Source organism: Cucumis melo, chromosome 7, assembly GCF_025177605.1.
Source record: "Cucumis melo cultivar AY chromosome 7, USDA_Cmelo_AY_1.0, whole genome shotgun sequence".
Classification (NCBI taxonomy): Eukaryota; Viridiplantae; Streptophyta; class Magnoliopsida; order Cucurbitales; family Cucurbitaceae; genus Cucumis; species Cucumis melo.
Window position 1 is genome coordinate 28869650 of NC_066863.1, and position 135836 is coordinate 29005485.

The following is a 135836-nucleotide window of genomic DNA, read 5'->3' on the forward strand; positions in this document are numbered from 1 at the left end:
AACATTGAGATAATGTGAATTTAAAAAGATACTAATTTTAACCCATTGATTGTTATTTATTTTCTTTATCTTTTATTAATAGATTCTTAAATGATATTATATTTGTAAGTATTTACAAATATAGTAAAAATTTATTGTTATCAACTTTTATTAATGATAAATTATAGTAGTCTATCAATATTTATCACTTTATAAATATTGACATTTGAAAAAAAAAACTTTTTTTTAAAAACATATACCATTAAAAAGTATGCATTCAAATATGAAAAAAGTTTTAGACGTTGAAAAATAACTCCCAATTTCATAAATAATATTTGACAAAAATAGTAATTAAATCTTTCCATTTATGAAAATATCGACAAACATGCTAACATATCAATAAAATATTACTCGATAAATATCAACGGTATCTATAATATAATTTAATGATGTTGGTTGGCAATGCTCAAATTACAATCAATCTTCTAATTGAATACTTTGCATTTAAGCATATACCATACCTAAAGACTTCCCATTCATTTTTCCCTCTATGCTAAACCTTTGCTCATATTAGATGTCACCATCCAAAAGAGGTAAAAAATAATAATAATAATAATAATGTAGAGTAATGGTCATGTTCTCACCACTTTTTCCATTGTTTTTTTTTAATGAATTAACTAATTCTTAAGCAAACAACTAAGGATATTAATAGTATCTATCTTACATATTTAGTAGTTTACTTTAATTACTTATATGCATTAATTTATACTTAATTAATTAAATATATAATAATTTGTTAAAGCCAATGAAAATTATATATATATATACTTATCCAACTCCGACCTTTAGAGAAATAAATTGTCACTTTTTATTAAGCTAAGCTTACTTTTGATGCTATTATAATTATTAAATTAATTAGAAAAACTAAAATCTTGATATAATAGTCTTTTGATTTTTATGATTGTAAGATGTGTTTTAGTTTAGAATGACAAAAAATAATAAAAATATTTGTAAATACCGTAAAAGTTTAAATTTTATTAATAATAGATATGGATAGATTTCTATAGATGTTTATGGATTCACATTGGTGTAAATAAAATTTTAGTATATTTTATAATTATTTTGGTTTATTTGGTTAAATCTCAATAATAATAATAATAATGTTTAAAAATCTTAATAATTAATAAAAAGAAATGAGAATTATCCATTGGATGAATAACCTTAATATAAACATTTAACCTTATTTTGTTTTGTAATCCATAAACAAACGATAAACAATTTTGTGAATTCATTTTAAAAAAAGGAAAACCGACAAATTAATTATTATAAAGTTTGAAATGGATCCTACGTGGAGAGATGATCCCATTATTCACGTGACACGTGGCGAGGCAATAAATCAGCACCTCCAACCTCTTTAAATTTTCAATTCTCACATAGTTAAAAACAAAGGAATGCGGACTCACGCGCTTTAAAGAGCCGTTGGTGGAGGTTAGGTTTAAGGTTCGGTGCTAGGCTCGGTTTTCAGCTTCGAAAAAGCAGAAAGCAGTATAGAGAGAGTATTAAAGGCTACAAAGAATAACAGATAGAGAGAGAAGAGGGAGGGGGCTCTACTCTGTTTCAGTATCTTTCTTTGTTCGTAGAGAGAGAAAGTGAAAAAAGGGAATTGAAAGCAGAAAAAAGGGTCGAAGCAAAGCAATGGAGAACTAATAACAAAGAAATATCAACCAACTCCATTACCCATTAACCCCATTTTTCATTGCTTACCAACAACAACAGCAACAGCAACAGAGGATCGCCACTTTGGTGGCCACAGAGGAAAAGACCCTCCATTAATATTCGAACACTTTGTTCAGTTTTTCTGTTGTAGATCTTTTTTTAGTTTTCAGAAGTACCCACCATTTCTGATGCATTTTGGTGCATTTGGGTGTTGATTTTTTTTGGGGAGAATTTCTTTTCTTGTGTGAACATATACGAAGGTGGAACCCATGGAAAGAACGTTGTCGTTTTCAGTGGCATCGGTGGTGGAGGACGTGCTTCAACAGCATGGGAATCGTCTTGGAAATGGAGGCGGAGGACTTGATTTGGAATCTAGAAGAGCTGAGGAAGCTGGTAACTCTTCTTTCTCTAGTCTTCTTTTTTCCTAAATCTTTGGAGTCTTGTGTATCTGATAATTTAGTTTGTTGATCAATTCACTAATGCGGATTTTTTTAAAATAAAAATAAAGCATATGCCTTTTATTTTGGATATACATTCTAACAACAAGAAGATTTTGGGTGTCTTAATTTCTACCTTTAGAAATAACTGATGCGGATTTGTGATCCTCTGTTTTCTCATCTACTTGATCGTAATTGTGTTCTGTAATGAGATTTTTTTCCCTTGATTGTTGAGTACGAGTTCCCACTCAGGATGCACAATTCTTCTGAATATCTATTGGTACTGTTATTTGGGACAATGTGGGCAATGGTTATTTGAGGGGTTAAACTGATCTATTGAAAATTTTCAGCTTTGGGGTTTATTGGGATTTTTAGTTGTTTCTTTTTCTGATACTTATGAGACTTGTTCTTTCTTTAAACTAGCATCTAGAAGAAATGAAGCCGCCGGGTGGTTGAGAAAGATGATCGGGGTTGTTGCTGCTAAAGATTTGCCAGCTGAACCTTCAGAGGAAGAGTTTAGGCTTGGATTGAGAAGTGGGATTATCCTCTGCAATGTCCTGAATAAGGTTCAACCAGGAGCGGTTCCCAAGGTGAGCCAAATTCACATTTGGGTTAGTTGTTTTTTAGGCACTAATTGTTTTAAAATCTTATTTCTGTTTCTCTATCGAAAACAATTGTTAGGTAGTTGAGAGCCCTTGCGATTCTGCCCTCATCCCTGATGGAGCTGCACTCTCAGCATTTCAATATTTTGAGAACGTGAGGAATTTTCTTGTAGCTATACAAGAGATGGGAGTTCCTACCTTTGAGGCATCTGATCTAGAGCAAGTATGTCCGAAGAGACAGAAAAAAAAAAGAAAAGATGATGACTAAGTGGTTGAAAAAGGCTCTTTGATTGACAATTCTTTCTATGATATTTCTTGTGTTCAGGGAGGGAAATCTGCCAGGGTTGTCAATACTGTTCTGGCTCTCAAATCTTATGGCGAGTGGAAACAGGGTGGAGGCTACGGAGTTTGGAAATTCGGTGGAAATGTAAAACCCACTACTACTATGTCCGCTACCAAGTCCTTTGTGAGGAAAAATTCAGAGCCATTCACAAATTCCTTGTCAAGAACCTCCTCCCTGAATGACAAATCTTTCAATTCTTCAAACGCGGACTGGAACAAAACGGTTAGTAATGTGGATTCTTTCAACCTTGTGTTATTTGCTTGTTTGTCTCAAGTTATTTGTTGGAACCATTTTTAAACTATGCATTCATTCTTGTCAATTGTTCATTGTAGCAGAATAGTTCCCGCGCTGCGCTCATTCGTGCACTGTTAACGGATAAAAGGCCTGAAGAAATTCCAACGGTGATGACTGAATGTGTTCTTGCTTCTTGAGTAACTTTGTTTATGTAGCTTTATTGATAGGTTGTCTTGATATATGCTTGGCGGTAGCCTTAGGTCAAGATAAATGGAAATTGTTAATGAAATAGAGGTTTCATTCCACAGATTGTGAGGAATTATTAAGGAAAAAGATCGTTGTTTCTGTTTCAACAAGATTCATCAATTTAGTCATCTTACCTTGAGAGTATTTCTTAGCTTTTTCTTTTTCAAGTACTAGGCTATCATCAATAGTCAACATAAATTGGACGAAGCTACTCCAAATTTAGAGAGTATTTCTTTTTCAACATAATTTGATCCTGCTGTTTTAAGAGCATATATAGTCAATTGTTCTATTTTGTATAAATTGAACGTGTCCTCAACTTTTTCTAAATTATGTTGCTCTATCTTCTTGTAGTTTGTAGAATCATTATTAAGCAAGCTTGTGGATGAAGTTGAGAATCGCTTCTCCAGCCTTGATCTGGTATGTATACTCAACAATCTTGTTTCATTTGTGTCTTTGCGCATTTTGTTTATTTCCCTCCTATTTTGCAAACAGACAAAAGCTACTCCAAAAGATGTGGTTTCGGCTAGTTCACAAAGCAACAAGTCGCTCTTGAAATCAGCTTTTGGTGCTAAAAGGGTGTGTTGTTGGTCTTTTATACTACTAACGCAGCTTACAATTACAGTATAACGGAATTGACTGAATTTACCCTCTTCACTCTTTATATAGGCAGAGGAACCAAACTCCAAAACGATTGAAAAGAATGAAATAATCCATGAAAGCAGTATATTTGAGGAGCAATCAAAGAGCTTGCTCCTGAAGCAGCAAGTGATTTTCGATCAGCAGCAAAAGGATGTTCAGGTATGTACCTATTGCATTTATTAATTGTGTTTTTCTTTACTGTTCATGATTTACATATTAATTTCAAGTTACTATTGTAGGAACTAAAACATAAACTGCACGCTGCAAAAGCTGGAATGCAGTTTATGCAAGTAAAATTTAGTGAAGAGTTCCACAACCTCGGTACGCTTACGAGATATACTTTTCTAGTAGCAAACTTCAATGGTGAGTAATTTAACTTTTTCTCATCTCAAATTTTTGGCTTCGTGTTTTCTTATGTAGGTATGCATGTACATAGTCTTGCTCACGCTGCATCTGGATATCATAAAGTTCTTGAGGAAAATCGTAAGCTATACAATCAAGTGCAGGATCTCAAGGGTAATTTAGATCATTGATCATATAATATGATTGAATTTTTTGTGCATTTTATGTTTTCAGATCATAAATATATTGGTCTTCTTGACCAGGTAGCATAAGAGTTTACTGCCGAGTTAGACCCTTTTTGTCTGGCCAATCAAATTATTTGAGTGTCGTGGATAGCATAGAAGATGGAAACATTACTGTTAACGCTCCCTCAAAACATGGGAAGGGACAGAGATCCTTCAGCTTCAACAAAGTATTTGGTCCATCTGCTACACAAGGTTGATGAAATATTTAACTTTGAAGCTGTATAGATTTTTCAAACACATATTTTGACAATTTGTTCTCGTTCTATTGCAGTGGAGGTCTTTGCCGATATGCAGCCACTCGTTCGATCTGTTCTTGATGGATACAATGTTTGTATTTTTGCATATGGGCAAACAGGATCAGGGAAAACTTTTACTATGGTAGGTATTAAACACAAGCTTCACCTCTAAAAAGCGTATCTGAAATTCAGATCTGGGCTTATATCTTTTGTTGTCTATATGTCTAGTCTGGGCCAAAAGAGCTAACAGAGAAGAGCCAAGGAGTAAATTATAGAGCATTGGGAGATTTGTTCCTTATAGCAGATCAAAGAAAGGAGACCTATCGTTATGATGTTTCTGTTCAGATGATTGAGATTTATAATGAGCAAGTCCGGGATCTCCTTGTCACTGATGGATCTAATAAAAGATATCCTTTCATAATTGATTTTGTTTCTCCTTGAGTTTGTTAGTCATAAGTTAAGCAAATATTGTATAGTTGACAAGCTTGAATTTGCTGCAAGTCATATGGAGATGCACATAAGTAATACTTCGGTTGTATCCATGATCATGATCAGCCAACAAAGTTGAACATTCTCGTTTGCATCTAGAAAAATTCAATAATGCTTTTATGGTGTTTTCTATCAAATGCTTTCCTTGACTGAATTTTACATTAGAAATTCGAAATAGTTCTCAAAATGGACTAAGTGTACCAGATGCTAATCTTGTCAGTGTGTCATCAACTTTGGATATCATTAATCTAATGAACCTTGGCCAAAGGAATCGTGCTGTAGGGGCGACAGCTCTAAATGACCGAAGCAGCCGTTCCCATAGGTAAAAATTCATTTATCTTGTGGTATTGAGAATTTGTTATACGGCATCACCAGGCACCAGGTTAACTTCCATTTGAATCATTTTGCAGTTGTTTGACGGTTCATGTTCAAGGAAGAGATCTGACATCTGGAGCGATTCTCCGTGGCTGCATGCATCTTGTAGATTTGGCAGGAAGTGAGAGGGTTGACAAGTCTGAGGTGACTGGAGATAGACTGAAAGAAGCACAACATATCAACAAGTCCCTTTCTGCTCTAGGTGATGTTATTGCTTCACTTGCCCAGAAGAATCCCCACGTCCCTTACAGAAATAGCAAATTGACACAACTTCTTCAAGATTCACTTGGTAAGATGAAAGTGTACATACTATAGCTAATCGATCCACACACTTATTCTTGTAGATTGACCAACAATTTTAAATGTATTCATAATTTTTTAGGTGGGCAAGCCAAGACATTGATGTTTGTTCACATCAGCCCAGAACCTGATGCTATAGGAGAGACATTAAGTACGCTTAAATTTGCAGAGAGAGTTGCAACAGTCGAACTCGGTGCTGCTCGAGTGAACAAAGATACTTCAGATGTTAAAGAGCTCAAGGAACAGGTTTTGACATTTTGGTCTCATTTGATGATTAATCTCAATAATGTTCATGCAAACTTCTATTAGTATACTCATCAAGTGGAAACTCGTGTCAGATTGCAAGTTTAAAGGCAGCACTTGCAAGAAAAGAGGGGGCACAACAACATACTCCACTTCCAGCTTCGGGGAACTCTGATAAATTCAAGACAAAAGCAAATGAGCTGTCACCTTTCCGGCCTAAAAGTCAGGACGTAGATGTGTTGATTGAACATACTATCCGCCGTCAGCCTATGGGCGATGTAGGCAACATAGAGGTATTCCCTCCCCCCCATCCCCCATTGGGTGGCAATAACTAATTTAGCTACATTGTTTTCATTGGATGTTGTCAAGAGTAGAACCATAGTCCTAAGGAAGCTCACACGATTTTTCTTCTTCAATACTATTTTTGCTGATAATATACAAGAGGACAATTGTGTATTCTTTCACCTCTCTTGTAGAAAAAAACAAGTGTCCCTTGAAGAGAAATGAAGTATGGTTGGTCGGTGTTGGTGATTGTGAATTCACTTTGATAGATGATTTTGCTGTTAATTCTTCAAAATATTTTCTCCTCGGTTAATTAGTTCATCACTCTAACATTCTTAACATCTCAATGCTTCAGCTTCATAATAACTCTGCAATAAGACAGAAGAGGCAGAGCTTTGACATGGATGAGATGTTGGCCAATTCACCTCCATGGCCGCCCGTCAGTAGCCCTTGCCTGAACTACAGGGAAGACGAAAAAGACACAGCCTCAGGTGAATGGGTTGACAAAGTAATGGTGAACAAGCAAGACGTTAACCAAATCGAGAATCCATTAGGATGCTGGGAAGCAGAAAATGGTAACTTAAATGACATTTTCTACCAGAAATATCTTCAAGATTCCTCCAAACTGTATACAGAACAAGGATACAGTATGTTAACTGGAGCCAACAGATTTAACATGGTTGGCATTGACGATATAGACGATCTAGACGCTGGAACAAGCGACTCTTCTGAACCAGATTTGCTTTGGCAGTTCAACCAGTCTAAACTTACAAGTATAGGCAGTGGAATCGGATCAAAAACGAAGAAACCAAACAGTGGAAAGCCAGTAAAGAGCCCAGAGTTAAGGTAATAATAGTAGTACCTACTATACTAGTTATGCTTCTCTTGCTATTTTGAGCTTTAACTTCAAAGTTGATCTAATATTTGTGGCTTCTTATTTTTAAATGAAATTGTGCAGCAAGAACTTCAATTCTTCAATGGGACCTTCTCCTTCACAGAAGATATCAAATGGGGTTGCTCACCCACTGCACAGAAATGGGAGACAGCCTACTTCTGCTGATAACAAACGCAGAACTGGAAATAGAAAACAGTAATTCTTTTTTTTTTTTTTTTTTCATTTTTTTGATTCTTTAACAAAGTGAGGGAGTGTTGATTTCCTTTTTTCTTTTATTTTTATTATTTTTGGCTATGTTGAAAAGAGAGAAAGGTGTTTTTATACGTCTTTCCACTTTTTCTCACCTCTTTTTTTAAATTGTTGTAATTAATTATTGTAATGGTGAAAAGAAGCAATAATTTCTGTTGCTTTTGTATTTTGGTTTATGACAGAAACTGCGTTAACAAACAGCTCCATAACCTTTCTCCTTTGCTCCATAACAGAGTTTTGACTTTTTTTAAGCTATATGGCACCCCCCAACTCGTACGCTCCAACCGCATCCAATGAAAAGTTTGACATCGAGCAAATATATATATGTATGTAGAGGCTGAAAGAAGAGGAGAGGAGTAGTTGTACCCAGCAACTATCTAAGCATTGCTCTGAACTAATCATGAAGTTTAGAGCTATTTGTTACATTCCAACCACACACATAATGTCAAGAAAAGGGAATAATACTAAATAGAGATCAGTAGCCTATTTTGGCATTACTAACCGTTGTTTTTACCTTAAAAGAGCATTTAGCAATGACAAAAAAACAAGACAAAAATTACACTTTACAAACTAACTAAATCATATATAATATGCATAGATTCAGGTTTTGAATCTCTGTCCTAACTTATTCTGGTTAGTTAGGTTTTATTTTATTATATGTTTTATAAATTTGATCAATTTCATCGTTACACTATCTAACTAGTAAGTTTGAAAATGTGCAACTTACTCTTAAAGTTAAACTTTTAGCAATTATGTATTAAAATATTATAATTCTATCCTTGAATTTTGAGTTCTGTTTTTAATTTAGTTATATAGGTTTCAAAATTTACACTTTTAATATCATTTTCTTTTACTAAATACTTACTTTTCACTAAATACTTACTTTTCGTATTTGGTCTTTAATCTAAATTTTAATCACATACTCCAAAAATTGTTCAATTTTAGTCATAGCACTTTTAATTGTCATTAATTTTGCAAAGATATTATATCTCTAGAGAGAGTGAGGAATTTCACTACCCGAAGTCAAGGCACAAACAAAACACAAAATAAGAAAACACCAAACAATTAAACCCAAAAGAAAGAAAAACACAACTTAAGAAAAGAGGTTCAAAGGAAAATAGAGCACATGGTTTCCTAAAAGAAAAAAACCTCAACTGTTACGCTTATGTCAAATATGATAAATAACAACACACCAGGTGACTCTCCAAAATTTACGCTTAAATTAAAATACAATAGTAGGACAAAACCAAGGTGAGTTAAATAGAAAATCCTATGAGCCACCCTAGGCAAGCTCACAAGTCCCATATTGCATAAAAGATTATTATAATTAATTTAACAAAATTCAATAAAATTTAACTTTTAGATAATTGAAGAAAGTGCTAAGAAAAATAAGAGTGAGTTGGAGTTGGGCCGTCTCTCAATTTGGGCCGAAGGAAGAAAAGTCACGTGAGGCGGGCGCAGCCGTGAAAGCCATTTACATTTTTCCTTTGAATCTGTATTTTGTTCTTCCAAATAAATCGCCGTATTCTCTCACGACACCTACAACCTTTTGACGTCACCCGCCATTTCTCCGGCGCCTTATCTCCGTCCATTCCTCCGTTCGAGGATTCCACTTTCCCCTATCTCCACTTGTTAGTCTTCTCTCCTCCTCTTTCCGGATCACTCTCACATTCTTCTTCCCAAACTCATATTCGCTTTTACCTCCAAAAAATGGCGGCCGTCTATGTTTTGTCCCGGCGATCCTCCCCTTCACACCTCTTTGGGATGGCTCGTTATGCTACTACGTCATTGAGATCTTACTCCACGTCTTTTCGCGAGGAAAGGGATACTTTTGGACCTATCAACGTTCCCTCCGATAGGTAGTTTGTCTTGTTTTTGGATTTACTTGACTAATAATTGCTTTGTGTTCGTTTTTTTTTTTCTTTTCCTAAGAAAGTTGTGATAAATTAAGTGAAATGAGTTTTTATGAACTGTTTTGTTGTGTTTTAGATTATGGGGAGCTCAAACGCAGAGATCATTGCAGAACTTTGAGATCGGAGGCGACCGTGAGCGAATGCCTGAACCTATAATTCGTGCCTTTGGCGTTCTTAAAAAGTGTGCTGCCAAGGTCCATTCTTTTTCAAATTTACAATAGTTCGTGTTTTGCAACTGAGATAAACGTGGAATACGGTTTTGGAAATGGTTTCTCATTCTCTTGCTCATTGTGACTTGTGAGTCTATTTTTGTAGGTAAACATGGAGTACGGTCTTGATCCAACAGTTGGGAAAGCCATAATGCAAGCAGCTCAAGAAGTAGCGGAGGGAAAGTTGAATGATCATTTTCCACTTGTTGTATGGCAAACTGGAAGTGGTACTCAGAGTAACATGAATGCGAATGAGGTTGGAACAACTCTGTTTTTATTTTGATTATGAACAACAATTCTACGTAGTTCGCATATTTTAGGATTTTTCATGAATCATTTTCTTTGGAGAAGTTATTGAGGCAGGCGTCACAATGTGTTTTGCATCGTTGATAGTTTTTCCTTTGCTTATCAAGATGTGAGGGACTCTGGTTACCTTCGAAATTCTTTCCAGAAGCATGAAAGCTTATATCACACTTCTTGGTCGTGTTTGTGTTCTTATAAAAGCAAGACGGCAGGCGTACTAACTCATATTACTGCATCCCCTATCATACCACCCTCCCAAAGGGAAAGATTTGCTTCCCTTGGGTAGTGGGCTTCAGACAGTGTTCAGATTTACTTTGCCCCTAAACTCCATGGCTAGAATTTATTGTACAATGTTACGTGAAGTAGGCAGCTTCAAAACCAGTGGTCAATAATGGATGAATTTAAAATGGTGTAAGATGACAGTAGTCCTTCCCTCATCCTTTCCTTCATTGTGTCAAATTCATGCATTCTCAAAGTATAATCTCTTGTAAAATAAAATCCTTTGACTCAATGAATATATATTGCCCTTCATTAAAATATTTGAAGTGCCCCATCAGAATGTTTTGTGCACATAATAGATGAAGATGTATATTATGGTAATCTGTAATGTAATTTTTTTAGAATGCCCCTTAGGGTATACTTTGTTCGATGGTTTGAATGTTAGAAAACACAGACCTCTACTGCACAATTGACGAACATCTTACTTTTGTGGCAGGTTATTGCTAACAGAGCATCTGAGATTCTTGGCCATAAACGTGGTGAGAAGTTTGTTCACCCAAATGACCATGTTAACCGGTCCCAGTCTTCTAATGATACATTCCCAACTGTAAGCTTTTTGCTTTACCAAGTTAATTTGTCTATTGCTATTCTAACTCTAATTCTATAGCTAACGAAAACCAATTTTAGCAGTTTTCCACGGCCAAGCTTCTTCTTTTTGTTTAGTAATTTTAGTTGTCAAACTTTAGTCTTTATTACTTTGACCATGAAACAACTTTTTTTTTTTGTCTCAATTGAAGAGTTGTTTTTCTCCACACTTCTGATTTCTGCTGTTTTCCTTTCGCAGGTAATGCACATAGCAGCTGCAACAGAAATTAATTCCAAATTCATACCAAAATTGAAAACTTTACATTCATCACTATACTCGAAGGTTTGATGTTTAGGAGAGCTATGCTGCTGAAAATTTCAATTTCATAGTTTGCAAAAATTTCTTTAAGTCTATGCTTGTTTGATTGCATGGGCTTAGCTGAATATATAAAAATGGGAAAACGTTACAAGATCCAATTTGGATCTTATTATACCATCCTAGGTTTAGCACATTTCAATTGATTTGTGTACTAGTAATGTATGTGTTTATTGCATTCCATTTTTTCTTTGCACTTTCATAAGTTTGTAATTCCTTGTATTACTCTGTTATGATCCTAACAGTCTATAGAATTCAAAGATATCGTGAAAATTGGACGCACCCATACTCAAGATGCCACACCTCTAACTCTTGGACAAGAGTTCAGTGGCTACACCACCCAAGTATGTCTTCTTTCTCTTTGTGTCTTCTTTCTCGTTGTGCTTGTGGAAGTTTTGGGTTATTATGTCTATCGAAAAGGAGAGGGTTCAACGAATTGCATATGAGTTATTTTCTGATTGGTATGCGCTTGGACTGCAGGTGAAGTATGGTATTGATAGAGTCTTGTGTACTCTGCCTCGAATGTATCAGGTTGGAAAATATGCGATTTCCCAGGCGTTTTGTCTTTTTTTTTTTCTTTCTTTTGACACTTCAACATTCCATTTGTGCAGCTTGCCCAAGGTGGAACTGCTGTTGGAACTGGATTGAACACAAAGAAAGGGTATAATTCCTTTTAATTAGTTTGGATAAGGAAAACTATCTTGTTTTTGGATAGTGTGCTTGATGATAAGAAGGCTGAACGTATTTCTCATTTTAGATTGGTGTTATCTATTGTTCAGATTTGATGTGAAAATAGCGGCAGCAGTAGCTGAAGAAACAAATTTGCCATTTGTGACAGCCGAAAACAAGTTCGAAGCCTTGGTTAGTCATTGGATGAGCTTCATCCTTTTATTCCACAATTTGGGGTTCCTGTCCTTCACACCTGGAACCACTTCTTTATTGTAAAACTTCTTTTTTTCTACTAGGCTGCACATGATGCCTTCGTTGAAACTAGTGGGTCTCTTAACACAGTTGCTGCTTCTTTGATGAAGATTGCCAATGACATACGCCTGTTGGGAAGGTTGTATTAGTTTTGTCGATCTTTCTCTTTGTTTTTTTTTTTTTTTTTTCTCTTTCTAACATTTTCTTCTTTCATTTCATTTCATGTATACAGTGGTCCTCGTTGTGGTCTTGGTGAACTTATTCTTCCCGAAAACGAACCAGGCAGTAGTATTATGCCAGTTACTCTCTCTCTCTCTCTCTCTCTCCATGCATATATATTTGGTGGAATGTGCATTCTGGGTTTTCGTAACCTAAACAATTTTTTTTTTTCTTTTGTTTCAGGGGAAGGTGAACCCTACTCAATGTGAGGCTCTCACTATGGTCTGCGCTCAGGTAAATAATATCTTGCGTAGTTTATGGGGCGCTGCAACAGAAATTAATTAGCTTAGATTCAGTCAATTCATTATGTTTGTTTCCTTTTGTTCCACAAATTCTTTTGGCTAATCTCCGTGAGCCTACGCATGCTCAGATTCTTAGTGATTGTTTCATGTGTATTGTTTTGTCATTCTAGAACTTAAAAGATGATATGGCAACTCTTATCGTTTATATGCAGGTTATGGGAAACCATGTGGCAATAACTGTTGGAGGGTCAAATGGTCACTTTGAACTTAATGTATATAAACCAATGATAGCCAATGCTCTTTTGCATGTAAGTTCCATCATCATCTCTTCACCGTTACTATGCCTAGGGATTACGTTCAAATAATCATATCAGAAACTAAACAGTTAATAAAAATTCTGGATTCGTCGAATTTCATCTCCAATGCTGGTGTATCATTGGCAGTCATTGAGATTATTAGGGGATGCTTCTGCTTCATTTGAGAAGAACTGTGTGAGGGGAATTCAAGCTAACAGGGAAAGAATTTCGAAATTACTCCATGAGGTAAAATTTCTATTATTATTTGACAAATACTTCTATACTACCCTGTTGAATAGAAGATTTTGGCTGATGATTCTTGTGGTTATCTCTTCGTGTAAATCCGATTGCCCCTGCAGTCTCTGATGCTCGTCACAGCTTTAAATCCTGTAAGTGTTCATCAACTAGAAAGCTCTCGTTTTCCTTAAGCTTGGTATTTTGTTTGCTAATATATGTCCCTGGCTTATTGTCTCCAGAAAATTGGTTACGACAATGCTGCCGCAGTTGCAAAGAAAGCACACAAGGAAGGGTGTACTTTGAAGGTATGAATTTTATTTATAGTTTTGAATTTGTTAGATATTGGGGGTGGGAGAGCCAAACTATTTAATTACTACATTGATCATCCAATTCTAACTAATGTGGGACAAGGGCATCTAAGCTACCTTGGTTCCCAACAATACTCCATCCCCGGAAAACCAATGTTCAACGGCTACTCCGGTGGTACTTCACTCGGCCACACCATGAAGAACCCTATATCGGTTTCATTTCGAAATGTCGACAACCATATTTTATTATTAGATACTTGAGCACCTTGGAGAACCACATGTATATTAAGGGATAAAAAACAAACTTATACACGATGTCATATGAGTGAATAAGATGTCTACGTGAAAATGTATAGGGTTTGTCATATGAGTGAATAAAGATGTCTACATGGGAAAAAATTGAAGTTTTTTTGTAATTAAAAGGATGTCTACATTAACGAATATTTGAAGTCAAATGCTGTATGTTAGGTGTCAAGGCTTCATATATGCTAGGTTGTTTTGATTCTTGTTGAACTATTGAAGTAAAATTAACTGGGATTATATTAGCATTTTAATGTCAAATTTAGAAATAAGAACAAACCATTGGAAAGTTAAAAGGGACAAGAATTTTACCTTGTAAATCTAGGATTTCATTAGACATAAAATTCAAATTTAAATCTAATAGAGCAATCAATTTTTTAGATCAAAATTGAAGTTTAGGAACTTAAGTTTGGAACAAAAAAGAAGCAAACCTCCCCATCGAAGAACCAGACTTGTAGACCAAATAAAATATATATGATACGATACCATAGACCACCAAAATAAGGATTGAAACTTAAATTTGATTGGTTAATTTGTTGATTTGGAGGCTGGTTTTTGTATATGATAATGCAGGAAGCTGCACTGAAGCTTGGAGTTCTATGCGAGGAAGAGTTTGATAAACATGTGGTGCCCGAGAAAATGATTGGTCCATCCGGTTGACAATAGAGAGCTAAAGCTTCCTTCTTCTGTGTTTGGATCCCATCAAAACCATTTTTATAGGTACTCTCATTTTTCCCCTAAAAGGAACAACAAATCCATTTTTATGAGGATTGAATTGGATAATAAAATGACCACACAGATAGAGTGTCTGGCGGTTCTCTTCTACTTTAGAAGTATCGTCAAAAAATAGTTTTCTTGCGGGAAGTGATTAATAATTTCTTTTGGAGACTGTTCTTGTGTACGTCTACGTCCATTATTGGGTCTCTTTGAGAATTTGACCTTTGTTCCCTTTTTTATATGAAGTATATGATATTCATCAATAGGAGAATATGACATTTATTATGCATATACGTCTTAGGTATAGTATAATTGCGACTTTAAGAAATATTGGTATATAGAGTTCATTTCATGATGAAGTTTCATAAATTTGAGATATCGCTTTGGAAAATTTTTTATTTGCATCATATTCGTAGCCAAACCATGGATTGTAAATCATATTCAAATACCGAACTTTCGTCTTACATATAGTTGGCAAAGATTATCTTTTTTTTTTTAATCAAATAATGCCAATAGTTTTGTACTGTTTACATTCTCCAAAAGGGATATTAACCTTGTTAGAAAACCACACGGTTCCGGTTTTGTTCTGATTATTAAGCTTCTAAACATTCTTCACATTATAAATTATGCTACAAGTTCCGATAAGTGGTTCTTCGAGAATATGCCCAAAAAACAAATTTCAAAGACCAAAAATATTAAGATAATTGAATAACAATTATGATTTAGTTGATTAGATACCAACTGTTTTTCAATGTGTTAAAAAATCAAGCTAAAACTTGGAAATTAAGAAAAATTATAGAACATTTTTATTATCAGAATTTGGTTTAAAATGTGTCTGTTCTACTAGATTTGGTTATACAATTTTTGCTAAGAAAATTAGGTGATCATCAACTACCCTCATCTACAATAATTACCTTTCAATTTTATTCATATTTCTCATATGTGACAATTATCGTACTCCCAACTCATACCAAAACACTTCGAATGATTTTTAAATTTGATAATTTCCGGATTTACTCAACTCATTGCTGTAGTTCTTACATACCAAAAACTTGTTGAATAAAAGGTGTTTCTTAATGTCACTTCAATTGTTAGGAAATAGAATCACCTAGAAGTGAAAGTATGTTGATAAATCACTTCCCAACGAAATGTTCAGATAACGATATTTCCATTGTTACGCTCTTTCTTTTCCTGAAATGACATCCGTTATTTACTTAGTTGGGCTACAATTGAAAGAGAAGTGCCTAGAGTTGCTGTTGATTGAAGAAGACAGCCATACCACATGCAAACAACTTGTTCAAGTTTCAAAAGCTTAGAAATGCTCCTAATTGTGTGGGCATCCCTTGTTACCAAAAGGATAAGAGTCCTAAACAGAACAAAAACTCCCGAGTCTCCCACGATCAACGATTTCAAGTTAATATAAAAGCCTACAGAACTGGCCTCTTGAAACCCTAGTATATAGTAAGAGCCATTCAAACTGAAAACATACGCAGATTTTATGTTTATTTCCCACAAATCAGACTTCAGCTTTCCAAAAATCTAATCACTATCCATAATCACCAATGCTTAAAATCTTCCTGTAGCTTAGTCCATGCTTATCGATTACCCATGTCGCAAGTAGTAGTCCCTATAGTCGGCCTTGAAAATGATCAAGGCAAGCAAGATCTTTGAAAATAAAAAATGATTTAAGCTCAGACTAAACTATCATCAATATCATTTGGATCAGGCTCAATAGAAAAGAAGATTAGGAAAAGAATGATCGGCAAAAGAACAGATAAAGAACAATCGGGTGCTCGGAGTTTCACAACTATTTCTTTCTCTACCTTCAATACAGACCAAATCAGCGATTTAAGTTCCAAAGTTCACATTTTTAATGGATGCAAGTCATATTCAGACATTAGATATTTGGAAAAACTGGGATAAAAAAGGCTCCTAACAAGGCTTGCGAGAATCTGAGAAATATATATAAAACATAAAAAGAATCCAAAGATGGAACGATTAATAAATTAGAAAAATTATAGATGTAGATATCTATTCGTCTGGAATTTTGATAACAGAGAAAATTGTCCAAAACAAGAAAAACAACAAAAGTGGTCAAAACCAGTACAGTAACTGAGGATCTACGAACGATCAGAAGTTCACTTCTTTGCTTTTTTTGATACCCTGCACGAGAGGAAAACGGCCAGTTCATTATATAAATCAGCTACCTGATTTAATTAATTTAAATAAAACCATAATTACTTACTGAGGAGCTTGAGAAGCAGCAACTGGGGCAGCTGCGGCTGGTTTTTCACCAGGTCCCTAAATGACAAGACAAAGTCAATAATCTGACATGGGATAGGACTAATGTTAAAGAAACTCATGGTTGAAGCAGCATCAGATACCGAAAAGAATTGTTCGGATGTGAAACTAATAATGAGTATTGATGTACCTGGGCCAACCGTTCTTCTCTTCTGGCAATCTTTCTTTCCCTGCTGGCCTTGTTCTTTGCTCTCTTAGCCTCAAATTGATCTGATAATGTCTTTTCTCTAGCCTTCTCAGCCTTTGATTTGTGGATGCTCTCCATCAGCACACGTTTGTTCTTGAAAACATTACCCTTAACCTTCATGTACATGTCATGGTACATATGTTTGTCAATCTTTTTCGACTCCCTATACTTGCGGAGTAATCTCCTCAGGACACGCATCCTCCTCATCCAGAGGATCTTCGTGGGCAATCTAGCTTCTCTGGTACCACGACGCTTACCTAAATGCAACGGACATAATAAGTGACTAAAGTCACCACAAAATCACTTCACTAAACAAACACTTTTTGCTTTGTTTGTAAAGCCCTTGATACATTATGTGTAAAAAATGCAAATATTACTAAGCATTCCATTACCCATTCTGATCAGTACACACATTTAAGCCGCCAAAAATCTACCAGTCAGATTTTAAAATGAATGTAACCGTTTCCTAACTACGATTAAAAATTGAAAAGGAATATCAAATCGTTAAACTCGTTTTCACAAGAAAAAGAACATTTTTTCAGCTGCAAAAAAGAGTATAATGGACGAAAACAAATACAAGTTTACATTAAAAAAAAAAAGAAGCAAACACCATGATATCATAGCCGGTATGTTCCTACACAACTCATTACTACATCCCCTAATTCTTAGTTTCTTAAAAGAATATGGGTTTCTCATCAATTTTTCTTAAAAAAAACTTAAAAAACAACTAAAACATTAGTTTATTAGATGTCCGTCTCCTGCACACAAGACCAGAAATTGTGCAAGAGTATAGAACGCACACTCCAACAATAACACTAGCAGAACTCAAAAGAAAAATACCGTATCCAGAGTGACGTCCCTTCCTCTTAGCCTCCTTCATACGTCGAGCACGAGAACGAGAGTGAATCTTTGTTGGCTTCCTGATAATGAATCCATCTTTCACCAACTTCCTAATGTTTTGGCCTGCACCAAACAAAACACCCCTTTAATCAACCCAAAAAAAAAAAAAAACAAAGCACACATACTAAATATTTATTTTCGACTCCCAGAAACAAAAAATCAGTATATATAAGAAAAAAGGATCTAAAAAGTAATGCAACTGGAATTAAACAAGTTAAGACGAATGGTGTATCCCAATCAAGCAGATCAAAATGAAAAACCCAACTCCACAGCTTACGTATACTAATCAAATTACGCAACAAACAACCAAAAACAACTAAATAAACAAGAAGATCAAATTGAAATCGCAACAAGTGGTAAAAGAAGAACAGAATCAAACAAGAAAAGGAAACAATTGGTGAAGAAGAAAAAGGAACGTACGAGAATTGGCCATAGAGATTTCATTGACTTCATTAGGATCCAGCCAGACCTTGCCTCTACCGCACTTGAGAACACTAGCGGCAAGCCGCTTCTGAAGCTTGAGCGAAACCATTTCTCTAAACCTCCTTCGTGCTGCTGCAATCCAAGAGAAACGCGCAACTCATTCTTCCGCTATTTATATACAACCATTGATGCCGCTTTTGCCCTAGGGTTAGGGTTTTTGATTACTGGACTTTTTTCTGGGCTTCACGACGGCCCATTTAAAGATTTGTAGACATAAAAATACGATTTTGGGCATTTTTTTTTTTAGTTTTACCTTAATGGATTGTATACGATTTTGGGTTTTTAAAGTTTTACCGTAATTGATTGTATACGATTTTGGGCTTTTTAAGTTTTACCTTAATGGATTGTATACGATTTTGGACTTTTAAAGTTTTACCGTAATGGATTGTATACGATTTTGGGCCTTTTATGTTTTACCTTAATGGATTGTATACAATTTTGGACTTTTAAAGTTTTACCGTAATGGATTGTATACGATTTTGGGCTTTTTAAGTTTTACCTTAATGAATTGTATACGATTTTGGGCTTTTAAAGTTTTGCCGTAATTTTTTGTATACGATTTTGGGCTTTTTTATGTTTTACCTTAATGGATTGTAACGATTTTGGGCTTTTAAAGTTTTACCGTAATGAATTGTATACGATTTTGGGCCTTTTAAGTTTTACCTTAATGGATTGTATACGATTTTGGGCTTTTAAAGTTTTACCGTAATGGATTGTATACGATTTTGGGCCTTTTAAGTTTTACCTTAATGGATTGTATACGATTTTGGGCTTTTAAAGTTTTACCGTAATGGATTGTATACGCTTTTGGGCCTTTTAAGTTTTACCTTAATGGATTGTATACGATTTTGGGCTTTTAAAGTTTTACTGTAATGGATTGTATACGATTTTGGGCTTTTTACGTTTTACCTTAATGGATTGTATACGATTTTGGACTTTTTGAGTTTTACCTTAATGGATTGATATTTATTTTCATTTATACCTTTGATATATTTGTATATTTACCGTCAAACCAATGAATAAAGTATAAAATATGGCATATGTATACACATATGTACTCATATAACATGGTATCAACAATCTCTAAACACACTAATAAAAATGGTACTCGAGATAACTTATTGTATCAGATTGATATATTTGTAGTTTTGAAATCATTGATTGACCTAAAGGTTTAAGCTTTTTTGCTAAGGATAAATTTAATTATTTAAGGATAAGACCTAACAACCGAAAATAAATGTTAATTGAAAAGGAAATAATAACTCACGTGTTGGGATGTATGTCCTAAAGTCAAGTAGTTATATGTTATTTGAAATAATAGTTGAATATTTTATATAAGCAATAATTCATTAAAGAAATATCAAAATTATCTTGTATAATAACCTAAATGGTGTGTAGTACATGGATAAGATTGGCTACCCTATTTTAGTAACATGATGGATATGAATTATTTTGTAATTTTTAATTGGATACTTTTATTCTCAATTTTGTAACACCTCCCGATTTGATTCTTTTCCTTTTGATCGATGGGGAGTTATGGAACACAAGAAGAAAAAACTATCTCAAACACCAAAAAAACAAGCTCTCCATTCCTAAATTGATTAGCTTATAACAATTTTTAAGCTTACTTGAATTTTTTTAAATATTTTACATGATATCTTCAAACTAAATCGAAAGGAAGTTGCAAATTGATAAACTCGTACAAATTCCCTGTTTAAATTGATATACTTATGACATTTAGGAATCATTTGAAGAAATAGTTGATTTACGGAAGAACTAGTGTTATGATAATCCTAATATTATAATAATCTAATAACGTTTAGGAAAAATTATGATAGGTAGTGTTATAATAGTTTGTGTTTGAAAAAATGATTATGATAAAAATACAACGATAGTATGTATTTAAGAAAGAATTGGGTAATGAGTAAGAAAGGATCGAGAAAAATCGAAGGAAACCTAATTTTTATTGGAAATATTTTGAAGCCAGAGGAGTAAAATTTAGAAAGAGTAAAAGAGATGAAAAGGAAAGTGGCGGTGGGAAGGAAGGGGAATAAGACAAAAGTGAGCAAAGTCTAGAAACTAGAAAGTAGGAAACGTACTTAGTTTTGTTTTCACCCTCCACACTACGAGCGCCCACCTTTTTCTGCTGACCATAGTTTTCTAATTTTATTCTCCATTATTAACTTACTTACTTACTTACTTACTTACTTACCCCAACAACTCATCAAAACCACTTTCCCTATATTCTTCTCTCCCATGCAATTTCCCCCCTTCTCCCATTTCTACCCTTCTTTTTCCTTTTATTTAACAAAACAACATTTCTACTCTCTCTCTCTCTCTCTCTCTTGTCCTCGTCCTCCTTCTTCTCTGCCACGTCTCACCAACCACATTTCAACTCAACCACAACATGGGATCACCAAATCTTCTTCTACATTCTTACGTAAATTAAACCTATGTTCATCACATTATTTTAATCTTTTTCTTCAATTAACAACGATTTCAATCAATCTTCCACGTATCTTGAGATTAACGTTTTTACTTTATACTTAAAACATGTTTATTATCTGTGCTAAAAGATTGATTATTGTCCTATAATAATATACTCATATTATCATGAATTTATCAAAGAACAAAAAAGATTACCTTGAACGTGAGGTAATGTTTTGAGATTTGTGCTTTGGAATGGAATTTTTTTATTAGTTTTTGATGTAAATGAAAGATTGCTATTTATTTCATTGAATAAATTTGAATAATGAATGAATGGAATGTTGATTGAGAAACAGAATCGTACAAAGAACAATTTCATATCAACAAATTGACATCGTTCAACGACAGAAAATTACATAAAACACATTCTGGAATTAAATAACAAAACAACAATAGAAAATGGAGGAAACCGGTTTGAGATATGGAGAAGTTATTGGATCATCAATCATCATAATTCAGACGACGAAACAGAGCCGTGAAGCCCATCCTCGTCGTCGAAGCTCCAGAGATCGCCCACCACTTGTTCTTCAGCCGGATTCGTCACCGTCGATTGACCGTCGAGGTATGGAATTTGGTAGAACTTCATGTAGTTCTCATACGCCATTAGTTCCTCAGAAAGCTTTTGCACCTCGTTCTCTTCCTCCGCCGCGGCAATAACGCTAACCTTCTGCTCCGGCTTCTGATCTTCAGCCTCTTTCACACCGAATCTTTTCGGTGGAGAATAAGAATCCTCCGACCCAGAGCCGGATTGTTCCTCAATCGCCACGGGAAAGTGAGTGCCGGTGAAATCACCGATTTGGTTGAGATCGTAGGGGAATTCGGAATTCTCAGGGACAGTGTAAAGATGAGGGTGAAATTGAGGAATGGGAGCTTGAATGGAATATGCATCATCTTCATTAGGGAAATTGACCTTAGCTTTCTTTCCACGAATCTTGCGAGCTTCTCGATCGTAAGCTCGAGCGGCTTCCTCAGCAGTATTGAAAGTCCCAAGCCAGACACGGATCCCCTTCCTGGGGTCACGAATCTCAGCCGCCCATTTTCCCCACGGGCGCTGACGAATTCCTCTGTAAAGATTCTTCCTCTGCCTCTTCTTGGGCTTCGAAGCCTCTGAAATCAACCACGCAATTTGTTTTAAAACAACAAAAAGGCGACCCCGAATGGAGAAGAAAAGAAGAAAGGGAGTGGAGAAATGATCTTACCGGAAGAGGCCGGGAGGGGGGTTCGTTTGAGGGGAGTTGAAACTTGATCGGAGCGAATTTTGTTGAAATGGAAGAAGGAGGAGTTAGGCCAAATGTCGGAAGCGGTAACGCGTTGGCCGTCACGGCGAGGGATTAAGTCGGCGATAATGGCGCCGCCACACATGATTAGAGAATTGGGGATTTTAGAGAAATGAAGACGAGAGGATATGTAGGAATGATGGATGAAAGGAGAAAGAGAGGAGAGGGGGTTTTTGTAGGCGTCGTTACTTTGGTGGAAGACAGTGAAGAACTTAGGAAGCTTCTTGCCATTTAAGATTTCACCCACTTGCCTTTCTCTCTTCTGTCGGCTCTTCCTTTTACTTTCTTCAAATATTCATTTTCGAAAAATATAATCTTTTTTTATTTAACAATAGAAATTAAAAATATGATTTTATTTTCCTTTTTTTAAAATGTAAACATTTGACTAAGTTGAAGATTTATCTTGTTTGGTGTTTCGACAGTAAAATTCCTGTTGTCATCACATTACCTTTTTGTTTTGTTTTGACTGCATTGATATGTTTTGACAACAGTAAAAAGTTGTTAAATTACAAATTTAGTTTTGGACTTCTGAGAATTTTGTGGATTTGGTACATAAATTTTTAAAGTTAATCTAAGAACTAAAAATTAATTGATTAATAAGAAGAAAAAGAAATTACTAAACTTTGTAATTCAAAACTAATATTATATATATTTTTCCTGAGAAGAATATTAGAAAGAAAACAATTATTTGTAATACTTTTATCATAAGAAAGACAAATATATATTTGTAATTCTATCACTAATTTATTTATATATTTGATTAAGGAATCTTAGCCAAATCGAAGTGTAATGCAAATAATATATAATATAGGTTAGAAAGGAACTAAAAGATACGTGATTGTATGTAACTTTAAAAAATACATTATAACAATAATAATAATAATCAACCTAACCATGACTTAAATGATATAAAGTATTAACTTAATTACGAAGTTAAAATTTTAATTATCGTTTTATTGTACTTACTTTAAATATTATCTGAATTGAACATAAACCTACATACGAAAATAGTAAAAAATAGTAAGATGATCCTTATATTGGACAACGGTGCGAGGGAGGGGAGGTAGCTTGGGTGGCAAGCATTTGGTTGAACAAAAATTGACCTTTAATTATTATGAGTTTGTAGCAAGTGTTTCTAAGCTAATCTACATTCAAAGTTTGAATCAAATTACGCGATTATAATTGTTTTTTCCACTTGGTTATTAATTATTATTATAGTGGAAGAGTTGCTATTTATTTTGTCCATTAATTTACTCTCTTTAATGTACTATATATGTATTATATTATCTTATATATTATATTATATTATGGTGAGAAATCAAACTTGGAATGGATGAAGACAGTCTCAACACTCCCCCTCATCTAAAATAATTATAAATTATAGTATTGAAATTTCAAATTTTACTAAGGATATTGAAATTACGATACAACAAATATATTGTCAAGTCATCCAAAGAGTGTTGGTAAACAATCTTCCATCGCATGCATTTTTTATCATCGACAATATGGTCGAGAGAAACTCATTGGAAGAACCAATGCCTACACATGTTAAGCAACAATTTGGAGAAGCTTCGAACTATCGACAACTTTCCTATTCAGTCGAAAGAGGATAACTGTCAGTGCATTGATTATAGCATCAAATACAATAATGAAGAATAATATCTAAGTTATATATATAATGTCATATTTTAGGGTTAGGTTATCCTTCTTTTTTCTTTACACTTCATGTCTCCATCTCTCTCGGTCTCTCATATGATCACGATTCTCGCCGCACCTCCAAGTCCACGTCTCCACCCCTCCGCCTTCGCCTTCGTCTCACAACCCTCACCTTTCTCACCTCTGGCTCGCCTCCACCGCATACCCAGATTCCAAAAAAAATGTCTTTTTTTTTTCTTTTTAAATTTACAGTTCAATTCAGTTTTAAATAGATCAATCACTTATATATGGAATTATTTCAAATCTTAAACTAAAATTATTTTCATATAAAGTCATTTCTACGTTTAATCTCAAATTAAAATTAACATCAATCCTTTTCTTTAGAAAGCTAAGGAAAAAAATCCAAATTGACAAAAAAGGATCCAATCAGCCGTTTTCAAAGTTTATGACTTTATATAGTAATGTGAATTGTGATGTCATCACTAACTTTGGCAAAAATGGTCATTTCATGGATGCCACTTCATCAAAACAAAATTATAGATAAAGATTGTAATAAAGGCAATCATTAAATTAAACATAGGATTACCCTACTCAATAATAAAATAAAATAATGAATCATAGGTGTAAATGTAATAAACCTAATAATTAGGTAAGCTAAATGGAATTAAAATCAAAAGACTAATACATATCCATAAATAAGTGAAGAAGAAAAACCAAGGAGACCGTTGTATTTGAAAATGGTGGGCAAATTATTATTATTCCAAATCCCACTTTGGTTGACTCAATTCAATTAGAGTTTGTTGAAGAAACCTAAATATATGACTATTAACATTATATCCTTAATTACCCTTTCTAATTTTGACTCTAATTATTCAACTTAAACCACCCACTTTCCATCCTTTTTTAATTCATATATATAATCATCCATTACTGTTTTAAAAATAGATAAGAGACCATGATTTTTTATTTATTTATTTATTTTTTTGTTTGTATTAACTAAAATTAGAGATTTGTTTAAAATGGTTTTATGTATAATTTAAGGGATTAGTTATGAACTAAATAATGAATGTTATTAACTTCAAAGTATAATTTTCACCCTAATCATCTTTCCTTTGAAAACGTGTAATGGTCAACGCCAAATCTTCGTAGATTTTTAGGATTAGTGAGATTATTTTAGTGGTTGATTTGACATTTTCTAAACTCAAGGCTCCATCAAAGACTCTTACCTAATTTTAATTCTAAACTATTTTTTCTTTCTTTTTCTTTTATTATTTGTTTATGGTAACTTTTGTTCTTACAAACTAGATTGGGTTTGTTTGAGCCTAACTTTTCAACTAAAGTTACGTGTATTTACGGTTTCAATCTACAGTTAATTCTTATAATAGTTGATATTCTAATTAATTATAGTCAACTATGATGGATATCAGGATCTTCTTGTTCATTACTTCTGTAATCTGACACCAACACAACTTTATTGTCTTTTTTTTTTTTTTTATCAACTCATTCGATCTTTTTCTATATTTAACTCTATTTCGTGGATATTGAAGAACTTAGTCGATTCTTAACTTAATTGTTAGGGTCATATCCCTTCATAGCTTTCAGGTCCTTATTTGATCTTTGGCGACACTACACAAATCTTTCAATGTGAATTTTGGTGCAATATTATATACGTTGATTGGAAAGTTTGGAGGTTGGAGCAATTGGTTGTGACCCAAAAGAGGAGGTTATGATGACCCATGGAGAGACACTTTACTATGATTTTGTCTCTCTTGAGTTTGTTAAGTCTATTATCATATTTAAAGGTTTCTACAAAGCTTTTGATGTTAGGATCTCCCCTCTTTAGGTTGAAACTGATTCACATGTCGTTAAGATTCTTTTGGGTGGAAAATCTAAATACAACAATGGGGTTTAGGTGTTTGTTGACTCCATTCATAATCTGTATTCAATATAATTTTGTTCTTGAATTTCTATTAGTTAATGGCAGAACAACTTTTAGTCATTACTTAGTCGTCTATGTTCAAGTTGTGTAAAATTTTCAACAATCTAGCGTGAAGATATTTCTTTTGAGAAATTTTGTTATTTCTAAATTTTTTTTCTTTTTTATTTGTTTCCATTCTTTCTTTTCCTTTTTTATTATCGTATTTACTATTGACAAAAACATAAGTTCCACGCTAAACACACATACTAAAAATACCTTCACAACATGTCAGTTGAGCTAAACTCTTGTTGACAATTTATATATTGTTCTATTAAAATATACAACATATATATTGTTATTATATCATATTGTCTTTTTTTTTTCTTTGTTAAAGGCTAAAGTTGAACATATTAATTAAAATCCTTTAATTTACTTTTCAAAAGTAATAATAATAATAATAATAATGTTGAGCCGCCACCATTTCGTTGAGTTTAGTCATACCCTTCCAATTATATATTTCCTTTCTTAAATCCAACTTGCTCATTGGCTTTTACTTTAGTAGCCGTAATCCATTAAAAAAAATTATATAGTAAAATGCTCGTGAAACAAAGTAAAACTTTAGATTTTATCTGGTTGATATTGATAGAAATCGATAGAAGTTTATCAGTGTTTATCATTAATACAATGATATGAACTTTTAAAAAATATTTCCACTAACTTTTTTCATTTACAACACTTTTTCTAATTTTTTTATATATTTTTTACGTTTTGAGTATGGAGTTGTCTCAATAATTATATTTATATTGAGAATTGAGCTATGAGTTCTTTTAGTTGACCAACTTATTTAGAAACACTTATTAAAAAGAAAATAAAAAGAATAATTGAATAGAGCACAAAATCCAAAGTAAATTTAACGTTTAAAAATCTTCTCAATAGAAAGAGCAAAATGTCGATAACTAATTCATAATCTCTGTTATAATTGATAATGAAACTACAACGAAACTCTCTCTAATCACTATTAGAAGCATATGATAAAAGATAACTCAAAGATATAATAAATATGAACAACGAAATGGAGAATAAAAACAAGAGAAATATGCAACTCCAAAAAAAGAAATAATCCCCACCGTTAGATTGAAGACTCTTAGGACTAAAACACATAAAAAAATTTGAACTTGATTAGATTACGAATTGACCTTCACATATTATACATAATTGACTTTCATTTCAATTTTGTTTCTAGTTCTTCCTACCGATATTTGATTTGGTTTTATATTTTTGGAATTATAACATAACAACTTTGACTATCTTCTTCTTAATTTTTCAAATAATATAACATATTAACATCACAAATAAATAATAGAACAAACATATAAACGTACAACCACGCTTGTATAGAAATAGTGAACATCTCTGTCTATTATTTTTCTATAAATGTATTTTAATTAAAGTGAGAGATGAAAAAATCAAATCTCTACTCTCAAAATTGATAATATTGATAATACAAATACTATATTAATTGAGTTATGTTCATGTTTCATCTACTTCTGATTCTATATTAGGAAGAGCAGCACCGGTTAGTTTCTTTCTACTAAAATGTCTTTAAACTTTAAAATGGTTTTCAATTAATTATACCTTAATTGTGCAAAACTGGAAGGCATAGATGATGTGAATTAAAACTCAATTTCAATTATTTCAAAAGTAAAGATTGTTGTTGTCATTTATTTCAACTCAAAAATATCATTAGCAATTGCAAGTCAATGTTTTGGTCATAAACACTCATTTTCTAAAATTTAAATAGGATGATCTTATTATTTTCTAAAAACAATTTGAAATTACAAGAGTTAAATTAACCCAATGTAATTTAACTGAATTAAATAAATGTGACATGTAGAAGGTAATGATTTCATGTTAAGAACATAGAAAATCATGGTTTAAATTCTTTTACTTCATGAGTACCAAAAAAAATTAAAATTAGAGGGAAATAGAGTTAGAATTGAGTTTAACACCGTGGCAAGAGAACAAAGCAATTAGAAACTAAAAAAGTTATTGCTTACTTTATAAAGGATCTTAACGAAGATTAAAACAGAAACTTATTTGAAAAAGAAAACATGAGAGATTAGAAACAAAAACAAACTTCATTTGAAAATGTAAATAAAGGCTTTAGAGTAAGAGAGGTGAAGAAGAATTGTGGGTAAAATTTTTACTCTATCCTCAACAGTATCCCTTTTTACAAAGTATAATTGCCTTTACCTATTCACTCCTGTTTGTATACACACTGCCCTGAATCCACATACTAAAACTCAATTCACTACCATCTTTATTTGGTTTTTCCACAAACATAATAGGGACCTGACTAACTACCAAAAATCTACCATAAAAAAAATATTATGGAATTTTCGTTTCCTCAGGAACAAAACTTTCAAACTCAACCCTCCATTTCTTGGGTGAAGTAGTTACCTCACCAGCTCCTCCCTTGAAGAAGCTCTGCACTCCATCAGCACTCTAGAAATTTTTGGTTCTCATTCTCCGCTGTGTTTGGCCAGCTGCATCCCGTCGACCATGCCAAGACACCCAAGATTGTGTCCACCCTTGTGCATGCATTGACCTGAGAAAAACAGTTACATTTTCAGGGATTGGAAAATGCTACAAACGGAGGTGTGTATGCACGCATGAATAGATGCAAGAACCCGAGAGAAAGCGGATGGTTATGCATTTACCACACTTTCCAGCTCCCCTTCAACATGAAACAGCATGACAGCTAATCCTCTTCCTCTATCCATCTCGGCCTGACCATTTCATTCATAATCAGAGCTACTTAGATGAGAACAGAGCTAAGAACAAGGAGATGTTCAACAAACATGCCGGAACAATAATTGGACACTCACCACGCAGGAACAAATAGTGATGCCTGATGCTGCTAATTCGGTTGTAACCTCGCCCATTATGCCTGAAATTATAGGTCTACCACATTTAATACTTGAAAAGCGTATATATCAATTTCATCAATTCTCCAACAGGAGGATTAAAGCAATATCTTCGAAAGTATTCCGGCTATCAAAAAATCATAAAGTACTTATCGTTATGATACAGTTAGGAGGTTAATGTGACAGACTTACCTCTACGATCTATGCAAACAACACAAAGCCATTGAATGGAGTGCCCTTCAAGACTGTGCCAAGAGGTAACCTTGCTGATTTGCCAACTATCCAAACCAGGCAAAACTTCCTTGTATAATGGTTGCATAATCCTGGCAACCCCATTACCCATCGATAATATATCTCCCTCTGCTTTCAACTTTACATTTACGTAGTGGTTATGTTTACCGTTCACTTTGGGAACGGATACCTTGTTGTTTTTCGGCTGAAAGTTGTCCTTCATGTTTTTCCGAGTGGATGAAATATCCACCATATCTAAAATCTTCTCCCAGAGAGGTTTTTTCTTGGGGGAGACAACTGGGGATTCTTCTGACTCACTTTCCTCTTCAGAATCAGCAATGAAGTCAGTAATGGTATCTGCTGTTATCTCAGCAGCTGACAGTGCAGCTTGTTCCCTTAAGAACTGCAAAAAGAATGAGGTCTTTTTTATAAGAAACAATTTCATTGATGGCTAACCATGTTTACACCAAAATAAAGCCAAAAAGGTAATAATCTCCTAAATTAAAGATTTCTGGAATTATTCATTGTAATGGGCAAAAGAGAACAAAAACAAAAGCAATACATCCAAATATAAATTGTTATGACAAATCATACCTTCATAATCTTGTGTCTAGCACTTCGTGTTTTTGCATGTTGCAACCATTGTTTATGCCGCTGATAAGCTGATTTTCCAGAAAGCGCCTGCAAACAAAGGAGAAAAAAGAAACTTTTGGATCCAGCTAATAAAAAGGTAAATTGAGAACTAATTTTAAAAACAAGTTCGGTTCCTAAGTGCCTAATCATGACATCCAGTCCATCAGAAGTTTAAAACTAAAATGGTAAAGTTGAAAATTGTGGATTTAGGTTTTGGTAATGTCAGTATACAAATTTTATCAACGATGCACACAAACCAGAGATGCAGACATGACATCAAATTAGTAAAGGAAGATAAAATATTTGAATACTGCCCGACCAATTAAACTCAACCAAATGTCTGTGAAAAACCAGAGTATAAAATATCCAATTTACAGAACACATCACACTGCTTGAAGGCAGCTTAATGCAGGACCATGACAGTTAGAATTAAGACGTTCACATTTCTTTCCGGGGCAAGTATATCAAGTAATCTTTCCAAAACACAAGTTTGAAAATGTTCAACACTAGTCTGAGTACTCTTGGCAGTTTCTATGGAACAATTAGAAGACTTTACGCAAGTGACTATAGACATGAGATAACAAAATTTTTATGTAGAGATAGTAGTCCAGAGGTCACAAAGTTTGGCTTTGAAAGGCAAACACATGCACATCTACATCATAGAACGAACCCAGAAAAGTCAAACACAATGTATTTTGACATTACATGTTTGTTCAATTGCTTTATGTAAGGACTAAGGACGCCAAATATTAGCATACCCAAGGCATATCACATAAGCAGAAGGCAGAAATGCAAAAACAGAAAGCAGCTGTTTTAAGCACTAAGCTTGTATGTATTTTTACTTTTATTTATTATTTACCTTTTCTGTGTGTGTATAAAACATGAGAGACATCTTATAGAAATAATGTAATCCAATACACAGGATGGGCTAGAGATTATCCAAAAGCTAAAGAGACCAGAAGAGCCTCCTCAAACTTTATCAAGAATAACATAACTCAAAATTGTAACTTACATTATATGTGATTATCTCAACAACTTCTGCGTTAGCAAGAACATGCATTGGAGAAACGAGGTTACCATTCACCTGCAACACCAAAGTCACACATTGAATATCGAGATCCATTCTATCCAGAAATGCAGTTAATCCATCTGCTATGAGATACATGGATAGGCAATCCTTCAATCAACACTTGAAACATTACCTTTGCAGCTACCATCTTGTTACCAACTTCTGTGTGTATCATGTATGCATAGTCAATCACAGTAGCACCCTTAGGTAGGTTTTTAATCTACAGACGTCAAAGACAGTTTAAGTTACAAACTTAATAAAACCATGACAAAGAAAATGTTCTGATTGTGGCCATTTATACCTCTCCTCTTGGCGTAAAAACAAAAACCCGACTGCCTAATAAATCTCTGGTTACAGTGTCCACGAATTCTCTTGAGCTCATGTTACCAACAAACTCTTCTTGCCATTCTCTTATAGCATTGAGCCAGCCGATCTGGAAGAAATAAAAGACTTAATCCATGGAATTATCAAATCCAGACTAGTTCCTAAAAAGTTCCTAACACCTCGAAAAGTCTACTATCAGGAAAGGTAAACAAATACCCTGAGTGCAATATTTGCATCACTGAGACAGACAGCTTTCCCTCTTGAACTTCTAGAATTGGGCATAGAGTTTCTAACTGGGCTAGTTACAAGCCCACCCCCACAATAGTGAGAAGCAATGCCTCTCTCAGCTATTAGGTCCATCTCCTCAGTTCTGATCTGCCAAAATTACCATTACTTTTATGAACTTCGACATGCAACTACCAACTAAAATTGATGAGTAATCAAATGTTTTTGAAACTAAACATTTTAGCAAAGGGAGTAAAGCTCCAAACGAATCAGATGTGAAAAACTAATCGAGCCAACGTGCTAAAACTAGAATATTTAAATACCTGAACTTCTAGCCGGAACATACTCTCATAAAGGAATGGGATTACAGTTGTGTGAAGACTTTGATAACCATTAGGTTTCGGTGTTGCTATATAATCTTTCATCTGTTACAGAGAGCATCTCAGTATTCACCAATATACAATCAGTTTTATGGAGATTTATAAGAGAAGTTGTAGTTAACTCACAGCTCTAGGAATAGGGGTCCATATTCCATGTACCAATCCAAGAACATGATAACAAATCTACAGAAAATACAATAATGTTAAAATGATGGTTATTGAAGTCTTATGGTGATTACAAAATAGCCCACATCATTGAATTTGATAATCACGGCAATAAAAATAAGTACCTGCTGCGGGCTACATAATGGTCCAACACCAATGCATTGCTTTGGTTGTATAATAATGCGAAGCTGAATTAGAAAAGGGGCATGTTCATTAACAAGAAAATGTGAAACATTCATCAAATGCCAAGTGAAATGTTGGATATTAAACAGAAACCTGTGCAATCTGGTTAACTTCACTGATTGAACATTGTGACTTGAGAACAGCTTTATATATGCTGCAAAATATCAATTCAAAGCATAAGATTGCATTTTGCAAAGTGGTAGGAGATAATTTAAAGCAGATATTTAAATATGCCTAATGTATCTATTTATGGACTCAAGTATCATGCAGCTCTGAAAATGCACTGAGCATCTACTCTTCTAAGAAAAAGAAACCTTTCCTTATCTATATGTATAACCCAATACTCGCAATGAGTGAAACTGAAGAAAGTGGGAACTGCAAATATGGAATTCAACGCTATACCTGTAAGGCTCCTTACATACAGATCGAACTTCAGTTCTCAGAGTCATAAGGTCTAAGAACTGGTCTTCCTCGATCTTCTTCATCAAAATTTTCTTTGCCTACAAGTACGATAAATGTAAATGTAAACCTCAAAAAATATAAGGAAGATTACATTTTGGAATTCATTTAGATACCGCTTCAATAGCAAGTAATTGTTAGTTCCACAGTTGTGAGAGAAAGAAATGAAGAATTACTTATTTCCTACTTCTAGAAAATGACAAAACAGTATATCCACATAAATAAGATTGCATGCAATCCCTTCATACCCCGACAAAACTTCAATTACCATTTTTAACACTGGCTGGACATGTTAGGAATTGGATATGAAAACAAAAACCAATCTTTCTTCCTTAAATTATAGGTGCTTGACAGGTAAACCATCTTGCATGAAATCAAGTATCCTAAAGGCAATGTATTTTATATCCATTATTTTTCTTCAACAATGTTGGAAGTAGGGATTCAAATGTTTGACCTTTTGTTACAGTTGTAATTTTCCTTAACCAATCGAACTATGCACAAATGGCCATATTGTGTTTCAATTTTCAATTCTTAAGTTTGTGGAACCCAAGGTTCTTTTATTTTTCCAAACCTTCTACCCTCTACTTCTACAATGGATCTCACGTTTTAATTTAAATTGACTATCAATTGTAAGGCCCAATCTTGTCTCATTTAAATTCCCTTTAAGAATGGCCTTTAATCTTTTTTTTTTTTCTTAAAGAAGGGCTGAAATATAAGTTAATTAAAAGTAATGTTTGGTTGGTTACTTACTATAAAATGTACATTAGTTTGTAAATGAATCTAAAATGACTCGATGCCTATTTGAAGTTACAAGATAAATTAATGAAAAAGACAACAGCATTACCTCTATCAATTCTTTTTCGTGTTCTTTAGAAAGGTCTGCAACTCTTCTTTTGACCTTGGAATAATCTTCGGGATTGGTATACATGAAAGAAAGGTTTTCTAGTTCTGACTGCAATCGTCATCAAAAAAGGGTGCCATGATGTAAGCATGCTAACAAAAGATAGATCAATCCATCATATCACTTTAAGGAATCTAAGTAAAAGAGACAAATGCCATCTGTTTATCAAATTCTTTGCTATCAGAGGGAAAGTTGAGCAAATTAGTTAACCAACGTTAACAACTCCTAATTGCAACAAGAGACATACCTTGATTTGGTACATACCCAGCAACTTGGCAAGAGGAGCAAAGACCTGCAATGTTTCCCTTGCAATGCTGGACTGGACATGAAGCAAAAGTGTTAAATCTAGTACCAAATAAAGGTTAACAACCATATACTCTTAAAAGATAATATGCAACCTGCTTATGAGGAGGCATGTGTGAAAGAGTGCGCATGTTATGCAAGCGGTCTGCTAATTTGACAATGATCACCCGGACCTGAAACAAAAATTTCTTTTAGTTTTTGTAAAGTTTCATAAAAGAATGATGAAATTGACAATAGTAATTACAGAAATAACACCTCTTCTGTCATAGCTAGAAACATTTGACGCAGATCATCAGCTTTTACATCTTGTACCGAATTGCGTTCATTCTTGCATTTCAACTTACCCAGTTTAGACACCTGAATGGAAAGGACAGTGAAAATCAATTACTAAGGTTGTTGACCATGATATGCTGACAGGTATAGACCCATAACACAAAAAGTAAAAGAAGAAGAAAAATTAAATAACCTTAGTCTCTCCTTCAACAATGTGACGAACAGTTGCACCAAATTCTTCTTCTATTTTCTCAAAGGTAACAAAATCTGTGTCTTCAACTGTGTCATGGAGCAATCCAGCAGCAATAGTTTCCCAATCTAGTTCCTAAAATAGGAAGTACTCTTTTTGGTTATGGACTATAAACTTCTTTTTTCCTACCAGAAAAATGATATACAGAAGGATAGAAAGAACTTACAAGTTCCCCTAGAATTCGAGCAACCTCAACTGGATGAATAATGAAGGGCTCTCCACTACGTCTTTTCTGGCCATCATGAGCCTCAAAAGCAAGCTATACCCAAGAAAAAGGGGAAAAACATAGGCTGATGCACCAAGTAGTTGTACATAAAAAAAGGATTGTGCTAAATTTGGCAGGTACGGTAGCTCACCTTTAGAGCATTATGCACCAGTTCCAGTTCCTTAGGTGATAAATAAGAGATAGTGGGCTTAAGGTCCTAAGGTTCGGGAGCAGAAGATTAGTGAAACATAAAGGTACAAGGGATACTCCATCTTGAAAATAAAATATAGAGATGCCACACCATTGACAATATGTACCTCCCACAAACCTTCAGGAGAAACCTCGTCAAAGGCATCTGAAGACAAGAATGAAGAGCAACAAAATTTCTTCCTTCTACAAGCATCATGAAGCAGGCTTGATTTAAGTAATCTTCCAAGATGTACATGGTTGGTAACTTCATTCGAATACCATCCCCTGACATTGATAGACTCAAATCTCTGAAATATACAAAAAAAAATTATGACAATTGTTACATATATACACCAAGGCATATACAATAAAAGATAAGAGGCTGCAATAATTTGACATTAGTAAGGTTGCAGATTCATTGTTTTCCAGTAACTTCCATACAATAGAATTGGAAGTAAATAGTGTCAAACTAATTCATGGTCACTTAAAACTTCAAAGAGACTTGTTTCACTTCAAGTTGGAATCTGAAGATTCACAATGATAATGTTTGGCGTGAAGGTATTTCTCCCCGCACCTTGGAAGAGGATTTGGGTAAGAAAAACTATATCAATGTTAAAAGGAGAGTGCTTCAACAAAATGGCTGGAAGCAACTACCGAACAGTTGCAACCAAGTATAAAATGTTCACCATTCACTATTCAGCCCACAATTTAAAAAGCGCTAAACAGAAATGTAAAATGGGAAAGACGAAGGAAAAAGGGAACCAAACATGATAACAATACAAGTGGATGACTTCCACAAATGTTCCAAGAGTGGATAACATACAAAACTCAGTACCGTGTGATAGTGTTCCAATATAGGAGAATCTAATTGACAAGGAGATAAAAAAATAAAAAATAAAAAAAAGAAGTTACATAATAGAATGAATAAAGTAACTCGTCCAGCGGTCAAAATTCGTATAATTCAAGCATAACAGACCACTTACAGAATTTATTCTGCTTCTTTTGCCATTTTTTGTATACAAGAAAGAGGAGCAGTGAAGAGAATGAGTTGTGCTTGCAAGAAAACCCGTCAAGACCCTCGGAGCCTTCCATGCACACGAGAGAATACTGCAATCATACCGACCACTACTTCCATCGCCTTTCGAGAACTTACATATATTCACGCATTCTAAAGACACTACAATTTCTCAAAAAAAAAATATATATATAAATAAATAAATAAAAACTCATCAAAATCACAAAATCTCTAAACCCAATACGCCAAATTCCCCCTACTACACCAATCTTCTTGTTTTTGTCTTTTAACAAATGAAAGAAAACAGTGAAAAAAATCTCCGAAAACATAAGCTGAAAATCTAAAAAACCCCCCGAGAGAAACATCCTCAAACGAAACAATCCGTTGTCATTTCTGGAGCAAAGAAACAGAGAAAAAGTAAGAAGAATTGAGAATTAGTGGTAGTCGTACCATACCTGACATCGAAGGAGCGGATGCCATCTCTAGTAGAAGAGAGAAATCTCATTGAATCCAAGTAGCATTAAAATGAAAGAAGGAGGAAAGAAAGGGGAGAGGAAGAAGTCAGAATTGAGGAGGCCAGCGGCAAAATCTCATTAAGAAGAAGAAATCGAAACGAAGAAGAAGTTGAAGGTGTGAATCTTGTTCACGCATCGGTGATGGAGAATTAAGCAAAGGGGATTGAAGATTAAAGATTGAAGATTGAAGATTGAAGAAGGCCAAGAGATAATAGTGACGGGAAGAAGAAGAGAGAGAGAGAGATGTTGAGTTCAGCCAAGGCCACACAAATGCCGTTCGATAATGATTTTATTTTTCTTTTTCTTTTTTTCCTTTTCCACTTAATTCCCCCCTTTTACATATATATATATATATAATTTGACAATTTGTTCGTAAAATTGAGTTGGATTTTAAGTTCCTTTTTAGTGGACAGTTCAACTGTGCAAAAGAATATGGGTCAGCCGACGTGTAACGCGAGATCCGCTGCCCGCATACGCTTTACGACATGTCGCTCGTCTCATTTCCCTCCTTTTTCCTTTCTTTATATTTTTTTCATTACTTGAGGCTTCAATTTCACAAATTAGACGCTTTTAAGTAATTCAAAATATCTTTGCTTTTTTTTTTTTTAAATGATCAAATTAAAAATTAATTAGAAAATTAAATCTTAAATGCTTAACCATTAATCTCTTCTAATTTGTATTTCTTTCTCAGCTAATCCCTAACCACCATCTTCATCAACCGTTGTCATTGCTGTTTTTCAGCTGCTACGGTTGAAATATTTAATATCTCTTTTTTTTTATCAAAATATTTAAATTTAATATATGTTCTGTAAAACGGGTGATTATGGTAGTGTGAAATTAATTTTTGTTCTAATATGGTAATGATGATTATTATGGATAATCTCGATTTAAAAGACAATAATGATGAGAGGCAATCATGGTCAAATTAAGAAAAACGGTGAGACTTTAGTAAAAAAACACATGGATATTAAAAAACAGGATATTGTAGAGGGGAGCATGTTTGACATTTGGGTCATGGTAATGAATACCTAATCTAAATCAAATAAAATTTATTAACTAATGTAAATAATCTCACAAAACCATATAATTAGGCTAACAAGCAATCAAATCTCGTGAGACTCGATGTAAATGTGAATTTCTTCCCTCCATGATTTAAAATAAACTTAAATATTAATTTACGAGATAGATTTTGATAATTTGGAGAGCAGGGAAAAAAGGCAAGTCTTCTTCATAGATCTTAACTTTATGATAATGGGACTTTGTATTTCATGAATTTGTTGAATTGGGATTTAGGAAAATAAATGTAGATAATTAAATTCTTAAAATATATGTTAATTTTATAGAAAAAAAATTGAAGAATGTAATGGAAAACATTATGGGATGACTAAAACGAGAGTTGTAATGTAAATTTTAAATGACATTATGTATATGTATACATATACATTACTAGTGAAGCCTCAGCCCACACTCACTATCTTTCCAAATTGATAAAAGGTAATAAAGCTGAGAATTGTATTACATTACCTTTATCAATATTTTTTCTCCATATCTTTAAAGTTTTTCCCTTTAGTATCATTTTAGGGATGCCCAAAAAAGACAATGAAAGCTGCCCAAAAGTTTGGAAAATCTCTTTTATATTCTAGGCAAATTTTGTTTCGTCAATTTAGGTATGATTCAGTTATTTTATAAGTAACGTTAGTTTAAATCAACCGTTCGATTATTCTTTCTAGATTTGTAACGCGTTCTTGAAAAGAAAAAAAGAAATAATTCCTAAATTGTCTTTTCTAAATTTGTAATGTGTTCTCAAAAAGAAAAAAAAAAACACTTCCTAAATTCGGGTTGCATTATCAACGATGGACAAATGTCCTTATGTCCTTATTTTAAATTATTCTTTCTTTATATTTTAATTGACAAAATAACTTATTCGTATCAATTTATTTTTGTGAAAAATGAAGCATACAACTCAAGAGAACGAGTATCTTGATCTATCGAAGTTTTGAGAAAGTGAATAAATTGTTCAACAAAGAATAAGAAAAAAGAAAAAGAAGACCGAGTGATCATCTTTCAAATGGTTTGGCCAATGAGCCTTTTTCCCATCTATTGTGCATGGTTTTTGAGAGATTTATTATTCAAAAGATTTTTTTCAAAAACAGAAGATTATTACACGTACTAAACCTTAATTAGTGAACAAATCTAACTAATTTGATTAAATTTCCAACTCAACAAAAATGATAGTCATTTTTGGAAAACTTTGTGATGAACCAATAATCAAATAGAGTAATCAGTAATTAAAATTAATGTAGTACAAGAATGTTTATAAGCAGCAACCATCACACTCCTACACATAATTGCAACCAAAGGGTCAAGTAATGTAAGAAATTACTAATTAGTTACCTCAAAAAATACATAAGTAATAATAATAAAATCAAAATTGAAAAGGTGATGAAATAAATAAATAAATAAATAAATAAATAAATAAATAAATAAAATGTTGGTAGATATTTTCAAAGACAGTTTATTGCCTTCCACGTTTCAAGTATTGCGGCAATGCAAAACTGTAGACTCACTAGCCTACGTGTACAGTCTTTATTGGGCCATCTATTTAAAGGCCTTTTCTACTTATTAAATAAATTGCAACTAAATTATAAAAACATCTTTACATTTTTTATTTATTGCTTTTTTTTTTTTTTTTTTGGAAAATGCTCATTATGTTTTAGAAATTTTATGAATAATCCAATGTGACAAAGGATTATACAAAAATTGGATATTTTGCAATTCTTTTAAAAATATTGGTATATACATATTAATACTTTAAATATAATTTGACAATTACATTAGAGCTAAAGATTGGTATTAAAATTATGTGTTCATAATTTTATGGTTTGAAAAAATTCCATTCACGTATGGGTATGAATTTAAAAAAAAAAAAACTCATTTTTTGTATGTTTTTTGATGACTATACACTTCTTGAAAGGACTAATTGATTAAGAAAATGATCTGTTAATAATTCAGGTCTTAAAAGGTAAGTTTTTTTTTTCCTAAAATTTAAATGTTTGGAAGCTAAAATAAAATACCTCAATTAATGGATTAGGTGAACACTTGGCTTTGAGTTTCAATAATTAAATTACAAGAAATCTAATTGTTGGAAACGACCAAGATCCACTAATTAAGAACTATCAAACAATGATGTAGAGAATAACTTTAAGTTATATATTGAAAATTCAACTAGCAACTTGCATGGCGTATCCAATATTGATTTTAATACTCAATGGTTTAATTAGGTGAAATGAAACTACAAATTGATAATGTTGGTATATATATAGTAATCATCTTGTAAGTGAAGCGTGTATTTCAAATAATTGTGAATGTTTTTGTCGTATATAGTATTTTCCATTCAAGATTACTTTTATGTGGTTATTGTATGGAATGTCATCTCTTTAAACTTAAATGAAAATAACTCAAGTTAAAAAGTTTGAAAAACGGTCATCTTCTAGTATCAGCAAAGTGTAAAGGTATCAATTTGTTCTTAGATTATTGTGTGTGGGGAGCCTACGCTTTCATTTACTATCCTTTCTTTCTTCTCGATCATGTGACTCCTTTTTCTCATTAGGCACAAACTACTTCCCCTTGCCTCTTGATCTCACTCTCTTTTCTTGATTTCGATTCTTAGAAAGAAGTCAGACACGAGAAAAAAAAACATAAAAAGGCACCGAACAAGTTAAAGAAAAAACTGAGAGAACCACATAAAAATAAATAAAAATAAGAAAAAAAACTACAAAACGAATAAGTCGGAACAAACTACATTGGGAGGTTAAAATGATAGTTTTACACAATGATTACACAAACAAAATGTAAAAAAAATACTTGGGGTCAATTTTCAATCGATCCCCTACAAAAGAGACCCGGTACAATTATTCAATTTATATAAAAAAAATATTTACTTATTTACAAATCTTGTTATAAGAAGTTCCACACAAAATTCAAACCGTACCGAAAAGATGTCAATTGAGATGAATCTTACGAAGAAGATGAAGATTTTGAAATCATTTTTTACGTTAAAATTTACTTTCAAATTTGTTGTTAATTATTCAAAAACAATAAACCATTAAAGTTGATTTTGTTTACAAATATTTAATCGGATTTTTAGAGTGTGTGGAGTGATTATGAAATGGTCAAAACCATTTTTTTTTTCTTAATAACTTAAATTTAGAAAAATATAAAATTATTTCAAACTAAATTTAGAGGAATTAGTTGACAGTTGGTTTCTGTTAAGTTATTGACTGAGAATCAGTCCCATAATGACTATTTAACTTAGTTTTTGTGTAAAATATAATTAATTAGCTATTTATGAATTCATTTTCTTCTATAAAAAAAAGACATACATTGTGATTGAATTGTTAATAAAACAAACTATTACATATATCTTTAATTTTCTTTCACCTTACCCAAAATATCAACCACCCATATAATCATTTAAATAAGTAAATAAAAATAAATATTCACCACAATTATTTTTCAATTAGAAAATACAATTTTGAGTAATTAGATAATCTCATTTAAACCTAAACATATATATTTATATATTAAATATATATTAAAAAAGAAGAATAAAACCGAATTAAAAATATAACATCTTTTAATTTAAAGAAAATAAAATTTAAAATAGAACCAAATAGAATTACTTTTAAAATGTTTATAAATTACGAAAAAGAATTTGAAATCGAATGGAACGGCATAAACGGTTTGATTTGGTTTGATCTGAACCAATAAATCGGTTCGGTTCGGTTCGACACCTAGTATGTCAGTTATTACATTTCATAAGCAACGAAAAGAAAAAGAAGGAAGAAGAGGAGCCTCGACGATGCGTTTGGACAAAGATTAAGAAATATATATATAGCAACGGGCAATATCCGAAATGGAAAGATGGGATATTCCAAAACCGGTGGGAAGAAGGAAGAAAGGCCTGGAAGTTGCTGTTTTTTTTATTCATATGGATTTGTCAACTCAAAGAAGATGATGTAACGAAATCACCGCAAAGCGAAGGACAGGTGCCAGTTTTTCTCCATTTTAGTTGTCCTTTTCATTTCCATTTGAAACCCTCCATCATCAACACCGTCTTTTCTTCACTTTCCTCTTGGCTCCTTTATTTAACACTCTCTTCTCCCTCAATCATCATTCTCTAACCACCCATGGATTCTCTGTTTTCCCACTTTGATAATATTCCTTACATGTTATATCATCCCATTCTTTGAATTTTTCAACCCCCCTTTTTTTTCCATGGCCACTACCAAGAAGTTTACTCGTAGCCCCAGCGTTAGAGAACGTGTAGAAGATACACTCTCCGCTCACAGGAACGAACTCGTCTCTCTCCTCTCCAGGTTTTGCGATTATCTCTCTATTTCCTCCAACGCAGTGCAATGGAAATACGTTAATTGCTGATGCTTTTGTTGTGGATGTTTTAGATATGTTGATCAGGGAAAAGGGATTTTACAGCCCCATCATTTGATTGATGAACTTGAGAATACTATTGGTGATGATGATGGCAAACTGCATCTTTCCACTGGACCCTTTGGCGAGATCCTCAAATCTGCTCAGGTGATGCTTTTTCTTTTTTGGAATATAATACAACCCATTTTGAATTTGTACGTTGGGGTTTGAATATGCTTATTATTATCATTATTATTTATGGTTTGTTGGATCAGAATCTGCATATGGAATTTGTTCATTGATTTTGATGGTTGATTTTTATCGTAGGAAGCTATTGTTCTGCCGCCATTTGTTGCCATTGCTGTTCGTCCTAGACCTGGTGTCTGGGAGTACGTCCGTGTCAATATCTTCGAACTCAGTGTAGAGCAATTAAGTGTATCTGAGTATCTTCATTTTAAAGAAGAGCTTGTGGAGGGACAGTAAGTGGGTTTTTCTCGATTGTATATGTTTTCTGAACCAGTCATTTCTTGGATCCTTATAGTTTATAAATTTAATCAATATTTCTATTGAGCTTATTTTGGATGGTCTCTGCATGAGTACGTCAGGTTTAATGAAAATTTCACACTCGAGCTTGACTTTGAGCCGTTCAATGCGAATTTTCCTCGCCCAAACCGATCCTCATCCATTGGAAATGGCGTTCAGTTCCTTAATCGTCATCTGTCATCGATTATGTTCCGAAATAGGGAGTCATTGGAGCCATTACTCGATTTCCTTCGAGCCCACAGATATAAAGGGAGAGTAAGTTCACCGGATAATGTAAAATTGTTAATTAATGAAGTTAACTTACGGGATCAATATTGTGGTATCATATAAACTTATGCTGTGAATGATTATGAATCGAAGTTTTGAGCTTATAAGAAAAAGCACGTGTAAATCATGATTGAATGTGTTCTAATAATGGTTTTGTGCAGGGAATAATGTTGAATGATCGAATACAAAGCATTTCCAAACTACAGTCAGCATTGTCGAAGGCTGAGGAGCACCTTTCTAAGTTGCTGCCCAGTACACCCTATTCTGACTTTGAATATGTGTAAGATTATTTCCCCTGCTCATGTCGGTACTTGCTTTTTGTTATCACTAAGCAACCTGATGATAGTTGGAGTTTATTTATGATAATAATTGTGCCAAGAACTGATATTTTGTAAGTCCCTTCCCTATCTCATTCAGATTACAAGGACTGGGTTTTGATAGAGGTTGGGGTGATACAGCAGAACGAGTGCTAGAAACAATGCATCTTCTCTTGGATATCCTTCAAGCTCCTGATCCTTCTATATTAGAAACATTTCTAGGGAGGATTCCAATGGTGTTTAATGTTGTTATTTTGTCTCCACATGGTTACTTTGGTCAGGCCAATGTTTTAGGCCTGCCAGACACTGGCGGCCAGGTACTGAAAATAATTCCTGTTGCAAGCCAAACAATATTATTGGCTATCAACTTTTTTTCCTTGCACTTTGGTACCTTTGTTCCCTCTGATCTGGTTCTCTCTCTTTCTCTTTTAGCTTCTATAGTTAAATAGATGAGTACTTAGAACATCATTAGAAAGCACTGAGATTAATAACTATCTTTTCCTTTTTCAATTTCAAATTTCCAGGTAGTTTATATATTGGACCAGGTGCGTGCTTTGGAGAAGGAAATGATTTCTAGAATTAGGAAGCAAGGGTTAGATATAACTCCTAGAATTTTAATTGTAAGTATGCTTCTTTCCCCAACATTTATGGGTAAAACTTAGATTTCCTTTGGAAGAGTAAGAACTCAAGTTCTTTCCTTTTATTTATATCGACGCGACTGTACCTCTATTTTTTTTTGTCAGAGTTTCTCTGTAATCTAACCATGTAGTGGGCTATTGTTATAGGTTACCAGGTTAATACCTGATGCAAAAGGAACTACATGTAACCAGCATCTGGAAAAAGTCGTTGGAACCGAGCATTCACACATTTTGCGTGTTCCTTTTAGGTCAGAGAATGGAATTTTACATAAATGGATTTCAAGGTTTGATGTATGGCCTTATCTAGAGACCTTTGCTGAGGTAATGTGTGCAATTCTACATAAAGGTTAAACACTTGTTCACTTTGGTACTCATTGCTGTCTATATATTTTTACAAACCCTACTGCTTAAGCTAAACTGTTAAAACTATACTTCTGTTAGTGCTTCATAATTTGACTGCCAGTACTTAGCTTCTTTGCAGTTTGCACTTATTTCGTGAAATGATGTTAATGCCATTACGTTCTGTCCATCCCATATACCTTTTCAGTTGAACCCATAATCTAAGGCATTAATGGCTATTTGAATTCCATCACCACTTCTTTTATTCTTTCCAGTTTCCAGTGTCTATCAACTCGCAAGTTTTAAAGAATTTTGTACTGTTGATATATCAGTTCTTATGTGGGAGTCGGACTTTTGATATACCATGTTACTTGGAACAGGATGCAGCTAGTGAAATTATAGCTGAGCTGCAGGGTATTCCAGATTTTATCATTGGTAACTACAGTGATGGAAATCTTGTTGCTTCCCTATTGGCATATAAAATGGGAGTTACTCAGGTACTTTAGGTTAGGAGAAGCTTTTGATATTGGAACTGTTACTTCTTTTATTGACATCTGGTTTGTAATGTTCAGTGTACCATTGCTCATGCGTTGGAAAAGACAAAATATCCGGAGTCAGACATATACTGGAAAAATTTTGACGAGAAATATCACTTCTCATGTCAGTTCACTGCTGATTTAATAGCCATGAATAATGCAGATTTTATCATCACCAGTACATACCAGGAGATTGCTGGAACGTATGTCTTAACTATCTTTATGCTGTTTGATTCCTTATGTCAAACAAATTTTGCCAATATCATCACCCTGTCACTGTCAAAATTTTCTTGTAGCATCATTTGATAGAATTTATAGAGCTTTTGTTAATTTTTCCTTCATTGACTTCCCTTAATTTAGTTCACAATGTGTGGGAACAAGCCGATTGTAGCTACTTGGTGCTTGAGCATGTGATTGGTCTCCGAGGACATCCTGATTTGCGATTGGTGTTTTCTAATATACCTTTCAATGATGTACAGAAAGTAACTGCTTCCAATCTTTTCTGGAGCCTCGTTAAAATAGACACCTTTTCCATTTATTGTCTTCGAAGGATCATCCTTTTACATTCACTCTTCTATCTTTGATTAGACATTGATATTGCCCTCTGATACCGATAATTTCCACAGTAGTTTTTTTTTTTAATGAATAAATTTGGTAATCAACTTGGTTACAGAAGATTAGAGTTTTGAGATGAGAGATGCCTGAAAACTTGAAAGAATAGATGTTGAATGCTAATGAGCTCACTTGCAGGAAGAATACGGTTGGTCAATATGAGAGCCACACTGCATTTACACTTCCTGGGCTCTATCGAGTTGTCCATGGAATTGATGTCTTTGACCCAAAGTTCAATATAGTCTCTCCTGGAGCAGACACGACTATTTATTTTCCCTACACTGAAAAGCAGTTGAGGCTTACAGCCTTGCATGATTCACTGGAGAAGTTATTATATGGCCCAGAACAAAATGATGAACATGTGTGAGTCTTTGATCTTTTTGCCCAACTTTTGCATTCAGTGAATCAGAAGATGGAGGTTCATTTTATCTTCAAATTGAGGAACTAATTCATATTAAGTGGGAAAAACTAATCTATTCTTTGCACTTGTACAGTGGCTTGATAGATGATAGGTCAAAACCTCTGATCTTCACCATGGCGAGGTTAGATAAAGTGAAAAATATTACTGGATTGGTTGAGCTGTATGGAAAGAATGCCAGACTGAGGGAACTAGCAAACCTTGTTGTTGTTGGTGGTTATGTTGACGTGAAGAATTCTAAAGACAGGGAAGAAATGAAAGAAATTGAGAAAATGCACGACCTTATGAAAAAGTACAACTTACATGGTCAATTACGTTGGATATCGGCTCAAACAAATCGTGCTCGTAACGGCGAGTTATATCGCTATATTGCTGATACAAGGGGTGTTTTTGTACAGGTTGGTGATTATAGAGTTTGCACTTTTATTCTTCAACCCCATTTCTTTGAATAGTATTAATCCTGGGCTACAAAAATTTCAATCTGCAGCCAGCAATTTATGAAGCATTTGGGCTTACTGTTGTGGAGGCCATGACTTGCGGGCTACCAACATTTGCTACTTGCCATGGTGGTCCTGCTGAAATCATTGAACATGGCATATCTGGATTTCACATCGACCCTTATCATCCAGACCAAGCTAGTACTCTTTTAGTAGATTTCTTTGAGAAGTGCAAGGAGGATCCAAGTCATTGGATCCGTATCTCTGAAGCGGGGCTCCGAAGAATTTACGAGAGGTACTATTTGCATGTATATATATACATTTGAAATTTACTACTTACCAACTCATTGTGTTGTAGATAATAATTCTCAACATGACATTATAGGTATACATGGAAAATTTATTCTGAACGACTGATGACCCTGGCTGGAGTTTATGGTTTCTGGAAGTATGTTTCAAAACTTGAAAGGCGCGAGACACGTCGATATCTAGAGATGTTCTACATTCTCAAGTTCCGTGATCTGGTGAGTATTTTCATATTTGAATCTGCTTATTATCTTAAGCAAACCGAGTTGTATTGTGTTCTTTTCTTCATAGTTTGGTAAGTGGATGGTTTTTATGACAATCTAATTTGCTTTGTTGCTTCAGGCAAAATCCGTTCCTTTGGCAATTGATGATCATTGAGCTTATGGTGGTAATGCCAAGGATTTGCTTTACAAACGACTCGTGTCTTTGAGTCTCTGTGCAAAAATAAAGTTAAATTTGTGTTTATATGTTTATGTGGAAGAAGCTATCTTGTACTACTTGTGACAGATAATTGGAGAAATATTTCCTTGGGATTTTAATCCTTTTTCTTTATTATGTCTTGATTCTTGACTGACTGCTTTCCAACTTGGGGGAGAGACGGGTGAACCAGTTTTGTTCAAAACATGGTCAAATTATTGGTATTGAACATTTTATTGCCTCAATAAACATGAGATATAAATTTTGAAGTCTCTCGGGAAAAAACCGTCAATCGTCACGATCGGTAATTTTTTCAGAATCATCTTTTGGAGTTAAAGTTGCGGTATTGAAATTGGCTTTTGGGAGGGGTTTTTCTTAAGTTATAGCTTTGAAAACACAATTGCTTGTCGGTAGAAGGTGCTTAGTCAATCTACACAAGAGTAAATTGGTCTCTAGAGAACCCTTGAAGGGTTGATGTTCGATGGGTGCAACATTACTAAATTTCTTTAACTATGACTGTAGAATCATGCTTGCTTGTTGTAACAAACATGGTTAACTCACCCCTCAGTCTTGTGAGATTACATAATGATTTGTGAGTAAGATTACATGAAATAAGTGAAGTATTGTTGTACTCACAACATTAACAGGTGAATCGACACCAACGTGCGAAGTATGAGTGAAGTGAGATTTTTTATCGTAAAAAATTCGAAGTATGAACCTTGAGTCAGGAGAAATTCTCGTTATAGTTTGGAAATTTAGAGGCGACATTTATTTTTTATCGAGGGACAAAAATTTGTAACTAAGCAAACACTTGTACTTCCTATCAATTAATTTTTGTTTCTTTTATTATTATTATTATATGTTTTCTAAAATTTATATTAGTTTTTACTATAATTCCTTATTGACTTTTTTTTTTGAGTCAAAACAAGGTTTTGGTTGACTCTTTTTAGATAATGTTTTATTTTATAGATGTTTGATATTTAAAATTAATTTTTATAAGCATGGCTTTTATTCGTAAACCTTGTTATTTACTATCTATTAATCTTTTGAAAAACTTTGTCAGTTTTGAGAATTGAAAAAGTAGTTTTCTAATCTTTGTTTTTGTAAAAAAAAAAAATAAAAGAATTAAGTTATAAGATAAATTATCAATCAATATTGAACAAAAGAATATAATAATCATATAATATGATAGATAGAAAAAGGTAAAAGGAGAAATGAAAGCGTGCAGGCTGTGGGGTTCGAACCCACGCGCACTTATGTGCAGAAGATCTTAAGTCTTCCCCCTTAACCTCTCGGGCAAACCTGCTTTTGCTTCCACACTTTCAATTTTTTCTACACATTATATATTCTTTCCTTTTTTTCTCTTCAAAACTTTGGTAAATCCTTTCACCAACTACGGTTTATAATTGAAAAACGTAACATACATAGAAAATTATGTGGAAACAATATTTTTATATTAAAACAAAAAAATACCCCCCTTTTTTTTATGAGATTTGAGATATGTTGGATTTTGAGTGTTGATAATTTTAATTATGCTCTCTCTATCGAGTAGTTTTTTACATATAAGTGGTTGTTATTGAGTTTTCAAAATTCAATAATATCTTTTTTTTTTACATAAAATTTGTATTTAGTAGTTAGCATGTTCGGAACTACGTTGTTTTGATCTAAAATCAATATGGTGACTTAAATTTTTATTCTAGGTTATTTGTTAATATACTAATTTTGTATATTATTTCAATTTTCGTAGAAATTCTTGAAAAACTACCTACTCTAAGAACATTTTTGAAGCATTTAAAAAAGTTTAAGAGAATATTGCTATTTTTAAAAGTAAAGATGTATTTTGAAATAAATGATAGAGTTGAAGTACTTTTTTTTAATATATAATTTAATATGTATCTTGTTAAATTGTTTTTTTTTCTGTGTTAGTTTAACCATTATTGAGATGAGAAATGAAAATTATGATTATTTACTTATGATTTTAGATACTATTTTAGAGTGAGTGTGGGAATGATATCAAACCTTCACCTCTGGAGTGAAAGGGCCATGCTCAATTATTGATAATTGAGCTAAGCTCATTTGATAAATTACTGCAAAGCTAATCCAACGATACATGATTACATTTCCATTAAATATGAAAATCGATGCAATTAAGATGAAGGGACTAAAGTTGGCTGAAGGAATGTGCAAAATATGCGAGCGATCCAACGAGCGGGGCATTTATGTAAGTGGATGGTTCGGATTGCTCGAAATCCGATCGCTCATCTGGAAATCCATCATTCTGATCAGGCCCTCCAACCACCGCACCGATGAGAACATTAGGGTTGGGGGAATTGGAATGCATGGCGGAGAAGCCAGAGGAGCAGTCGATCTTCGCCGGATGCTCTGCAATCGACGGTAGCGACGAGGCTCTATGGTGGATTCTTTGTGGGTAGCGACTGCCATATCCGACCATGTATGACATCTTCAATGGATTCTCTCCCAGGAGGTAATCGATCTATACATACAACTCCAAAACTAGTTTAACTTTATCCTTAAAGAAAAGTGGAAATGGTTAATAAATATGAAGTAAAACATAAGCATTGATACCTGTTTCTTGGCAATGGCTCGTAAAACGTTGGGAGTGATGGTACGACCGTTGCAATGGGCAGTTGTGTGAGAAGAGGTTAGGTATTTGGCATAAGTTAATAATAGAAATGTGGTTGATGTCACATATTGCATGTTGCTATCACCCATTTTAAATAAAAGACCTCCTATATTCATACAAATAAAAATATCAATAACAAATCAAGATTATTTTAGAACCTAAGCGCACTATGTCAAAAGAAAAGTTAAATCATTAAGAATATTAATTAGAGTAATATTTTGAATATAAAAACCTGGAGTGTACTGAACAGAAGAGGAAGAAGAAGCGCCAGGTACGAGAGAACATATAAAGTTATCTGCATGATCTTTATACTCCTGAAGAGACTTCACATTTTGGATCAAGAAGGCCTGAAAATTGATATTTATATAAATCAAAGGTTAAACCTAACACATGGTTATTGAAGGAGGATGATATGGCCTAGTAAATTATTGCATATTTTATTACTTGAAAAAAACGTATGATTATGGTCTATAGATTCCATTATAATTTAGTAAATAAGACGTACTTTATTTTGTAAAGTTGAAAATTCAATTCCTACCAAAATTTGATGAATAAAACAGACGAAAAAAAAAGGTCTTACAATTCACACTTTGTTTTCGAGCCTGATTTTGGATTAAGTACTTAAAGCAAAAAGAAAAAAAAAAAAAAACAATCAAAGGCTGACCACTGCATGTCAGAAGAATAAAACTGATAGTATCAACCAAAACATACCTTTGATTAAACCAATTTAATATTTGACTTTACATGTTCTAAGAAAGACATTTTCATATTATCAAAAAATGTGGATCCCAAAATTTAAGATATTATTAAAAAGTAATTTTATTAATTTTAAAATCACTTTATTAAAAAGTGTTTAAATAAAAAACCACCAATTTCTTAAAATGTGTTGTCACATGATAAAGTAAATCACAGTGTTAAAAAGCTGCATCAGTGAAAATAAAATACTTAACAAAAGTATCAAACTCTACATTTAAAAATGATTCTTTATAACAGTTTTAAAATAAATAAATAGAGAGTTCCAATCCCAAAATTTTAACACTTTTACAATCATTTTTGATAAGTTAGTAGTAATTAAATGCAAAAGGAAGAACACCTTGGAAAGAAGAATTCTTGCTCCAACATGCTTGTTATCCCAACCAAAAGTATTATCAAACTCTACACCACCAAGATTCTGCCCATTCTCTTGAATGTAATTCAAGTAGCTACTGTTCTTTGTTGCTCTATGTAGCCAAGCAGCACCCCATAATAGCTCATCCTGCATGCCATTGATCGATTCTCAAACAAATTAATCAATATCATTTTATAAAATCATATCCCAATATATATAATCTTCATGTTAATCAATTAAAATTTCAAATTCCACGATGAAAAATTTTACTTGATAACCAGAGAAAGAGCAGTAAAAAGGGCAGACAAAATTCTTGAGTCCATTGCTGTAGGATCCTCTGTACTTATCGCCAAATTCAAACACCTATAATTTCAGATTTCAAGAACCAAAACATATATTAAGTATATCATATAAATATATATATATATATATTGTAATTTTCTCATTTTTAATTTCAAAGTTTTACGTACCCTTATAGCTGTTTTGATTAAGAGTTTGGAATAGGTGGGATCAGATGTTTTGAAGACTAATGAAGCTGAAGCAAGAGCAGCTGCGGTTTCAGCAGCTACTTCAGAACCAGGGTTGTTTTTGTCTATTTTCAACACAGTTCTTGGTGTGTCCATATCTTCTGGCCTCTCCCAACATGCATGGTCCTTGTTAGCATCACCCACCTACAAAACCACAAAACCTTAATTACTTCTTATATATATATCTCTACAACTATATATATATATATATATATATATATATATTCATTGCGAAAATGTTATTATAATTAATGAAAGCATAAAAAACACAGGTTTGGAAGTACTCTCAAGGAATATGATGATTTTTAGTGACGATCACCTGAACAAAAATGGTGTCAGGAAGAGCAGTAGCTTTGAGGAGATAATCAGTGGCCCAACGAATGGCTTGTTTAGCATTATTGAGTTCATTTTTCATAACTCCACCAAACTCAATAACACTCCATGAAAGCATAGTTGTAGTGAAAGCCATGGGAAACCCAAACTTCACATTGTCCCCGGCATCATAGTACCCACCAACCAAATCAACCTAATTAAACACCACATTAATTAATTTTCATAATTAATTTCAAATCTTAAAAAATTTCCAATAAATTTATTAAACTTAAGTTTTTTAAAGTATATATTTAGCAGTAATTATCTAACTCACGTTCATGCTTGAGCCATCAGATAAACCAGAATCTTTCCTCCAAGCCATCTTTTGATTCGGAGGGAGCTTCCCGGACCTTTGGCCTTGGAAGAAAAGGATAGATTTGGCGAGAGCGTCTCTATAGTTATGAGGGGTATAACGAGGATGACGACGATGTTGGCCAAGGGTGGCGAGAGATGCCTTGGAAAGGGAGAGAAGAAGGAAAGAGATCAAGGCAATGAGTTTGAAGGAGAGGGGAGAAAGAGCCATGTTTTTGGGTTTGGTTTGAGGTGCAATTTGGTGATGGACATGAAGGAATATTTATAGAGCAAAAAGCTAAAGGATAAAAAAAAAAAAAGGCATCTCTTTTTGGGTCAGTTACAATTAATCATCATGAAGTCCATGTTTGCCAAAGGGATTGCCTTGTTCATCTAGAAAAAAGGTTAGTTAGCAAATAGCATTCAAAAGATGTAAAAATGAATCAAATACTAACAAATAAAATTGGTTAATTGATGGTTCAATTTTATAAACTATTCTTGGTTGGAACTTGGAATACCATTTCGATCTTGATCTTAAAGATTTCTTAGATTTTAGTCTCCAAAAATTGAACCATCCTTAAAATTATAGGAACCAATATGATTCTTCTCTCTCCAATTTTTATAGATTATAAAATACTATATTTGATTTATGTATTTTTTTTTTAAGTTTTGTATAATTTCACATTTTACTTTTGGAAGATATTAAAATTAACCTTTGTAATTGGTTAAATTGTTGAGATTCTTTTTAAAGATATCTATTAACATTTCCATCATAAATTGAGAATCAACAGATTTATGAAATGTGATTTTACATAATACTTGTACTATAAACAAAGAGATGTGTTGATGTTGGAGAAAGGGGGGTGGAGAAAATATGGAGATGATATTGAAGATCTTTGAATTCATAGACTAAGTCACAAAATGGTTGGTTGATGCCCATAAAGTGAATATATAACATTATATTTCATTTCTTCTTGGGGAAATGGGAGCTTCTTATATATTCAACCACATTACTCAAAACACATCACCAAAATTTCCCCATCCCCATTTTTCTATGTGACATATATATATATATATATATATATCCAACACATTCTATCTTAACCCATCTTGTATATATCCATTTATATATATATATATATATATGTACTTACTCTCTCTTGAGGTCAGTAATAATAATAATGATGGTTTAAATGCCATTTTTTATCATCTGTCATATATACAAGCATTTTATTTTCTACCCATCAAAAGAAAAGAACAGTGCATACTAAATAAAACAAAGAGTAGGTTGCTTACCTTTTGTTTTCAAAGTTGAAGGAACTTAAAAAGAACAAAGTTAGTTTAAAAGTGGTTTGGAAATTTTATGGAAGAGGACAGAGAGAAAAGAAAAAGGAAGGTGAAATATTTGAAATAAAATGTTGAATTCAAAAAGATGAAATGGGTGAAGAGCATAAAGTGCATAATATGTTTGTTAAGATGGGGGGTTGTTGCTTCCAATATTATTCATGTGCATCAATAATGCATATGATACACTCCTCTCTCCCACATGCAAAAGCATTATTTAGCAGTTCTCCATCTTCTTATTCTCTCTATTATCGACATCTTACCTGCTTCTCTGTAAAAAAAAAACAAAAGCATATAATAATAACCTTATTAATTTCAACAATATATCTTCTCCATTCAACACATCAAAAGCTGACACACACTCAACTTTTTCACTAATCTCATCCCAATTTTGTGGATCTTAGCTAGTCTCTTTTTAATTTTCTAGTGTGTCATTTGATTACATCTTTATTGTTTTTAATGTTTCAGAGATGTATGAGATATCAAATCTCTCTTTGTTTTTAGTTGTACGAAATGAAAAGGTTTAATTATTTTACTTTTTGTACTAATAATGTAAGGTAAAGATCATTTGAATCTTAAATGTCACTATGTGGGGGATTCATGTGAGTAGTGGAGGCTTGTAGTATGAGCCCACGATACAAAGAGTTAAAAGAGGATGTAAATTTTGTGTTTTTTTTTTAATATTAAAATGCATCCATCTAATGCACCTATTTTAGTGCATTTTAAGCATAGTCTAATAAAATGTTATTTTGTGATGTTTTTTATTTTTTCAAATATATTTTTTTTTGTGGTAAAGAAAAGTGAAGAGCATAAAGTCACACCTAATCATTGACATTAAATTTAATTTAGAAATGAATTTGCATATAAATGCAATTTTAATATATAAAATTAGACATAATTAAAATATGAGACGGCCATTATCCACAAAACCTTTTCTTTAAAGAAGTTTTGTGTTTCTGTCCAACTTCAATATCTCCCTCCCATTCAAACGATAATAATACACCAATTAGCAACTCCTCATCCTAAACAGAGGAATTATATCTCAAACAAAAAAAGAAACACATAATGAAAAAGCTTCACCATATAAAGAATAGCCAAACCAGCCATTTTGCTCCAATCTTCCATCAAAAAAGTAGAGAAATTTTTTTTTAAAAGAAACTATAAGTTTATATAGTTAATTTTCTTCTGCAATCCTGGAGATGGATAGTGCAATGTCACATAGCTTAATAAACTCCTCATTCCTTGGTGTCAGCACCGACGGCTTCGTCGGGAACGAGTTCTCACACGTGCGCACATCGGCGACAGCTGCATGGACCCATTTCTCCACGTCCCCATAGGCCTTTGCGATAATTGCAGCAATGGAGTCGTCAAGTTGTTGCGATGCATCTAGGTACTCATCAAGGCAATCAAACAGACCTTGTTGTACTGCAGGCTCATTTTGGCTTGTTTCGTTGAGCATCACCTTGATGCTCTCCGATATGTCGGAGGCATTGGATGAGGCAAGACGGAGGGCAACCAAGGCTAGCCCCATCTTGTCGGCAGGGAAGCTGTTGGGGTCAGAAGTCAGGGAGGTGACGCAAAGGTCTTTGTAGTTAGTTTGTGCACACATTTTCTCTATCTTTTCTATTCCTTCCTTATTTGCTTGGCTGGCCGCGTCCAGGCGCTGAGCTGCCATGCAAAGGCAGAGGACCAACAAAATGGCTGAAAAGAATTTCATGGCCTAATGTCTTTTTTTTTTTTTTTTGTTTTTTTTCTTTGGAGGGAGAAATGGGGAGTGGGGGTGATGATAACTATTAGGGAAAGGTAAATAAATAAAGAAAAAGATTGATCATCTTTGGATGCTTTAGAGCTAAAAATAGAAAAGAGCAGTGGTTGTTATAATCATTGGAATGCATGGTCAAAATACATAAAAACATCAGACTACATTGTTTTGAAAATAGACTACTTTTGTAGCTTAGACACACATTGTTGCCCGATTATTCAGCTTAATTTGTTTACATTTAGTTTCATGAACTAATAATAGAACACAAACAAATTCTATGGATCAAAACCCATCAGACTTTCTGCTTAATTAACGAATAGATATTATGTTGTCTTTTTTATGTTAAATTTGAATTGGATTAGGAAAGAATGTTGGTATAATATTATTGATAGACCAATCTTCATGTTATTTTCAATGATATAATATAATTGAATTTCAAAATGTCTAAGGCATCAAACTTGGGTCATAATGATGAATACACTAATAATATATACTTTGGTATTTTGAATTAAAACTAATATGCATAAAATTAAAATAGCAAATTTTATACTTTTAAGTATATCATTTTGAATGATATACTTCATATATTTGGTATTCTAACAATATCGTATTGTTAAAATGTGAAATACATATATACAAGGTTAAAATGTGACTTACATGTTGTTTGCATGAGGTTTTTAGAGAAATGTGTTTCGTGTTGTTGAATTAGTGTTTTTGATGATTTGAAATGATGTGATTTGCGACCTCGATTACATTTTATGTTACCTTGTGAAGTTTAAAACTAAAATTATAAATTTGACCCTTTTTTTTTTCTTTGCAACATCATATAGAAATTACAATGCAAGGAATTGAAACCGAAAGAAATTCTATTATTTCTAAAGAGATAACCGAATGCATCTTAGGTGTACTTATTTTTATACATGTATTATTGCAATAACACATAAAAAGTGAATTAAAATATTTCAAAAAAGCGTAAGAAGAATTTTTTATATGATAAAAAAGACAAATTATGGTTAGACAATTTGGTGGAATGAACAAAGATCGGTACTGTATCGGAATATTTTGTCCGTTACTGCTAAAAAGTAAAAGTTGGAAAGTTAGTATAGGAGTTGATGAATTATTTGAAAGAGATTGAGAAATACAAACGAAAATTTACTATTGAGAAAGTCAAAAAAACCCATTGTTTAACTACATAAATTAAGAAAAATATTCCAAACACAGATTTGACTGTTCTTGCTCCTTGTTGCTTTCCGAAGGCTTAACAAAATGACAAACAGCTGAAAGCATCAAAAGTTTCCAGATCGAACAGAAACTAACATGGGTTAGTAATGGAAATGTTGTTCAAAATTTCTTGATGAAGTCGTGAATGTGAGTATTAATTTCATGTGGCTTTTCTTCATGGACAAAGTGACCAGCATTTTCCACTATTACTACTTCCTCCAGCAATGGCACGTCCCTTTTGAACCCGCCCTCGTGGATATATTCCTTGGCTCCTTTAAAATGGTAAGTTAAATCCGAATCGCCTACGATGAATTTCACGGGTACCTGAATCTGCACTCCCGTCCATGGCGCTGTAAGCTCCCAAGTTCTGCAACAAAACCTCCATTAAACTCCATAGCCTTCCACAAGATATAGCTAACAAAATGCATTCCAAAGTCAGTTAAAACAGGAACAAGAGTCAACACTCAACAGTTTCTTGCTATGAAAATGAGAATAAAACAACTATTCGATGTCAAAACACGAAACAGTTGTTGAACATGAAACACAGAAAAGCGCGTCGACTAGAGTCATGTGTTGAGGATTGCAAGTTGGAAAAATCAAGAGGTCTCAATATGTTTATAAGATATATAGGTTATTTCTTTGTTACTAATTGTTTTTTAGTTGAAACCTCATGTTATCTAATAATATTAACGTCGAACTCGGGTGCAAACAAACGTGACTTACAAGTCAAAAGCGCGATAGTAGTTCAATGCTCCAGTGAAGCCTGTCTCCTTGAATTTGGCAGCATAATAGTTGATATCTTCTTCTGTCAACCAAGAAGGAAGGTTTTCTGGCGGTGGGATGGCGCGAAATCCGTATTCTTTAGGCAAACAAGGAGCCTTTGTACTTCTATTAGATAGCGTTGTCTTGAACAGTTGAGCAGTGTCAATGCAGGCAAAATCTGCTTCTGCCTCTCCTGGAACCTGTTAGAAATCAATCCACACATGTTTTAGATGCCATGAATTTCTAGAACCACAGCCAATTCATTTGTATTTTTCCTTTTTACATGAGCATCCCCTATGATTACATAAAAAATTGTTCTATTAGTAAAAAAAGAAAAGGTCCAAACCAATAATTGCTATAATTTCAACTTTCTTGTTCAATAGAAAGACTTTACACTCAGGAAAGCTCGACATGGCTTTCCAATTTGGAGAAAATTATTTATCAAAACAGAGAATCAAACAAAATTTAGATGGGGCTATCCCTCTAATCAGCAACTTGATGAATCAAGAGAGAAGCACAAAAAAGGTAAAAATTGTCTCAGTAGTATTTATTCTTGAAATGTATTAGCAAGAAGGAATCTTCCAATTAAAGGAACTAAATAACTTCTATCAAAGTCTTTCTCAGGACATTTTGCAATCATTTACATGTGAGAATGGTAAGATACAACAGTTAAACAGCCAAAAAACTGCAATCACTTTACAATGAACATGTTAGAACACAATCTTTTAAGCTTTGATTCATCAACGGTACTTTAATTGAACATAATTAGTATTCTGTAACTTTGATTGTGCGTCTGAGTGAGATTGCACAGAGTCAATCTACACACTAGAACACCAAAACTAAGCAAATTGATGACATCATTCATCCAACTATAAGCAACTAAAATAGAAGCATAGAAATTAATCGAAATTAGGAGCAGAATCAGAAGGGAATATCCCAAATTAAATCCATAGTTAGAAATTAATCGAAGTTCAGATTCACCTGAAACCTGCACATATAGAAATCATCACCATACGCAGCTCTGAAACGCTGGATGAAAGAAATTGCCGGATTTCTAGGGAAGAACTGGACGCTCAGATTCACCAAGGCTTTGATTCTTTCAGGCCTGAACAAGCAAAAGTACCAAGCGATGATCGCCCCCCAATCGTGGCCTACAAGAAACACCTTCTCAATCCCAAGCTCATCCAAAGCCCCAACCAAATCGCCGACAATATGAAGGGCGGTGTAGGAAGTATGCGATTCGGGGGAGTCGGTGTCGCCATAGCCGCGGAGGTCCGGCGCGATGGCTCGATACCCGACGGAGGAAAGGTAGAGAAGTTGGTGGCGCCATGAGTACCAAAGCTCGGGGAAGCCGTGAAGAAGAAGAACGACGGGGCCATTGCCTACAGAGGCAATGTGCATTTTGATGCCATTGGTTTTGATGGTGGTGTGTTGAATCGCGTCCATGGAAAACTCTCTCTCTCTCTATTTCTGCTTCAAATTTGAATTTCTGGGTGTGCCAGAGAGGAGTGTAGAAAGATCGGACGGGAAGTAGTAAAGACTTGTTTTCGCCGGAGAAAGAAAAGCCTCGAGATTGGAAAATCTCATGATTCACGTTTCGGATTATTAAACTTTTGGATAATCGCCATCTTTGTTGACCACATCATTTTCTTTGTATGAACAAAGATGGTGTGTTTTGGTGACCGTTTGTACTTTATATTATTTTTCCTTCAAAACTTGCATTTCTTAGATACAATATAGGTAGTTGACTTTGGTGGATTTTCAATTTTACTTAAAAGATCATTTCTTTATCTTTTTAAATTTTTATAATAGTAACCATATTCTTGTTTGCAACTAATTCATTTTGGAACTTTTAAATCTCCGAGTAACAACTTGATTCTTATATTTTAAATTTTGTATTCTTACCCGAAAAGCTTGGATCTTTTGGCTAAGGAGTATGATTATCTTATCAACATATTTGATGTCAATTGAACTGCTTATATCGACAATAATAGTAAAGTCTTCTATTTTTCAATAAGGTAGCAGTATGAGTTTAAGAATTTAAAAGGTTGTTACACTTTTTTTTTCTTTCTGTTTTGCAGATATGGCAAAAACAAGCTAAACCAGAGTGATACATGCCGTATACATTTGATACACACATTAGAATACAATACACCTAATATATACTTGTATACTCTTGATACACATGGTACATATAATACACATACTTATATATATAAATATTGAAAATGACAAAATATTAAAGGTTTTTAGTTTAACGACAATAAAGTAAATATCATTAACGGTATTTTGGTAAACAAAACGATGTGACATTTTTGTAAATAAGTTATCAACTTTAAGGTAAAAAAACGTGAAACTGATTTTAGGGAGTATTTGGAGACAAGAAATGGGTTATTATGGTTAAGTTATAATAATTTGTATTCATATGTAGATTATTTTAGTTATAATAAAATGTATTTGTGGTTTATATTTTTACGATAAATATATATTTTTCTTTTCTCGATCCTTCAACAAAAATTCAAAATCTTTTTATCATAAATCTAAACATTTGATAAAACAATTTAAAACACAAATATATGATATCATTCTATACGTAATAAAAATTATTCATAATCGTCATAATACATGAAACAAAATCATACTTGAACATAAGTCATACAAAAATAAATTTATATATTAGTGTCATATAATATGGCATTTGGGTTGTTCTTAACTTTAGCCCTTTACATGGCACTAGCTGCGCCCATCCAACAACTTGATGTTTGCAATGTGTTTCTTCATGGAAACCTCAACGAGAAACTCTATACTATATCTTCAGAAACAACGTGTCTTTACTATATTAAGGACCTTGGGTGTCTTCAGTACTACTTAGATTATTCAAGCTCGTTTCATAGAGAATTATCTGCTTCTATTGCAAACCAAGTATATCTAAGATTTAGATGCTCTCGACTGAATTTGCAGAATCACAAGCCTAAACCTTCACTTATGGTAACCGGTAAACAACTTTGCTCAACATGCATGATGGTGATCCCATACGGTGGCTCTCTTCAATATTTTACAACACACTTTGTCCTGCACGTTGACTTTGTTGTGAATTGAGGCAATTGAATCAACAACCCCTCTAGTCTCCACTAATGTGCGCTCTTAAAGAGTTATTTGATATCCACAACTTACTCTTCACCCTACGTTATATCTTCACCCGGCTTCTAACTTGTCTTTCAGGGTTTTGATGTGAACTGAACATCCTCTCTTATCTTATCTCGCTCAACTTACTTTGGGATTGTTTCTTAATTTGATGTTCTTATTTAGTGTTTTACATATCTCATACCTGTAATAGCTAGGTATAACAGAGCATTAGATCAGGCAAAACAGTGCTAAAAAAGGAACCAAAATGGAGCTCAATTATTGTAGTACATGTTATATGTATTCTGCCTCTCTATTGTAACCAATGAACAAACTCAGTTTTTGCTTCTCTTCTCTTCTCTTCTCTTCCCTTCCCTTGACTCGTGTGATCAGAAGGTTGTTAAGACATAATTTTCTTGTTGTGCATCAATAAATGCTTTGTAATCTCCCTCTATTATTGTGTGCTCTCTTTCGTGGTTGATTTTCTCTCTATAACAAACTTGCCTAACATTTTCATAAGCGTAGGTCTCTATTATTGATCATCTTCTTCTTTGATTTTATGTATTTAAGACTTTGAACTTCTTCTGTTAATTATAATTAAGCTTTCAATCAATAATATATTGTTAATTAAAAAACCAAACTATAATATTATATTGTATAATTTCCTTACAGTCCAAACCTATATACCTCTTCTCTTCTTTTATCCTAATTAAGTACCATTTTTTCTAAAGAAAAAAGAAGCACACCATCTAAGAAGCCAGCAAGATCAGTTGACTAAACCCATCTAACCTTATCCCACAAAATCTTGCATTGGCAATATTAAAATTAATAAATAAGAAACTTACAAGGAAGAAATAGCATCTAACGTAATTCTTTTTATTATATTTTAGGTCGTTTAATTCTCTCCTTTGTAGGAGGGAAATATTTATAATCCTTCCTCAATAATTTCATTCAAAAAAAAAATGTCAAATTAAAAGACTTGTCAATAAAATAAAATAAAATATGTATTAAATAAAGTTTTTAAAATAATTATGTATTCAATAATCTTAACTTATTATTATATTAAAATAATTAAACAAAGATTTTACATTATTCACATTTTACTTAATTAGAATGGAATTCTAAGGTCGGTGGTAACCTTTTTAATTTTTTGTTTTTGTTTTTTTTAACATCTTTAAAAAAATAGTTTTAAAGAACAAATGAGTTACATATCAAATGAATCTTTCTTTAATAAGAAGGTTATTTGAGTTATTAAATTTACGATCGAATCTTACCCTAACGAACAACACTTTAAATTTGAAAGTTATATTAATGTATTTAGTCTTTTTTCAAAAAGATGTTCATATATGAATTATTTATACAAGTGGTTCATATTGTGCACTAAATTCACATCTCTTCTTCAACTTAATTACATTCCTAAGCAAGAATTACTCAGTAAACATAAATATATTGATTAATCAACCTAAGAAGCAAAGAATATAATCCATCCAGATTTTGTTTTTCCTTTTGATCAACACACAGTCAATTCCAATTATGAACTCGGAAGAAAATTTTAGCTTTAACGTCGGTTGGAAAAAAAATAGAAACATGAATAACACAATAATTCAAATCGAGAAAGAAAGAAAAATCGGATCTTTCTGCTATTCAAGATGTCATTATGACATTAGCTTGACATGACAAAAGCTTCCAAAGAAATCAACATATGAACAGTTCCAACGATTTCAATTCACAATTCTCTTCAAATTCATTTCTATTTAAACAAACCCACCACTTCAACCAATCCCCAGACATCCGATCAATGGAAACCATCCAGCACACCAACGTTCAAACCAACGGCGTAAACCTCCACGTGGCCACCGCCGGCCCAGTAACCGGCCCGCCCGTCCTCCTCCTCCACGGCTTCCCAGAGCTATGGTACTCCTGGCGCTCCCAGATCCTTTTCCTCTCCTCCGCCGGCTATCGCGTCATCGCACCGGACCTCCGCGGGTACGGTGACTCCGACGCGCCACCGTCGTCCGACAGCTACACCGCCCTACACATCGTGGGGGATGTGGTGGGACTACTCGATGAGTTTGGGATAGATAAGGTGTTGTTAGTGGGCCATGATTGGGGTGCCTTAATTGCATGGTACTGTTGTTTATTCAGGCCAGATCGGATCAAAGCGTCCGTAATCTTGAGCGTCCAATTTTTCCCTAGAAATCCAAAAATGTCATTTATTGAAGGCTTCAAGGCTGTTCTTGGTGACCAGTTTTATATGGTCCGATTTCAGGTCATTTTCTTACTCTGTCCTACAAACTTTGAATCAATTAGATTTTCAAAAACGTGGTTATCTTGAATGATGTGTGTGTGTGTGTGTGTTGAAACTAAAATCAACAGGAACCGGGAAAGGCAGAGAAGGAGTTTGCATCGGTGGATATAAGAGAGTTTTTCAAAAACGTGATGTCAAATAGGGACCCATCGGCTCCATATTTGCCTGGCGAAGTGAAATTTGAAGGTGTCCCACCCCCGTCTCTAGCACCGTGGCTCACTCCCAAAGATATTGACTATTATGCTCAAAAGTTCTCACATTCTGGCTTCACCGGCGGTCTCAACTATTACCGAGCTTTTGACCGGTAACAATCCTTCTGCATTATTTTCTTATAGTCTCGGACTGTGGGGATGATGAATGAATAAATGTGTTGTTTTGAGTTTGAAATAACAGGACTTGGGAGCTGACAGCGCCATGGACAAAGGCAGAAATAAAGGTACCAGTGAAGTTCATCGTGGGGGATTTGGATCTGACTTACCATTTTCCAGGAGCTCAAGACTACATCAACGGCGACGCCTTCGAAAAGGATGTACCTGGTTTGGAAGAAGTGATCGTTATAGGAGACGCTTCTCATTTCATCAACCAAGAAAGGCCTGTTGAAATCAACTCCCACATTCATGATTTCTTCAGAAACTTCTGTTGATTCTCATCTTTTCTCCGTTTCCTTCCCTTTTCAACTTCTATATATGTGTTTTTATATATATAAGCTAATAAGTTGTCGTGTGGGATTGATTTGCGTGTCTTCCCTTTACCCTTTTTTTTTTTTCATTTGTGTATGTGTATAGAATAATAAGGATTTTAACAAGTCCAAGTGTGTGTATATATATATATACACACACACATATGCTTCGGTTTGCTTTTTAATGATATTTTTCTTTTCCGTCTGATTGATTTCTTGAACAAATGTTCTTCCATTAATAAAACTCCCTACAAATTACATCATTACATATTCTTAGGAATGCTCGACCTTATAAAAATCCCTTTATGTATTTAAAAAAGTCAAATGATTAATTTTAAAATGGGTACACATTTAAAAGTTTATTTGACTCATATTTTGTAATTTTTGAAAACTCATTTGAAAAAAGAACGAAGTCGATCTAAAGTTTAAACACAATAATGTAACATGTTGGACTAACAAACGAATAATTATTATCAAACAATATAACAAAAGATAGAGATTAGTAACCTAAGTTGGTGCAATATCATCTAAATCTAGATGGTTGTGAGTTTGATGGAAAGAGAATTTTATTACATAAAGAGTTTAGCAATAAAAGCAAAATATTTATTTGATAAATTTTCTCTTAACTGGCTTACATATAACTTATTAAACTAAAGATCATGTCAATAATAAAGCTCCTCACATAAGCTTCTTATATAAGATCCCTTTTGTGAGTAGGTTCTCAAGTGCGATCTTCACTCACCATCATGATTAAGCTTAGTATGAGATCCTTGCAGTGAAATCGAGCTTAGATTCCCCCTAAGTATGAAATAAACTATTTTTATTCACAATGACACATTACAACATAATGATTACAGTCCAATGTCCTAGTCTAGAAGATCATAAATTCACAACACTTTCAACAATAAGGTACACAAACAAATTAAAAATAGTGGATCCAGGTATTTTACTGTGAAAAAACTTTCAAACCCTTAACACTTACACATCTTTAGACTCTTCAAAATAAAGAGATCATCCTTGCAAAAATAAGTAAGACCACAAACATATATGACTAGGTTTCAAAAGATCTTCATAGAAGGAAAAAAATAATCTCTATAAAAAAAAGGCAAGAAGATGGTACATAAAAGAAGTTTGTGGAAATCCTCCAAAGTCCAGTTTTTATGGTGGTTGCAATCATATCTTACAATCGTTGGACTGACAATGATGCAGAAGTTTCCTTCGTCACAGTGTTCTCTATGCCATTGGCCATCGACTAAGCAGTTTTCAATCAGATAATTGATGGGTTATTTTTCTCTTCTTTCTGGGACTAAAAGTATATTTTAGTAACCTCCTCTAATATATTTGTGACACAATAGACACATGCAGTTATTGAAACTTTTATGATGTGAAATGGTGATTGATATTTTCAAAGGATTCAAATACTTGACGTAACGTTGGTGGTCAATAATGTTGGCAATTTTTGTTTTTAATTTCATGCCTTCTGCAGTACACAGTTGGCAGTTCTACAATTTTGGCTTTTCTAATAATGACCTTATAATGTACAATACAATATTCTACCGCTCTTCCACCCGTTCATTGTTGGTACAAAATATCGGCTAATTCTCGATATCTTTAATTTATTTCCAAACAATCTCTTTTAATCCTTCCCAATATATAATTAGTAAATAGTAAATTAAATATAATTAGTTCAATATATAGATCTTTTTATGACTAACAATGATGAAAAGAACATTTTGAAAGGTCCAAAGTATCATACTAAGTAAAAACAAAACTTGTGCGTACTACAATCAAGCAATTAAAGTTAATACCTGTAAACTAGTTAGGTCCATTCTTGGAAGCATCTTACCAAGGTATAAAGAAAAGATAAACTTATAGATAGATGAATTTAGTATAGACCCGAAAGGTAAAGACCCAGACCTTTATAATGTACGGAGCCTTGAGATAAAAGAGGGTATAAAGATATAAAAGAGTTAGAAAAGAACATATAGGAAAAACAGAGTAAGAATGGAAAAGATAGAGCACACAACAATTCCCACCAATGGCATTAACATGCACGTTGCATCGATCGGCTCCGGCCCGGCGGTACTCTTCCTTCATGGTTTTCCACAGCTCTGGTACTCCTGGCGTCACCAGCTCCTCTTCCTCGCCTCCAAAGACTTCCGAGCCCCTAGCCCCTGATCTCCGCGGATTCGGCGACACCGACGCACCACCGTCTCCTTCCTCCTACACCTTCCTCCACTTCATCGGCGACCTCATCGGCCTCCTCGATCATCTCGGACTCGAAAAAGTCTTCTTAGTCGGCCACGATTGGGGTGCCATGATCGCCTGGTACTTCTGCTTGTTCAGGCCAGACCGAGTGAAGGCTTTAGTGAATTTGAGCGTTTATTATATAAAACGCCATCCATCCATCAGTTTCGTTGACGGATTTCGAGCTGTGGCCGGCGATAATTTCTACATCTGTCAATTTCAGGTCAGAAAAATTTTATTTATTGTGTAATGGATATTGAGTTATAATAGGTTTGGATTTGAATGGATATGTTTGAAATTGAATCGGTGGTCGGGGAGTAGGAAGCTGGAGTTGCGGAAGCGGATTTTGGACGTGTTGATACAGCGACAATGATGAAGAAATTCATGGGAATGAGAGATCCTGAGGCGCCATTAATTTTTACAAAAGAGAAGGGGTTTAGTTCAATGGAAACTCCAGATCCATTGCCTTGTTGGTTAACAGAGGAGGATATTGATTTCTTCGCTACCAAATTCTCCAAAACAGGTTTCACTGGAGGATTCAATTATTATCGAGCACTTAACCTGTAAGAATTATTGGGAAAAAAAGCCATACTGCTTGAATCTAACAAGTTTTACCAATCAATCATATTGTATATATTATATCTGTGGGGGGTGAAGGTCATGGGAACTGACGGCAGCATGGAATGGATCAAAGATAGAAGTTCCGGTGAAATTCATAGTGGGGGATCTTGATTTGGTGTATCATTTTCCGGGTGCCAAACAATACATACACGGCGGAGAGTTCAAGAAAGACGTCCCGTTTCTTGAAGAAGTGGTGGTCATAAAAGATGCAGCTCATTTCATCCACCAAGAAAAACCCCATCAAATCAACTCTCTCATTTATCACTTCATCAACAAGTTCTCAACATCAACTTCTCCTGCTTAAAAATATTTCTACTTTTACTAAATCTCCAATTTGGTCGGATTAATAATATCCTTTACCCTCTTAATATCCACTAGTTTTTAAATATAATATCTTTATATGCATCTCCGGTTTATCTTTCAAACTACGAAGACAGGGCGAGTGGTTGAAGGGAGCTGAGAGGGTGGTTGAAGATAGAGATGGAGGTGAGAGGGGAGAGAGAGAGAGAGAGAGAGGTTGAAGAGAGTGTGGATCCAATATTGCTTGAAGAGATGAGTCAAAATGTATTTAATTAATTTTCCACAAATACATAGACCATTAATTAGTCCAATTACATTTAATTTTGATTTTTTTATTTATTTATTTTTGGAAAGGGATTTCTCATTTTTCTAACATAGATATATAGAATCAAACCTCATAATTAGATGTTTGAAAATCAACCATAAAAAACATTGAAAAATGGTCTTGAAAATGACCATTGATGATTTATGGCAAAATTAAAAGGTAGAATGGTGTAAAAACATCTTTCAAACATTCTTGATCCTTTTTCGGTATAGTATAGATTAGCTTGAATCACACCATTTTTTTTTCGCAATTATTTCTATTTTCTTGATTATTTTTTTCTTGGCTGCATATGTAGTTAATTAATGCTATATTTTTCATCCTACCATGTTAAAACATGCATGTCAAATCTATATTGCATTTGTTGTAAGTTGGAAATTAAAGACATCATATGTTTATGCAATAAATGCAGAGAAAACTTATTTATACAATTATTGTATTGTATTAATACCAATAAATTTTAGTTGTGAATTTTCTACCGATCTATCTTCTTCATTTATTTCTTTTCAATTTTTTTTTTATCGAAATATCTTAAGAAAGAAGGAGTCTCATAATTTAAGGAGAGCCTAAAAGTACATTCTTGGCACATTAATATTACAATTTAGAGGGAGTCTAAGTTATCTTAAGAGAGAGTTTCATATCTAAAGTGAGCTAAAAGTGATTAAATAGTTGAGGAGTTACTAATTGTATAACTATAATATATAAACCAACAAATTTTGATTTGATTTTTTAAATCCGAGTAAAAAGGTTAAACAAATAATAATAATAATTAAAAAAAAAAAGTTGACCATTGGACCAAAATAATTAATTAATGACCTACACACATTTTCATTTTAAAATTTGTGAATTAGAAGAGAAAAGAAAGGTAAGCATATGGTTAAAATAATAGGAACGTGGAAGGTGCCAACGTAAGCGATATATATAATTTAACAGGAAGGTTCGTGTTACACCACCGGCGTCGTTAAATTAACCCAACCAAACAACGGATAAACAAAACAAAACCACATCAATGGACAAAATCCAGCACTCAACCATCTCTACCAATGGCATTAACATCCACTTCGCTTCCATTGGCTCAGGTCCCGTCGTCCTATTCCTCCACGGCTTCCCCGAGCTCTGGTACTCATGGCGCCACCAGCTTCTCTTTCTCGCTTCCAAGGGCTTCCGAGCCATTGCTCCTGACCTCCGCGGCTTCGGCGACTCCGATGCCCCGCCCTCTCCCTCCTCCTATACCCCTCACCACATCGTTGGCGACCTTATTGGCCTTCTCGATCATCTCGGAATCGATCAAGTTTTTTTGGTTGGCCACGATTGGGGCGCTATGATGGCCTGGTACTTTTGCCTTTTCAGGCCAGATCGAGTCAAGGCTTTAGTCAACTTGAGTGTTCATTACACTCCTCGTAATCCCGCGGGCTCGCCTCTTGCCGTTACCCGACGGTACCTGGGCGATGATTTCTACATTTGTAAATTTCAGGTGAATGCGGTTGACTCTTTGACTTCCTCTGTAATCTCTGAAATTGAGTGGCTTAGGTCGCATTGGGTCAACTGACGAATCGCCAATTTAAAAGATGAAATTGAATGAGTTTTATCGCATTAAATGAACTGATGAATTGCGGAACAGGAACCTGGAGTAGCGGAAGCCGATTTTGGATCTGTAGATACGGCTACGATGATGAAGAAATTCCTGACGATGAGAGATCCACGCCCTGCGATTATACCTAACGGATTCAAAACACTGCTGGAGACTCCAGAAATCTTACCTTCGTGGTTAACAGAGGAAGATATTGAGTATTTCGCCTCCAAATTCTCCAAAACTGGCTTCACCGGCGGATTCAACTACTATCGTGCCCTTGACATGTAAGGATTCACAAATTCGAATTCTATGCTATGTTATGGATGATTTAGAAACCGATTTTACGTGTGTTTATTGATTGATTATATTGCAGAACTTGGGAGCTCACCGGGCCATGGAGCAGAGCACAGATCAAAGTTCCGACGAAATTTATAGTGGGGGATTTGGATTTGGTGTACAATTTTCCAGGTGCAAAGGAGTATATCCACGGCGGCGGATTCAAGAAGGACGTACCGCTTCTGGAAGATGTGGTGGTGATAGAAGGAGCAGCTCACTTCATTAACCAAGAAAAACCCGATGAAATAAGTTCTCTCATCTATGATTTCATCACCAAATTCTGAATTTGTCAGTATTCCTCAGCTTATCCTTTCCATTATCGTTTCATGTTATTAGATCTTCTTCTTCTTCTTTTCCAATTTCAGCCAGTTTGTGGGTAGTTTGGCGAAGGGAAATGTAATAAATGAATCACAATCGTCAGAAAAGTGGGTTATTTAGTTTGATGTTTACTGAACATAATCCAATAATATTATGAACATAATGGAAAGATGATTTCGTTGGTGGGTTTAGGCCTCATTGGCCTCCAAATTCAATCAAATTATGATTGGATTAAATAACTGACAAAATTTTTCCATCTTTGTTTAAAAAAGGGAAGTAAAACTAAGGGAAATAGACAATATCCAAAACAAAATTTTCATATACAGAAGTTTAATTATCCAACCCAAAAGAAAAACGACAGTGATACGGTTCGAAATTAAAGATCTTTACAATTTAACTTTTTTAGAATCACAAAGTACGAAAGCTCGAAAGTCATTTCCATTCCATTTCACCCAACAGCATTGCCACCCCATGTTGGGTCGATCCTAGTGGCTCTCCTTCATTGGTCAGTATGGTATCAGATGAAAATTTTCGCACTTTTTTTTATGAGATGTTCATCTTGTGTTCACCATGGCTAACGACGATGTTGATCATCCGCTTCAATTACCTTAAACCCTAATGTTTCTGCGAATCCTTCTTTGAATCCGATGCATCCTACTGTGAATTCTTCTTCTTCAGTCAAATTCGTGCTCGATACTATTGATGAAACCTGAAGCAGCTGAACCTAAAACTATTAATCTTGTTTTTTCACTTTCTTCTTTGACTACTAAGCAATGTCAAGGATTGTTGAGTTAAGGTTGAATCCAAACCGTCTACCAGTACTTCAAATGTTTCGAAGTATCTCTTCTTCCTGCCACTTCTGAACTTAAATCAAGCGTTGAGTTTTTAGATGCAGGAGCCCTGCTTTATAGCTTCAAATGTTTAAGTATTTGTCTTGTTCTTGCCACAAGATAACATACAGTTCTTATAGTCCTCTATCCTATGTTCTATTTTTAACAAAAAGTTCTTTTATTAATATATTATGTATAAAATCATCTAGATTTTGAAAATACAATTGTTTTGAAAAAAGTCATTTAATTAGGCGTATGAATATGATATATATATTTTTCCATATTTGTCTTCTCTCGTATTTATATTTTGTTTTCAAAATCATCTTAATTTTTTTGGGAGGGCGATATAACCATTTTGCCATTTATGTGTTATGTAGACAAATAAATTTACAAACTTTAGTTAGAGTGGTTTTTGTCATTTATCTAACTATTTTTTATTTATTTATTAAATTGTTGTTAACTATTACTATTGTATTATCATTCGTAGTTTTTCTATGCGAAAGAAGGCGAAAATCAATCAATTAATTGAAGGGTAAAATGTTTGGAGTATCGAAAAATTCACGTGTAAGTTGAAGTTGAAAAAGAAAATAGAGAAATTTGTTTAAAATGAAGATAATTAATATGTGCTAGATCAATATTGATATATAAAGATAAATGAGGGTATGATATTTCAAATTAATTGATATAGAATTGAAAAAGATATCCATATCTAAATCCTTTACGATCAAATCTCAAGCTATGGCTCTCTTCATCAATGGCGCATCCAAAACTTTGTTTCTCTCTTATTCGTATTCCTTTCGTTCAATTAATTGTATTTCTTCTCGCCTTCAATAGCTTATCACGAAGATCCACGGGGTCCATCTCATCCACGTAGTTCTCCGGTCGATAGTAGCCGGTAACCGGGTCGGGCATCCACGCCGCTGCGGCCTTCTCAGTAGTACTCCTTTCTGATTCTTCTTTCTTCATCACTCCATCGCTTCCTGCCGCCGGAAGTACTCCTCCCCCAGCCGAGGTAGACGTCACTCTTTCTGACGCCGCCATTGCCATTGCTTCCGCCGTATATCCACGCCTGTTCAACCACACACCACGTAAAAAAAAAATACTACTTTTTCGTAAAATTCTAAGCTGTTTCGTTCATCATTCTAATAACCATCAAATGGTAAAAACAAGTATATATATATATATATATATATATTACCTGATGATAGCGTTGAGAAAGCCATCTAAAACGAGACCGGGTACGATCTTGACGGCGGAGGAGAAGCGAGGTGCCATCGTCGTCGATATCACTTTAGTTTATGAGAATTTTGTGTGTTGCTTGTCGAAAAGTTTAAAGGGAGAAAAAGGAAAGGCGTATGTATTGTTTTACGTGTCTTGAGCTCTCTCTCTTTCACAGAATTTGAGTGAGAAAATATGGAAATACCCAGCGAGTATTTATATGAAGAGAAATATAAAACCGGAAAGAATTTGGAAATAGGAAAAGTTATATGGAAATTTGGATTTAAGTTAAAGTTAAGAAAATATTCCTAAATATACGATTCTTTCTATATTATATTCCTTTTCCTAATCTGTTTCTTCTTCCGTTTCAATTTTAATATTTAAGGATTCATATTGTTTTTATTTATTTTATTTACGTCAAAAAATATTATTCGATGATTCAAAGTTTTCGTATAAATTTATATAAAGTTAGTTCTGTTAAACCCAAAGCAACTCCAACATACGATTTTCTTTTACCTATTTAATACATATTTATACTTCTGTTAATTATTTGTTATCAAATAATTAAAATAAATACTTTTTTACATTATAAATTAAAAAGAATTCCGTGTTTTAAATCACAACAATGAGTCTCTATTAAATTAATAATATGTTATATTTGTAAATAAGAAGGTTGAAATGACTTAATTACTTTTACGATTAAAATTATACATTTCATTAAAATACATGAATTAGTTAAAATTGAATAAATTCTAAATCGTATAAACCAAAAAAAAAATTGTATATAACATAAATTGATACTCGGTAATTTAGATATTATATTTCAATACATTTAAAATTATATTTTTGCTAATAATAAATTACGAATATAGTTTTTAAAATATTAATTATACACAATAAATAAGGAGAAACTTTGGTGATTAGCGAAACAAAAAAATTTGAAATTATTTATAAAGTGTTACAAAATGTATCTATTTTTTTTATTTTGTGATTTTTTAAATATTTTGTAAATAATTTCAATTTTTTTTAAAAAAAAATGTATCAAATAAATATTTAAATTATAGTTTTAAGAGATGTAACGAATATGTACATTTTAAATTTTTTTTAAAATTTATTATTTTATTAGAGAATTAATTTTATGTCAATCAACTCTCAATTTTAAAATTTTTAACCTATTTATACATTGATTTTAATATTTTTAATTAAATATAACAAAATGACTAAAATATTTACGAAACCTAACAAAATTTCTATCACCAATAGAAAATGAATCTTATATTCATATTATGTAAATATTTTCTGTCGACATTCTTTTATCTTTTATAATATTTTTTTTATCATTTTTATTAGATATAAAATTAAAATTTAAAAAATTTGTTAGATACAAAATAAGAACATTAGTGTTATGGTATATAAATAAAAATTTATAAGCTAAATTATAAACTTTATACAAAATTAATGCTCTATGTGACATGAAATCTTGGATCCACAACTATATATGTAAAAATTTTATTGAACTAATAGTAATAATTGTAACAGCACAGCAGACACTTCCAAAGATGGTAAGAAAAATATTTTGGTTGATCCTGGAGTAATACTACCTATCTGCTTGTGTACCTCACCAATTTGTGTTGTGGCATGTAATTCTCCCAACAATATTATCCAATCCTAATTCCTCTCACGCTAAACCTCTCGATTCTACGTTCTTAATTAGCTTTACAGATTGATTAAATAAATTACTTTGTTGTTGGGTTTAGGAGCATTGCCCGGAGATCGGCAGCGTCCATCTCCGCCCCACAGTTCTCCGGTCTATAATAACCGGTAACGGGGTCTGGAACCCACGACACTGCCATCTTCTCTCTACCAATTCTTAAAGATTCTTCCTTCTTCTTCATAATGCTGCTAATTCTAGCCGCAACTCCTTCTGCAGACGCCGTCGCGTATCCCCGCCTGTAGGATCACACATGATCAATAATTAATTTTTCTAAATTTATAATTTAACTAAGTAGAAGGAAGTGGAAAGAAAAGGGGGAGAGAGAGATTATTTGAACAAACCTGAAGAGAGTGGAGAGGGTACTGAGGGTGGAGAAAGATGAAGGCAAAGGCATGGTTGATTAATTTGAAATGAATGTTTTGGGTTTAGAAAGAAAAAAAGGGAGTTGTGGGTGTTTTTGTGTGTGTCGCAATTTGAGTGTGAGAAATGGAAAGACAGTTCGTTTTCTTTTATAATGCAAGAATTTTGAAGATGGTGGAAGTGACCAGGAAAGTGAAAATATATATAGTCAAACCGAGTGGGTTTAGGACTCCAAATATAGAAGAAGCTTTGATGCCACGTGTTTGTCATTCACTTTATCAACTTCCTTCTACCTTTCTCTTCATTCATTTTTCTAAATTCCTTCCTCACCATATTATTTTGTTTTTAGTTTTCAAAATTTAAGTTTTACTTCTCTAAACTCCAAAACCCACTTTCATAATACGTTGGTAGTGATCATTAATACTTCAGAAATTGAGTCCAAACATTAGATACTTATACTTATCATAATCGTAGAAATTAAACCTTAGATCATAAAGATCGTTTATACAATTAAGTAATTTTAAAGGTCTAATTTTGACTAAATTTGATATCAAAGATAATTTGAAACAAAGATTATTTTAAGAGTGTAATATCTATCTATTAATTACAATACGTCATAGATACGTATTAAAGAAAAGTGGTGAGCAGTGGGTCGTATGTGGCGTAAGAAGTTGAAGAAATAGTCAAACTGAGAATCAAACTTTTCCTTGGCCATTCCACAATTCAAATACGAACACCCAACTTGTTATTCTTTCACTTTCTCTCTTGCACCCTCCTCGAAACTACTTTCTCATGGAAGAAAGTTCAAACATTTAAATCCACTTGTGCTGATACCTCATTTGACATAGTGTAGGTTGAAAATCAATTGTTTTCTTTGTTTAAATTCCTCCACCTCGAAAATTTTTATATTTCTATTTTCTTTAGTATTTTGGCCCAAAAAAAAAAATTACGAAGTATATGTCAAGAATAATGCAAAGTTATTTAATTTAGATTATAATAACTTTTATTTTGAGTGTAGACTATTTTTAATTTGGATAAATATAGTAAAGATGATAACAAGAAAGAAAAAACGACGATGAATAAAAATTATTGAGCATCGTAACAACTAAATATAGATGTGTATATAAAACAAAGAAGGGAGAGTATATAAACTTCATATAAATGATACTAAAATTAAAATTTGGAGTATGCATTATATTGTATATTTGAAATAAGCTAAAAATAAGAGTTTTGCTGTAGGCCCAAAAAGGAAGCCCAATAAGGGAAAGCCCAAAATCACTAGCAGGCTACTGCTTCTTCTTCTTCATCCGAAGTTAGGGCTTTCTTTTTCAGTCACTGCCTGACCGGCCAGACCTCTTGCGAGCGGAGTGGCATTGCATGTATCGAACCCAGACCTCGTTCCTTTCCTTTCGACCTTCTCCGCTTCTCCATTAGAGCATTTCTATTCCGCTGACAAAGGTGAAAGAAATGGCGGAGGTCACCACCACTGGCAACGAAGTTCCTCCCAACATGACCATATACATTAACAATCTCAACGAGAAAATCAAGCTGGAAGGTATTATTGAGTGCAGCGGGATGTGGAAACTTCTTTAATGCTCTGAATTATGTTATGATTATTTTATTTTTTTTCCTCCTTGGTGGAGCAGAGCTGAAGAAGTCGCTGAACGCGGTGTTCTCGCAGTTCGGGAAGATTTTGGAAGTGTTAGCTTTCAAGACCTTGAAGCACAAGGGACAGGCTTGGGTTGTGTTCGAAGAAGTATCTTCTGCGACTAATGCGCTTAGACAGATGCAGGGTTTTCCTTTCTATGATAAGCCTATGGTAATGTTCTTGCTTTTTCTTTTTCTTTTTTTTTTTCAATTTCGAGATTTTTAATTTATTTTTGTTAAATTCAGGGTGAAGATGAAGGGCTAGACTTAAACCTTACTGAGCACTTATGCTAATTAAAGCGATAGTGATGAATTAGAAAGTGCCGATATATTCTTCTGAGCAACGAATAGGAATTTTCTTTAGATTATGTTTCATCTTATCTTAAACAGTTGAGATTTACTTACAAGTGGCTGTTAAATAATCTGGGTCATTGCCTAACTGATGTTCTGGTCTACATATACATTGGATTTTCATAGCCGATATTATTCCGGAGAGGTTAAAGAACAACTATTGTTTGAATGATCAACCATGTAATAGAATATGCCCTAAGCAGTTGATCTTGAAGTGTATACTTCTTAAATGTATCACATTGCAGGCGTTTGAATTTATTTCACCTAAGCTTTATGACATTGGTTCTTAACAGTTTGACGCACATCAAGGCGTTGTCAAACATGGCTTCTGCAAATCTTTTGAAAATTCTATATCTGTTTAGCATTTATTGTTTGTAGATCTGGTGGCTAATTTACGTATTTTCTTTGTGTTTATGAAAATGATTAGTCGGCTTCGTATATTTTGCCATGGTATAAAGTACAGATGGCTTTTTATATTATTTATTGCTCTGTTCTATCATTCAACTTTTGTTAGCTGGACAAAGTTTTTTTGTGGGAGTATGGTGCAATATGAAGCTATGGTGCAATATGAAGCTAAGTGATGTTGTTTTGCAATCTTGTAGAGAATACAATATGCGAAGACAAAATCAGATATAATTGCAAAGTCTGACGGTACATTTGTTCCTCGGGAGAAACGAAAGAGGCACGAGGAAAAGGGTATAGTTTGTCTTTCTTTTTTATTTGACAGTTCAAATTTGAATATGTTTGAACAGTTCGGTACATGAAGATTTGTATCAGCATTTCGTCTGATAAAACTTGATAGGATTTCCCTTATATTATTATAAGGGTATATTAGGCAATAGCTAGGAGAGTTTATTATGAAGTATGGTTATAACTGAAGGTTAAGGGAACGAGAAAGGCAAGTAACGTTTTAGTAACCGGTTTAGGGTCAGAGAGTTATCAAGAGAGGGAGGGACCAACTTCCAAGTACCTTGAACACTTATTTTTATTTTGTCATTTTGTTCTCTTACCTTATTATTTATGTAACATATTTGATCAAGATTTATTCATTCTCTTGATGTGGCAGGGAGGAAGAAGAAAGAGCAGCATGATGCGAATCAAGCTGGGATGGGTCTGAATCCTGCTTTTGCTGGAGCTTATGGTGCAACAGCGGTAAGTATCTCTATTTAATTCCTAAGCATTAGTCTTTGGAATATTCCATGATTTGCATTCCATTGCATAGTGGTCTTCCATAATATTTCCATCTCTAACTTCAGATTTGAGACTTAGATTGATTCTCCAACGAAGTCACTTAAGATGTTATTTTTTTCTCTGTGGTTAAAAAGTGTATTCTAAGTGCTTCATTGACTTGATTGTAATTCTAAAGTATAAGATCATAAAGAACAAGAGTAGTGGAAGGTAAAGAGACAGAACTTCACTTCTTGAGGCCAATTTTGCTTATTAAGAATGATGCTCACATCATTTCTCATTTCTCACTCTTTTCACTAATTTGTATGGTACTCTGTGAAATAGAAAGCACATCATTCTTTAACTCCTTCCCACGTAGTGAATCTATTGTCAATTTCAGTAATTCTTTTGAATTTTATCTGCCTTTTTAGTTTCTTGCGCTGAGAGAAGCATATGTATATAAAAAACGTATATTGGGGTTTATTTGCATTTATTACTTTGGTCATTTCATATATCATGGATTCATGATATCATGATTGTTAAAGAACCCTTTGCCATGGTTCAACACTTTAATTTCTGGGACTTGGTGGGTGGTGTCTGCATGAGTGGATGTACTCTTGTATGCCTTTTATCTATTGACTGAGCATTTTAAGGCGGCACATCTTTGTTGACTTTCATCATTTGAATAATTTGTGTACCGAATTATGTTTATTAATTGGAAAGTATTTATTGCTGACGGACACTCTCCTTTCCCTTCCCTCTTCTGAATGGTGCAGCACTCTCAAGTACCTTATTCAGGTGGAGTTATGGTGCCGGAGGCACCTGCCCCACCCAATAGCATTTTGTTTGTACAAAATCTTCCACACGAGACAACTCCAATGATGCTACAAATGCTTTTCTGTCAATATCCTGGTTTCAAGGAGGTTCGAATGGTTGAAGCAAAGCCAGGTATTGCATTTGTAGAATACGGTGATGAGGTACAATCAACAGTCGCCATGCAAGCACTACAAGGTTTCAAGATGAACCCACAAAATTCGATGTTGATAACCTATGCGAAGAAATAGGATAGTGAAACTTGGCCGAAAGCCACCTGCTATATTATTCAATGCTTAGTACAGGAGATTGTTTGTAGAATACTGTCATCTCGTACTTGCTGGAAATTCTACCCCACCGCGACCTAATTAATACAATCAGATCAGTTGTCTTAAGCAGGAATAGAAGAAATCTTCAGATCCCGGTTACCATAATTATCATTGAACTCATAGTAAAGTTTGATTTTCATCATCCCATTTTGTTCTCATTTTTATAGTAGTGTATTTCCTTCTAATTGTGCTGTAAAATAGACTAAAAGCTTTCATAACTGAGCTATCGAAGAGGTAATGATGTTGAGACCTAATTTAATAGACTTTATTTTAGTGAACAGCGAAGTTCTACTTCTTCAGGACACAGCAATTCCAAAATGCAAGCAAAATGAGATCATGCTGAAGCATTGAAAGTGATATCCCAGTAAGTGCAGCTTAATTCTTGAATTACATTGTCTTATATCTCCATTACTTGTACTGACATAGCGAATTCGAGTCTAATTGATATTGTAGGCTATATTTTCACTATATTATATCCGAGACCGGGAACTGGTTGGAGGAAAAAAGTTTTTATGAATATAAATAGTTAGACTTTGTCTCTTTATGTTTGGATTAAGGAGTTCGTTTATCTTAAAATTTTAATTTCATTTTGAATAGGAATTTCTCATTTTACGTGGATTATGAACACAAATATATTGACAAAATATGACCAAATAAGAAAATTGGGAGAAAAAGTAAGGAAAGAAAACCTCTATAAATTTATAGAGAATCGCCTCTAATTAAGTTGCATAAAAGCAATATTGAGCTTGATAAAAATAAAACCTTGCAGTTCTCATCTACCCCAAGAACAACAATTTGAATTTCAATGAAAATGATTTTTTATTTCCTGATCTTTATTATTCAAAGTCTTTGGAAAAAGTAAGGACAAGTGGAGAACTCAAACTGCTGCAAGAAATTCGAAGTCCCAATAAACACAATTGGGTGGAAGTTGATCAGAATTTCTTGATAAAGTCATGGATGTGAGCACTGATTTCATGTGGCCTTTCTTGGTTGATGAAGTGGGCAGTATCTTCCATTACAACTACTTCCTCCAAAAATGGCACGTCCGTCTTGAATCCTCCATTGTGGATATATTCTTTGGCTCCCGGAAAATGGTAGGTCAGATCCAAATCCCCGACGATGAACTTAACCGGCACTTGGACTTGTGCTTTATTCCACGATGCACTCAGCTCCCAAGTTCTGTACCAAACAATAGAGTTTGTCTTAAATCACTGATTGATCTAAAAAGCATAAGTCTACTAAAATGGATAGATGAGAAGATGTAAATAGGGCGTACAAGTCGAGAGCTCGATAGTAGTTAAATCCTCCGGTGAAGCCAGTGCGGTTAAATTTGGTTGCAAAATAGTTGATATCTTCTTGTGAGAGCCAAGAAGGAAGGTTTTGTGGGGATGGGATAGAACGAATTCCAAACTCTTTAGACAATATTGGAGGATCCGGAGATCTTCCACAAAGAAATTTTTTGAATAACTCAGCTGTGTCAATGGACCCAAAATCCTTTTCAGCCTCTCCAGGAACCTGTTACAAATTATTAATCTATACCCTTTACTTTGTTTTCTTTTGTTTTAAAGAAATATTTGGTGTAATCAAAATTTAGGATATGAGAGTTATACTAAATCGACACAATCATATTTAATATGAATCAAATAAAAAAAAAAAAAAAGAAGAAGAAGATTATTACGAGTGATTGTAATCTTTTTCGTATAATGAACCTTTTCTGCTCCATGGTCTTTTTCTCTAGCTTGAAGTTTCATCAGGTTAATTTCTCTATAATTATTCTAACGTTCCTATGCTAGAGTTGGTTGTTTCCCACCGAGATATTATAAACAAAGTTCAATTATTAGATTAGGTTAACTCAAAAGGATTGATTAGAAATAAAATTATTTCTTTTAGAAAAAAGAACACTTAAATTTAAAATAAACACAGTAGTGTGTTCTAGTGTTTGGTTAAAATTGAGAATGTAATATAAGCAACATAAAGAATTATAAGGAGACAGAAAGAAGAGAAATTTGGAAGAAACAGAAATGTAGTTTGAAATAGAAATGACCTGAAACCTACAAATGTAGAAGTCATCACCAAAGGCAATTCTAAAACCTTGAACAAAAGAAATGGTTGGATTTCTTCGAAGGAAATGGACGCTGAGGTTCACCAATGCCTTGACTCTATCAGGCCTAAACAAGCAAAGATACCAAGCAATGATGGCCCCCCAATCATGGCCTACAACAAACACCTTCTCAATCCCAAGCTCATCCAAAGCCCCAACCAAATCTCCCACAATATGGAAGGGAGTGTAGACTGTATGTGATTCAGGGGCGTCGGTGTCGCCAAAGCCCCGAAGGTCGGGGGCAATGGCTCGATATCCAACCGAAGAAAGGTAGAGAAGCTGGTGGCGCCATGAGTACCAAAGCTCGGGGAAGCCGTGGAGAAGAAGAACGACTGGGCCAGTGCCTATGGAGGCGATGTGCATGTTGATGCCATTAGTGTTTATGGTGGTGTGTTCAATGGCCTCCATCAACTCGTCTTGCAATTGGGAATGTGAAAGGCTTGGCCGGCATGGATTTGAATGTGAATAAATATCATATCAAAAAATTGTAGTATGTGTTTGTTTATGTGTATATGTCTTAATCTGTATTGCAGGCGCAATGTGAAGACAGATGATGAACAAAAAGAGTTGTTCCCACGGTTGCTTTTGGTTGGTTTATTCCTTTTGTTTTTGTGGTCACTTTAAAAGGCCTTATCGATAGATAAATGTTAGATATTCAACAACTTAGTAATGTGTGTATGGAGATTTAACCCAATCAACATCCTCACTTATCTCAAAACAAAACAAGTGGAAAACTTATTATAAAATAATAAAGAACAATAATGGACAAAAAAAAAAAAACGATTATAATATTACAAAACAATAATTATATAAACTTTTTTTAATACAAAAAGTCGTGAGGAATTTGAATTATGAATCTTTTGATCTTCAAGAGAGAATTTAGTGGAACCTGAACCGCTCCGAAGGAGTCTGAAATCCATATTCACCTGTGGTCTTAATATTCATAATCCACTTCGGACCTGTGGAATTAACAAGTCCAAGGAATCTAGTGGAACCGCCATAAAAGATAGGGGGACCGGGAACATGAAAGTGAAAGTGGAATTTAGAAGAGGCTCAAATCTATGGTTTTGGTCTATAGGTTCAAAGAATTTGAGAACATCCATAAATCAAGCCTAGGAAAGAGAAAGTTTCTTTTGGTTACCTAGGATAAAAACTTTTTTTTTTCTAATTTGAAACATGTTTATAAATAAATTGATAGTTTATTGATAATTAATATTCTATGAATAACTATAATTAGAACCATCATGGATTAGACTATTGGTAAAAAGTAAGACATAGTCTAAATAACTAAAAGGTCGTGGGTTCAACCTTTAGTTGACACTAACCTAAGAATTAATTTCTTACAAGTTTCCTTAAACACCAGCCGACAATTCAAGGATATAGAAAAAAGAAAAGTAACTATAGTAGTTTACGATCATTTAAGTTATAATTCAATTTATAAATTTACCATAAAACACATTTAGAAAACATGAAATATAACCCTAATTTCATTAAAATTCCTTATTTTCAAATTTATGTTTCCAAATTCTTTATCAAATGGCCTTCGAATATTTAACTTATTTAGCCTTTAATAATATGCATAAACTCTCCTCCAAATTTAACTAGTAAATTTGATTCAACGATAATTGACATGACCTCTCTCTTAAGGTTGAAGGTATAATCCCTCATCCCCAATTGTTGTACTAAAAAAATTGTCTATATATATCTAACATAAAAATCAAGTACTAATATTTTAAAAGAAAAGAAAAGGATTAAAATTCAAATATGAAATAATAATAGATAGAGATAATAATAAAAACCAAAAGTTTGAATCTTCTCCTTACAACTACAATGGTGTGTATTCTACAAAAAAAAAATGGGAAGAGTGAATTCATATATAAAAATAGAAAAATAAAGGATAATAATAATAGACTATTGTTGAACTGAATTGAGTTTGTTCTATATATTTGGATAGACCAAAAAGGGGGAAATACTTCAGAGATCAGAATCAGATAATATCTGAAACCTTGAGAGAAGACAAGACCACAAAGATGAGCCAAAGCAACATGAAAAAGATACATGTAATCCAAGCCCAAACCCTTGGCCCTCCAAGTTCTGCCCCTAATGTTAGACGTCTGAACACAAGCACAATAATGCAAGCCACAGAAGTCGAAAAAAACACCAACAAACTGAAGCTCAAACCTCCTGCATCCTTTATCTTTAATGGTTCTCTATATGCTATGAAGTTGTATGTAGTGCTTATCAGCCATGGAACTCCAATTCCCACATATATGTTCACTGAATTGCTGCCAGAAAAAAAAAAATCGAACAATACATTTCATTTGATCAGGTTCCTAAGATCAAGAATAAGCCTTCAAATTTCTAAGTTTTGTTTAATTAATCTCTATTGTTAGCTACATCACTTATAGGCCTAAAATAACCGTCATATAATTTTTAAATAACATAGTTAGTGTGACACCTGAACACTAAACTAAACGGTCGAAATTAGCATCCATGACTTATAAAAAAAAACATTTTAAAAGTAAGGATCCATGTAGATACCAGCATGGCTTTAAAATTCAAAGCCGTAAAGATATTTCTTTTTATATATGTAAGTGTTTGGGTTAACTTACGCGCACTTCACCTACCTGCAAGTTATGTTCGCAATGGCAGAGTCTGCCGTTGTCTGGCGCTCAGCAGCAATCTTACTAGCCACTAAGTCTGGCCAAGAAGTTCCACTTGCCAATGCTGTAAATGCTATGACATAGGGATTTATTCCTGCGTAACACAAGGAAAAAGAAACTTAGAGAAGACATGCCAGAAAAACAAAATGACAAACGAGAGGCCATTCTTTCCCAAGCTATCGAGGCATAATAGCATTCACTGAAAATAGAGGAAAACTGATATTTTAAAAATTGGGAAATAAGGAGAACCTGAGACACAGCTTATTAGATCTGTGAACTTAGTGAGGATATAAGCTATGCCACTGATGAATATAAGGGAGCAAATAAAGGCAAGCCATCCATGAGCAATGTTGTAAGGAGGTACAAAGGCAAACAAAAGTCTCCATGGAGCACGAATCAACTGCCAGCACAATCTTGCCGATCGTAAATAGATGTTATTTTGCTTCTTTGATTCCGAAGTTTCCAACTGCCAAAAGAAATCACCATATACAAAATTGAAATTAACCTTTTCAGCTAATAATGTAGGGAGAAGTACAATGCCTGTTCCTATTGACATAAACGGGTTAACAATAATTACTAAATAAGTCCGAAGAACATTTGGCAATTTTCTTCTAAATAGCATTATGTTTTGTTAGATGGTATAATATTAAATTTGCATTTATCCAAAAACTTAAAGTTTTTTGGTCAATCGGCAATATCATATTTCCTATCCAATTAATATTGATTCACTTGTTGGGTATCCTACATATTTCAAACCACAAGCAACGGAAAAAGTTTTTTGCGATCGGTAATTTAACATGTTTGGATAAGGATTGGTCATTTTGGTTTATCTCACACGATAATTGCCATTTTACAAAATTTGGTATAAGAAAACTCAGAGAATAGATGGCAACTGAAATTTAAGCTTGCCGCATTAAAGACATACTTTTCTTCTTGACTTCGAAGGCCAACCATATTGGTTTTCTGGCAATCAGTTATGAAACGTACATAATTCACATTCGTTTAGCTTATAAGAACCAAAATGATGTCCTACATCTGGGATGAAAAGTCCTTTTATTAAATTTTAGCATTTTGAGACCTACTAACTATTTCATTAAAACACCTTCCTCAAGTTGTTGAGTTGAGAGCAGAATAAAGGTTAGGAATTTCCAGGACGTCACAATTTGAAAGGGAAAATGGTATTGAACAACTAAGCTTCATAATTCCTTGGTAGGCAACAAAAAATGATTGATTCAAATAAAAGCATAAAAGACATTACCGAAAGTGCATCCACAAATTGTTGTTTCCAAATTTTAAGCACGTGAGGGTGGTCCGCCTTTCCATCCATCTCCTCAGGAATATTACTATTGGAGGATTCAGCAACATCATGTCCAGGAACTTCATGATACACTAAATTAAAGACGTCAATATGCAGATAAAATGGTTCTTTTTGTATATATGCGGCAAAACAAAAGATTAAGTACAATTTATCCATGTGAAACTATAGATTCATAAAACAAAGAGAAGTTCCCATCAAATAAAGGTAAAAATGGAATGGCATGCTCACGATACTTATGAAAATCTATAAAAAAGATTGGCATGAACTATCAAAACTTAAAACCTTAGTTTCAGGATACCACCAATCAAAAAAACTTAAAGAAACACAAAGAACACAAATATATATTGCAATATTAGTAGCCTTTCAAGAGGGCCCTCTCTCCTAGGGTCCCACAGTGGAACACTTACCAAAATGATCCACACCCCCAAGGTGCCCAACCTCTCTTATTTATAACCAAGACATTACTGGTTAATTATCCACAACACCCCTTACTAATATCCTACTAATCTTCTCCTGTACCCCCAACTATTACTCTGACATGATTCATGACCCCACCCAACATTGGACAATAACAAAATCAGTCTCCCTTTTAAGGTCCCTAACACTATTTTAAGGTCCCTCTGATGTATGCCATATGAGAGAATTTTATTAATTTCAAAAGTTGTCAATACAAGAACAAGTAGTCCTAATCCTAATAAACCAAAGAAACTAATTAGTTCTAGTAAATTAAGAATTTGACCGTAATACTCTATTCCTACACATCACCCTCTATTTATAACCAAGGCACCGTTAACTAATTTTCATTATGCCCATACTAAAATCATACTAATTTTACCATTATACCCTTTCTGATATATTACTAATCTTACCCATATACCCCTAACTAGTACTCTCACATCAACTTTACATACCAAAAGAGCAACAAAAAATCCAAAATGCAAATGAGAAAACTTAGAAACATTCCTTGAATTGAAAGTTTCATCATCTTCCTGATTCCTTATATGAATAAATTAATCTCCCATCGATTCCACACATGAGCATTTTGCATCTGGTAGAAAAATGATAATCATCAAGGGAGCACTAAAATATATATTTATCTCTGAATGTCTTCTTCACATTAGTTCTTGATGGGAGGTTCTCTTGCAACATCCATGGCTCCCATCCTTCAATTTTCTCTTGTAATAAAGAAACAATCAATTGTAACTTAGGGTTTAGTGTATTTTCACTTTTGACTCACGTTTAGGTTATTCTATCAATCCCCACCAACAGACTTCAATAAGCCTCATGTCCACATTCAATCAAAATCTCAGTTATGGAGTTCAAAGTTCAGGCCCCTGGAAACTAATGACAATTGCATTCAAATCCTTAGCATCATAAATGTTCCCTAGAAGAGGATTCGAAAGTGTATCACTTCAGCCTATTTTTAAAATAAATTGAAAAATGAATGAATTTTACCATTACCTTTCCCATCTGTATCATGGATAGAGAAAATGTCAACAATGCTTCGCTGCTCATTCTCATGGGCTTGGAATTCCTCTCTACAGGGATTATCCTGTTTGCATATAGCATTCTCAGGTGGCACCCATTCCTCTGGCCTCTCGGTTCTTGCCCTGGCAAGTCAGAATAGAGATTAGAAGCATACTTCCAAAAGAACCTGCCTTGTTTCCACCATAACAAGAAAAAACAAAAGAAAGAGCAGCATACAGAGGAAGAGAAAAGTAGGGCCATCTCTTATCTTGAGCATAAGCATGTGTAAGCAGTAATGCATACTGTAGCACAGTCAACAAAGCTTCCCAAAGAGTTATTACTTTTGGTGTCCACACCTAAGAGTTCAATGTATATCAGCTATGATACTTTGACATAACGCAGTTAGAGTTGCTTCAACAGAAAAAATTGAGATTAAAGAGAACAAAATGCATGTGATGACATACAAAAGGACAAGAAAGCATTTAGAACATCCTATAAAAGAGAAAATGCTAAGTATTACCTCCAAAATAATGTATAGCCAAATATAAGCCCAGAAAGACCAAACGAGCTCAACTAGCCAAACCCCTATGTCAGATATTTTCTTCAACTCCCCTGCCTTAGGCACTACAACGCAAACAGCATGAATGGGAAAAAGGTCGAAAGCAGCAGAACCAACCAGTGTTCCAGGTCCCAGACCTAAATTTCATTTTGTCAAACAATAAAAATAATCAGACATATAGGAAGGTGGGAAAAGTTAGTACTTTCTAACTTTTTAGTCATAATCAAAAGCCTTTTAACTTTCCTGGCAATAATAATAATAGTAATAATATTAATAATAATGAATAGAACTGATGAATTGTTCTACAAAGTTAATTTCATGTGTCAGGCAGAAGACATGCATTAGCTTATGGGTCTGACTGGCTAACCAGAAAACATGGATAAATGAAGAAAAATTTAAGTGAAATTCAAATGTTTTTTTTGAAAGGCCTAGTTCAGAACTTATAAAAGGGAAGTGAATAAACCTCCGGCATACAGGTTGCCAATATTTCGAATAGCATCAATAGTAGCTAATGATATTTGAGGAAAGCTAGTGCCAAACGCCAGTAAGCTGATATCTGCGATTGTAAAATTCCAGACCTTCTCATATCGTATAATTTCAGTATTGGTGTGTGGATCTATCTCTACCACCTTCCTTGAGTGCTTCACAACATTCTCCATGGACCGGAAAAATCGAGCAGTAATAGCAGACAATCCAATGAAACAATATGCAAGGCCCATAAAATATAGAAATATCCGAAGTGCATCCCCAAGGGAGGTTTCAAAACTAAAAATGAAGTAGCTTTCACATTTTCCGGTCCCAGTAATGCTAGAAATTGCTTGTCCACTTTCTACATTTTCTATAGCAAATGATGCCATTTTAATCAACTGCCAAACACAAGTCCAATACAGGGGGATCAATTTTTCTTGCAAAACATCAATGGATCTAATTAAAAAAAAAAAAAAAATCACCACCTTTAATATAAAATGACAATAAATTGTACCATGAGAATAAGATCTACAAGCAAAGAGTCTGATCAACACACATTAGTTTTCTTGCAAGACATCAAATAGGACATGAATTACTATAATAAAGAATTTTTCGAGTACCGTGACCATCATTTGATACTCCTTTCAAACCCATTCTGACTTAAACAATGTATTCACAATCTTGCAAATTTTATATGTTGACTTGGAGAAAGATCTCAAGCTTAAACTAAAAAGTATTAGTGCTAAACGACTATCAGAAATCCAAACCCTTAATCAAAGGTGTGCTAGGTTGCCATCCTCTCGAATCTCTCTCATCAAATGCTGGTAATTCAACCTTCTGGTCACAGCTTTGCTCATCTTCGTCCCCTCAAAACCATTTCACTCTCTTACACGATCTCACTCATGTAAGCACAGCCTCTTGTCTCTGCAATAGCAGCCTAACTCCCTCCACTAACATTGTAAAACCCATTCAATCACTGGTATATTCTAAACTTCTACTCCCCAACCATTAATCTACTGATTTCTTAAGGTTGTCCATCTTCTTACCCCTTCACATGCTCTAAGAGGTGCTGAGATACAAATTGATAAGAGCATTCATAGTATCCCAATAGTATATAAGTAGAGAGATGAGCCAAACAAGTTTTCAAGAGGCTGTCGTCTCTCCCTAGGATACAAACTTCATTGCCTTTCATTAACAACGTGTTCATGTACTCTTTTTTTTTTTTTTTAATGAGAAACAAAGATTTATATTCAATCAAAAGGAAACAGAAACAACCTAGAGGCAAGGGTTGAACAGACCCCCCCCCCCCCCCCCCCCCCCCCCCAAAAAAAAAAAGTACTATATAAGAGCCTTCCAATTGTTAAAAATCATGGAAAGACTATAATTACAAAAAAATTAGGTATAATTCCTCCATCACCAAGAGGTTGTATGAAGAACAATCGTCCATCAAGAATTAAAGGAAGCACACATATCTTAAAAATATATATAACTTCACTGATGTTTCTCTCAGGAGTAAATTCGATCAGAAGAGCATGCGAGTTCTTTTACCCTTATAAATAGAACGTGCTCTTCACCTTTCCTTCTTTTTTTCTTAAGTCCTAATGATCTGTGGTGTACAGAAAATTCAAAATTCATCCACGAGCGTTCTTATGCACCGAACTCCAGTACTTAAAATTGGAAAGTAGTACTTCTATTCATGGATGGAACCAACCAGTAGTGAGTTCTTATATCTCCATCTCAAACAACAAAAATGTTAATCGAGCCCATAAAAAATTCAGACCTGAGTCAATTATCTTTGACAACTAAATGAAACGTGAAGAGAGCGAAATATCCAAAACTAACATATATAAAAGAAAACAAGCATGTTACTGAAGATTAAAATAACAAATAAATAAATAACTGCAGAAACTCAGCACCAATACCAATCAAAGTATGATCATTCAATAGGATAGGAAAGAAGTGCAACGACTTAAAAATGAGACAACAATAAAAACAACAATCATCGAAGCGTTCAATAACACGATCTAACTACGAAAGTGAAATTAAAAAAAAAAAAAAAAAAAAAAAACGAAGCTACCTCCGGAAAAGTATGTAAAGCTAATGTAACAGCCTCAGGAGTGGCCGTAACATCAGCGTCCGGGTGATCTCTCCGGCACGGGAGTACGGCCGTCCACTGTGGGTAGAGATGGAAAATGAATGCAGTTGAAAGGGTATATGTGTGAGGTACGGCAGCGGTGGGGGGAGCCGGGAGGTAGAGAGAAGTCGGAGTAGCTCTGTATGGCGTCCGGGCGATTGGAAGATTTAAGGATTAAAATATTAATTTATTTTTGTTCTTTTTTTTTTTTTTTTTTTTTTTTTCTTATTCCGATTCTGTTTGAATGAAAAATGAAATCAACTTTGTAAAGAGAACAAACAAAATATTAAAAACCTTTTTCTTGTAAAGGATAAAAGAAAGTATATTATAATACTCGTTTAAATGCATAAGTACATGCCTTTTGAGGATCACATTCCACTAATCATATATTTTATCAATTCTAATTAATATAACTATTTATTAATTCTGTAAATTTAAACTCTCAACTCTCAATCACTTTGTAAAACAAAATAAAATCCATATATTTTATGATTTTAGATTATTTTATAATTTATTCATAGAGGATTCAAATTTGTCGGATTATGTTTCTGTGTTGGCATATGAAAGCTTTAAAGAATAACTTAATACAATAAATCTAAAACTTAGTCATATAAATATAGAAGTTAACTCATTCTTTCCCGTAAGAATCAAAGTAACCACTTTTTAAAAGTTTTGGGATTAAAACATGCATTTTTAAAAGTTTAATGACTAAAATGGACAAGATAAAAATTTAGGAACCAAAATAGGTTTAAATTTAAAAATTACTATTGGTTCCTAAACTTTTGCAAAAGTAATAACAATTTAGTCTTTGAACGTTATATTGATGTGTATCGATTTAGTCCTATTCTCAAGTTATATAAAGATGATTGTGCAGATTACTTCATCAATAAAAATCGATTCACTTTGTAGCCATTTACAAGGGTGTTTGGTACATATGCATGAGTTAGGCTTAAAAAGAGGAATAATGCATTTTGAATGAAACTCAAATTTGGGACAAGATTTTTATTAGAGCTCTACCTCAGTCCAAGTTTATGAAACTGTAATTAATATTAATAACAATCAAAGTGACAAGTAACTCTTCTTCTTTTTCTTTTTGTTGGGCATCACAACTGATGAACAATTTTTTTTGGGTGAATAATTAGTTTTAGTGTTGTTTGGCCAAATCCATCACACCTTGATTTCATTCCTAATCTTTAATCTCCAAATATGTGTTTTATTTAAACCAAACTTATGTTTTAGTGACACACAACAATTTGTTGGGTGGGTTCCACCCTAGTCAATATTCTTAAACTTAAATATAGTACTAATGAGGGATAAGTACCTTTCTTTCTTGATCTCACAATCAATATAACTTTTTTTTAGAAGAAAAGGACTAATTAGTAACTTAGTTTTATTTGGAATTTGACGAACCGATTGGATCGTGTTTCTTTCTTGTTAGAATTGTTCACCATATAATTTGATGTATTGTTGGTTTTGTAAATTATGTTGGTTTTTGTGATTTATTTTTCATTTTGGATAGAGCGTGTTGTTGGTCTTTTGACTTTTCGAGTTGGATTTTGTATATTCTTTCGTTTATGTCAAAAATCGACTATTTTACGTAAAGAAATATATAAAAAATCATAGTATAGAAGATGTGTTATTAAAAAAATTAACAAATTTATTGAATGAAGAAACACATAATATAACATATACTTTTAACCATTGAACTATATTTTGTGACGACGTACAACGTTATGATTTAAATCAAGAATAATAGTTGTCAAATTAAATTTTACTCTTTTTTTTTTCTTTTTCTAGTTCACCGATTTGCATGTTGGAGTGAACGCTCAAACTTTTAATATTTTAAATATTGATATAGGTGATTTTGGACTGAAATACATTCGGTTGATATTTATAGTGCAAATAGAAACAACAAGTAAAAAATAAGCTCGATGAGAATTGAAAGGTAGCAAGTAAGGACAAAAACGAACTTAGAAAAAGAGGACTGACATGCTAGCCAGTATGCTCGACCTTGACTACTCACGCCAAATGTCTAAACAAGATGTTGGCCTCAACCTTGGTTGAGGTTGACTTTAGCCAAACTAAAACTCAAGCCTACCTTTTGGCACAGTATGTCATCTAATTATCTTAAGACAACTTTAAAACTCAAGGAAATAAGTTAGATTTACTCTTTTTATAAATACATCATCATAACTTCATGCGAAGAAACTTAAGTATAACTTCCAAACTCTCTCTACCTTTCACGTTTTCTCAATCTTTGAAATAAGCATTGAATTGTCTACGACAAGTATCATATGAATGTATAAATTCTCCACTAATACCTACTAATACCATGCGAAGGGCAAAGGTAGGTCAAATATATTTATCTCTATCCAAAATTTTGGCATTAATAAGTATATAATACAAATACTTAACACAATGTTGAACCATACCAAAGTTGAAAATATAATCCTACACAGCATAGAGTAAACAAATACTTCTAATTATTAGTGTATGGAACATTTTTTTTGGAAGGGTAATTATGTAATTTTATAGGCATAATTATATACTTATGTGAGGAGGTCTTTTATTTTTAGGACATCATCTTATTAGGGACGCGTCAGCGTTGAGTAATTATGTGTCCTCATCTCATCCCCCACATTTTGATGAAGACAAAGGACTAATATTTGCTATGGATTTTTGTGTTTGAGGTTAGCTTACCTATTGATAGGTATTGTTGATCAATAATTATAGAATTTTATAATGTTTTTATTTTAACATTATTTCGAATTCAAATATGATTCCATTTTTCTTTTTTAATATTATTTTCAACAAGTTTTAGAAAACTTGAGTGTTTTTTTTTTTTTTTATTTAGATGTTTGAGTTATTGAAAGTAGGGGTGAGTCAACCAACCAAATCGAAGTCGACTAGTTGAAGAATGAGATGGGTTGGTCAATATTGATTTGGGAAAGTTCCAAATCAAGAAATTTTGAAAAAAAAAATCAAAGAGTTAAACTAACTAACAGACAAAACATCTACCTACCGACCAACATTTACTCATCGACTATCAAAGTTTATTTGAACATTTACTCAATTGACCATAGTCGATACAGTAACGGTTTGGTCAAAAAATTGACTCCGACCGACCGATAATCACCACATCCATATTCTACCTTTATGAGAATATTACATTTCCACAAGATAAGGCTAAAAATAAAATTCTAACATTTTGAAATTGAAACTAACCTCAAGTGTGTAAGACTTAAAATACAAGGACGAAAAGACAAAACATAAAACCGAGGAATCAAAAAGTATTTTTCATAAAATAAAGGTATAAGTTTAAATATTTTTTTTTGTCCTAGTCTAGAAAAACATAGCTGAACTAATATAATTCTTGAACTATACCCTTAGGGGGCGTTTGGGGGAAGGGTTGGGTTATGGAGGGTTAGGGTTATGATGAACCTAGGATTATGATAAGATGTGTTTGGGGGAAGGGTTATGAAGGAGGTGTTATAATGATGTTTTGATAAGATGTGTTTGGGAGAAGGATTATGTGGGTAGGGTTATGATAGATTAAGGAAGAGTTGAAGAAGAGTTAAGGAAAAGTTGAAGAATGATTGAGAAAAAGTTGAAGAAGGGTTAAGAAGTGTTTGAGGAAGGGTCAAGGGGCTAAAACTAGGATTACATAACTCTTCCCTCAAACGAAGGTTGGATTACATAACCCTAACTCCCCATAACCCAACCCTTCCCCCAAACGCCCCAAGTCCAGATTATTCTCACCCATATATGGTCAAAAAAAAAAAAAAAGCTACTACCATAACCCGAGAGTCAAGATTATTCTCAAATAATTATTCTCGAAAGAAAAAATAAAAAAACTAATACTAACAATCCCATGTGTCACTAACAACGCAGTAACATTTACGAACTACATAAATTTACAAAATAAGAAAAACTACGGTAGATCATTTGTAAGCCTTAACCCATCACTAGTTAAGGTAACGGTAGATATTGTGTTTACCTTTCCTTCTCTTTTGTTTTTACTACAATACAACATTATCCAAATAAAAGCATTAGTTAATGGCTGAAATAACATAAATTATTATAATGAACACCAAAATAATACATAACTGTTAGAACCCATTGAGTAAAGTAAAAAATTATGAAAAAGGAAGGGAAGGTGATGTAGTTATGTACATGTGTGTATTATATATATATATATATATATATATATATATATATATATATATATATATATACACATATATATAGTGGTTGGGAGGCACATTGAAAAAGAAGAAGAAGAAGAGAAGAATAAAGCTACAAATCTAGAAGTACATAATTTGGCATGTGAGAGACTTTTCCACCTCATCGTCATCCTCCTCATCAGTTTCGATTCCCAAAGCGCATCCCAATCTTTTCCCCTTTATATATAATAATATTATATATAATATTTTCCTTTTAAATTCCTTTCTTTCTCTCTCTCTCTCTCTCTCTCTCTCTCTCTCTCTCTCTCTCTCTCTCTCTCTCTCTCTCCTGTTTGTTACAAACTTTGTGGTTCCCTCTGCCGTTTGGATCGGAAAAGTTTTTTTCTCTAGCTCTGTGACCGCATCACTCCTCATTTAATTCTCTCTCGTTTCCCCACAATCCGAAGAAGAAGAAGAAGATCCTGATTCCTGTTTTCTGTATCTATATATCTATATATATTATATATATCTCAAGTCTGATCAATCGGCGCTCGGAATAAATGGAGGTTCAATATGAAGAGGTATATGAAGTACTGTGTGGTAATTTTATTGTGGTTTTGTTTGGATTTAAGAAGATAATATTAATTAAAGAGATCAATGTTCTGAAAATGGAGGGGTTATTTGGAAGGAATACATAAGGAATTCGAGAGGAGTCCAGATTTTCACATGCCGATGGCTTCCAAGGCATTCTTCACCCAAGGCGCTTGTGTTTCTCTGCCATGGTTGTTCATTCATCTTCCTCTCTCTATATATCTCTCTGTTTTTTCTATTATTATTTTTTTTTATCGAAGAGGGAGCTAGCTAGATCAGGAGGAGTAATGTGATGAATATGGTGATTGGTGTGGTTATTAATTCGAGAGTTATTGTTCTTACTTTGTTTTGGTTGCGCAGGATACGGCATGGAATGCAGTGGATTCATGAGAGGTGATTATTATTACTCTTCTCTTCTCTTCTCTTCTCTTCTCTTTCTCTCTCTGTAGTTATTGTTCTTCAGTTTCGTTTCAATGCTTTGCTCTTTGGGTCCTTTTTTTTTCCTTTTTTTTAATTTGCACTATTTATGGCTCGGTTTTCAAAAACGAAAATGAGGATAGCTCTGACGATTCAACTTGCCATATTCAGATGACCAATGCCCTCCATTGTTTCTCAAATTTCACATCTCATTTTCACATTTCAATGGTCCTAAACATATATATTTTTTAAAAGATTAAAGCTAATTTTGTGTTCTTACATAAATCCGAAAGCGAGAGGCAGAAGGTTGAAACAATGCAAAATGGAAGGCCCCCTGTCCCGTTTTCTTGGAAACAAAAAATCAATAGAAAAACCACACAAATTCTTCTTTCTTTTTGAATGTGTTCAAATTTGTGTTCCTTTGTGGATTTGAAAATGTAAATGTAAATGAAAATGCAGTAATGTATCCATCTTTTTAATCTTTTTGAAACAAAATTTATATAAAGTGTTTATGAAAAATAAGCTATTTCAAGAGTTGGTTTTTGAATTTTTTTAAAAAAATAGATGTGGACCAATCTTACTTGAAATAGGTGGGCTACATAAACATGGGTGATAAAAGTATTTTTTTTAGAATTAATTAAGGGTAGAAGAATAATCTGAATAACAGAGAATAAATGAGATTAAAGAAAATGTTGGTTGATACTTAGGGTAAATCGAACTAACCTAATCCGTTTACACCAAAGATTTAATTGTTGATGGTAAAAGAATCGGTATGGAATTTAAAAAAAATAGAAAAATTTGAGAAATTATTTATTATAATTGAGAATTTTTCTAATAAAGGATAAATATTTTACAGATTTATAAAATAATAACAAAAAAAATCCAAATAATTATAAGCTTAATTTTCAAAAGTCAAAATAAAAACCTCTTGAAAACTCTTCTTTGTTTTTACAAATTTTCTTAAATTTGAATTCTGTAAATAAAAAATTGGACAAATTTTAGAAACAAAATCAATGTTGATTGTAATATTGTGTTTAGTAATTGAAGAAGTTTAAAGATGAAATAGTAAATGTGAAAGTTTAGATGTTAAATCAGTAATTCAACTAATAAAATTATTATTCAAATAGGAAACTGTAATGAGGGATTTAAATTTTGGAGAAATCGTATGGAAAACATTGTTCTCATTCTCTAATTTTGGTTTTATAATGTTTTCAAATGTGTTTGGTAGCCGAACAACAAATATTTGATTTGAAAAATTTCTACTTTTGGAGTATGAAAATTCAAATGAATTTAAATACAAGAATTGGGTCTACTAAATAGGAAACTAATTGCAACTGCCACCTATTTAATTTGGTGAATGTGAAAATATAATTTGATAAGCTACCAGACCAATTAAAGTTTTGAAGTTTTCTTATATTAATTTAAAACTCAATTTAAAAAATAGTATTAAAATCTTTTCTAAATTTAGGTTTCTTTACGTAACCATTTTGTTTTTTTTTTTTTAATACCGTGTCTACAAACACTATTTATTTTCTGCTAAGTTTTGGAAAACAAAATTAAAAAATTAGTTCTTGTTTTTTTGAATTTGGTCGAGATTTTGAAAGAAATATGAAAATTATTGTTAATGTTGGGAGGAAATTAAGTTGATTTTGAAGTAGATTTTGGTGGAGTATTATACTTTTGAATTTAGATATTATGTTATATATATTTTAAATGTCTATATATTATATGATTAAAGGGAATTTAATGATTTTGCTATGGTTCGTAAGTTTAGTTTGCTTCTATATTTGAAAAACCTCTTTTATATTGGTAGAAGATTATATTATTATTTTTGAAATAGAAATAGGTATCACAAGATAACGTTTGTCATTTTTTAATTTTAAAAATTTAAAGTTATGCAAATAAGACTCTAAAAAGTAGGTACTAAAAGTGATGATTTATTGTCAACATGAGCCTAACCGTTGCTTGCACCTTTAAGTTCACGTAGACATAAGATTTCGTAATCAAATTCTCCACCCCAAGTGTACCAAAAGAAGTGGGGGTTTGTTTTTATATTTTGAAGTTTGATCATTCCTAGGTTTTCAATTATTTCAATTTTAGCTTACGTTAAAATTATTATTATTTTAATTAAAATTGATAATAACAATTAAAAAAAATTGTGAATTATGTTTCCAAAATTCATAGTAAAATCCTTAGATATAAGGAAAAAGAAATAAAAAAAATCAACCCTAAACTAGATTGGGACTGAATTAAAAATCTACCTAGGTCTAAAGTTAAACAAATTTTAAAATATAGGAAGAAATAGAGTATTTGAAGTTTTAACCTATAGTAAAAATGTTTCCATCCTTGTCGGTTGATATTTATATTTGTATGTGTCCATACAGCGAAATATATGCATTTATGTTTTTTGATTTTTTGTCTCCCATTTTAAAGAACAGTTTAAATTAACACTCTTTAAAGAAGAAAAATAAAATACATAAAAAAAGATAGTTTTGGCTTCTTTTTTTTTCTTTTTTTTTTTTCAAATACACAATAATAATAATAACAAAACTATTTTATCGTTTGTTGACCTATAAAATAAAATAGTAATCTATAAAAAATGTTTAATAAGAAATCAACCTATTTAAATTTGTTTTTTTTAATAAAAAATTATGGACTTATTATAAACAATAAATAACCTTTTTTATTTTAAGAAATTATTGGCGTTAGTTTGGGAAGGCTAACAAACAATGACAAGTGTCGAACATCTCACCATATTTCACTTTGGCCTTTTCCCTTTTGTGTTCTTGTTTTTATTGTAAGTAACATATCACCACAACAATCTTTTTGCCTAACTTAGAAAGTCTGATTCACATGAAGACTCAAATATTGTTGTCATTTCCTTTAACCAAAAAAGTTGACTAAAAACACCCATCTTTCCCTTTCATATTTGGTTTTACATTTACTCCAAAATCATTTTTCATTTTTCCTTCTAAATCTTTCTTTTCCAATTAATCAAATTTCATTTTCTTATCTACTTACTTTTTTTTCCTTTTTCCTTTTTCTGTGTGCATCAGCATCGCATGATTATAGATCCTATCAAGATTAGAATAATGTCTAAATCATATCCTAATTTGTTAATTTATGCATAAGCTCGTGTGTACCTTATTAAGCCACCAGTTCTTCAAATACCTTTAGTTTTTTTTATTCATCTACTTCGGAAAAAATTGGGTGATGGCTATTATAGATGTTATTAATATCGACCTTTTTGATTTCGAGGTTTTATGAAATTTCTTTTTTTAAAAGATAAAATCCATAGGTATTTGATGAGAAACTATGTGTGTGTGCAAGAAAAAGTACACCTACTGCTATCTTAAAGAAAAAAAAATAATAAATCTCAGTTTTATTTGTCTACATTTGATTTCCAGGATAAAATTCACAAGAAAAAGTTATTAGTACAGATTTCATGTGAAGGTCAGGTCGCCAAAAAAATTTTAAATTATTTTTTTTACATAAAAGTCAATCGAATATCAATGTTGAATTTTCGTTTTTTGGGTAGACAATTCGTTTTCATTATGGATTTCAGATGCATTAGTGTTTCCAAGTTCAGAAAACATTGTTAATAAAAGGTTTAATGGATTATACCAACAAAATGCATGGTGGCTCAATTTTAAGAATTCTAAATTTCAGTACATTACCATGGGGAAAAGGAAAATGAACTCTAATTTCATTGTGTCACCTATATTAACACTTGAAAGTTGATTTAGGATGTGGACATCGACTTGCAACTTCGGGGTACGCAGTGTTTGGGATGGACTATGAAGGACACGGAAGATCCAGTGGAGCTCGTTGTTACATCAAGAAGTTTGAAAACATTGTTAATGATTGTTATGCCTTCTTCACTTCCATTTCTGGTATGTCAACATATCATCTCATATCTGAATGGTAATAAAAAGAGGTTTATGTACAAATGACCCAATTCCAAAAGGGTTAGGTGCTGAATGACTATATCTTAGAAAACGAATGAAAACTAATCCTAGTGATGTCATAGAGCACTATCGCGTTAGAGACATCTCTCCTAATGGGAAATAGTTGAATCCTAACACGATATTCATTTCAATCACACATTTATAAACAATCGACCAACTGGTGATTAGAAATGAAAACCGTGTTAGGACTCCAACCATTTCGCAATGAGTAAGACATCCCTAGAGAGATAATGAGGAGGTGGAATGCTCTATGATTTAAAGCGAAGTGTTTAGTTTTCATTAATTTCTAGAATTGGGCCATTTAATATTAAAACCACCAGGTACAAAAATTTCATAACAAAATCTCTATCATATGCAAAACTTGTTCTGTTTTCCCACGGTTACTCGGTTTCATTAGATTTATATTTTAAAATAATGAGATATAGTTTTCAATCTATACTCCCAAATACCATTTGAGATTCTAAACTTTTAAGTTATGGTTTACCAGTTGAGGAAGAGTACAGAGACAAATGCAGGTTCTTGTATGGAGAGTCAATGGGTGGGGCCGTGGCCCTTCTTCTGCACAAGAAAAATCCCAGATTTTGGAATGGTGCTGTTCTCGTAGCTCCAATGTGCAAGGTACATATATGAATTAACGACCCACCTTCAAACTCAGTTTGGAACGACTTTTTAAATGTTTTAAAAGTTATGGAACTATCCATCCAAACAGACTTTTAATGATCAATTTGCTCGTTCATTTCTCATCTAACTGCTTCGTTTAAACATTAGATATCTGAGAAGGTGAAGCCGCACCCTGTGGTTGTGAATCTGTTAACAAGAGTAGAAGAAATTATACCCAAATGGAAAATTGTCCCAACAAAGGATGTCATAAATTCAGCCTTCAAGGACCCCATAAAGCGTGAAGAGGTATGTGAAATACACAACACAACGTAGAATAGTAAAGATTATTGAATGCACTTTTTCCCTCCCAACCATTAGATACATACATGATCAAACTACAGTTTTTAATTTCTCTTCCATGCATTTAACAATTCACAGTATAAAACTACTGCCCACACGTTCGTTGTTCAAGCTCCTCCATTAATTTTTCATTCAACAATTAGGAAACTTTACCTCTTTCTATTTAACTTCTTGAGAGTTAGGGACTCACTCATTGCATTTCACAAGATTTTGCCCCAATCTATTAATTTGTAGTCTTAATTTTCAAATATTTAAAATAAAAAGCCAAATGTTACTAAAACGATTTGTGAAATTTAGCCTCATAAACACTAGTTTTTTTAATGCAGATAAGGAACAATAAGTTAATATACCAAGACAAGCCCAGGCTGAAAACAGCCCTGGAGATGCTAAGAGCGAGCATGAACCTAGAAGACACCTTACACGAGGTTAGTTCAGGACTTTATACGAACACACATATTGCCTACACTTTACAATTTCTCTAACCTCTGAAGATCAATCAGGTAACACTTCCATTCTTCGTCTTACATGGAGAAGCCGATATAGTAACAGACCCAGAAGTAAGCAGAGCATTGTACGAGAAAGCAAGCAGCAGAGACAAGACAATAAAATTATACCCAGGAATGTGGCATGGTTTGACATCAGGAGAACCAGACGAGAACATCGAAATTGTGTTCTCCGACATCATAGATTGGCTTGACAAGCATGCCGGCGGGAACACGGCGAAGTTTCAACTTCAATCCACCACTTGCTCAAATGGGAATGGCGTTGATCAGAGATTAAATAATGGCCAAACCACATTAAGCAATGGGAAAGAGAGTCGAAGAAGTCAGAATCATCGTGGGAGTTATCTCTGTGGTTTGAAGGGGCGGTTGCAATCGGCGATGTAGTGTCAGTATTCTTATATAATTATTATATAGTGCCGCCATTGTTGATTGAAAATGCTCTCTTGGCTCATCTTTCTTCATCTTGGTGGGTGTAAAATCTTTCTTAAGTTGATTGAATAAAGCTCTTGAAATTAAAACTTTTGAGTAGCGCTCTTGAATCTTTGATGGATTTTTATAAATTCTAGCATGTTTCCAAGTAGTCTAATTCTTAATTGTTTCCCAATTCAATTATTTTGATTTTATTTGTAGGGAGGGGCTAAGAGGAAAACGAAAATCGAACTTTAGGAATGGGATTCTTTCTTCTTCTTCGGTACATCTCAAATGCAAATGGAAATAGTAAAGTTTGGTAGCAACTAAGCAATAAGTTTGGCTCAATAATTTTCATTCTTTTATTTTTGTTGTTTAGAATTCTGTAATTGATGTGAATGGGATGGACCATCATTTCCACAACCACAAATTAACCCCACCCCAATTCCTCTAATCAAACTTAACACATAACAATTTTTCAAAAAAAAAGAAAAAAAAAAAAAAAAGAAAAAAAGAAGAAGAAAGAAGAACCAAAACCAAAAACAAATTGTTCTAAACATCATGCCACCCAAAATCTAACCTATTAGATTCCCATAGACAGAAGCTTCACTTTCACTCCCTTTTGCTTCTGCACCTCCACTTTATACTATCAACTCTAACCATCAATACTTAATTTTAATGGTTCAAGAAGAACTTGGTTTGATTCTCCTACGTTGACTACGCTGCCACGTTAGCCCCACTGTTGTCCTTATGGTCACCAAAGATACGTTGTCGAAAATCGGAGACCATGAGCGGGAGACCCTTGCGAAGAGGAACTTTGGGTTCCCACCCAAGAAGATCCTTGGCCTTGGTGATGTCTGGCTTCCTCTTGTGAGGGTCGTCCTCTGTGTTCGGCTTGTACACTATCTTTGCATCTGGATCGATTGTCTCCTGGACAACCTGTTCAAGCCACATATTGACGATCATTTTTCAAACATGTTATTAACATCACTACGACGTTATTTTGATATTACTTAGTTAAAACTAATATGACAAGTTGTTATTTTCCAACATTTGACATTTTTGTTCTCTTAGTTGAAGAGTCTATTAGAAATTAGAAGAAAAAGGATACCTTGGCTAGTTCAAGCATGGTGAATTCACCAGGGTTACCAAGATTGAAAGGTCCAATGTGCTCTCCCTCCATTAGCCTCATCAATCCCTCCACCTATCAAACCAAATTAAACATCCACGTCGTTTTATATCAGTTAACAATATCAATAAACTGTTTGTAACTGAAAACTCAGTTTTAAGTCATCATTAGGTCCAAAAACTTCAGCATTAACAAGGTATGGAAACTTAAACAAACTACAAAATCTTCGAGTATTATACATAAACTGATAAACATCGAGATTAAATTCCATGCCTAGAAAATGGACAGATGCTCAGACAGAGAAATTAAGGGAAAAGTGCTTACAAGATCAGAAACATATTGGAAACTCCTGGTTTGTTTCCCATCACCATAGACAGTAAGAGGCTCCTTCCTCAAAGCCTGCATTGCCAAAAAGAATCATTAATAGAATCCTCTTAACTTGTTAAATTATTGATCGATCTAGAAGCTTAAGTTGATGGGTAATGGTAAATTTAATATTATATCATCTAACACATATTCTCAATTGTGTTTACAAAAGAAATAACACTGTTGTAGGAGTTTAAACATAGAATCCCCTAGACCATCTACTCACTAATACCATATTATATCATCAATTGACCCAAAAGCCTAAGATGATGAGTGAAAGTAAATTCAATATTGTACCATCTAACATAACCATTTTAATTAAGAAAAATAAAACGTATCCATTTCCGTTCGTTCCTTAAATTTAATAACATCAAGACCTCAAAACTACATTTTCATTCAGTCTCTATCGTGCATCATTAAACACCAAATGGCGACGTTACATTTTGATATATCTATCCCATCCCATGCTTAACCAAACCATACCAACCAACCCAACAGACTAAGTCAAAATTTGCCACATCATGGCCAAACCATCTAAGCATATTTTCTTATGCCAATTCATCCAAAATATTCCCTTTACTATAACAATAATAACAATCAAGTCAAAATCAAAACTCCGCCACATCCAAATTGGGAAAAATTGAAAAACCTTTCACTAAATACCCATCTATAGAAACGAAATATTTAATGCCTTAGTAACATAAATTTTCCATTTTTTTTCCATTTAAAATCGCCACGTCTAATCAAGGTTTACCTGAGCAACAAAATTACTAACAACACGACCATCATCAATGCACATTCTTGGGCCATAAGTGTTGAAAATTCTCGCAATCCTAACCTGTCAAAACATGAACAATGAATTGATTAATCACATATTTCTTTTTTTATAAAAAAAAAAAAACACGCAATAATTAATATAATAAACGAAAGGTTAAAGGAATTAATTAATTACTTGAACATCAGCTCCTCTATGGTAGTCCATGGTCAACGTCTCGGCCGTGCGTTTTCCTTCATCGTAACAGCTTCGGACACCTGTCGCACATTCCGACAAATACCTTAATTTACCGAAATGCCCTTCTCTTAGATCTAGATTCAAAGATGGCGGTTTCAAAACATATTATTAAGACGTAAATGCCCTCATCGGTTTTCCATTTTACTAACTCTACCCTTCCCGGATTTAATCCTCTGTGCCTCAGGTTGGCATTACGTATGACGCGTGTGGGTTCGAGGGACCCGCAAATCACGGAGATCTCTATTCCTTTTAACAAAAACTCCGACCATTTTTTTTCTTCTTGTTCTCCTCCTTCGATTAAATTAAATGTTTGTGGCCTACAAATAAATCTTTTCGAGCATTTTAATTTTATGTCTCGAAATTCTTGTTTTCACGTTATAAAATTTAACTAATGTATTAAATATGGTTTTTTTTATGTTTTTGGTTGGGTATTAAATATTCAATTCTATGATAATTCCTCAATTATTATTTAAAAAAAAAAAAGAAAGAAAAAAGATTTGTATAGACATAAATTTGAAAATTCAAAGGCTTTTGTATTTTTATAAGTTCGAGAACCCATTTAGAGGTACGATGCCTATAAGCATCTCTATTATAAACTTGAAATTTAACTCTAATTTAACTAAAAATAAAGATGTGTGCACGTTAGAATCCAGCCTATTTTTGTTAGAATGCAGCCGTGAAAGACGGCGCAGGTTGAAAAATGTTTGAGCACGTTAGCAATACTATGGTGTTGGATGCTAACGTGCGCGAGAGGAAATTATTAATTATGAAAATGTTTAGGGAGGAAGAAGAAGAAGAAGAAGAAGAAGAAGAAGAAGAAGAGGAGAAGGAGGAGAAAAAAGCTGACCGATGGGATTGACGTTGCCCCAGTAGGTTTCAACTTGTGGGTGTTGAAGAGGATCTCCATAGACTTCACTGGTACTGGTCAGCAAAAACCTTGCTCCAACTCTCTTCGCTAATCCCAACATGTTCAAAGTTCCGACCACATTGGTCTTGTGAAATTCCGGAGTCAAAGAAAAACAAAACCCAATACTCGAATTCAAGATAAAAATAAAACCAGAGTTGAAGTATTGAAAATTTGAAGAATTAAAAGGATATGATTGTCTTGACAGGGTTGAATTTGTAATGAACAGGGGAAGCAGGGCAAGCCAAATGGTAGATCTGGTCTACTTCAAGAAGAAGCGGTTCAACAACATCGTGTCGAATCAATTCAAATCTCGGGTTCCCGAAATGATGCATCACGTTTTCTTTCCGTCCGGTGAAGAAATTATCCACCACGATCACGCTGTCGCCTCTCTCGATCAAACGGTCCACAAGATGCGACCCGACGAACCCAGCCCCGCCGGTCACCACGATCCGGAGGCCTTTCCGCTTCAGCCCAAGTGGGATCTTGCCGCCGGAGTTCATTACACGGTGGACTTGGAAGCCGGCTCGGTGTTCGTACGACGGCGTATTGGACCACCGGGCAAGTTCAGTGGGGATCGGGTCGTATCCGACCCGGGAAGGATAATTGGAAGAGGGTAAGAGGGCGAAAACGAAAGTGGCGATGGCAATGCCGACGAGGACGAAAAGGAGGCGCTGTTCACGGAGCATGTAGCGAATCGGACGGGTGACGGACAGCCATGGTTTTGGGGGTTTTGGGGAATATGCGTCCGCCGCCGGTTGGGTCTCGTCGTGTCCTCTGAATATTAACTCCGATCCCATTTTTGGACTTCAAATTCGATCGGAACAGAACAGGGTTTAGAGGTCTTCTTTTATCTTTTCCTGCGCCGGCGACGGCGGAGGCAGGATGGCCGGGAATTGGGGGCCACGAGCGGCGGAGGCGAGGAGAGGAGAGGGGACTTTTTTTTGTTTACCGATGGGGGAAAGGGCCGATTTAGGAGGGTCTTAAAGGGAGAGAGGGTAGAGAAAAAGGGTTGAAGTTGAAATATATTACAGAATTACCATTAATTTTTAGTGTGTAAATTAGTATTGACGTTTCCTGTTCTGTCCTTTTGTTCATTTTATTGATCCGTGGCATTTCCGGAAATTTCCTCTTCTATTTCTTTAATTTCTTTCTTTTCTTATTTTCTTTTTTCTTTTCAATGCTTTGTAGTTTTATTTTTTAATTTTGTTCTTAATTTAGTCTCTTCTAGGTTTCATTTTAATTAAGCTTCATCTTAATTTGCTATCAATGTTTCTAAGACATAAAATTTTGTATGTTGGATTAATTTTTCTTACTACAATAAGAATAGAAGCATTTTGAATGATAGATGTTTATGGTTAACATCTACTTTATATTTGAGGTAACTTATTTAAGGTTAATTAAACATTTATATTACTAAAATTTGTATACACATTATTTCTAAAGCTTTAAAATATCTAGTAAATCCATCGACTTTTGTAATAATTTTGAACTTTAAAATTGTTTAAGAAATCTCTAACCTTAAATCTTGTTTATTTTTCAGTTCCATATCTAACAAGTCTTTAACTAATTCCACCTTAAAAAACCACACAATTGGTTTCTTATCTTTCTAAAGAAAACTTGAAAATTTATGATTTCATTAAACATGAGTTTTAATCTTATTTTTGTTACAGAACAATTAATTTTGTTTTTTTGGTATACGTATTTATTGTATTTAAAATCGAAAGTTTCGAGATATAATGGATAAATTTATATTTAAGACACTTTTTAAGATTAGACCAAATAAACATAAACTTTAAAACGTATCAATAATTTAGGTCTTGTTGGGAAACAATTTAATTTCTTCTATTTTCTATAATTAAGTCTATTTGTTGTTTACTTTCTACCAATATTTTCCTAAATCAAATATTGTTTTGAAAACTAAAAAAAAAAAAAAGTAGTTTTAAATAAATTGTACTTTGAATTTGAAATTTGACTAACAATAGCAAGAATTTAGGCAAAATATGTCTAAATAAAAAAATGAAATTTAGCAATATATATATATATATATAGAAAAAATGAGTATCCTAGTGAAAAATTAAATGGGAACTAAAAAATAAAAAAAATTTAATGAAAGAAATAATAAATTAAACTCAAAGATAAAATGAAACTCAATTCCATTTTTCATGAAAATAAATTAATAAATTTGAACAATTATGTGACTCAATTTTAATCTTAAAATTTCAAGATAATCAAACAAATGGTGAGATAATTAATACCTCACTTAGGCTAAGCCATTTATAGCATTTATATATATATATATATATATATATATATATATATATATATATATATATATATATATATATATATAATTATTGGTTTTGTTTGATTGTATTGGAAACTTTCTTAGTTGAATTAAGATATTTTATTGTTGAGTTTTGGTGTTTTCATGATTGAATCTTAGAGGCATTTCTAATCATTCTATTACTTATTGTTAGAGATAAATATTTTATTATTTAACTTTGTATCAATTATATATTTAAATTGTGTAAAAGGTAAAAATAGTAATTAATTTTTCTATTTAACTCCAAAAATCAATATATACTAATTCGATAATTTTATTTAATTAGCAATTAGCAAAACCTTGCTTAAATAGATTATGGATTTTTATCCTCGTATTTGCAATATAAATTAGTATATATTATCTCTAAAATAATGTGTCATTTGACCAATTTTTAGTACAAAAATAATGAAGAAAAAGTCAAATTACATTTTTCTTTACTATTTTAGTATTTAAAATGTTAATTTGTTTTGATTTATTGTGTGTGGTCACTTCTAAATAATGTTTTGATAGAAAAAGATATAATACCAAAATACCACATAAGAATTATGATGATATGTACCTTAAAGCATTGGATAATTATATGTAAGTAGTTGCAAAAATGAAAAGGGTGTCACACCAACTTTTACATGGTAGGTTAGACTCTCCGATTTATTTATTTTTTTTTAGTTCAACCGTTATCGATCATTTGGGTTTCATTTGGGTTTCACTTGAGTTTCTTTCGGTTTTGAAAATTATGGTTATTTTCCTATTTTTTTATTCATAAATGTCGAAATTTTTAGGTAAATTTTTAATTTTTATAAAAGGTCTCCAAGTCGAATTGAGTTGAGTTTGGTGGATAAAAAATCTCATTCACCGTTTTATTAATCGATAATTGAAGAGGTTAAATATTACGGTATTTGCATCAATTCCTTCAATTATTCTCTTCTGTAATAATTATCAACTCAACTTAACTCTCTTTGATTATTGTATCAAATGATTCCTTAGCCTTTTTTTAAAAAACAAGTTTTTAAGAAATAGTCAAGTTTTCAAATTTTAGTTTTAATCTAAAAAAGCAATTATTATGTTGATAACAAAACATAAAAACTAATAGGAGGAAGTGATGTTTATAAGTTTAGTTTTTAAAAAAATCAACAACTAAAATCATGTACTAATCATTTTGTTTTTAAAAATTAAGTTTATTTCCTCTCATATTCTTACAACAACTTTGCATCATAGTTTAGTACGAGAGTGACAAATTTTAAAAAATATCTTTTTTTAAAAAAATCTACTTCTTTTTGTTTTTTCAAAATTTGACTTCATTTTTCAAAAGGAAAGACTCACTTTTCGTCCAGCCGGCTGGGTGAAACTAAGTAGAGGTTTGAGCCGACTGATGTTGAAAAATTAGTAGATGAATTGTAGAACCGCGAGTAAAAGATAGATTAAAAAAATAAATTAAGAGATTGAATAAATAAGTTTATAGCCTTAAATTTAAAGAACTAAATCAATCAAATGATTGTTAAGGAAGACCTAAAACACCGAAATGGTTACTAGACACGATCTTGATTTTTTATATTCATGTTTTCTATAACTTAAATTATCTTTTCTAACCAAACAAATAAATTTTTTAGCCATATTCTTTAAAAATATATATATATATATATATATATATATATATATATTTTGAAAATTTTCATTAGTTAAACAAAGGGGTTGAAGAGAAAAGGGGGGGTTGAGGGGTTCCCAAGTGGGCAAATTTGAAATTTCAAATTGTCATTTTGGTCAATTAATAGTAAACAAAAAAATCAATGGGTACCACTAACCAAAGAGAAAGGCAACCTTAATTGGCAACTACTTTCCTTCTTTTATTTTATTTATTTTTTCCCCCTTTTAAAAAGAACTTATTAATTATATTAAAAATTAAACCATGGCATTGGCAGCCATTGGATTTGTCTCCATCCTCCAATTCAATTTTGGTTATGCAAATTTGGGTCCATATTTTACAAAGGAAAAAAAAAGCCTTCAAAGTATAGTGAAATGAAATTCCATCTTCTTCTTTATGCCAACAATCCATTTTGACTTCCCAATGATCATAAAATCTCCCACTTTGAGCTAACATCTAAATTTCAACAATATTTCATTAATATTAATAGCCTCTCCAGCCTACATTTATATATCTATTTGGTTGTGATATTTGTATAGAATAATGGTTTAATATAAGAAAGATGGTTTTTAGAATTTTAGAATTAATGACCTTGATTGAAAAATAAAATGTTTATTCACAATCATAGTTTTGCAATTTTAAATTTTTGTTATTTGTCTTTATAATAATAAAAATATTTGATTGACAATTATAAAATGGTGTATTGATAAATATATTATTCCAAGTGGAGAGAGTTGGGAGATGTAGAATGTCACCATGTGTAACAAACTTGTGTTAGTAGTCATTTGTTTAAACTTCAAAATAACTTATAAGACATTTTAATTTTTTGTCTTTATAATTACATTATATTCCATCTTAGATTTAAGGATCTAGATTTACGATAATGACATGAAAGACGGTTGATTTTATAATAATCTTCTAAATCTTCTTCCTTTCATTTCTTTAATTTCAATTAAATAGTTTGAAATTTATTCATGCACTTTTTTAGTACGACAAGTGAGAACCTTCTATCTTAAGATAAAATGTCGTTGTGTCAATTATTGCTGAATTAAGTTCAGTTTGACTTTCGTTTGATGTACCTAGATGACAGCGACGACAAAAACACACCACCAACAACAATAAGAAGAAAAACGTGTTTTTCAAAATGTCATTTTTAAAAAAACCACTTATGTCTGAAATTTGTATCGTAATGGTTTTTCTATCTCTACTTATGACTAACACATATGAACTATAATATTACATCATCCTAAAACAACAAAATAAAGTATAAGAAATATTTCTAACCAATTAAAACAAAAAAGAAAAAGATTATCCAACATACTTTTCAATTTTAATATATATTATAATAACATTTAAAATATTAATAATTCATTCAACAAAACCCAGAAAGTTTAACCTACGAAAATAATAAAACATTTGCAAAATATTTTAACTTTGTAGAAAAATCAAATGTAATTAATTCTATCTTTTAATATTTTGTTTTATAAAGTATAAATAGTTTATCAATTTCTCTATTTTCAATAAACCCTATTTTGAAAAGTATATTATCAATATCATCAAGTATATAATACCAATCTCGAGATCAAATATTTAATATTTTATTCCACAAATGCAAAAAAAAAAAAAAAAATGGGTATTAGAATTTTGTCATTTAGAAATTATAATCTTAAAAAGTAAATATTTTATTTAGGTTTGATTTTGTTGTGTTAGAAAAGTTGATGTGTAGAGAAACCTTAAAAGTGATGTAATGTCCATATTGTAATGTTATGGGAAGGGAAGGAATGTAAGGGTTTAGGCCCCAATCATTGCCTGAAATTGCTCCACGTGCCCAACGTGACATTTAGCTTTACATCCACTCCTAAGCTCTTTTCAATTATTAATTATATGCTTTCTTTTTTATTCTTTTTTCCCCCCCAAAATTAAGACATTATAATTATATTTGTTCTTACAAGTTAACTTCAATTCCTATCATTCCACATCTCTCAATTTCAATAATATTCTTTTCTTTACAATCAATTTTTTTTTTTTCAATCGGAAGAAAGTTTTCACTTTAAATCTACATTAATACTAAAGAAAATTAAAAACAAAAAAAAAAGTCTTCTTTTTTTTTTTTAAGTTATTACACATTTAATCAAGTACGTCTTTATTCTAAGGTCCACGGAGTAAGGTATTAATAAAACGTTTATTGCAATTGATCACATTTTTAAGACTAATAATTAAGGGTTTGTTTTGGTTTAACTTTCAAATGGTTAAATATTTAAATAATTCATTTGGAAACAAAAATTATTGAAATATTGTTCGATAACCGTTTGAAATACTTTCAAATGTTATTTTAAATATTTTTTTCTCGTCAATCTAAGAGGGCCCTAAATGTGTATAGCAGTATGTTTAAAGAATTGTAAATATAACAAAATTAATCTTTGATGGACTATTACTGTAGATATAGTGACTAAGAGGTGGATTTTCATTTTGTTACATTTGCTAATGTCTTAGACCATATTGTTATATTTGCAACGATCACGTAATAAAAAAAAATTAAGTAACCTAAACATACATTGATAAACCGATATTGATGATGTGATGTGTCAAACACATTCTTTACTAAGTTGAAACCTACCCTAGGTTTCAATGTAACGAAATAAATGTGTTTAATTAAAAAAAATTAAAAATCTCACCTCTTTATATGATTTTAATATCTAATAACTTGCTCGACGTTACTACAACAAGAAAGATGCCTATTAAAAAAGTATATTATTGTCAAAACTCACACGACATTCTCTTTTTAACATGTACTAAATGGTGAATGTTTCGTTTAAACAAAATATATTTGTCGATCCATGTAGGAATTAAATCGATATCACTATTTGGCAGTATATGTCATAGTTAATGATATATGAAAAATATATATGAATATTATAGCTAAGTAAAAGGCATCCAAAATACAAACAAAACAATTGCAAAAAGAGAGTTAGTTATATATATTAAAGGAAGGAAATGGGGTGGAAAAGAAGAAAAGTAATGAACTTGGGAAAGTGCAATTAGGTGGAAATGAGTGTTTTATAAGCTTTCAATATAATTATAATTTTCATAACCAAACCTAAACTCTATTAATCTATTTTCTCCCTTTGAATCAATTCCCTTTTTAGGTTTGAAAATCTAAACTCTTTTGAGTAAATTATTAAAAGTGAACTTTCTCAAAAATTAATTTCGAAAATTATTTAATTTTAGTTCTATCTACTTTAAAAAATCTTAAATTTAATCTTCAATATTAAATTTTGTTCTTTAAAAAAAGATATTTTTATTATTTAATAGCATTTTTACTGCAAATTTTAAAAACATATTCATAATAATGAACCATTTTATTTATAAATATAAAAAAAAAATTAGTTTATGTCAAATTGTATTTATAAATATTTTCAATTGTTTTATTATCTAATATATATATATATATATACAATATATTGCATGAAAATTTGTATTATTATTGAATTATTATGCATAAAAAAATTTAATTTTAATTTTGAGAAAGTAGATTTAAGATTTCTTAGAGAATAAGAAAACTAAAATTGAACAGAGAGAGAGAGAGAGAGAGACCAAATTAGTATTTTATTAACCATTATTAAAATAAATGTAATTAAAATAAAGTGGTGTAATTAATTATATTGAGGAGAATTAGAGAGAGATCTGAGTCATGTGCGATAGCACGTGCCTAAACAAAATTGAGGTTAAAGTAATTTAGTATTTTAAGCAAACTTTTCTTCACTAAACATTGAACATTTCTATATACACATTTCAAATAAAAATATTAATTAACTAAATTATTATTATTATTATTATGTGTTTAATTGTGTTTTTTCTTTTTTCTTATTTTGCTTCCCCTCCTAAATTCTCAACATCTTTATGTCTAATTGTAAACTAATTATCCAATAAAAATGTCAACTATCACATTTATTCAATTAATTTATTAGTTTCGAGTAAATTTGTTCTTTGTGGTGAGAGAGAGAGAGAGAGAGAGAGTAAATACAGTCTTCACCTAATTGAATGTCTCAATTGGTGGGATTAAATTAAATTAAATTAAAGGTACTTTTAATCATCTTTAAGAAGGGTTCTTTGTTGACTTAATTAAAGCATAATTTAATTTAATTTAATTTAATTTGTTAACTTTTTTTACAAATTGTAAGTTTAAAATATTTTATAAAAAGAAGAAAGCAAAAAAAAAAAAAAAAAAAAAAAAACATGTGAGGAATAGGGCTTTAGGGTTCCTCTCTAAGGAAATTTTTATAATAGAATTTAAATTATAATTCATTTGTTATTTAATTAACATAAAATGTTGGTTCAATATTCATTATAATGAGTTTAATTAGTACATTATTGGACTAATTTGAAGATAGTGAGTAAACTATATTTTTCTTGTTTCAACTTAATTATATTGGATATGAGTATCAAATAATGTGTTCTAAAAGAAATATTATGACTTTAAATTTGTGCAAAAATTATTAATAAGATACCTAAATCGATCTCAACTTGACTACGCACCAATTTGCAACAACACTGATCACTATTTAAGTTTGCATATCAATTTATTGAGAAACTTCATCTTTATTTTTGGTCTATCTCTCTTCCTCACTCTAATTTCTTTTAATTAACTATAATTTAACAACTCTTCAACTCAAACGCATACTTCTTAACTTCAACGTATTAACACTCTTATAAACTTCAAAATACAACTCTCAATACCTTAGACACCTTGTTTAGAGTTTTGAAATTCATCGCCGACCATGTTTTTTCAATTTCTAAAAGAGATTGTTTGTTGGGATCCCATAGTTCGTTTCAAACCTTTTATACCTTCATCTCCATTATTTTTCTAGAAATTTATCTTAAATTTCTAGAGAGATAATGAAGATACATCGTAATCAGTGAGTATCTATAATCATGTTTGCACTCTAGATATTTAGATTAGGTAAATTGTACCAAATGACAAATTTTTTTAGAAAAGAACAGCTCATACTACCTCTTGTTTGCATATTGTGAATATGACAAATAATTAATGATATCATACGGCTATTTTAAGGCTATCAGATGGTTATTCACTTCTAAATTTGTTACTTTTGCAATTTAAGAAATGTAGTGACATTGACCCTATTATCATAAATTTTTTTTGCTATTCCTACAAACATCCCTTTAGATTATTTCTTTAATTCTAACAATATATTGGAATGAAAAATCAAAGGCATACATTAACCAATTGAATCAATTAAGTTCAAGTTCATACTCTCTCAAACATAATTTTTCAACCTCCAATTCATTTTCTTTTCCAATAATAATAATAATGTCTTTAAAAGCAAAATCTTTTCACTTTTTCACTTTCAACAATCTTACTGTTGCAATTATTATACGTAAAAAATAGCTAATAAAAATTTGTCAAAATCATCCCTTTAAATATCAATAAGACATCAATGATGATAATGAATACATTTTATAAAAATCATTATAAATAAAACTTGTATAAAATAATTAAGTTAACAAACACATTTTACTTTCCTCGTGAATATAGTTTGATTTCAATCTTATGTTAGAGAATATATATCAATTATGACTTAACATGATCATATATGAGTTTAATGTAACGTAGAAAGTATCAAGTGATAAGTAGTCTCATGTGCTATTATTATTTATCATATTTGAACAAAGTGTAATCTTTGTGTTTACATGACTACCTTAAAATCATATTTTTCTTTATTTTGTTTTGTTCTAAGTAGATCGAAGGCTTCTATCTAGCATTAAGAAAATTATTCATTTCTACCCCCACATTATTTTCTTTGCCCATTGTTTAAAATTCTTGTGAACATGGCAAATAAGTTAAATTAAATTAAAAAGATTCTAGTTGTTATTTTGGTTGTGAGATACTTCCCCTTAATATGTGAATTGAGATATGATATATATATATATGTGTGTGTGTGTATTAAAAGGGAAGGCTTTATGTGTAGAGATTTGGTTATGAAGCAAAGTTGACCAAACTAAATCCACGTGGCAGTTGTTGATCGCACACGTTTCTTCCACTCTTTTCTTTGAGGCAATTCTATTTCTAATATTATAACATTTTTTGCTCTTTTCTATCATTTACTTTTTTGTTGGACAATTTCTGTTTATTTCATTTGTGTAATTTAAAATATTTGTATGATATTTTGTTTGGTAAATTAGGGAAAAATGAATCGGACCGTTTTCTTGGGGATGAGCTTTCATGATTGAGGTTTGAAGTCCAATCCAACTCAACTAATTACTGCGCTACTCTACGCCCCATGTGCTCATTCCTTTATACAAACCCAACACACTTCAAAATACTCTAAAATCAATCGGTTTTTCAGACTTCATTTTGTTTGCTTTTGTTTTTTATTTTCTAAAATTGAGTATATTTCTTCTTTATTTATTGTGTTTTTAAGAACTATTTTTATAGTTTTTAAATTTTGGCTCTGTTCTTTAGATCATTATTAAAAAGAAACTACCATTGGGAAGAAAATTGAAGTTAGAAATAATGTCTAAAGAATTAATTTTTTAAAACAAAAACCAAAGGATATCTTTATTAGAACTAACTTTTTATTCTCATTTTAAATTTTCAATTTGATTTTTATGGTTAGAAAACACTTTCTATTTCTAACTTTGATTCTGTCGTTGTAATAGAGAGATTCAAAACAACCCACATACTTGATGTTATTGTTAATGATTTTCAATATCTCTTTTTTTTTTCATTATCTTTAAAAATACAAGTTCATAACAATATTAATATTACTAGGAAGCATACGATATAACAAAGACAAGAAGGGAGAGAATCCTCCCATACGAAAAACTGAGATCCATGGAAGCTCTCAAGAATCTCAAATGCAATATCGAACACCACTCTTTACAGTACAATCAGATAATGAATGAATTCCATTATCATATGTTGAGAACGTGACGAGTGAGTTCAATTATGAGGTAACCTATAACTCAGGCTTGATCTCAAATGAACTTGAGATAGCTAAAAATTAGATAGGATAGGATCACCCTGCTACAATGTGTCAATATATATAAAATGATTGAAATGATGTAGTAATCCAAACACCATGAAAAGATGGCCAAATGGCGATACAAACTTAGCGACCACCAAAATATGATTCTATTTTCAGTTAGATTTCAAATATAATTGTTCATAGATAAATGAATCAAAAGAACATTACATGTAGAATAATCAATTTATACATACAGTAGATGGATGAAATCTTGTATCCCGGCTCAGTATTACGATATAGATATCATCAACAAGAAGAATTGCACCATTCATAGTTTCTGATATTTTCTTCCCAACTAAAAACCTAAGCGTTTGCTAAAAACTCTTTCTCCCCTTGCTCGCCCAGAATATCAAAGTAAAAAGAAAAGCAAAATTGACTATGTTCTTGCAAACCCAACACATTATGCACATCTCTTAGCCCGAAACAGATGATGCAGTTATAGTTAAGGAAGCTTACTCAGTCCCACTTAATTTGATGTCAAGAGTGTTGTTATCCCCCTTCTGCTGATGGGCTACAACTGGTTCCTACCCGCCAACCGAAAATAAGGATCCCAAATTCAGACCTGAATGAAGCCATAAGCTAATCTTCATCATCAACTTCCTGGCCTTCGCTCTCATCTTCACCCATATCCTTATCCTCATCTTCACCCATATCCTCATCCTCATCTTCATCTTCACTGCTAGCGACTTCCTGAGCTTTTTTCTTGTCACTCTTGTTATCCTGCTTTTTCTCACCACCTACATTTCCAGACAGGATTGCTTGAAAATACACTTTTTTCATAGAGGTTTTTAGGACTGAATCCATTAGGGGAGACAGAGAGCTAAAACTCTGTGCACCAAGAATGGATCCCAATCGTAAGACTAAAAGTAACAAGAAATTTTCAAGAATGCATACCATATTCATTGAAGATGATCCCACCAGAACACAACCCCTCCTCAACTTTAATGAGCTGAAGAGTCAGCCTAGGTCCAATCTCTTGAAGCTTGACAGCACTCTTAGTAGAAGCTTGATTGACTCTACCTAGATCACTGGCCAAAGTGACTGTTGCTGCTTCATCATCAGCTTCACTTTCTGACCCATAACCAGCCCTTTCAAACAACACACCGGAAAATTCGTTAGAAACAAATAAAAGTGAAGAAACTTGAGATACAAATAGAAGTTTAAAATATCCCTTTCGTTCCTTCCCATAGTTGGATATCATGTAGAATGTACAATAAAAGATTCATTTAAGGCTTTTTACAGTTTTCCCTTTTTCACATTACCCTTCTCTTAATGAAAGCTGGCTTTTTATTAACGAAAACACAAGATTTAAATGGATTTACATAAATCTGTAACCATAGAACATTTAGGAAATTCAATTGCAAACATTATTATATGTAGACAGCAAAGGGGCCTGATTATAACAATGGAACAATAAACCTTATGAAGTATACAGAGTGTCCAATAAATAGGATCTAAACCACCAACTAGAAGTGAAAAAAACAAAAGGTGAATAACATAAACAGACACACGGCTTACTTTGTGACAAAGTCGCTCACATCTTGAAGACTCCTAAGATCAGGAACTTGATGATTCTGAACAAACTTTCTAAGCCTGCGGGTTACACCAACAGGCTGTAATCTGATTGAATAATGTCGGAAATCAATGAGCTTTGTGTCCTTGTTATAATTAAGCAACACAATTCTCTGGCATGTTGAAAGCTTAACCTGATAGTAGAAATTAAATTGATGTTGAGAGTGCACAAACAGGATCTCAACTTTGAATTGAATTAGAATGAAAACCCACTGTATTTATATCAATAGCTGGGAAGATGTTCTGGAACATTATAGTAGCGAGCTTGAGATGCTGATCACCAGTCCCAAAACCTGAAAGTACAATCTGCCAATAACAAAGTTAGCTGAATGATTCACCTACCTAATCGCATATGCACAATGAATTGAAAATGCCGTCATGTTACTTTAAAAATACACTTCTAGCTTTTGTGCTTCGAAACACATAACATAATAAATCGAGGTTGACAAATTTTTCCCTTGGAATATTTCATCCAATCAGCATACTTAAAACCTAGAAACTTAAAAGGAAAAATCTGCTTGAACATGAAGGACTACTTCTGCATGCTTGAGTAAAGGTACCTAGACAATACAAACACAAGAGAGACTATTACCAAAGGGGGATTCTTGAAAAGGTCTTTCGGACATCTTGGCCGCAATTGTGATTGAGCAATGTCCACCGCAAGCGAATACTCTTGTATCTTAAAGGTGAGAGTTGGTCCCTGAGGAGTTCTCGCAACTCGCAAATACGGTGCAGTTTCAGTTTTGGAGAGCATGAGAAAATGTGTAACACCCATAGGCCCAGCAACATTCAAATAATCTTTAAGATTATTCCGTTTCTTCTCCTGCAAAAGCAATACACAGAAATACTCAAAAATGATTTTTTTTCCGAGGGTATGTGAAAAGTTCTAGATATAAACTTATTTTGTCAATCAGCACAGAGCATCAAATCTAAATATCTCAAGGAAGTTTCAATCACTACAAAAGAAGAAATAACAAAAAATGTGTACCTTAAGATTAAGAGCAGTGTAAGGAAGCATCAATTTTCTCAAATCCATTTGCAGTTGCTTAAGCGGACCAGGCAACTTCCCTCTCGAGAAAACAAAACTCTTCGGGATTTTCTCCCCAGTAACATGATCCACATTAGACTGTTTCTTAACCTTAATCGGCTTCACGAACCTCTGCTTCTTCTTCTGTTTCAATCAAATTACAACAAGAAACACAAAATATAAATACAAAAAATACTCAAAGCCGTTCAGTCTACTCTTGATATCTCTATCATCTACCTCGATTTCTTTCTTTCTTTCTTTCTTTCCTTTTTTTTTTCTTTTTCCTTTTGAATAGTGGAAACGAGTAAACAGAAGTTCATAAGAATGTGAAGGTGTTCTTACGTTTCCAATCCGTGCCATTGCTTGCCAGAATAGTAGTGAAAGCAGAAGTTTCAAAAACTTGCTGATGAAGAACTACGGCACAATGAAAGTCAAATACACGTATGGGCAACCCTAAGGAACAAAATTAAACATGGGCTGAAGTCAGTTCGATCACAGAACCAAATAGGGGAGGAAGACTAAACAGGATTGGGATAAAATCGGACCACAAACCGATCAACTGAGAGAGAGATAGAGACGACAGCGAGAAGCAAAGAGCGGCAACGCAATTAAATATCGGCAGTGAGATGGCGGCGACGAGAAGAGAAAAGGGCGAGCTGTGTCGTATAAAAGTCTAGAAGGCGTGTGACAAAGCGAGAAATTTTCTTTCTAAGATATATAGGGTTTAGGGTTTTTGTGAGGGAAATTCTCCCAAGTAAGTTTGTTTGATCTTTTTCCTATTTGAAAGTAGCACATTTTTTAGAAAAAAGAGAGACCTATTCTCGGTCCTAGTTTGAGTTTGTGATTTTCGTTTAAACATTTTTAATTCAAAATAAATATGTTGGACAATTAAGAAAATATCGTTGAGTTATGGACCCGAAACAAACTCTCAATCTAGCTGAGTTTTCACTTTCTTTCTCAAAATCATTAGCTTAATGCCTCCTCAAACTTCAATTTGTAGAGGTCTTCTACGTTTAACAAATTTAATCCTTCGGTCTACGTTGAAGTTATGTTCAACCTTGCTTCTCGCGCTAAGGCAAAAAAGTTGACTATTCTAATTTTTTATTGCGAGGTCCTAATCAAAGTTTTTAATGGCACCACCCGTTCTTGTATTAAAAAGTTAGACAAGCTCTTGTATGTACATTACATATTTGCATCAAAGTTGTAAGCTTGTTTTTACTTATAATATCTGTGTTTAAATTTACATAGATTCAAATCTTGGGTCTAGAAAACAAAACTTCTTTGCCCTTGATATCAATCGCAATTATATGAATTGACGAGGTGAGACAAAATTCAAATTGTAGCAACTCAAGCTTAATACAACGTATCATATGTTTGAGAATAATTTTAAAATAGTTAAAATAACTTCTTTTATTTTAAAAATTACTCGAAAACACTTTCAATCATTCAAAAACAAATTTAATAGAACGAGAATTTTGTTTAAAAGTGTTTAAACATTACATGAGTGATCTCAACTACTTCAAAATCACTCTCAACCACACGCACACATTTTATTAGAGTGGTGCAATTGATACTATGTAGTTAAGCTCTACACTCGACCATGCTATTTATGATGTCCCTAAAAACACAATTCACCAAACATACCCACATTTCATTTATTATTATGTTTTAAAATTGATTTTTTTGGTATTAGGTCATACAATAAAAGTGTGCCCCTATTCTAACTTGCTAAATACTATGGCCAACATTTCATGTCAAAATTAATGTAAAAATGAGGATATGTGTTGATTGTCCTAGAGCACTCAATGGGCTTGGTTGGCCATTTTCCCCACCACTAAGTAGACTCCAATTACAAACTTTTGGTTTTTATATCACAGAAGGTGAACTTAATCGGAATGACTTAAACACAAAGTGAATTTAACACAGCAATAATTAAAATAACCTTCCTTTCCAAAAGTTGAAGGTTCAATCATCCATCCCAGTAAAGATGATTGTTTCTCTTTTTGTTAAAGCCAGGCTTCTTGAAAAGATCATTCTAGAAAATTTCATTAACTAAAAATTTGTAAGCCAAATTTTGACTTTTGAGTCCAACTTTCTCGATCCATCAAATTGGAATAAAAGGTATAAGATTGGGACTTTCATTAGCCCAATGCAAGAACCTTTTACCAACCAAGTACATTTAACTGAGCACAAATAAATATGGATATGAAATGGACCAACAAAAGGAAACAGAAAACTTTTCCAAGATCCTCCTAGGGCAAGAGCAAATAGCTGAAAGTTAAAACAATTGTCAAATTGGAAGTCAGCATCCATCATCTCACCTCCTCATTTAGATTTGCGTAGAAGCTCTTCAGAAGGAACTTCTAGTGTTGCACCAGCATGATCTTTACGCGGTTTCATTTCTGCAGCAATAACCAAAATTAATGTTTGGCTCTTAGGTTTTATTTACAAGGATTGAGAGAAAAATTTTAGGAAGTTTGGCACGTTAAGTTAGAACCTTAAAAGGTTGAACTTCATCTGTTCTATAGGTTGTATAACGGTGTCCTTGAGTTCTAAAGTTAGAAGCTTGAAAGGTATTTGATTCCTTGGATGGGTTTGTATAATTCAAAGTTAAGAACACAAACTTCTGTTTCAAATACGGGTTTATTTTATCCCAATTTGTGAGTTTGCTATAAACACCCCATCCAACTTGAGAATGTATCAATAGGTTAAGGCATTGATAATCTCCTTTGGACGTATGATGTTTGAATCCTCACTCTTTATTGAACTCAAGAAAGGAAAAGGAACACTGCTATCCAAGTTAAGTAAACAAAAATCTAGATCACACAAACTCGTGTTTCTATAATCTGTTCTACGATACAGTTCACGCATTCTCAATCTAAGTCTTCATAAACACCGGCCAAGTAGAATTAAAAACCAAATAACTCCAGAAGAGTAATCAATAGTTTCAGCGTTTTTCTACGAACCCACTAGCTTTCAGTAAATAAAAAGCGGAAAATTTTGGGTGAAGCATTTTATCAAACATGTAGGCTGCCAGGCGTTCATTTCAAATTCAATATTCGATTAGCCAATTGTTAGATTAGTTGTTAAGAACACCGAAAATGAATCCCAAAATAGAAAAGAAGAATACCATAGCCGCCGCGAGAAGTACGCTTGGCCTGAACGATCATATTGGAGATGAAATGGGAGGCCTCCCGAGCTTCATCGAGCAGTTTCCGAATCTCAGCCTCGGAGGTCACGTGGCGGCTCTCTTGAAACTTCCGGCGTATCTCGGAGGCCGACTCGGTCAGCATCAAGGTGTCGCCGGCGAAGGACTTTTTGGTTGCCCTGAGCAACGATCTGTAGGCGCTTAGAACTTCCCCTTTCATGATGTGATGAGATCCCTCTTGAAATGGGTTTCTGCGCTTCCTCACGAACAATGAAGCTCCCAAAAGGTCACGACGTCGTTTCGTTCAAATACCAAAGCTCTTGTCTTTCTATTTTTACTTTTCATGTGGATGACTCATTACATTTACATCACGAAAGCACTAACAAATGTTAAATTCTTAACCAAATTCATAAGATTTGGAACACGACGAGTGAGAACAAATTCTCAATTACTACAAAAATTTTAGGATATTACGACTCTTTTTTTAATATGAAATTGCATTTGTGCTCTAATTGACTGAGAACTCGTCATTGTACAATGGACAATTGGTAAAGTTAGATAGGGACTCTTTATAACAACATTCAAACTTAAAGTACTCATTAGCTAAAAATATATCGTGTTCTTAGTATTATTTGAATAAGATTGAAATAGAATCAGGGGTCAAAAGTTGTATTTACTAAGTTGACTCAAGAATAACTCGAGCCTTTTTTTCAAGACAGATACAAAAGAGTTTACTTCTTAAGCTGAGAAAATATCAAAAGATGATTTGGCAATGGGGATTATATTTTCTTCGCCATAGATGCAACACTGACGGTGTTCTAAATTTCATAGCAGCCATAGATCTATCCTATCCACCAAAAAATATGAAGAAAAATCTCGATGCTGTAAACTCCAATTTAAGCAGACTCTCAAAACTGAGGGGAACCTTCAACTTGCAGTTCAAAATTTTAGGTCTCAGAAGCATGCCGGCAGGTAGGGCCCATAGTATTCACAGTGTTTGTTACTCGGTTTGGATGTCTTGCTTCACCTCAGGGCATCAACCATTCTACATTCGTGCTTCTTACGGCGACATCTGTGGTGTGATTTCTGATCTGCAAATGTGTTCTCGCCTACAATTTCCATTCTGGAATCTGCATAAAATATGAACATATCAATCTATCGCTTTAACTTGGATTTTGAATCAATAAAGGTGACGGACTGTATGTGCATATCAGAAATTCGGAATCAAGCATTCGATCCTTCCCATTGGTCATTGTTGTGCCAATCGATGTCTTTGGGCAAACGGAAGGCAGGACATACATATTAACCAGGAGGCAGTCATTTAAGGTAGAAGAAAGATGAATGAACTTGTTAAGTTCTACCAATTTATTGAGAGGACTGCTCCATTTTCTAGGATAAGTTATGTTCTCATCATTCAACGAAAACAACTCTAGGACACAAATTGCCCAAAATTGATAACCAAAAGCATAGATGAAAAGTTAACAATGATATAAATGCCTACATAAAATAAAATTCATACTCGAAATGGAATGTACCAAAAATACATCCACAATTGTCCATCTTTAACACCTTCACTCTACCATGGAGCCAGTCCCAAAATAGTTGTTCTCAAGTTTATTCAATCTTAAGTACAAAGGCACAGCACGATTTTTTACCATATTTCGGTATCTTTTTAAACAAATCCACCAACAGAACTAGAATAAGACAGCAAGCCGATTTAATGTCATTAAAGATAAAACTTTCATTGACATCCGAAGTTGAAACAGAGTCGCATGTTGGGTAGTAAGAAAATTAACTCTTTTCAAGTCAATGCGAAACCATGTTCTAAGAGGAATATAGTTCCCAGACAATGCTAAATGTGAGTTCAAAGGTACATAAAGCTACTAAATTCAGATGTAAATCATGCTCCACAAAATAAATGGACGAGTTTCACAAGCTGGTAACAATCTAGAAGCTGCCATGAACCTTGTCTATCAAGGTGCTATAATTCCTTAACCATTAACTTTCCCCACAAATAAAATGATTAAAACAAACCCTCAAATGTTTTGATCCGTTAAATTACAACATTAGTTTCTATAGTTCAAAATTTTCAATTGCCTCCCCTACGTTTGAATAGCTGTTATTGTAAACATCCTTAGCTAAAGATAGAACTGTTGAAGTGACATGTTAAACAAACATCGGCTATCGGACAATAAAATGATTGTCCAATATTCCTCTTTTACTTGTGTATCAAACTCCTAGTACACTTCTTTACTCTATTATGTTTATCATTTCAAAACAAACTGATGAAAGGACCTATCTTTTAGTTAATGTGATGATAGGAACAGTGGAATTCAATTTCAAAGATAACATTTCAATTTTTAAGGATTAGCGAAGTGTATCTCAAAATCTAAAAAGCCAGATAGACACGGATGCATCGTCGAGACAACACCTTTTAAAAATCTGGGACACAAGATGTCAGATATAATATATATATATATATATATATATATATATATATATATTAACTTTTTTACACATTTATGGAAATTCAATAAGAAACATATATGTATTTTCAAACACAAATGAGATACGTGACATCATTTACATTCAAGTAAATTAGTTTCCATGGTTTATTTTAGGGAAGAAAATATATTTTTTAACAATTTCCGTGGTTTAAATCTAACCCCAACAATTGTTGCACTAAAAACAAGTGTCTAACGAGGTATCCAACAAGTGCCATAACAGCATTGTGTCCTACCTTATCAGCCAACATCAAATTTTAAAACTAGAATTGTAGTCTAGTCCAAGCCATCAATGTGATTAACCATTGTAATCTCTTAAGATGAGAAGAAAATGAGAAGGAAAACGAACCTCCAAGTCGTTCACCCCACAACAGTAATCTAGCATCCTCATCCTCCTCATCGATCTCATCACCATATCCAAATTCACCATCACCACGATAACCAGGCTCACTACCATATCCAGACTCATTCCCCTGAGCATCAAAACCACCATTAGATGAAACAAACCCAGAACCCAAATGATCCTTCTCCTCTCTCTCCCTCCTCGAATTCTTGGCTTCACTCACATCCGAAGACCAATTGGCATCCCCATTAACAAACAACTCTCCACTCGAATCAGTCCCAACCGCGAGAGGGAAATCGGAGCAAGTCCCATGAGCCGCGGAAGCCCCAACAGAGCAGCACCGTCTAGTCCCACTCCGATCACTACTCCGGCCAGAAACAGACCTAGAACCACGCCGACGTCGCTTCCTAGCAATCAATCGGAAGCTACGGGCAGGAGGAATAGAAGGCTTGTCGTCGTCGATCAAACTGAGGGCAGACATGTCAATGGCGTCGACATTAAAAGAGGTAGTGCGATCAGAGAGACAAGGGCGTTTGGTGTGGATGGGAGTGGAAGAGTAGTGGGGTTTAGAGTTAGTGGGAGCAGAGGTGTTATGGGGGTCGGAATCTAGGGTTTTGGGGAGGTGGAAAGGGGTCCAACCATGGAATTTGAGGGTACAGGAGTCAATTGAATGGCGGGAATCTAGGGGTCTGCGAGACATGGGAAAGAGAGAATGGAAGAGGAGAGTTGTTTGTTTGGTGGTTCAGAGATGGAAAGCCATGAAGATGATCAAATTAAATTGTGAAGAGAAGAAGAAGAAGGAGAAATGAGATGGGAATGTGTGGGGAATGGGGAATCTCCTCCTACAGTGCTTGCTTGTATTTATGGTTAATGTCCCTTTACACTGATTTACTACTCGGGAGAATCTACGGCTTTTGTTTATTTATTTAGTCCACTACTGTCCAAACCTTGGAAATGTTCTAGTACGTTTGAGAAGAATAAGCTAGAATCTACCCAGATATTCAACTTATGTCTCCATTTGTCCCAAACAACTCAAGTCTTTGGATCTTTAAATTTTTACAATTTTCATATGAAATTTTAATGGATTAGTTAGGAAATTCTATTGTCATAATTCATAAATTCATAAAAACGTTCAAGACTTAAATTAAATTGATACAATCTTTGAAGTTCAATATTTTAGTTCTAATATTTTTAATATAGTTCTAATATTTTTAATAAATTGATATATCATATAATGATTATATGTGTCAAAATTTTAGTAAGAGGAGTAGATATGATATTTTGACATCTTACTCTACCAATATTTACTATTTACTATGTTTTATAGTTAATCGTGAAGATATTATTGCGAGTTGTGAAATGTAATGTTCATTAGGAAGTAATCAACTCAAAGTTTGTAGTTATGAGTGTTACACTTGGCTAAATAAGAGGAATGAAAGTGATTGACATGAAATTTTCAATGTATATTAAGAAAGCTTATTAATAATTCGAGTCGCTTCTATTCAAAGATTTAGAAATACTTGTATATCATGTTTTAAAATAGTAATTTTATTAACAAATTGATTAAAATGAATATTAAAAGTATGACTTGTTGGTGAGTTACTAAAAATGGAGAGATTATGCATCAACATGAAGGGTAGCTGAATGCTTTTATTCGCATCTTGATCTTTAAATCCATCATATGCATGATATTATAAGATTAGCTAGTAATAATAATAATTATTATTATTATTATTATTATTAGTAATAATAAAAAAATTAATATCGATCGAATATTGATGAAAAAATATAAATATATATATACACGGAAGGAAAAACAAAATTAAAATTTAAAACAAATCTCACCCGATCTCACTGTTACTTGAGATTATCCTTCCCCGCTATCAGTATATTATAAACATTTGCTTTAGGATTTTAGTCTAAAAAATAAAAACATAATGATACCTTTCTCCAAACCCAATTCCCAAAACTGTTCAAAAGCCATACTAATCATTCATAATTGATTCGACTTTCAATTAATTCTCCTAAGAACAAGGTTCCATGTGAAATAAAGCCACATTTACTTCACTTGGTCTTCGATAATTTAAGGTGGCCTTCTTTATGTACTTACGTAGAATCAAGCCAAGACGCTATAGACAAAAGTAAATTCCTATATCAACAAAGAGATTAAGGGCAAACCAGAGATGGACTTTCGACATCGTATAGGCATTGACGGAGTGTTGCTCGGTAGTTACCAAAGAGGACGCTACTAGGTGGTCGCAAGTCGAAAACATAGGAGACCGGTTTTGATGTCAACATCCCCTTTTTAGTCGTTAGCTTGTCTGGCAACTCCCCAAAGCTTCTTTCATCGTAGGGGAATGACTCACTTAGGAAGAAAAAGCTATCTCTCCCCAACTTCTCAACCTATAACAATACAAAATACCAACAAAGTGCTTTCAAAATCATCGCAAATGTATTGCAACTGGCCATTCACTGGGTAGAATATTCATTCAGATGTTTTATATCACCTAATATTTATCATGAAAATATTGACCGACTACAAGTTTTTTGTTTCTTAATGTGAAAGAAAAAATCACCTGGAGTTGTGAAAATCTGATGTTATTCATGGTAAGAATAACTTGAACTCCGTGGAGTGCATCGGCCAATATTCGAATGGCTAGAAGATCAAAAAAATTCTGCAATAGGATCTTCTCTATGTCCAGATTTTCCTTCGAACTTGCAAAACGTGGAAACCACAAAATACATTTAACATCGTACCAAGGAATTTGATTTTCCCCATTGGAAATTATGGTTTCATCAGGATGGGAGAGTTCCCAGAATTTTTTTGCGTCATTTAATGAAGCGTCGTAGATATCTGAATGTGAAAGATTAGTTGTACAAATGATTTTAGATGGATCACAGTGGCGAGCCAAGTTTGATGAGAAATGAAACCCGGCATCATCCATGACAAGAATGCAGCCACCTGATTTAGGAAAATACTTTTCAAGCGTTGAAGCATGAGCAATCCCATCTTCTGGCAGGCATAAAGTTGATTTAAATGAAAGAGATTTTGATGGACTCTGATCATGAGAAAAGAGACAAGAGTCTCCATTTCGACAACCCTGCCATAGGAAGAGGCCATAGCTTTTTATAGTATTAGGAGGGAAAAAAAACAAGACAGCCGTAAAACCCCAATAAAGATTTCGTGAAGCATACACTTCAGAAGAGGAAAAGCAACATTATATTCTCCCCGTTTCTTTTTGTCATTTTTCTTGACCCATACGAGCAAAGACCAAAAAAAATTATTTTATAGAATTCACGAAAATTAACGGTTGCTTCAGCCTTAAATAATTTTAAGCACCGCTCAAGAATTTCATTGGTCAGGAATAAGAATTGGTATAATTGACTATATTTTCAAGCATCGCTAGGTAGATACCTGGAGAGAGAAGAAAAACTTGCAAGTGGCTCTCTTTGATTGAAGTGAGTGAGAAAATATGCACCGACTGCCTCGATTGCAGGATCCATTGAGAAAGTAAACACAAATAGAGGTCCCATTATGGACATTAAAACCATCGTTTATAGAACTTAAGGAATGGTTGTTTGGCTCTTCTTTCGCATAAAAAACTTTCATCTGTTCAAAATGAATAGTTAGTGAACGATCAACTTCCATAGAAAATAGTAATACTAAAATATGAGTACCTGTTTGATCACATCTGCCAACTTCCCAGCTACTTGGTTAGTCCGGGAATAGCTGGAAGCAACATAAGGTAGAGACACACAGGTTCTTGATTCACTTGACTGATCATCTCCATTTTCGAGACGTTTAAGAACGCAAGAATGCTGAAACTGAGTAGGAGCATAAGATGATCTTAGAATGTCGCACATACCCAAAAATCTGGGTCGAAACTGGTGCAAAGTATGTATGATATCTTCGTCTGAAAGGTAGACAAAGAAACGCATAGGTTAAGTAGGATAAGCACCAAGGGAATATAAAGACGCAGACAGAAGCAAGAGCTGGTAAAATGAAATAAAGAATAATTGAAGTGCGCTGGGATTGATGAAGTCCATACACATTTCAGAGACGTGATTTAGAGATGAATGCACAAGACTGTGAAAAGAACACCATTCTTCTTCATTCTTGGAAGGTGGAGATTTGGTAGTTTGTGTTTTATTTGGATTTAAAAGTTTGTTCAAATATTCAACTCGGATCTTATCCTGTTATGAAAAGAGGGATTAGAGTATGTGCCCATCATGGGAAAAAAAGTTATTACTCTTCAAACAAAGAAAATACCTTATAAACCCTTTCCCAGAAGTGGAATGCATGCAAGTTTCCCAACAATGCCATTTCTTTAAAGCCAAGTTGAATTGTATCAATGCTCTCTCCATCAAAGTAGCTTTTTATGTACTCTGCATACTGTAACAATACCGTTCAAAGTTGATTGAATAGTCTGCAGATATTAAAAGGGGGCATGCAAATAATAATTTTCTTAACAGGAATATCCAAATAACAATAGTAAAAAGATACCAAATTATTCTCTCCAAAAGGACGAAGTACAGGTAAAGGCTGTGTATCCATTAATATGCCTAGCAAAATTCCCTCATGGAGCATTCCGATGTCTCCAAACTTGAGTATCAGCACAGAAGAATCAAATGACAGCGAGAAACTGGCTAGTAAACTTCCATAATATGTAGGTTCGTATCTGCCTCTTGGAGATCTTTTAAGTGCTTGCATGTGAACAAGCAAACTCAAAGCATCTTCAACGACATTAGCAGCAGGTGGATCAAGAGTTTTCTGCAGCAAGACTACAATCCAAGTTCCATAAATCAATGTCCATCCATCTCATAGACTATAGCAATACCATACACAATCCTTTGTCTACAACAACAAATGGTTTAAAAAGCAAGACATCACGATGATCAATAGCACTCAATTGGCACAACTTTTTATTATTATTATTTTTTAAGAAAACAGAACCTTTAATTGAATGAGTAAAATGAGACTTAAGGCTTAAAGTACAAAGACAAAAGAAAAGACAACAATTTTTCAACCGTTTTTTTTTTCCTTTTCCTTTAAAAAAAGAATAAGATGTTTCTTATCTTTTATTCTTGTTCTAAAGTTCATCATGTAAGGATTTCAAAGACTACTACTTTCAAGCCTCATGCTTATTTGGAGTGCACCACGCTTTTCAGTCTACCAACTGCTTGCTTTAAGGGATCAAAGCTCGTCTAGTTATTCTATTTTGAGTCTCTTTTGTATTTGTCCTCACATAGGGTTTTGTACTAGTTGCTTTGTTTGGCCTTAATAGTTCTTCTTTAGCTTGAGATGTGATTTAGTCTTTGTCCATTTATGGGTGCTAAGAATGTGTCAAACCAAGTTAAGATGGTCAGGTGCACCTCCTAATCCATAGTTCTTTTTGCTCATTGTATAATTCTCTTGAACTTTGGGCATTAGTCTCATTCCTCTAAAATTATATGAATTTAAAGTATTTCTATGGTTTCTTCTCGTTTTGTGATTAAGAAAAAAATGCATATCTTTCATAAAAGAGGGAGAGACGGTTTAACATATTGGTGGAATTTCTATATTTGTACATAAATATTATTTAATATTTTATCTTTTATTGTTTTTATTCTTTCCATATTTGTATGAAGTTTTTTCTCCAATATAAGAAGAACTAATTTGCACATATTCAATGAGAGAAAAAAGGAGATCAATATTTTTATTCCTCTAATTTCTACACATATCCTACATAACAAGATAATGAAAATATGAAAATGGTCCTCGGTTTAGCCAGAAAACCAGTCACCAAGAGAATACCATACCAGTTGGATCATTAATTGCTTTGGATTCTGTTGAGCAAATTAGGAGTACTTGCTGCCTCAATGATAACCTCAGTATATCTGGTCGTTCAAAATCTTCAAAGTTGTGGTAAAATGATCTTGTTACCAATCGATAAACTTGCCCATCACAGGTTCGTCCAGTCCTTCCTCTACGCTGCTCAGCCTGAGGCATATTGCAAATAAAAGATGAAATTTGGTCAATAATTAAACTATTAATTTTGTGGAAAATCTGCAGTCATATAGAAGTCCTCAATCTGACTTCTCATCCTTGTTTGCAACAATACAAATTATTAAGTCTCTTTATTGAAATGGGAGGGTGGGGGCTATCAAAGGTGATAATAAGAAAAAATGATTCTTTGTAAACGATAAGAATATTGGGCTCGAGAAGGGTGAGAGTGGAGTAAGAATCTAAAACTCAATACATAAAGAAGGGGAGTCCAAAAGGCTTTAGAGGGTCATTTAATAAGCAGTAATGAGAATGGAAAGCTTAGACTAGATGGTTGGAAATAGGATAGTTGGGAACGGATTACTTGTGCTATTTGTAGGAATAGTAATGACAATTGGAGAATATAATTATTCTTATTAATTATCTGAAAACCCAATTATATGTTAATTACCTAATAGACTAAGTCCATTTAAATTTATTGATAATATTTAATTCACGTTAAACCTAAAATCAATATTTTAATTAAGTATGATTAGTTAAAACTAAAGGAATTCAATTAAGCAATACGATTTTATAATGACACCATGTTCAATTGTGATTTTGTACCAACTATAAATAGAAATGAGTTCAGAATCCCATCTCTCCTTTTTTTACCATTTACCATAAGGCACAAAACTAAAGACCCACCATGCGATAGAAGGGACATAGCGAAGAAAGTCAGGACCCGATGCAATCCAATGTTTTGTCTTCTGAATTGTATATGATGTGTAATAATGAAAGGCATATTTAAAACAAAGAAGGCAACCTTGATGATTTTGAAAACTATACTTTTTTCTGACCATACATATATGTCTAGACCCATCTCATTTAATTTTTTTTGTTAAAAAGAAAGCCAAGTTAAAATTAGAACTTATGTGAACAAGATGTGAGGCAGTATATGGGATCATATACCTGAGACTTAGATATCCAGACAACCTGTGCAGAATCCTTTTTCTGATTATTATCCCAATACACTTGCAAAGACCTGCATGAGTCAATTACATATGCTACTTTTGGTATTGTGACGGACGATTCAGCAATATTTGTTGCTAATATTATCTGCAGCAAAAATTTCAGCGCATAACAATTGAATAACAGTATCAACTGTAAGAAAAGAGAGGAAGCATAGTTGTCAAACAATAGTAATTAGTTAAGATTAAAAAGGTTGTCAAGAACCACAACAAGTTCCAAACCAATGTGGAAGTATCTAACATTCAAATATGGAGAATAAAACAGAAACCAACTTATATCAGAAGCACTGTCAGAAACACATTAAAATTAGTTTCCATATTGCTTGCTTTACATCAAAATTTAAAAACTATAGATTTTCTATCTCCTTTTTTTTCATGAATAGTCGTTATATTGTTTTAAAAGGGTAAACATACCTTCCGATGTGACTTCCAAATCCTCATAGCAGTCAAAGCTTGTTCAATGTCAATACTGCTATGTAAAATATAAACCTTAAAAGAACTATGAGACTTCAGGAGATGCCATTGTTGCTCCAGGGAATAATATGTAGGAAGAAAAATCAAGATACTCTTTTCAATATCAGACTCATTCTTATGAATATGCAACAACAAATTGTGGATAAGTCTGTGTACTTCAGGCTTAATTTCCACAGGAGATGTGTAAGGGCTGAAACCATTGCAATATCTAGATGATTGTAAATCTGACTCGATCCCAAGTAATTCTGTAACCTGTCAATGGAAAATATGATCAAAATTGAAACAAAATAACTAATATTTGGAAGCGATCAGTAGTTCTAAAAATTTCTTTTTGTGGACCATGTAAAATTCTGTCAAGTCAAATACTTCAAATCACATTTTTTAACACAGCTTTCATTGAGCCAAGCCCACAGAAAAAACCCTTAAAAAATGGGGACCAACTAACTAAAATGTTACCCAAAAACAATTACAAAAGGCCTTCAAAATCAAAGCCCACAGGGAGACATAAAACTTCACGAAGGACCAAACATCACGGTCCCCCTCCTACATTCTGAACATTTTGTTATTTCTCTCCGTAACATCTATAGAATGACATGCACCTGTGCCTCCCAAAGAAAGTAACTCTTCTCTCTAAAAGATAAATGGAGGAACTTCTCGATTGAACCACGGACACTCTTTGAGGAGCCAACATGAAACCGAACTTCTGAAGAAAAAAAAGCAATTCCATATCGACCTTACGAACTCCCAACTCCAAAATAAATGATCCAGGTCTTCCTCTACCTTTCAACAGAGAGCGTACAGTTGACCAACTAACAAAGATAATTTCCTCAAAAGCCAATCCAACAAGTTCACACAACCCAATAAAACTTGTCAAGAAAAGAACTTAACTTTCCTTGAAACCTTAATCCTAACAACAGACTTACTAGTGGGAGAGGGATCCAACAAATACCAAAAGGACAAACAATAGAAGCCCTCAAACTTCAGATCACATACCGACCACATTCCTGGACGAATCCATTTCATAAATGTATCCAATACCGATTCTGTGTACAGTTGAAGATGTGCTTCTTCGGTCGAGTCAACTTGAGTGCACCTCAACTAATCTCACAAGACAACCTATCTGACCCTTAACATTTGGGTAGTGAGAAAACTCAAAAGAGTTTAGTGAAATCACAATCCGAATCTAGTACCGGAAATTCTTATCAACTACATATAAGAAATCATTTTTTTAATTAGGTAATGACGACCAATATATAGGAAATTATTAAATATATATAGGTAACCATTACCTATTTATATAAAACCATTAGTAGTTTTAGGATCATGCCCATGGTTTTCTACCATCCCTTAATGCATGAGTAGTGAACTAATTTTTTTAATATAATCACAAATCAGTTGTTTCGATAAGTTTAACCTTCTTGGAGCTTGTCAACCGACCAATACAAAGTTAAATATGAAACCAACCGACTGAAATCGGTTAGTTCACTTTCGGTTGATTGGCTCGATTTTTTTATCTTCCTAGCTCACCACGAATGATGGAAATTGATGTTTTAGATCATTAACATATAGATTTGGATGATATGATTCGTTACATCACATTGAGCTTGTCTATTAATTGGTCAACGGCGATAAGAATTATTACCATACCTTTTAGCCCAAGACAATTTTTAAGCAATTGATTATGATTGTTTAAACAATCAAGTAATTTGGAAAATATTACCACGTTCAATATGCTACCAAACAAGAAGAAAACATACACAATGAAAGAACGGTTAATCACAGAACCAGTAAAACATACAAGATCAATTAGAAATAATAGCAAGAGCTCACCTCTTCAAGATATGAAACTTTTCGTTCAAAGAAAGATTTTTGGTTTGAGTTAGGAATTGCAAGCACTTCAACACGTTCGCCTCTACCAAGGTCCTTGAAATAATCCCTATACCGTCCAATGTCAGCAGTTGCTGACATCAATACCACCCTAACAAATACTTCAAAAGATCAGCTCCAACAGCAAGTTTGATCCCAGAATGTCAACTTGCCAAAAGCCAAATTTCTAACAAGGGCTGATAAAGGCTAAAGCAAAGTGCTGACCTCAGATCATGGTGCTTCGACAGAAACTGCTTCACGCACACAAGAACAAGATCAGACTCCACTGATCTTTCATGCACTTCATCGAGTACAATCACCTTGTAGTTGAGTGCGTTTAAACCCCTGTCACGCATTTCTTCCAACAAAACCCCGGCAGTTTTAAAAACAATCTTCGATCTGGAAGCGTGAAGCATTCGTAAAATTATACAAAAATACATCTCAAAATACAGTAAGCAACAATCAGTTCTAACACGAAATGGAGAATTCACACATCAACAGTCTCATACGTACTTTTCCGATGAGTGCTTTGAATGACCTATATGATATCCAACCTCTTCTCCAACGTTACAGTTACGAGCTCGAGCAACCATATTCGCAATGGCAACAACAGCAAAACGCCTAGGTTGCGTACAAAGAATAGGCCCCATGTCTTCTTCCAAAAGAAATTGAGGAATTTGAGAGCTCTTCCCTGAAAACACAATGCAGTAGAACCTAAAAAACATAGATAGTCCATAACCACTATAATCTAGAAAAAACTAACAACCATGCAGCTTTAACCGATAGGACAACCTAATAGCAAACATTGCCTTCCCTTAAACGAACACTGTCATTCTCTACTTTCCATCTCTTCCCCCATTTTCTTCAAAATATCAAGTCATTAAGCACAATAAATAAATAAACTCACAATGACTACAGAAACTTAATAGAGGGGAGGGGGGGAAGAGGGGTCCATCAGAAACAACGATCACATGACGAAAACCGTAAGTTCATGCTTCATCCAGCCGAAAGACAATAAACAAAAGAGGAATAAACAGGTACAAAGGTACCATACCACAGCCAGTTTCGCCAACGATAAGCGTAACGCGATTCTGGCGGATTTTCTCTACGATTCTCTCCCTGAGCGACATGACAGGTAAAGCCGAGAAAACAAGGGGAGAGGGGGAGGAGGACGAGGAAGAAGAAGAAGAAGAAGAAGAAGAAGAGGAAGCCATTAAGGCGAAGCTTTAGGACTTTCTTCACTCTCAGAATGGAATCCTCTGGTCTGCGTAGCTTAGCTTGAGTAGACTGAAGAGTGATCGTGGAGGAGGAGGAAGGGCGGGGTTTGTATATGTTGACACGACGGTCGTCGTTAGTCTTCGGTAATTTGACACAAACAAAGGGGTAAAATAGGAAATATTTTGAAGCTTTATAAAGGGCAGAAAGTGCTATAGAAATCGCTTTTTGCGTACGGTAAACTTCGCGCGCAAGGATTTCGCATAGTACGTGGGCCCGTATTCCGTTTTGCTTTTTTTCTTTCTTTTTTCATTTTAAATAAAGTCAAATTCCAAAACACACATAAATTATAACGATGGTTGCGATTATAATAAAAATTGGAGTTATAAATAAGTTCTAATAAATTTAGAAATTAAACCGTAAATTATCTATATTAATGCACAATTTATATATTTTTTAATATAAATTTTAAGATTACATCATTTTTAAATTTTTAAAATTAAAAAACTACCATTCAATTTGATGGTTAGTTTTTTTAATTCACTTTAGTAAATTTTGGATAACATCAAACATGTCTCTATTTGTATCGACTCTTTTATGTTTCCATGACTTCAATATCAGTATGGAGGCCAAAGTCGTTATATTCATTATAACATAAAGAATTATAACACCAAACAAAAAAAAAAAAAAACATCGCTAATATAATATATATGTGTGTGTTTTTCAAGTTTCATTTTTGTGTTTTTAGTTTTTAAAGAACACGAATTATATATGGACAATCACTTTAGACGTAATTTTGGATTTGAACATAAATCCATTCATGTTTATGAATATTGTAATTTCGTGGCTATCTTTATTACTGTAGTGTATTGATTTATATATTATATTGTCAATGTTTTGAGTTGAGAAACTACCAATGAAATGTATTGATTTCCTATCAATTCGAAAGATGTTTGTATGAATTTGAGAGAAAATGATATTACGGGAATTTATAAAAACAAATCTCATAAACCGTCTTCTAATAACATGTAAAATCATCGATTGATTCAAATGTTCGAGTTATTTAATATCGTAATTTCTAAGACTCGTGTTATTTTTAACTTTTTGGATTGATTGCAATGATGGCAAATCACCATTGGACAACGTCGGATACTATTATAGTAAAACAACTATGAATAAGCAATTAACTGCTTAAAATAAATAAATAAAAAATAAGGCACAAGCCATGTACAAAATTGGAGAATAGGTGGTTGAAATATCATTGCCACTAAAAACTTAGAAACCTAAAAACAAATTAGTTATAGAACTAACTTTGTACTTTTTGTTTTTTATTTTTAAAAAATTAAGTTTATTTTCAATCGATTACATTTTAAATAATAAACAAATTTTTTAAAATTAATTTTTTTAGTTTTCGAGATCTAACATGGTTTTCAAAACATTAGTAAAATATAGGTAATAAATAAAAATTTAAAGGTTAAAAGAGCTTTTAAGCTTAATTAAAAAGAAAAAGATGTTAACAGAGCTGAGTTGGTGTAACATACTACTACCAACTCACTCTAACTTTTACTTATTCAAATGTTTTCAATGCTTCATTCATTGGGTCCTGTTGACAAGTATCGTTGTCATGGAACCGACGCAGACGACCACTTTCCAATGCTCAATATTGGCTCTGGCAACCAACTCTAACGACCAATTTCGAGGTCCGACAATAAATTTGACGACAACTCCGATGACAATTTTGGGCTAGGCAATCACTCATATGACAACTTCGATGACCAATTTGACAACCACCTTCGTGCAACAAACTCTAATGATCAGTTACTGGCACTGACACGACTTCAATGATAACTCTTATAGCCAATGTTCAACTTCAACAACCACCTCCTCCCATTTAACTCAACGATCATTTTTAGTTTCTATTTTTTGTGCATTTTTAGCTCAAAACGTTATATGATTGTTAAAGTATGTTGTAGGATTTTTTATTTTATAAATAATTGTATGTTGTCTACTTAAGTACAATAGTTATATGTTAAATGAATCCACGTATCAAAGGAATGTTAGAATTTTGGAAAAAGTAGATAAATAATAGAATGGTGGAACAAAAAGCTAAGAGAAAAATGTATCAAAATGAAAATAACAAAAAACCATCACAATATAGATATTCGTTTTCTATGACATTTTTCTATCCGATAAATGATGAGAAATAGATATTTTTTTTCTTTTATAATTCTCAAAATTCGGAGAAATTGAAAGTTGAATTGTTGAAAAGAAAAATAGTGATACTCCATTGATCGCTAAAATTAACGAGGATATTCCATTAAAGAACTAATAGCAAAGTATAGAGGGGAGCAACATGAAGAATACAGTCGAAAAAATTAATTGGAAAAAATTTGAAATAAAAAGTTTCATTTTATTTAACTATATTCATGTAGAAAAATGTAGACTAATTGTCAACATGAACTCAGCTTAACTATGTACGAATGGACAAGAGCTCTCGTCAATTCTCCTAATGCATGCAGAGAACACAAAACAAAACAAATCGATAATCTTATTTTAGGAAATTTGCTTGAAACTGACCGAAAAAATAATAATTTTACAAATTTTAGAAAACCGTGCTATTCTTAAAAACAAAAAATAAAAGTGTGCTACTTTTGTAAAACGATTATTCTCAAAAACCGAAACCAGAATCCTCACATTTTAGTAACTTCCACTCGTCCTTAGCGGTTCGAACCACACCAAACAAACACAACAAGACTCCGATTCAGTGCTAACCTCGAGAGATTCAGAAGTATGGCGTCAGGGTGGGGAATCGACGGAAGCAAGGGCCGATGCTACGATTTCTGGATTGATTTTAGCGATTGTATGTCCCGCTGCCGAGAACCAAAGGACTGTTCTCTACTCCGTGAAGATTACCTCGAGTGCCTCCACCATACCAAGGAGGTAACACCTTGCATTTCCCTTAACTCTATGTTGCTTCTGTTTCTCCCAATCGTTCATGTATAGGTTAGATTGGTTGGTTGGCTGAATAGGGATTGGATTTCTGGTTCCTCGTTCCTTTGAACTTCTGTTGTTTAATTCGACCACGGCTCTTGTTTTTGACATCGCATCCGAAGAGGGTTTAGTGAGATGTGGTTTAGATCTTGTTTTATATGTAATTTGTCGATTGACAAAATTTCTGGAAAGATTTGAATTTTCGGCTACTTGGATTTTTGTTGCTTTAGGTGATAGTGATCGATTAGGAAAGTGTCGCGTCATGTCGACGGTTAAATAAGGTTTTGTGGCTTCTGTTTCCAGTTCCAAATAGCGTTAAACCTTCCGATGAACTTTTTAGAGTTTTGTTAACAAGAAAAAATGTTTTAGAGAAGCACGGTGGAGCTATCCATCTCAAGTCGACCTCTTACATTTTAAGTTTTGTGTCTAATGAGGGAGAGGGATAGGCCGACTTTATTCTTTCAAGCGAACCGCTTGCCATGCCACGCATTGCGTGTTATAATCTGTTTAAGCCAATTCAATGGATAAGACACAAATTACCTTCCCAAAGATGATTCAACCCCTTACTCCTGTAACTGCTGAACTCATAGGACGAAGAAGGAAAAAAAGAAAAGGAAAGACGAGTTTGAAAGAAAGAAGAAAGTCATAATCAGTTTAGGCATCCCTTCAGGGACATCCGATAAAATAATCAGTATAGGCCTTTCTGCTAACACGCAATAGTGCGTTTATGCTACTGAACATAGATCTTCTCTACGAAGATATGTATCTATTTACACTTACTATAACAGCATTGAGTTCTGCGTTTGTTTTATTCCCAAAGAAAAGGACATGATAGTGGGATATGTCTTTTGCAAATTGAACATA

The 135836-nt window shown here is 33.2% G+C and overlaps 23 protein-coding genes, 1 non-coding gene and 1 pseudogene across 34 annotated transcripts in view; 9 read left to right on the plus strand and 16 right to left on the minus strand.

Moving 5' to 3' along the window:
- The first annotated feature begins 1557 nt into the window (after nucleotides 1–1557).
- LOC103494750 (kinesin-like protein KIN-14I) lies at nucleotides 1558–8323 on the plus strand. Of its 2 annotated transcripts, XM_008456089.3 has the most exons (20): nucleotides 1558–2088; nucleotides 2556–2722; nucleotides 2814–2957; nucleotides 3060–3299; nucleotides 3413–3478; nucleotides 3909–3974; nucleotides 4050–4133; nucleotides 4224–4355; nucleotides 4436–4517; nucleotides 4617–4712; nucleotides 4802–4975; nucleotides 5055–5161; nucleotides 5248–5426; nucleotides 5669–5830; nucleotides 5919–6172; nucleotides 6266–6429; nucleotides 6522–6719; nucleotides 7064–7554; nucleotides 7667–7798; nucleotides 8086–8323. In XM_008456089.3, the coding sequence occupies exons 1-20, from the start codon at nucleotides 1965–1967 to the stop codon at nucleotides 8147–8149; spliced, it is 3126 nt and encodes a 1041-aa protein (XP_008454311.3). In that variant the 5' UTR covers nucleotides 1558–1964; the 3' UTR covers nucleotides 8150–8323. The 2 variants fall into 2 exon arrangements, with proteins under 2 accessions (XP_008454311.3, XP_050943401.1); XM_051087444.1 differs by lacking the exon at nucleotides 8086–8323 and having other exon boundaries at nucleotides 7667–8050.
- A 1010-nt stretch (nucleotides 8324–9333) lies between these two features.
- Nucleotides 9334–14960, plus strand: LOC103494751 (fumarate hydratase 1, mitochondrial). The gene is made up of 17 exons (XM_008456090.3): nucleotides 9334–9711; nucleotides 9842–9959; nucleotides 10081–10230; nucleotides 10993–11103; nucleotides 11341–11424; nucleotides 11703–11801; nucleotides 11938–11988; nucleotides 12069–12118; nucleotides 12237–12318; nucleotides 12423–12517; nucleotides 12611–12677; nucleotides 12781–12831; nucleotides 13052–13147; nucleotides 13283–13381; nucleotides 13495–13524; nucleotides 13612–13677; nucleotides 14554–14960. Exons 1-17 carry the CDS (start codon nucleotides 9563–9565, stop codon nucleotides 14638–14640), a joined length of 1485 nt encoding a protein of 494 aa, XP_008454312.2. The 5' UTR covers nucleotides 9334–9562; the 3' UTR covers nucleotides 14641–14960.
- Nucleotides 14961–16676: 1716 nt separating this feature from the next.
- On the minus strand, nucleotides 16677–18757 carry LOC103494752 (60S ribosomal protein L19-1). The gene is made up of 5 exons (XM_008456092.3): nucleotides 18506–18757; nucleotides 18026–18148; nucleotides 17129–17442; nucleotides 16943–16998; nucleotides 16677–16860 (listed from the first exon to the last, which is right to left on the minus strand). The coding sequence occupies exons 1-5, from the start codon at nucleotides 18615–18617 to the stop codon at nucleotides 16836–16838; spliced, it is 630 nt and encodes a 209-aa protein (XP_008454314.2). The 5' UTR covers nucleotides 18618–18757; the 3' UTR covers nucleotides 16677–16835.
- Nucleotides 18758–21368: 2611 nt separating this feature from the next.
- Nucleotides 21369–22429, minus strand: LOC103494753 (ethylene-responsive transcription factor ERF071). The gene is made up of 2 exons (NM_001319315.1): nucleotides 22255–22429; nucleotides 21369–22162 (listed from the first exon to the last, which is right to left on the minus strand). Exons 1-2 carry the CDS (start codon nucleotides 22415–22417, stop codon nucleotides 21504–21506), a joined length of 822 nt encoding a protein of 273 aa, NP_001306244.1. The 5' UTR covers nucleotides 22418–22429; the 3' UTR covers nucleotides 21369–21503.
- Nucleotides 22430–28084: 5655 nt separating this feature from the next.
- On the minus strand, nucleotides 28085–36464 carry LOC103494754 (putative GTP diphosphokinase RSH1, chloroplastic). Of its 3 annotated transcripts, none has more exons than XM_008456094.3 (24): nucleotides 36089–36464; nucleotides 35607–35800; nucleotides 34752–34931; nucleotides 34586–34651; nucleotides 34396–34488; nucleotides 34173–34304; nucleotides 33962–34063; nucleotides 33802–33879; nucleotides 33651–33722; nucleotides 33347–33454; nucleotides 32446–32543; nucleotides 32137–32197; nucleotides 31986–32048; nucleotides 31822–31878; nucleotides 31639–31740; nucleotides 31307–31465; nucleotides 31068–31199; nucleotides 30900–30986; nucleotides 30710–30781; nucleotides 29659–29745; nucleotides 29026–29467; nucleotides 28795–28856; nucleotides 28627–28695; nucleotides 28085–28514 (listed from the first exon to the last, which is right to left on the minus strand). In XM_008456094.3, the coding sequence occupies exons 1-24, from the start codon at nucleotides 36141–36143 to the stop codon at nucleotides 28404–28406; spliced, it is 2682 nt and encodes an 893-aa protein (XP_008454316.2). In that variant the 5' UTR covers nucleotides 36144–36464; the 3' UTR covers nucleotides 28085–28403. The 3 variants fall into 3 exon arrangements, with proteins under 3 accessions (XP_008454316.2, XP_008454317.2, XP_008454319.2); XM_008456095.3 differs by having other exon boundaries at nucleotides 36094–36463; XM_008456097.3 differs by lacking the exon at nucleotides 36089–36464 and having other exon boundaries at nucleotides 34763–34931; nucleotides 35607–35756.
- Nucleotides 36465–41016: 4552 nt separating this feature from the next.
- On the plus strand, nucleotides 41017–46548 carry LOC103494755 (sucrose synthase 2). Its single transcript, XM_008456098.2, has 15 exons — nucleotides 41017–41531; nucleotides 41616–41748; nucleotides 41908–42059; nucleotides 42186–42378; nucleotides 42552–42670; nucleotides 42808–43024; nucleotides 43232–43327; nucleotides 43493–43666; nucleotides 44065–44181; nucleotides 44257–44423; nucleotides 44971–45195; nucleotides 45327–45648; nucleotides 45738–45982; nucleotides 46073–46211; nucleotides 46336–46548. Exons 1-15 carry the CDS (start codon nucleotides 41431–41433, stop codon nucleotides 46369–46371), a joined length of 2436 nt encoding a protein of 811 aa, XP_008454320.2. The 5' UTR covers nucleotides 41017–41430; the 3' UTR covers nucleotides 46372–46548.
- A 1085-nt stretch (nucleotides 46549–47633) lies between these two features.
- On the minus strand, nucleotides 47634–47716 carry TRNAL-UAA (transfer RNA leucine (anticodon UAA)). Its single transcript has one exon. It is a non-coding gene; the product is annotated as a tRNA-Leu (tRNA).
- Nucleotides 47717–48418: 702 nt separating this feature from the next.
- On the minus strand, nucleotides 48419–51591 carry LOC103494756 (endoglucanase 17). The gene is made up of 8 exons (XM_008456099.3): nucleotides 51336–51591; nucleotides 51009–51215; nucleotides 50633–50833; nucleotides 50433–50525; nucleotides 50148–50309; nucleotides 49287–49401; nucleotides 48997–49160; nucleotides 48419–48904 (listed from the first exon to the last, which is right to left on the minus strand). Exons 1-8 carry the CDS (start codon nucleotides 51582–51584, stop codon nucleotides 48572–48574), a joined length of 1524 nt encoding a protein of 507 aa, XP_008454321.2. The 5' UTR covers nucleotides 51585–51591; the 3' UTR covers nucleotides 48419–48571.
- A 1922-nt stretch (nucleotides 51592–53513) lies between these two features.
- Nucleotides 53514–54481, minus strand: LOC103494896 (cell wall / vacuolar inhibitor of fructosidase 2). Its single transcript, XM_008456275.2, has one exon. The coding sequence runs from the start codon at nucleotides 54411–54413 to the stop codon at nucleotides 53871–53873; it is 543 nt and encodes a 180-aa protein (XP_008454497.2). The 5' UTR covers nucleotides 54414–54481; the 3' UTR covers nucleotides 53514–53870.
- A 1108-nt stretch (nucleotides 54482–55589) lies between these two features.
- LOC103494757 (uncharacterized) lies at nucleotides 55590–58124 on the minus strand. Of its 2 annotated transcripts, none has more exons than XM_008456100.3 (3): nucleotides 57423–58124; nucleotides 56403–56641; nucleotides 55590–56046 (listed from the first exon to the last, which is right to left on the minus strand). In XM_008456100.3, exons 1-3 carry the CDS (start codon nucleotides 57885–57887, stop codon nucleotides 55800–55802), a joined length of 951 nt encoding a protein of 316 aa, XP_008454322.1. In that variant the 5' UTR covers nucleotides 57888–58124; the 3' UTR covers nucleotides 55590–55799. The 2 variants fall into 2 exon arrangements, with proteins under 2 accessions (XP_008454322.1, XP_050943403.1); XM_051087446.1 differs by having other exon boundaries at nucleotides 55590–56093; nucleotides 57423–58103.
- A 3185-nt stretch (nucleotides 58125–61309) lies between these two features.
- On the plus strand, nucleotides 61310–62753 carry LOC103494759 (uncharacterized). Its single transcript, XM_008456102.3, has 3 exons — nucleotides 61310–61833; nucleotides 61941–62176; nucleotides 62266–62753. The coding sequence occupies exons 1-3, from the start codon at nucleotides 61363–61365 to the stop codon at nucleotides 62513–62515; spliced, it is 957 nt and encodes a 318-aa protein (XP_008454324.2). The 5' UTR covers nucleotides 61310–61362; the 3' UTR covers nucleotides 62516–62753.
- A 1802-nt stretch (nucleotides 62754–64555) lies between these two features.
- Nucleotides 64556–66040, plus strand: LOC103494760 (uncharacterized; annotated as a pseudogene).
- Nucleotides 66041–66166: 126 nt separating this feature from the next.
- Nucleotides 66167–68442, plus strand: LOC103494761 (uncharacterized). The gene is made up of 3 exons (XM_008456105.3): nucleotides 66167–67515; nucleotides 67663–67898; nucleotides 67988–68442. The coding sequence occupies exons 1-3, from the start codon at nucleotides 67051–67053 to the stop codon at nucleotides 68232–68234; spliced, it is 948 nt and encodes a 315-aa protein (XP_008454327.1). The 5' UTR covers nucleotides 66167–67050; the 3' UTR covers nucleotides 68235–68442.
- Nucleotides 68443–69735: 1293 nt separating this feature from the next.
- LOC103494762 (indole-3-acetic acid-induced protein ARG2-like) lies at nucleotides 69736–70495 on the minus strand. The gene is made up of 2 exons (XM_017045969.2): nucleotides 70297–70495; nucleotides 69736–70167 (listed from the first exon to the last, which is right to left on the minus strand). The coding sequence occupies exons 1-2, from the start codon at nucleotides 70371–70373 to the stop codon at nucleotides 69900–69902; spliced, it is 345 nt and encodes a 114-aa protein (XP_016901458.1). The 5' UTR covers nucleotides 70374–70495; the 3' UTR covers nucleotides 69736–69899.
- Nucleotides 70496–71796: 1301 nt separating this feature from the next.
- On the minus strand, nucleotides 71797–72523 carry LOC103494763 (protein SENESCENCE-ASSOCIATED GENE 21, mitochondrial-like). Its single transcript, XM_008456107.3, has 2 exons — nucleotides 72372–72523; nucleotides 71797–72266 (listed from the first exon to the last, which is right to left on the minus strand). Exons 1-2 carry the CDS (start codon nucleotides 72422–72424, stop codon nucleotides 72053–72055), a joined length of 267 nt encoding a protein of 88 aa, XP_008454329.2. The 5' UTR covers nucleotides 72425–72523; the 3' UTR covers nucleotides 71797–72052.
- Nucleotides 72524–73712: 1189 nt separating this feature from the next.
- LOC103494765 (U1 small nuclear ribonucleoprotein A) lies at nucleotides 73713–76975 on the plus strand. The gene is made up of 5 exons (XM_008456109.2): nucleotides 73713–73945; nucleotides 74037–74209; nucleotides 74991–75084; nucleotides 75455–75540; nucleotides 76332–76975. The coding sequence occupies exons 1-5, from the start codon at nucleotides 73858–73860 to the stop codon at nucleotides 76617–76619; spliced, it is 729 nt and encodes a 242-aa protein (XP_008454331.1). The 5' UTR covers nucleotides 73713–73857; the 3' UTR covers nucleotides 76620–76975.
- A 516-nt stretch (nucleotides 76976–77491) lies between these two features.
- Nucleotides 77492–79391, minus strand: LOC103494764 (uncharacterized). Its single transcript, XM_008456108.3, has 3 exons — nucleotides 78742–79391; nucleotides 77974–78212; nucleotides 77492–77876 (listed from the first exon to the last, which is right to left on the minus strand). Exons 1-3 carry the CDS (start codon nucleotides 79204–79206, stop codon nucleotides 77630–77632), a joined length of 951 nt encoding a protein of 316 aa, XP_008454330.2. The 5' UTR covers nucleotides 79207–79391; the 3' UTR covers nucleotides 77492–77629.
- A 1170-nt stretch (nucleotides 79392–80561) lies between these two features.
- LOC103494766 (magnesium/proton exchanger) lies at nucleotides 80562–87654 on the minus strand. Of its 2 annotated transcripts, none has more exons than XM_008456111.3 (9): nucleotides 87351–87654; nucleotides 85269–85671; nucleotides 84767–84942; nucleotides 84484–84602; nucleotides 84241–84389; nucleotides 82720–82838; nucleotides 81711–81927; nucleotides 81426–81555; nucleotides 80562–81083 (listed from the first exon to the last, which is right to left on the minus strand). In XM_008456111.3, exons 2-9 carry the CDS (start codon nucleotides 85660–85662, stop codon nucleotides 80786–80788), a joined length of 1602 nt encoding a protein of 533 aa, XP_008454333.1. In that variant the 5' UTR covers nucleotides 85663–85671; nucleotides 87351–87654; the 3' UTR covers nucleotides 80562–80785. The 2 variants fall into 2 exon arrangements, with proteins under 2 accessions (XP_008454333.1, XP_008454332.1); XM_008456110.3 differs by having other exon boundaries at nucleotides 82720–82850; nucleotides 87351–87645.
- Nucleotides 87655–91743: 4089 nt separating this feature from the next.
- On the plus strand, nucleotides 91744–98941 carry LOC103494767 (caffeoylshikimate esterase). Of its 3 annotated transcripts, XR_007822316.1 has the most exons (9): nucleotides 91893–92151; nucleotides 92259–92352; nucleotides 92522–92554; nucleotides 96325–96471; nucleotides 97034–97164; nucleotides 97315–97452; nucleotides 97833–97931; nucleotides 98007–98475; nucleotides 98640–98941. XR_007822316.1 is itself a non-coding variant. In XM_008456112.3 (8 exons), exons 1-8 carry the CDS (start codon nucleotides 92131–92133, stop codon nucleotides 98391–98393), a joined length of 1050 nt encoding a protein of 349 aa, XP_008454334.2. In that variant the 5' UTR covers nucleotides 91744–92130; the 3' UTR covers nucleotides 98394–98589. The 3 variants fall into 3 exon arrangements, 2 of the variants coding, with proteins under 2 accessions (XP_008454334.2, XP_008454335.2); XM_008456112.3 differs by lacking the exon at nucleotides 98640–98941 and having other exon boundaries at nucleotides 91744–92151; nucleotides 98007–98589; XM_008456113.3 differs by lacking the exon at nucleotides 98640–98941 and having other exon boundaries at nucleotides 92245–92352; nucleotides 98007–98589.
- LOC103494769 (UDP-glucuronic acid decarboxylase 2) lies at nucleotides 98756–102801 on the minus strand. Of its 2 annotated transcripts, none has more exons than XM_051087448.1 (7): nucleotides 102018–102801; nucleotides 101772–101914; nucleotides 100865–100944; nucleotides 100667–100750; nucleotides 99871–99945; nucleotides 99529–99621; nucleotides 98756–99356 (listed from the first exon to the last, which is right to left on the minus strand). In XM_051087448.1, the coding sequence occupies exons 1-7, from the start codon at nucleotides 102626–102628 to the stop codon at nucleotides 99135–99137; spliced, it is 1308 nt and encodes a 435-aa protein (XP_050943405.1). In that variant the 5' UTR covers nucleotides 102629–102801; the 3' UTR covers nucleotides 98756–99134. The 2 variants fall into 2 exon arrangements, with proteins under 2 accessions (XP_050943405.1, XP_050943404.1); XM_051087447.1 differs by having other exon boundaries at nucleotides 101772–101918; nucleotides 102022–102800.
- A 10122-nt stretch (nucleotides 102802–112923) lies between these two features.
- On the minus strand, nucleotides 112924–116187 carry LOC103494770 (peter Pan-like protein). Of its 2 annotated transcripts, XM_008456117.3 has the most exons (8): nucleotides 115991–116186; nucleotides 115781–115891; nucleotides 115400–115582; nucleotides 115004–115234; nucleotides 114625–114717; nucleotides 114358–114545; nucleotides 113734–113927; nucleotides 112924–113576 (listed from the first exon to the last, which is right to left on the minus strand). In XM_008456117.3, exons 2-8 carry the CDS (start codon nucleotides 115796–115798, stop codon nucleotides 113419–113421), a joined length of 1065 nt encoding a protein of 354 aa, XP_008454339.1. In that variant the 5' UTR covers nucleotides 115799–115891; nucleotides 115991–116186; the 3' UTR covers nucleotides 112924–113418. The 2 variants fall into 2 exon arrangements, with proteins under 2 accessions (XP_008454339.1, XP_008454337.1); XM_008456115.3 differs by having other exon boundaries at nucleotides 115781–116187.
- A 1269-nt stretch (nucleotides 116188–117456) lies between these two features.
- On the minus strand, nucleotides 117457–119011 carry LOC103494771 (mitochondrial zinc maintenance protein 1, mitochondrial). Of its 2 annotated transcripts, XM_051087450.1 has the most exons (3): nucleotides 118569–119011; nucleotides 117759–117840; nucleotides 117457–117584 (listed from the first exon to the last, which is right to left on the minus strand). In XM_051087450.1, exons 1-2 carry the CDS (start codon nucleotides 118804–118806, stop codon nucleotides 117764–117766), a joined length of 315 nt encoding a protein of 104 aa, XP_050943407.1. In that variant the 5' UTR covers nucleotides 118807–119011; the 3' UTR covers nucleotides 117457–117584; nucleotides 117759–117763. The 2 variants fall into 2 exon arrangements, with proteins under 2 accessions (XP_050943407.1, XP_008454342.2); XM_008456120.3 differs by having other exon boundaries at nucleotides 117457–117840; nucleotides 118569–119005.
- Nucleotides 119012–119185: 174 nt separating this feature from the next.
- LOC103494772 (uncharacterized) lies at nucleotides 119186–122325 on the minus strand. Its single transcript, XM_008456121.3, has 2 exons — nucleotides 121440–122325; nucleotides 119186–119716 (listed from the first exon to the last, which is right to left on the minus strand). Exons 1-2 carry the CDS (start codon nucleotides 122131–122133, stop codon nucleotides 119610–119612), a joined length of 801 nt encoding a protein of 266 aa, XP_008454343.2. The 5' UTR covers nucleotides 122134–122325; the 3' UTR covers nucleotides 119186–119609.
- An 883-nt stretch (nucleotides 122326–123208) lies between these two features.
- Nucleotides 123209–132127, minus strand: LOC103494773 (DExH-box ATP-dependent RNA helicase DExH8). Its single transcript, XM_008456122.3, has 14 exons — nucleotides 131821–132127; nucleotides 131280–131457; nucleotides 130992–131165; nucleotides 130731–130878; nucleotides 128841–129152; nucleotides 128368–128514; nucleotides 127233–127413; nucleotides 125938–126215; nucleotides 125704–125826; nucleotides 125483–125627; nucleotides 125112–125347; nucleotides 124849–125043; nucleotides 124010–124534; nucleotides 123209–123836 (listed from the first exon to the last, which is right to left on the minus strand). Exons 1-14 carry the CDS (start codon nucleotides 131978–131980, stop codon nucleotides 123600–123602), a joined length of 3039 nt encoding a protein of 1012 aa, XP_008454344.2. The 5' UTR covers nucleotides 131981–132127; the 3' UTR covers nucleotides 123209–123599.
- Nucleotides 132128–134639: 2512 nt separating this feature from the next.
- Nucleotides 134640–135836, plus strand: part of LOC103494774 (NADH dehydrogenase [ubiquinone] iron-sulfur protein 5-B) — a 3774-nt gene continuing 2577 nt past the window's right edge. The window contains exon 1 of the mRNA XM_008456123.3: nucleotides 134640–134921. Coding sequence (XP_008454345.1) covers nucleotides 134772–134921 — 150 coding nt within the window. The 5' untranslated portion in view covers nucleotides 134640–134771. The remainder of the gene's footprint in view (nucleotides 134922–135836) is intronic.

Excerpts from the sequence above, each read along its gene's own strand:
- LOC103494751 (XM_008456090.3), top strand. The coding sequence starts at position 9,563 with ATGGCGGCCGTCTATGTTTTGTCCCGGCGATCCTCCCCTTCACACCTC. Across the intron at positions 11,425-11,702 it reads ATTCATCACTATACTCGAAG|TCTATAGAATTCAAAGATAT; the intron begins GTTTGATGTTTA and ends TGATCCTAACAG. Across the intron at positions 11,802-11,937 it reads TCAGTGGCTACACCACCCAA|GTGAAGTATGGTATTGATAG; the intron begins GTATGTCTTCTT and ends CTTGGACTGCAG.
- LOC103494757 (XM_008456100.3), bottom strand. The coding sequence starts at position 57,887 with ATGGACGCGATTCAACACACCACCATCAAAACCAATGGCATCAAAATG. Across the intron at positions 56,642-57,422 it reads TCTATATGTGCAGGTTTCAG|GTTCCAGGAGAGGCAGAAGC; the intron begins GTGAATCTGAAC and ends GATTTCTAACAG. Across the intron at positions 56,047-56,402 it reads TACTATCGCGCTTTTGACTT|AACTTGGGAGCTTACAGCGC; the intron begins GTAAGTCACGTT and ends GTTTTGTTGCAG.
- LOC103494752 (XM_008456092.3), bottom strand. The coding sequence starts at position 18,617 with ATGGTTTCGCTCAAGCTTCAGAAGCGGCTTGCCGCTAGTGTTCTCAAG. Across the intron at positions 18,149-18,505 it reads AATCTCTATGGCCAATTCTC|GCCAAAACATTAGGAAGTTG; the intron begins GTACGTTCCTTT and ends TGTTTGGTGCAG. Across the intron at positions 16,999-17,128 it reads GAGAAGAACGGTTGGCCCAG|GGACCTGGTGAAAAACCAGC; the intron begins GTACATCAATAC and ends CTTGTCATTTAG.
- LOC103494755 (XM_008456098.2), top strand. The coding sequence starts at position 41,431 with ATGGCCACTACCAAGAAGTTTACTCGTAGCCCCAGCGTTAGAGAACGT. Across the intron at positions 42,060-42,185 it reads GAAGAGCTTGTGGAGGGACA|GTTTAATGAAAATTTCACAC; the intron begins GTAAGTGGGTTT and ends TGAGTACGTCAG. Across the intron at positions 45,649-45,737 it reads CAAGGGGTGTTTTTGTACAG|CCAGCAATTTATGAAGCATT; the intron begins GTTGGTGATTAT and ends TTCAATCTGCAG.
- LOC103494763 (XM_008456107.3), bottom strand. The coding sequence starts at position 72,424 with ATGCCTTTGCCTTCATCTTTCTCCACCCTCAGTACCCTCTCCACTCTC. Across the intron at positions 72,267-72,371 it reads ACCCTCTCCACTCTCTTCAG|GCGGGGATACGCGACGGCGT; the intron begins GTTTGTTCAAAT and ends GTGATCCTACAG.
- LOC103494773 (XM_008456122.3), bottom strand. The coding sequence starts at position 131,980 with ATGGCTTCCTCTTCTTCTTCTTCTTCTTCTTCTTCTTCCTCGTCCTCC. Across the intron at positions 125,044-125,111 it reads TGGCAGATGTGATCAAACAG|ATGAAAGTTTTTTATGCGAA; the intron begins GTACTCATATTT and ends CATTTTGAACAG. Across the intron at positions 124,535-124,848 it reads AGTTTTTCTTCTCTCTCCAG|GGTTGTCGAAATGGAGACTC; the intron begins GTATCTACCTAG and ends TTCCTATGGCAG.
- LOC103494761 (XM_008456105.3), top strand. The coding sequence starts at position 67,051 with ATGGACAAAATCCAGCACTCAACCATCTCTACCAATGGCATTAACATC. Across the intron at positions 67,516-67,662 it reads TCTACATTTGTAAATTTCAG|GAACCTGGAGTAGCGGAAGC; the intron begins GTGAATGCGGTT and ends ATTGCGGAACAG. Across the intron at positions 67,899-67,987 it reads TACTATCGTGCCCTTGACAT|AACTTGGGAGCTCACCGGGC; the intron begins GTAAGGATTCAC and ends ATTATATTGCAG.
- LOC103494753 (NM_001319315.1), bottom strand. The coding sequence starts at position 22,417 with ATGTGTGGCGGCGCCATTATCGCCGACTTAATCCCTCGCCGTGACGGC. Across the intron at positions 22,163-22,254 it reads CCCCCTCCCGGCCTCTTCCG|AGGCTTCGAAGCCCAAGAAG; the intron begins GTAAGATCATTT and ends GGTTGATTTCAG.
- LOC103494770 (XM_008456115.3), bottom strand. Across the intron at positions 115,235-115,399 it reads ACACTGCTCTTAATCTTAAG|GAGAAGAAACGGAATAATCT; the intron begins GTACACATTTTT and ends TTGCTTTTGCAG. Across the intron at positions 113,928-114,357 it reads GTGAGCGACTTTGTCACAAA|GGCTGGTTATGGGTCAGAAA; the intron begins GTAAGCCGTGTG and ends GTTGTTTGAAAG.
- LOC103494769 (XM_051087448.1), bottom strand. The coding sequence starts at position 102,628 with ATGGGATCGGAGTTAATATTCAGAGGACACGACGAGACCCAACCGGCG. Across the intron at positions 101,915-102,017 it reads CCTGTCAAGACAATCATATC|CAATGTGGTCGGAACTTTGA; the intron begins CTTTTAATTCTT and ends ATTTCACAAGAC. Across the intron at positions 99,946-100,666 it reads TTAGTAATTTTGTTGCTCAG|GCTTTGAGGAAGGAGCCTCT; the intron begins GTAAACCTTGAT and ends TTGGCAATGCAG.
- LOC103494756 (XM_008456099.3), bottom strand. The coding sequence starts at position 51,584 with ATGGCTCTTTCTCCCCTCTCCTTCAAACTCATTGCCTTGATCTCTTTC. Across the intron at positions 51,216-51,335 it reads CTGATGGCTCAAGCATGAAC|GTTGATTTGGTTGGTGGGTA; the intron begins GTGAGTTAGATA and ends GTGTTTAATTAG. Across the intron at positions 50,310-50,432 it reads GCTCTTTCTCTGGTTATCAA|GATGAGCTATTATGGGGTGC; the intron begins GTAAAATTTTTC and ends AATGGCATGCAG.
- LOC103494767 (XM_008456112.3), top strand. The coding sequence starts at position 92,131 with ATGGAGGTTCAATATGAAGAG. Across the intron at positions 92,152-92,258 it reads TGGAGGTTCAATATGAAGAG|GAATACATAAGGAATTCGAG; the intron begins GTATATGAAGTA and ends GTTATTTGGAAG. Across the intron at positions 97,453-97,832 it reads ACCCCATAAAGCGTGAAGAG|ATAAGGAACAATAAGTTAAT; the intron begins GTATGTGAAATA and ends TTTTTAATGCAG.
- LOC103494896 (XM_008456275.2), bottom strand. The coding sequence starts at position 54,413 with ATGAAATTCTTTTCAGCCATTTTGTTGGTCCTCTGCCTTTGCATGGCA.
- LOC103494750 (XM_008456089.3), top strand. The coding sequence starts at position 1,965 with ATGGAAAGAACGTTGTCGTTTTCAGTGGCATCGGTGGTGGAGGACGTG. Across the intron at positions 4,356-4,435 it reads AGCAGCAAAAGGATGTTCAG|GAACTAAAACATAAACTGCA; the intron begins GTATGTACCTAT and ends TTACTATTGTAG. Across the intron at positions 7,799-8,085 it reads AGAACTGGAAATAGAAAACA|AGTTTTGACTTTTTTTAAGC; the intron begins GTAATTCTTTTT and ends GCTCCATAACAG.
- LOC103494764 (XM_008456108.3), bottom strand. The coding sequence starts at position 79,206 with ATGGAGGCCATTGAACACACCACCATAAACACTAATGGCATCAACATG. Across the intron at positions 78,213-78,741 it reads TCTACATTTGTAGGTTTCAG|GTTCCTGGAGAGGCTGAAAA; the intron begins GTCATTTCTATT and ends AATTTGTAACAG. Across the intron at positions 77,877-77,973 it reads TACTATCGAGCTCTCGACTT|AACTTGGGAGCTGAGTGCAT; the intron begins GTACGCCCTATT and ends TGTTTGGTACAG.
- LOC103494766 (XM_008456110.3), bottom strand. The coding sequence starts at position 85,662 with ATGGCATCATTTGCTATAGAAAATGTAGAAAGTGGACAAGCAATTTCT. Across the intron at positions 84,943-85,268 it reads TGGCAACCTGTATGCCGGAG|GTCTGGGACCTGGAACACTG; the intron begins GTTTATTCACTT and ends AATGAAATTTAG. Across the intron at positions 81,928-82,719 it reads AATTTGTGGATGCACTTTCG|TTGGAAACTTCGGAATCAAA; the intron begins GTAATGTCTTTT and ends TTCTTTTGGCAG.
- LOC103494762 (XM_017045969.2), bottom strand. The coding sequence starts at position 70,373 with ATGGCACCTCGCTTCTCCTCCGCCGTCAAGATCGTACCCGGTCTCGTT. Across the intron at positions 70,168-70,296 it reads TTTCTCAACGCTATCATCAG|GCGTGGATATACGGCGGAAG; the intron begins GTAATATATATA and ends GTGGTTGAACAG.
- LOC103494754 (XM_008456094.3), bottom strand. The coding sequence starts at position 36,143 with ATGAGATTTCTCTCTTCTACTAGAGATGGCATCCGCTCCTTCGATGTC. Across the intron at positions 34,932-35,606 it reads AAAGAAGCAGAATAAATTCT|AGATTTGAGTCTATCAATGT; the intron begins GTAAGTGGTCTG and ends TGTATATTTCAG. Across the intron at positions 34,064-34,172 it reads TTGTTGAAGGAGAGACTAAG|GTGTCTAAACTGGGTAAGTT; the intron begins GTTATTTAATTT and ends CTTTCCATTCAG.
- LOC103494759 (XM_008456102.3), top strand. The coding sequence starts at position 61,363 with ATGGAAACCATCCAGCACACCAACGTTCAAACCAACGGCGTAAACCTC. Across the intron at positions 61,834-61,940 it reads TTTATATGGTCCGATTTCAG|GAACCGGGAAAGGCAGAGAA; the intron begins GTCATTTTCTTA and ends TAAAATCAACAG. Across the intron at positions 62,177-62,265 it reads TATTACCGAGCTTTTGACCG|GACTTGGGAGCTGACAGCGC; the intron begins GTAACAATCCTT and ends TTGAAATAACAG.
- LOC103494765 (XM_008456109.2), top strand. The coding sequence starts at position 73,858 with ATGGCGGAGGTCACCACCACTGGCAACGAAGTTCCTCCCAACATGACC. Across the intron at positions 73,946-74,036 it reads CGAGAAAATCAAGCTGGAAG|AGCTGAAGAAGTCGCTGAAC; the intron begins GTATTATTGAGT and ends TTGGTGGAGCAG. Across the intron at positions 75,541-76,331 it reads GAGCTTATGGTGCAACAGCG|CACTCTCAAGTACCTTATTC; the intron begins GTAAGTATCTCT and ends TGAATGGTGCAG.
- LOC103494772 (XM_008456121.3), bottom strand. The coding sequence starts at position 122,133 with ATGTCTCGCAGACCCCTAGATTCCCGCCATTCAATTGACTCCTGTACC. Across the intron at positions 119,717-121,439 it reads GTGGGGTGAACGACTTGGAG|ATTCCAGAATGGAAATTGTA; the intron begins GTTCGTTTTCCT and ends TATTTTATGCAG.
- LOC103494771 (XM_051087450.1), bottom strand. The coding sequence starts at position 118,806 with ATGAAAGGGGAAGTTCTAAGCGCCTACAGATCGTTGCTCAGGGCAACC. Across the intron at positions 117,841-118,568 it reads TACTTCTCGCGGCGGCTATG|AAATGAAACCGCGTAAAGAT; the intron begins GTATTCTTCTTT and ends TTATTGCTGCAG.